Raw genomic sequence first — 144179 nt, 5'->3', positions numbered from 1 at the left:
TTTGGAATAATCTCTCCAGTGGCTATGTGGAAGATGGTTATGAATGTGGCAGGCTAGATACAGATGGGCCAACAGGAACAGAGGAAAGCAAATACTGGAAATGGGGATGGAGAGAAAAGTACTGATAAGAGATGCTTTAGGGGCAGAAAGGATAGAAATTGGGCTATATAACAAGTCAGAGAAATAACAATACAAAGTTATAAAGCAGGAATGCTTCTTTATCTCCATTACTTAAATGGAGGGGGAAAAAAAACTTTTAACATTGTAAAGTTTTCCTTGAAAAATAAAACCCAGAGTTCAGTAGCTTCCTGGACAAATAGGATTTTGTAGCCACATAAAAGTTGTAGTCAATCTTTGTTTCAGTTCTGGGAATGCCCCCAAAGTAGCTTTTTCTTACTTAGGATGGAAACAGCTTGCAATATGTTCATCCTGGCACAATTCTGAACAAATATACTGAAGTAAGGAGACAGCTAGTCCCAGATTTTCTTGGAAGATAGACTGTCTGTTGTCCAAGGCTTGGAGTCCTGAATCAGCTTCTAGAAGCCTGAGCAGCAAATAGGAAGAAGAGGAAGTGAAATAGTATCAGGTACCCCTGCTCTAGCTTGGTTCTTCAGGTCTCTCTTCAGCCCATTCTGCCACCAAAGGAAGAGTAAATGGAGTATCCTGTTGAAATTTTTTAAAAAATTAGCCTGGGTGCTAAATTTGTGGTGCTAAATGCGTGCAGTGGCATACATCTGATAATTCCAGTGAATGGGGAGGCTGAGGCAGGAGGATTGTAAGTTTGGGGCCAGCCTCAGCAATTTAGCAAGGCCATGTCTCAAAATCAAAATTAAAAAGGACTGAGGATGTAGCTCAGTGGTAAAACACTCCTGGGTTCAATCCTCAGTATCCCCCCCAAAAAAAGTAATATTATGAAAAAAGAAAGAAAAAGAAATTAGTGGAATACAACAGAACTTTGGGAGTTGGGGTGAGGGAAGGAAAAAAAAAACTTTCTTTGGTGTTAGGTAGTAACTGAACATAAAGTAGGGGACCATCTTACTTTTGGGACCATGGTGCTAATTATATTGTCCTCTGGCCTTTTTATTTTTTTTAATTTGCAAAATTGTCCTTTACTGATGTTAAAAAAAACCACACAGATTCATAGAAAAGAATTTCTATTCTGTAATAGAAAAATGAACCAAACAATGAAATTAGTAATAAATCACATAGAATTACAATTACTAATGACCATAAGATTGGAATTTTAATTATTTTTGAGGAAAAAGATATGAAGAGACCCAAATTCTTTCCTTTCAGTCTTTTGTGGGGGCTGGAGGCTGGGGATTGCCTCAAATCACTTAATTTTAATCTGTGACAGCACTGTTACATAAATGGCTTTGAGGAGAGTGCTTCTTAACATTTACTTCTGTTCCATTTAACACACATGTTTTGAAGAGCAGATATTGGTTTGAAAGCAACATTTCATAAAATTCAGATGACTTATTTGCCCAGTACTTCTGTAAGCCTATTCTGCAGATTAATTTTACTCTAAAACTGTTTTTTAAAAAAAAAAACCAAATGAAACCCTCAGAAATTGAGGATTCTAATAGTTCATGACCTTGTGCTTTAATGGAGAAAAAGTGGCCTTGCAATCCATAAAACGTGTTAATGTGGGGATAGAAATCTTTATCCTTCCATGTATACTAGGTCCAATCAACAGAATGGATTAGGTCCTAAATAATCTGACATTAGTATTAAAACAAATATTTAAAAAACATGTGTATCCATTACTGGTACATTATGTATGGAGCTTTGGCTCTTGGTATTAAGACATATCTTGATCCCCAAACAGGGTAGTAGAAACCATCATTATATGTGATGTTAGGTAAGGAATGCAGATGATGACTTAGGTCACTTTTTCAATGACCAGCAGAGGAAAGATTTGGCCATTCAATGAGACATTTTAATGAGATAGTGTGTTAAAATGAGGAGAGTGGGTTGGGGATGTAGCCCAGTGGCAGAGTAATTTTCCCATCATGCACATAGGCCCTGGGTTCCATCCCCAGCAACACACACACACACACACACACACACACACACACACACACAAAACCCTGAAGGAAGCTTGAAGCCCACATTGCTGCTGTGCTGAAGGGCATCTGTCATGAGCAAACCACACATCAGTGTTCAGATTTCACAACTGAGCAATGCTATAACTAGTGAAAAAGGCATGTCACAGCCTCCAAAGACCATGCACCAATTCAATTTTCAACAAATTGAAAGTGGCACTACATACAGCTACAGTTGTCCTCACTATCCCCAGGGAATTGGTTTCAGGTCCCCGTCTCCCAAATCCTCAAATGTTCAAATCCCTCATACAGAATGATATAGCATGTAACTTATGCACACCCTCTCATATGCTTTAGATAAATCATTCAGCTTACTTATAATACCTAGTAGTGTAAATACTATGAAAATAGTTGTTATTCTGTATTGTTCCATAGGGAATAATGACAAGAAGGGGGAAATAAAAGAAAGAAAAAGCCTGAACATGTTCAATGAAGAAGAAACCTTTTTTCCTGAATATTTTTAGTCCATGTTTAATTGAATCTGAGTACATAGAACTTGTGAATGCAGAGGACTACAACTTTATTTTATCTTAATTATTTTTATAATAAAAATTTATTTATCTTAAAATGTAACCTATCTCATTTTTCATTCAGTTGCTTATATTTTTCCAGTACCTATTACTCAGTAACTTGTTTTGTTTTCATATCATTTTGAGTACCTGCCATTTGTTTTTATTCTAACAACCCCCAGAGTACAGAAATATGTAGTACCTGGCACCTGCCCTCAGGGGGTTTACATGAAGAATCCTTAAAGGTTAAATTATGGCATGTTAAGAATATCAATTCCCAGGGTATGGTGAGGACAACTGTAGTTGTATGTAATGCCACTTTCAATAAAGTCATTAACACAGTATAATGCCAAAGTGTCAAATAAAAGGAGGAGATTGTGTAGGTACTCTCAGCTTGTGGCAGGAATCGTTGCTGCATTGAATTAGTCAAAGTTTTATGAGGAAGAGGGTAGTAAGCTGATTCATGAAAGATGAATAAAGACAATGGTGTAGATACCAGTTCTTGGGATGAGGGAGCCTAACTGGTAGCATGTGTCAGTTTCCACAAACATTCCAATGTGGCTGATTTAAAACTATTAACCTAACTCCCTGAACTTGAGGATGGCATATGCTGAAGATTCATCTGCTTCACAAGTGTTTTGACGAAGGAAAGGATGATCTGAAGTACTCCTAAGAAGTACAATAGCATTGCCTCTCCCCTTCTCTTCCCCAATGCCATATTCAAGTATGGTCCTAATTATATACCAATTACCTTTAAAACCTATATTGAGATAGGGCAGAGGGGTTGGAGGGGAAGGGAGGAGGCGTGGGGTTATTAATGATGGTGGAATGTGATAATCATTATTATCCAAAGTACAGGTATGAAGACACGAATTGGTGTGAATATACTATGTATACAACCAGAGATATGAAAAATTGTGCTCTATATGTGTAATAAGAATTGGAATGCATTCCGCTGTCATACACACACACACACAAAAAAAAAAAAAAAAAAAACTATATTAAGGACTTTCCTCTTAAAGGGAAACATCACCTCTTAAAGGTGACGATTCTCTGGGGATAGTGATGATCTCAGCTGGTCTATATCCCTTCTTTCTAAGCAACTCTTCTGAGCAGAGCACACATTTCCAAGATAGTGGACTTGAATTAGAATTGCAGGTTGTGGCCCCAGAACAGATCAAAGTTACATATAAGCACAGAATTAGACTGGACTTAAAACTCGGTAGAAGTTGGCTGATTTGCTCTCTCTCTTGGCTGCATATTTAAAGTGTACAGTGGGGACCCCAAGTCCTGATCTAATCACTCAAGAAATGTTAAAATGCCTCTGATGAATCCAATTTTAATTCACCATGACTGCTAAAAACAGAGGCTTTGGAAACTAAAGCAGTAGCAAATCTCTTGATCAGAGTTTTTAAAAGGATATTCAGCAGCTGCAGCTTTGAATACATGTATGTATCCAAAAAAGTTAATATGACTTAAATATTTCTAGTTATTTTCCTGGTGCAAATCCATGGCTGAGGGAGGAGATTCATCCATCCACTCTTCTATCCATCCCATAGAAAGATCAAAATAGACCCCTGTCTTTCTTGCTTCAAGCTTTGTCTCCTTTTATGCTTTTCTTTTCTCTTCCTTGATCCTCCCACCTTTGCCCCCTCCCCTCCCATGAACCTTGATTAACAGACAACCCACAAGCTTACAAAAACAGCTCTTGAAAGAACTGTTTTAACAGTTGCTGGGATGAGATCGCTCCATTGATCCCAAGCAGGAGCCATTAAAAACAGGGGACAATTTCAAACTGTTGCAAAGGAAATTTTATAGCGTTAAAAATAAAGAAAATTGCAACATGGACCAGAACACAAGGACACAGGCCCTTTGCAATCCCAGTACTGCTTCAACTAGAGATGTTCCAGGTCCTCAGACACAGATTCGCATCAGGTGAAAAAAAGCCTTTAACTTTCTTTGAATCATTTGAACTACTTATTTTTTCCTGATGCAACAAATATTTATTGACCATCTCCTCTGGCCAAGTACTAATCTTTGGGTGCCTCAGTAAACAGAACAAAGAAAAGGTCCTGCTGTCTTAGAGTCTATCCGCCAGCCATCCACAAAGCTACAGGCTACCTGATTTGGTTTGGGATGACAGATTTATTCAGGGGAGCCATAAAAGGGAGGGCTGAAGGCAGAATTCTAGATTTGATAATCAGAGAGTCATTCCCCAAATATTGTTTATGTCCATAGTTCTGTCTCTGACTTCCCATATTCATCTAAGTTGGAATAATGACCTGGACTTTACAAAACACTGAACTTTCCAGAAAGGACAAGACTCTTAGAAATGGTACAAGGTTGGAAACTAAATATACAAACCTTAATTTGTTTGATAGAAGCACTGGGAAGATCAAATAATTAAGATAAAAAGATTACTGACTTCTCTGAGTGTAAATATAATGCCTAGCTCACAGTGTTTGCTAAAAATTACTAAGGATATAGTTACAGTACTACTGGAAGAGTTTTTAAGGTCTAGAATTTCTGCGCATGGTGATAATAAAAAGTGAACATTTTAGCTGGTTTCTTTGTTTTAGATTCTCCCCAGACACTGTACCCCCATTATGCCAGTACCTCATCAGACCACCACCCTCCTCTTCTCCCTTGGTACACTACTTCCTTTCTTCAAACATTTTGAAGATCCATCTCACATATGAAGTCTTTTTAGACCAATCCAGGTCAGGCTGACTCCCAGCACTGGTTTATTCTATGATCTTCTATAGCCATTATATTCTGTACCTCTGAATTTGTCCTGACTTAAATGCCAAGATAAACGTGCTATCGCTGTTTCCTACCAATCATGGATTTCCTCAAATAGGATGTGATGAGAGGAGAACTCATCACCTACCAAGTGAGAGTAATTGTTCCTCACTGGTAATGGGTGAAGGTGTACTGCCTGTGTAGACCACACTCCTCAAAGGCCTTATTCCTCTTGCGGTAGGCAAGTTCATCAATGTCCCAGCTTGGGCTTGAATTTGGTAGTACTCCCTGACGATCCAGCTATGTCTACCAATGTCTAATGTTCTGACACAGCTGGCCCACCAGGAATATTCTAGGAGGAAATGGGAGAGTGAGACCAGCAAAGATGATCTGCGAACATTTAATTAATAAGGAGAAGAATGATACCAAGTGGGGATTTATGCCTGGGAGAAAAGGAAAAAAAGTAAATTTAGTGAGCCTTTGGGACTTCTATATTACTCTCTGGGGTCTCCATAATAGAAAATGTCTCTCAAAGGGTTGGGACCCTGCCCACCTTTACTGCAAATCTCTTTGTAGCTTCTGCAGCATGATTTGTAGAGAAGCATTAGAAGCCCCTTGGGAGAAGCAATCTGATGGGTGAAAATAGCATCAGGAAGGTGTGGCCAGCAAAAGTGATAGCTGGCAAGGGTGGCCAAACCTAACAGCTACCACTTATTTATTGTGAAGCCCAAACATTGGTTGCAAACATACTGGTTCCAAGTACTAAGCTAATGAACTCCGCGTGCATTCTTTTATTTATTGTACACCATTCTATGAGGTATTTAATTTCACAGATGCGGAGTAACAGAACCAAGGTAGTCACTAACTGGATTTGTTCAAGAGTATGTGTGAGGTACACCCCAGGAAACATCAGGTATCTTGTGGAACAAGCTCTCTGGGAACCGCACATCTGCGAGTGAGTTTTTCCAGTGAATTTTTCCCACAGGTATTTTATGCATGTGACTCCATTTAATTTCACAGGTTGGTGAAACCCTGAGAATTGGGCATGCAAATAATTAAAATAATCATACTGGGTTAAGAAGAGGGAGATAAACACAAATCACAAATATAACCAAGTAGTCCTGCTCAAATAAGGGATGCCACTGTCCTGATGTCCCCGGGGCAGTTCTGTAACTAGGCAGGAACTGATTAGCACTGATTGCTGGCAGACTGTTGTCCCCTGCAGGGTGAGAAGAGGGAAGACAGCCTTGGGGGTGTAGGAGAGGGAGTGGGCTGCTCTTACTCTCCCTGCTACCACCCCCAGGGTGACGCTAATTAGACAATATCTACTACTAGACTCCTGAGCTACATTGAGACCTTGGTTCTCAGCCTGAGCTGCAGGCATTGGAACCACCTCAGGGCCTTAAAAATGGCCCCACTAGGAGCACCCAGCTAGCTTACTCAGTAAAGCATGAGACTTAAAAATGGTCCCACTGCTCCCTCAGCGATTTTTTATTTAATTGGTCTAGGGTAATGCTGGGTGAGGGGCATCAGAACTTCTCAAGCACTTCACACAGTGCTTGCCTCCAAGAAAATCTCTTCTTGAGTAGCAAGTATTCAATGAAACCACTTTGGAATAGTAAAGTAGGGCAGGGGACAAATTGATTCAAAGACAGTGAATTGCTCTAGCCTCTTATTTCAAAGGTGATCTTCAGACTAGCATTAGCCACATCCCACGGGAGCTTGTTAGAAACGCAGAATCTCAGACCCCACCTACTGAATCGGAATCTACATCTTCAATGATCTCCATGTGATGAGTGTGTATATTACTTTGAGAATAGCAGCATTACTTTGTTCCCATTTTGTTGCTTTAGGAACATCTGTTTCATCATTTATTTTCCTTGGAAATTCCCCCCTACTCCCTTTTTTTTTTTTCTTTTAAAGAGCATAGTTGCAATTTTCTCTGGCCTTCTTCAAGTACAGGAAAGCAAGAAGAGCAGAGAACTGGGATCTTGTTCATAACTAAATCTTTTGTAAGGTTTCCTTCTATGGCCCCAGGTGCCCTGGCACAGCTGCTGATATTTAGTTACGTTCTGCACCAGCAATTCTAGCATTTGGGAAGGAAAATTCATTTTTTCTCTCTCTGGATTATGAAAGCCCGGGGCAAAGAAGGTGAAGAAACCAGCAGTTGGAGGAAATCGGTATTGGGAGAATCAGGTGTAGCAGCAGCGAGGTCAGAACTGTTTTTGTTTTAGGTTATAGCATTTTATTTCAGCTACAGTGATCTTTTCATTTATGTGGACATAGGAGAATTTCTTTAATAAGGCCATGAACAAAGGTTTGTAGTTCTAAAGAGCTCAGCATTTGACCAAAGTCCTTATATTGAGTTACACTCCAAACAGAAATTATGCTCTCACTGTTTGTAATAATTACTTTCGGAAACATTTGGGGAAGTCCTCTCAACCATGATCTTCAGCCACTTGTAACAGTAATTGTTCCATTGAATAAGGGAACCACAACCCCATTTACCTGACATCAATGCCTGCTTTTCATTTCATCAAGTAATAAAGCGACTCACTTTCTCAGATCCCAGATCTCCTTTTTTAACAAACCTGTTCGACTCCTTGTTTCAGCTTTAAGAATAAAGACCTGTGATATTGAGTATAATCAAACCAAAACCTACTCAAAGAGAGGAAGGAATTTACACATACTGGGGAACTCTTTGGACTTTAAAGGATGTGGGTGACTTGGAAGCAAACTGTGCTTATTCTTGCAAAGTTGCAAAATTATGCTTTATAATGTTTGCATTTGGAAAAATTAATTATGATCCTAAGTCATGGGTTAGAAATATAATTAAACTGATTAGTGTCATAGGACAAAAATAAAAAAGCAAGACCTGTGACAGCTTCTGAGTCTCCCCACCCCCAGAAAGGCTCTTAAGGGAACATTTAAAACATAGGCTTTTGTTCCATCAATCTAACGTGCTCAGGTCAGGTGGACCCTGCAGCGTGGCTGAAATATTTCAAAGAGTCACTCACAAATGTGTCATTTGACCTGCTGTTCTTCCAAAGAGGTATGAAAAATGTGTTTCTTGCTGAGATAACTTGAAATCAAATAAACATAATCTCTTTAATTCTTTCTAAATAGTTCCATATTTTAAGTCTAAACACAATAGAACACAAAGCTTCTGGGATTAAAAAAAAAGTTTTTTTATTTTTTATTTTTTGTATGTGGTGTTGTCAGATTTTTTTTCTCTTCCAGTTTGTATTAGTTTGATCATAAGATATAATTTATGTTTTAAGCCAAGAAAACATATTTCCCTCTGTTTACACTCACATACAAAGAAGGCAATGTTGTCACTTGGTTATATGTATGAATGTGCTTCTATAAGAATGATATCTTAAAGTTAAGACAAATACTCTTATTTATAATTAACCATCACTTGGTAGATCAGGGGAGAGACATTGGCAAGCTTTGTAACAAATTGAACAATATTTCCTTGTGTAAAATTGGTTATGGTCCATTGTTTTTATTTATATGAAATAATGGTACTCACTCGAGTTTGTAATAACACTGTCATGGCTGAAGGGAGTTTGCTTTAGGTATTATATCTAGTATCTGCTCCCTCTCCCTTCTTTAAACAAAATCTCCAAGGAGAAAATCTGAATGTGGCTTGGATTTAAGAAGAAAAAAAAAGCCTTTCTAAATCTCACTATGTAGGATGCTATTTTAGATTGTTTTAAGATTTTTAATAATTCTAGTTTGTTTGCCCTTGGCATTGAGCTTTGGATAAAAGAGAAATTGCCTTATTCTTAGAGGAGAATTATCAGGCTCGGAGGTGCCATATTCTAATGCTTTCAGTTATTACAATGTTCTATTAATTTCCTTTGCTCTTTTATGAGGCAAGTCTACCTAACCTTTTGCCCAAACAGGAGTATTGGTTATAGGAACTCCCCAGCAGTAGATAAATTTAGCAATTTGAAAGGGTTTGCTTTTCTTTACCACCACTAGAGTATGCTCTAGTGCCATAAGATCCAAAATGTTTTTTCTTTAGATGGTCTACAAGGTGGGTAGATGAAATGCCTGGGGGGGGGGGGGGGGCGGAAATCTCTTCTTTCTAATTACAGAAGTATCCCTTTGATGGCATGGGTAAGACTAAATTGTGTTCACTAATTAATTAATTAAGATGGAACTGAAGACTTTAGTTTCAATATCGACACATGACAATGTTCTGAATGAGATCATTTTTATTTATTTGTTTTTCAATTAGCTTCATTTAGCTCCATTGGGGTGGTGAGAACTACTATTTCCCCTCCTCCTTGAGTTATATTTCTTTACCTTTTATTTATAAAATAAGCATCACTGTGGGCCAGTACAAGGATGTACACAGTAGGGTTACTTGGGCAGAATTCACTCTTTTGAAGAAAGAAGTTTGCAAGCAAGGGTGCTTATCCCATTTTTGTTGATCTCTACTGTGTTTTTCTTTTTTAATCCAACCATGATCAGAGTGGCTGACTTTCATCAGTGCCAGTAGATTGTCTGGAAGGAGATTGTTTGGCTTCAGTGCCTTTTGCCCTTATCTTGAGACCATGGCAGAAGACCCCTCATTGGAACTTGGATGCCCTGACTAGCCTCCTCATTCCAGGAGAGCACTGTCCTGTGGGATCAGCAGCATAATCCTTCCTGGGATCCTAGCAGATCTTTACAGCACATACTTCTGCATCCCTCTAGGAGGACAGAGAACCATCTTCCATCTTTATTCCTTCCTAGGAGAAAGTAGGCCACTGAGACTTTTCTCCAAGCATGTAGCCCTTCAGTTTTCCTATGTCTCCAGGGACCTGAAGTTCTTTTGCTCTTGGTGCTTTAAATAGCTTTGGACCCTAAATAACTTCTTCCCTCAGGGTATCAGTCATACTTGTTCCAACAAATTCTACAAAGTCCTTGCAGCTGGGACTACTTTTCTCCCTCCATGTCAAAGTCTTTTTGCTCAGAATTTGGTGACCACCACCTCTGGAGCTCAAATTCTGACCAGAAGGTAAACCAAGAGTACATTCACAAAAATAAGTAGCTGGTTATGCATGGACAGTGAAGGCTGAGCTCAGAGCCCAGCTCTGTGGCCACCCTGAGGCTGATTGACCCTGGAGAGCCCACAGCCAACAGAGCTATCTGAGATGGTTCATTGTAGCAGGATTCTTCTGCCCATGGATGGGCCTGGAGGTACTCCAAAGGTGTCCTACCACTCATGTGATACTTGATGCTCCCCTATTCCTAAGAATCTCAAATTAGATTTAGAATAGACATTATTGCCACCTTCTCTTCAGTTGGAGTGGTGGTGGTGAATGTTCTTCAGCTGAAGGTTTCTCTTGACAATGGAGAAACAAGGTATCTTAGGAGATTTGGAACCCCCCTTCAATAATCTCTACTTTCCTTTTCAAAGATGCCCCCAAATAAAAATACAATCCAAATAAAATAAGTACACTTGCTATGTAAGTAACTGGAAGCTAAGCCATGAAATGAGTGGTGCTTCCAAATTCTAGTTAAGTTTCACATGGACATTTTGAGCCATCATTTTTCTGGCATGGTGGAGACCTTACCTAGGGTCCTGACCAGATTTCCGTCTAGGAACTTACAGGAGCCAGCCCCTACTGGATTCCAAGCCTCCCAGGACAAATGAGAACAATCTGACCTACTCCTGATCCTGGGATTCTATCAGGACCAGGAGGTCAACATGCCAGGTTTTATGGACCTCAGTGGTGTCTGAGAATATCCAAGAAGAATATTTGTGTGATGAGCAGAACGCAAGCTCACCTCTTGCTACTCTCTTGAAGTTCCTTCAGTATCTGTGCTTGTGTCATGCACCTCTTTAGGCAGAAAGAAGTAAATGCAAACCCAACAATCTACTTCCTACTTAGGCAGATCATGAAACTATGTATGAAGGGCTGGGAATATAGCTCAGTTGGTAGAATGCTTGCCCCACATGCAGTACTGAAAAAAGAAACTATGTATGAAAAGAAAACAGGATCCAAATTCCTCAGCTTATTAGTTGTGTAATCAAGATATCTCCCCACCATATGTGTGTGTATGTATGTATGTATGTATATATATATTTTTTTCTTAAGTAGAGGTGATATGAGATACCAGATTTAGGGTTGTAGGCTGCCACCCCAAAAGTAAATATCACTGCTATTAACTTAGAGAGAGTCAAGCTAGGAGCATTAACTGATCAGTTCATGTAAAGATGATTTACTCAATCATATTTGTCAAAAACCACCTTTAAAAAATAATGTACTAGGGGCTGGGGTTGTGGCTCAGAGGTAGAGTGCTTGCCTAGAACATGTAAGGCACTGGATTCAATCCTCAGCACCACATAAAAATAAAAAATAAAGATATTGTATTCATCTACAACTTAAAAAATATTTGTTAAAAAAAGTAATGTATTATTCCTATGTGGGCTTATGTTACTTACCAAATAAGCTGTAATTTCAATGCAACAAAGGTTTGACAGACTTGCAAAAAACAAAACAAAAAAAATTCTGAGATTTGAACAAAATAAATATTTTTCTACCACAATATTGAATGTTCACCATTGAACATATCATGATATATTGGCTGTTTTAATCATTGCAGTCATTTAACTGCAATATTATTATAGTATATTATGCAATATATAAAAATATAAAAATGAAAAAAAATGCATGTTTCCAACTTTTGAGCCATTCACATTCTACCTAGGGACAGAAAGACACATATTTCAGGATTGTGAAGTCTGCTAAATAGAACCTATCATGCATATTTTTTGTTGCTCACAGTTGATGGTAATGACCATGCATAACCTCATATCAAAATACAAATGCACTTATATCTGAGAGTATTTTCCCAAAAATATTTAACCCATTCAGTCTAGATACAGGAATTGTGACTCAACTATTGTGAACAGAATGTGAGACTAGAATTCAATTCCAGTTCTACCACCAACCAGCTGTGTGGCTCAGGCCAGATGCTTAACCTCCTTGATGTCTGCTTCCTTATCTATAAAGTGAGTAGTTGTAACTTTAGATCAATGAGCTCCAGACCAAGATAATCAACAAGATCACCCAGGAAGCTTCAGAATTATTCAGATATCCAGGCTCTTGCTGAAACTGCTAATTAGCATCTCCAAGGGCGGGCCCAGGAATCCACATCTTAAAAAAGCTCCACCAAATATTATTAATGATCAGCCAGGTTTAAGAAATGTGTGGTAGAGGACTGGTCACACTTGACCTTTCTTGAACATATATTTTTATTTTTATGGTTTTTTATTTCCCACACTATTTAAAGACTATCTTGAAAAGAATCTCTTACATTCATCTCTGACTCTTCCTTTCTTGTCCCTGCTTCTTTTGGGTCCACCTGTGCAGCCCTGGACACCCATCTCTGTTCTTCCTGTGTCCTCACGATCCTATGGCTGGGGGTCCTTCATTTTTCTGACTGCTTGCGTTCCTGTCCCCATAGCTCAACAATGCCCACAGCAGAAGCCACTTCTCAGGATAAACCCAGCCCTACCCACTGCCCCATGTAAAACAAAAAAACCTCTGAGACTCTGGAGTCAACCCTAGTCCAAGACAACAGCTTAAAAAATGACCTAGAGGCTCAATATCACACATAGGGGTGCAGATAAGATGGTATCCCATCATGGTTAATGGGAGGGCCTGGCTGGGTGACTTCCTAAGTCACATAGCCAGTGAGTGACAGAGTAGGAAATTCAACCCACAAATTCCATCTCAAGGCCTTCACATTAAGCATGATATCAGCCTCTCTATGGTTTCCTTTTCTTCATCTATAAAATGAGAATAAATATGGTTTCCAATTGATAGTGTTGCTGGGAATGTAAAATGAGGTCACAGGTAATAGTTAAGATTTTCTGAGTGCGTATTGTACGTCAAGCAGTGTTCTAAGTTTTACACACATTCTAACTTGTTTCACTGTTGGAGGCAAGTCTCAAAACCAAGCAGCAGGCAGGCTCAGAACCCTTGGTCTCAGCTACTGATCTGTCTCAGCTCCATCTTCTTGTCTTGTCTAGCTACCCAGTTCCCCCAGGACTTAGGTTCTTTCTTCCATTTCAGCCACCTCTTAAGAGCTCCCTCATGTGAGATCTTCCTTCCCTGCCCCTGTCATCAACTCTGCTCCAGCTGCTGCCATCACCATGAAAGAACATGGTTGGTGTAGCCCAATGGAAGATGAGACACACGTGCAGGAGAATTAAGCACCCCAGTCCTCCTAGCCAAGGCTATTCCAGAACAGCTGATCTTCATAAAAGGGAGCAATATTAGCCAAGATCAGCAGTCACCTTAAAATTGGCTTGTGCCATTTGAGTTTGTGAATGTTGGCTGGTACAGAAGAAGAGGAAGGCCATAAGAGCTGGGAGTTTATGAGACAGAAGTAGCCAACATGGAGAGGTGAAAGAGATTGCCAGACATGATACCAGGTTCTTGAAGGTTTCCAAGCAGGTGGAGACCAAGAGTTAGTTTTTAGAAACATTTCAGACTAAGGACTAATGGAGGATACTGGAGTGATAGTGCTGTATATACAGAACCATCTCTTTTGGCCTAAACTTGGCATTGGTGTTAATGACATCTGCCTTCAAGGGACCATGTAGATAGACTTAGACAATGAACATGTCAGCAGAAGCCACTGTGCAGACTAAGCCCAGAATGTCCATGAATGCATAAGCTCCCAATCCTTTCCTATGACTGTGGAAGGGTGGAGGTGATATAGAAAGGAACCCGAATAAGAACTGAATGATTAGGTAGAGGAAAGTGAAGGAAGGGCAGGGGAGGGAATGTGGGGATAGGAAAGATAGTAGAAGGAAACAGACATTATTACTTTATGTATATATGTGACTGCATGACCAATATGCTTCTACAACATGTACACTCAGAAAATGAGAAAATATATCCCGTCTATGTATGATATATCAAAGTGCATAAATGAATTCTACTGTCATGTATAACAAATTAAAACAAATTAAAAAGTTTTAAAAAAAGAACTGAATGGATTTCCTTATAACCAACTGAGATAGAGATTCAAAACAGATTAAATTTCATTTATTGAAATAAAGTCAATGTGCTCATGTGGTATGAATTTAAATTTGTATCTTCTCCACTTGAGTTACCATTTCTGCAGGATGACCCCACACACCTACCTCCCCTAACCACAAGTCTCAACCTTGCCAACCTAACCCGTGCTCTGCACTCAAAGACCACAGACCTGCTTGCTTGGGTTCATTCCATTCCTCAGCAGCCTTCCCCCTAATTGCAGCCATCTTCCTTTTCCCCACCCCACTTTATGAATACTATTTTTTTTTGGTGTGTGTGTGTGTGTGTGTGTGTGTGTGTGTGTGGTGCTGGGGTTTGAACCCAGAGCCTTGTCCATGTGAGGTAAGCACTTTACCAACTGAGCTATATCCCCAGCTCCTTGAATACTGTTCTTATTCCCAAGAAATAGAAACTACCCAAGATAAAACTTACCAGCCAGGAGATGTGCCGGTCTCTCCCTGTTCTCTCATTGAGAGATAGGAGACAACTTACTGGCCCCTGAGATGGGGACATACTGGTGTCCCTGTTCTCTCCTTGAGAAGATAAAGGGATATGCTGGTTTTCCTGTTCCCCCTCTGGGAGATAGAAATACTGTCTGTCTCTGTTCCCAAGAAACAAAATTGCCTTCCACAGATCAGGGGATGCTTACTATGTCAGTCAAGACTAAACCTGCCCCTAGCATGACCATGATTCTAGCCTATAAAAGGTAATGTTCAAGGGGGAGTTGCTGCTGCTGTACCTCTCATTGTGCAGAGCAGCCTTATCAGGCTCCTGACAATAAACCTGCTTCTTATCCCAGGTGTATGATGTGTTTGATCAGTCCTGCGCCACTTTTCTCTCAAACACCTGCCTGCCCCATTTTAGGTCTCAGCTTCTTTGAAGCCACCTATATAATCCCATAACACCCTGAATTTTCTTAATCATAGCCCTCATTACACAGTGTTTCCATCTCCATATTATTTATTGTATCTATTACTGGTTCTTAGTCTGGGAGGATAGAAAACATGTCTACCACACTTCTACCAGAGCATGGAGCCTAGTCATAGTAGATACTCAACTGATATTTTTGAAGCAATTAACAATGATAACCAACATTTACTGAGTATTTACTCTGTCAGGTTGGATGCTAAGCACTTGCCCTAGATTATTTTATTTTTATTTTATCCCTGCTTAATAAATGGAAAAAATAAAGTGAGAGAAGCTAAGTAACTTATCCAGCTAATAAGTGATGGAATTGAGATTTGAACTCAAGAAGTCTAACTCCAAAGGCTGTGACTTTAACCATTGCCCTGTAGTCCTGATAGGAGGATAGTTCAGATAGGCCAGGTACCACAAAGTTCCTGGGTTGTAGCAAAACCACCATTCTGCTGGTAGGTCTATCTCATGGTTCATGACTGCTTCCTGCAATCCATGCACTCTCATGCACTCTTCACTTCCATCTCTGTTGCTCTTGCAACCTCCCTCTATTTCTATAAACATTCATGCTCTATCTTGTGCTCTGTGCACTAATCTCATGTTGAAGACATTGCCTTCCAAAGCAAAGACTCTAAAACCTACTAAACCCATCATAATAACCCAACATACAAAACCCATACATAATAAAAATTCATGTATACATAGGAGAAAAGTCTCATTTGTCCTCAGGTAGTGTATTTGAATTTTATTAATAACAATTGCAGAATGGTCCCTAGACTAACTCCATTGATTTACAGTCAGCTTATTCCAAATGTCCTGTACCCAAGCTCATGGTTCAACCAAATAACCCACTTGACACAGAATATTTCTACAAGGAAACAAAGCCCTTTTGGAGGGGTTTATGGAAAACAAAACATTAGGAATGGCATTACCCACCCAGCTCACCATACTCTTAATGCCTGATAGGGTCCTGTGCCTTCAGGCATTCTTCATCTCAGGGGTCTTTGGTTTACCATGGACTTGTTCTTAATATCCTTCCAAGTTGAGGACTCAACTGTCAGCAAACTCACTTTTCCCATCAGGGGAGAGATGAACTCCAAGGACAGATAGAACCAGGGCATCATCTAACAGGGTTCACTGCCAGTTCTGGAAATCTTGGTGTCTGTGGAGTCAGTCCAATTACAAAAGACCCCTTTCCCCCAACCTAAGTGGTGGTCCCACTCTTCAGAGAAAAGCAAATTTCCCACTGGGTTCATTACATAAGAAGTAAGGGAATCTCCCTCCTCATCCTATTTACTCCTAAGACTCAGAAGAAGAAGATTATTTATCTTATCTTAGGAAGACAAATTTACTGATCATACTTTTCTTACAGATCATAAAACACCAAATTGTCTTTTGACTCTCAAAGTATTTTTGAGCCAATATGTGCCTACTTCTAAACCACAGCTATTTTATTTTTAGTTGTAGATGGATAGCATGCCTTTATTTTATTTATTTTTATGTGGTGCTAAGTGTTGAACCCAGGGCCTCACAAGTGCTAGGCAAGTGCTCTGCCACTAAGCTATAGCCCCAACTCCAAACCACAACTATTAGTGTGAGTATTTTCTGAAGATGAAGGAAAGTATCAGTCTCAGAAAATCCTTTAAACACAGTCTGACACCTATTTCGGTTTTTTTCTTCCCAACTTCCAAGATTAGATAATCACAAGCAAACTGATACTGCTGGAAACAATGTCCCTAAATTTGGTGTTGAACATGACCAAATAACTCAGATAATTGTTTAAAGTCAGACAAAAGGAGAGAGCAATGACATAGAACAATGCTGACTGAAAACTTGTTTCTTAGGTTATTGATCTCCAAACAGCATGATCCGGGGTCCCCATTGCCTATACCCCAGAGAAACCACTGCACAGTCTATAGCAAGTAGATTTTAGTGGTATACAGAATTGTTGCTTGTATGCATGTGTATGAAAATATCTAATTCACTTTATCAACTATTTTAAATTCATAAGGATGCTCTATAAATACCCCTTGGTAATTTTTTTTTCAGCATCAATGAAGGAAACCTGAGATAGAAGAAAATGTAGTAGACTGAGATTCCAGTACCAGGTCATGATGTCTGTGATCCAGAGCATACAAATCTTGTTTCACTGAAGGAATTTATTCTGTAATTAAAACCTGATGATTTGGGGTATGCTAGTTTAGGAGAAGGTCCTAAGGCAAGCTCATACATTATGCATGAGAGGGGAGAAGAATTTAAGAGTTTATAGAGGCAAGTTTGGGAGAGAGGGGGATGAGGAGAAGAGTGTTCAGGAAACTAGGGGAGGGTGGTTGTTGGTTAAACACTTTTTTTTCTGTTCTATTAGAACTCATTATTTCTATAGGAACTGAAGGAAGGATTGAGTTTTGACTGATACAGCAATGATTAAAGGGCTAGAGGTTGAATGGAACATGGAAGCAAGATTTCCCAGGAAATATTGGGATGAGGTTTGGACTTTCATAGACCATGATACTGAAGTTTTTATTTAAGTTTGACTAAGTCTCCAGGGGCCTAGGAGCTTCCAGATCACTTCCCAGTTGCAAATGGATGATTCATTTCTCATAGATTTTCAGCCCTACCTTTGAAATGGAAGTAGAAAATTATGAGTTTGACTTGCCTCGTTTTAAAATTCTATCCTATAGTATCTCTTCTAAATCTTATATAATAATAATGATAACTATTATTTGTCATGGCTCACAATTAGCCAGGCTCTGTTCTTTTTATTATTTTACTTAAACTTCAGTCCAAATTTACATGAATGGTGTTGTTGTTATTCTGTTTTTCAGATGAGCAATGAGGACCAGAGAATTTGTGGGAGCGGTACTGGGGGTTGAACCCAGGGGCACTCAATCACTGATACACATCCCCAGCCCTATTTTGTATTTTGTTTAGAGACAGGGTCTCATCGAGTTGCTTAGTACCTTGCTTTTGTTGAGATTGGCTTTGAACTTGTGATCCTCCTGTCTCAGTCTCCTGAAGCCATTGGGATTACAGGTGTGCATCACTGTGCCCAGCAGGACCTGAGAATTTTAAAAACTTGTTCAAAGGCACAAAATCAATTGATGGAGTCAGGATTTGAACATAGGCTGCTCCCTGAATTACTATGAAAATGCTTAGTATATGCATTGTTTCATTACCTCCTAAACTACCTTGTATGCCTTCTACATTTCTTTTATCATTTGGCTTATAACTTGGGTCTAGGTTAGGAGACACCTTGGATGGGCAATTTATATATATAATCTTTTCTTTAAAGTGGAAGGATAGACCTCCTCTCTGTATCCTTTCTGTAGTCAGTAATCAAATAATATTGGAGGAGTTACTGTGTTCCAACTACTATGGTAGGCACTGGGATACATTCACAGTCCTGGTAGTCAAATATTGATTTTTTTCATCTGACAAATTTTTATTATTATCAGCTTCATACTGAATGTAAAAAATCTTTATTCTCTAAACCTAAGTTAGAACAAAAGATTTTGAAGGTACTACAAACATTAAAAAATTCTAAATTATCCAAATATAATCTTATCCGATTTGGAGAAACTTTATTACCTTCATATTTGTAATAAAACTTTTTACTGTGATAATATTGATGATATTTCTTTTCAAAAATGGCATATAGAGACACACATGCCAGCTCAGGCTCAGCCCAGACCCTGACCTGCGTGGGAGCTCTGGTCCAGGGTAGGCCCGAGTCCATCCTTCCACTGGCAGACACCCGCCAGAGCTCAGGCCTAGTCCAGATCCGCCTCCTGGAACTGCATGGGAACCAGGGCCCAAGGTAAGCTTGGGTCTGGCCCCCCCCCCCCCACCAACCACATGGGAGTCCAGGTCTAACCTACTTCCATCTTGAGACACTGCAGCCATCCCCATAGCCTTCTTCATGCAGTAGCCTCTACCTTGGGACAACAGACAGGGCCTAGAAGCAGCTGCATCTTAGAACAGGCATCCCAAAGCCAGTAAGTCCCACCCCTTCAGCCCCATCTCTGAAAGACATTGCATCCATCTTGGGGCACCTCTACTGCTATCTTGAGTTACCTCCTGCTGTTGCCGCCACCACCTACGGTTGCAGTAGCAACCATCCTGAGACACCAACAGGGTCTGGAAGCCCAACACCAAGGTGAGATACAGATAATCTGCACAGATACTACAAGATTATAGGGTAGAAACTGTAATACCTCAGATCCACACTGCAAGTAAGGAAATATCATAGACAACATGAAATAACAAGGGAGGAGGGCTGGGGTTGTGGTTCAGTGATAGAGCAAACATCTAGCATGTGCAAGGCCCTAGGTTAGATCCTCAGCACCACATAAAGTTAAATCAATAAAATAAAGATGATATTGTGTCCAACTAAAAAATAAATATTAAAACAAAACAAGGGAGAAAAGTGCCCCAAATAAACCAGGAATACTACAATAACAGAACCCATGGACAGTGAGGTTGATGAAATGTCAGAGAAGGAGTTCAGAATGTTCATAATTAAAATGATCTGTGAATCAAAGAATAACCTAAATGAGCAAATACAGGCAAAAATTGATCACTCCAATGAAGAGATAAGAGAACAAAAACAGTAGCAAAAGATTACTTCAAGAAAGAGATAGAGATTCTGAAAAAAAAAATCAGAAATCCTTGAAATGAAGGAAACAATAAACCAAATAAAAAACTCAATAGAAAGCATCACCAACAGATTAGATCACTTGGAAGACAGAACGTCAGTAATGAAGACAAAGTATACAACCTGGAAAATAAAGTTGACCCCACAGTGAAGATGGTAATGAACCATAAGCAGAACATCCAAGAATTGTGGGACAGCATCAAAAGACCAAATAGAAGAGCTATTGGGATAGAGGAAGGCACAGAGTTTCAAACCAAAGGAATGCACAACTCTTCCATCAGATAATATCAGAAAATTTCCCAAACATGAAGAATGAATTGGAAAATCAAATTCAAAAGGCTTGCAGGACACCAAATGTACAAAGTTACAACAGGCACCAAGGCACATTATAATGAAAATGCCTAGCATACAGAATAAGGATAGAATCTTAAAGGCTGCAAGAGAGAGGAATCAGATCACATATAGGGGGAGACCAATTCATATCTCAGCAGATTTCTCAACCCAGACTCTCAAAGCCAGGAGATCCTGGAACAGCATATACCAAGCTCTGAAAGAAAATGGATACCAACTAAGAATCTTATATCCAGCAAAATTAAGCTTTATATTTTATGATGAAATAAAAACCTTCCATGATAAGCAAAAGTTAAAAGAACTTACAACTAGAAAGCCAGCACTATAGAACATCCTCAGCAAAATAATTCATGAAGAGGAACTGAAAAACAACAATGAAAATCAGCAAATGGAGGTATTTCACTAAAGGAAATACTAATCAAAGGAGAAACCAAGTCAACTTAAATACCAAGAGTAAACAAAAATGGTTGGAATACAAATCGTGTCTCAATAACAACCCTGAATGTTAATGGCCTAAACTCACCAAAAGACATAGACTAGCAGATTGCATTTTTTTTTTAAGGGCCCAACAATATGCTGCCTCCAAGAGACTCATCTCATAGGAAGACATGCACAGACTGAAGGTGAAAGTTTGGGGAAAATCATACCACTCACATGGACTGTGGAAAAAGGCAGGGGTTTCCATCCTTATATCAAATAAAGTAGACTTCAAGCCAAAGTTAATCAAAAGGAAAAAAGAAGGATATTTCATACTGCTTAAGGGAACCATTCATCAACAGACATAACAATAATTATATATATATATATATATATATATATATATATATATATATATATATATATATATATATATCCATCCCAAACAATGGAGCAAGCATGTTCATCAAACTCTTCTCAAGTTCAAGAGTCAAATAGACCACAACACAATAATTTTGGGTGACTTTAACACACCTCTTTCACCACTAGATAGATCTTCCAAACAAAAGTTGAAAAAAGAAACTATAGAACTCAATAATACAATCAATAACTTAGACTTAATTGACATATATAGAATATTTCATCCTTCAATGAGCAAATACACTTTCTTCTCAGCAGCACATGGATCCTTCTCTAAAATAGATCATATATTATTCCACAAAGCATCTCTTAGCAAATATAAAAAAGTAGAGATACTACCCTGCATTCTATCAGATTATAATGGAATGAAATTAGAAATCAATGATAAAATAAAAAGTAAAAGCTACTCCAACACCTGGAGACTAAATAATATGCTACTGAATGAACAATGGGTTGCAAAAGACATCAAAGAAGAGATTAAAATTTTTTAGAGTTAAATGAGAACACAGATACAACATATCGAAATCTCTGGGACACTATGAAGGCAATACTAAGAGAAAAGTTTATTGCATGGAGTTTATTCCTTAAAAGAAAAAAAAGCCAACAAATAAATGAATTAACATGACATCTCAAAGCCCTAGAAAAAACACCCAAAATAGTAGAAGACAGGAAATAATTAAAGTCAGAGCTGAAATCAATGAAATTGAAATAAAAGATTTGATTGAAAAAAATTGACAAAACAAAAAGTTGGTTCTTTGAAAAAATAAATAAAATTGACAAATCCTTAGCAATGCTAACAAATAAAATAAAACTCAAATTACTAATGTTCATGATGAAAAGGAAATATCACAACAGACATTACAGAAATACAGGAGATAATTAGAAACTATTTTGAAAACTTGTACTCCAATAAAATAGAAAATATCAAAGGCATCAACAAATTTCTAATTTCTAGAGTCATATGATTTGCCCAAATTGAATCTGGATGATACATGCAATTTAAACAGATCAATTTCAAGTGATAAAACAGAAGACACCATCAGAAGACTACCAACCGAGAAAAGCCCAGGACTGGATGGATACACAGCCAAGTTCTACAAGACCTTTAAAGAAGAACTAATACCAATACTCTTCAATTTTTTTCAAGAAATAGAAAAAGAGGGACCACTTCCAAACTCATTCTATGTGGCCAATATCACCCTGATTCCAAAACCAGGCAGACACATTAAAGAAAGAAAACTTCAAACCAATATCTGTAATGGACATAAATGCAAAAATTCTCAATAAAATTCTGGCAAATCAAGTATGAAAACATATAAAAAAAGATAGTACACCATGATCAAGTGGGGTTCATCCCAGGGATGCAAGGTTGGTTCAACATATGGAAATCAACAAACGTGATTCATCACATCAATAGATTTAAAGAGGGGCTGTGGCTGTGGCTCAGCAGTAGAGCACTCATCTGGCATGTGTGAGGCGCTGGGTTCGATCCTCAGCACCACATAAAAATAAATAAAGGTATAAAAAATCACAACAATCTTTTTAAAAAAATAATAGACTTAAAGATAAGAACCATATGATCATCCCAATAGATGCAGAAAAAGCATTCAACAAATATACAGCATCCCTTTATGTTCAAAAAACTAGAAAAATTAGGGATAACAGGAACATATCTCAACATTGTAACAGCAAGTCCCAGGCCAACATCATTCTGAATGGAGAAAAATTGAAAGCATTCCGCCTAAAAACTGGAATAAGACAGGGATGCCCTCTTACCACTTCTATTTAACCTCATTCTTGAAAAACTGGCCAGAGCAATTAGATGAAAGATATTAAAGGAATATGAATAGGTAAAGAAGAACCCAAATTAGCACTATTTGCTGATGATATAATTCTATACCTAGAAGATCCAAAAAATTCCACCAGAAAACTTGTAGAACTAGTAAATGAATTCATCAAATTAACAGGATAAAAAAATCAACATCCATAAATCAAAGGCATTTCTGTATATCAGTGACAAATCCTTGAAAAGAAAGAAAACTACCCCATTTATTATAGCCTCAATAAATAAATAAATAAATAAAATATTTGGGAATCAACTTAATGAAAGAGATGAAAGACCTCTACAACAAAAACCACAGAACACTAAAGAAAGAAATTAAAGAAGGCCCAAAAGATGAAAAGATCTACCTTGTTCTTGAATAGGCAGAATTAATAATGTAAAAATGACCATACTACCAAAAGCACTATGCAGATTAAATGCAATTCCAGTCAAAATCTCAATGACATTCCTCATAGAAATAGAAAAGGCATCATGAAATTCATCTGGAAAAATAAAGAGACCCAGAATAGCTAAAGCAATCCCTAGCAAGAAGAGTGAAGCAGGTGACATCACTATACCAGACCTTAAACTACAGAGCAATAATAACAAAAACAGTATGGTATTGTCACCAAAACTGACCTGTAGACCAATGGTACAGAATAGAGGACACAGAGACTAACTCACATAATTACAGTTATCTTATATTAGACAAAGGAGCCAAAAATGTACAATGGAGAAAAGATAGCGTTTACAACAAATGATGCTGGGAAAACTAGAAATCCATATGCAACAAAATGAAATTAAACCCCTATCTCTCACCATGCACAAAAAACTCAAACTGAATCAAAGTCCTAGGAATTAAACCAGAGACACTGTGTTTATTAGACCCAAATCTCCACCATGTTGGATTAGGCCCCAACTTCCTTAATAAGACTCTTATAGCACAAGAATTACTATCAAGAATTAATAAATAGGATGGATTCAACTAAAAAGCTTCTTCTCAGCCAAAGAAACAATCAGTGAAGTGAATACACAGCCTACACTTTGGAAACAAATTTTTACCACATGCACATCAGATAGAGCCCTAATCTCTAGGATATATAAGGAACTCAAACATCTTAACACCAAAATAACCCAGTCAATAAATGGGCCACGGAACTGAACAGACACTTCTCAGAAGAAGATATATAATCAATCAACAAATATATGAAAAAATGTTCAACATCTCTAGCAATTAGATAAATGCAAATCAAAACTACTCTAAGATCTCATCTCCCTCCAGTCAGAATGGCAGCTATTAAGAATATAAACAACAATAATTTTTGTGAGGATGTGGGGAAAAGGCACACTCATACCTTGCTGCTAGGACTGCAAATTGGTGCAGCCAATATGGAAATCAGTAAGGAGAATCCTTGGAAAACTGGGAATGGAACCTCCATTTATGCAGCTATCCCACCCCTCTATCTATACCCAAAAGACTTAAAAACAGCATACTACAGGGACACAGCTACATCATTGTTTATAGCAGCACAATTCACAATAGCTAAACTATGGAACCATCCTAGATGCCCTTCTGTAGATGAATGGATAAAGAAAATGTGGTGTATATACACAATGGAATATTACTCAGCAATAAAAGAGAATAAAATCATGACATTTGCAGGTAAATGGATGGGGTTGGAGAATATAATGCTAAGTGAAGTTAGCCAATCCCCCAAAAACCAAATGCTGAATATTTCTCTGATTTAAGGATGCTGATTCATGATGTGGTGGTGGCGGCAGGGTGGGGGCATGGGAAGATTAGATGAACTCTAGATAGGGCAAAAGGGAAAAGGGGAGGTTGAAGAAAGGAGGGGGGGATGGGAATAGGAAAGACGGTGGAATGAGATGGACATCATTACCCTAAGTACATGTATGAAGACACAAATGGTGTGGCTTTACTTTTTATATGACCAGGGATACAAAACATTGTGCTCTACATCTGTAATATGAATTGTAATGCATTCTGCTGTCATAGATAGCAAATTAAAATTTAAAAAAATGAAAAAAAAGGCATATAAGTCAATGGTTTGAATTTTTCAGCCATCCTAGGTCAATTATGTTTTTCTGCCTGAGGCAGAATAATATTTAGATTATATATTTATGTATTATTACATGAATATATAATACATAATAATATTTTCCTTACATTTTTTCTTTATTTTTGCATCAAGGGTCTTGTTGAAGATACAAAATTTATGTTCAAAAAGTAACTTATTTTTAGAACAGTGTTCAATATTCTGTCACATTAGGTCACCACAAGAAATTTGGGAAACAAAATTTACTGTCATGCAGAAATCTACTATCCTTGAGTATAAAACACTTCTATATAATCTATATAATTATACTACATAGCACTTTAAGATGCAGAAAAATTCATGAATCATCTCAAGTCAATTCAGGTAATAATCTAGTTAGTATTCATCGTAGATCTGTCTACTGGGTAGCTATTCCAGAATCTTCCTTCCCTCCAGTCTATTTTTTAAAATTGTGAGATATATCACATAGATAAAAGAGGGCATGGAGCATTTATAAACACTTTGAAGAATAATTCTAAAGGATGTACTTATGTAGCCACCACCAAGAACAGAAGCATTGACAGCACCCTGAAGCCCACATGTACTCACCCCATGCACAATCCTCACTTGTCTCCAGAGGTAACTATCATTATTCCGCTATCTATGATTGTTATCTTTATAGTTTTAAATGCTATGGATGTATCTTTAAATAACATAGTTTAGTTTCACTATCTTTCAACTTTAACAGCTGAAATCATTGTGTATATATTTTCTATAATTTTCTTCTTTTGTTCACTATTTTGTGAGAATAATCCATATTATTCCATGGTAGTTACCTATGGGTCATTCATTACCTTTGTTCTCTACCATTGCATTATATGAATGTAGGAGGATGGACTTCTCTTTTCTCTGTGGATAGATGTTTGGGGTTGTTCCTATTTGGAGGCTATTACGAGTGATCCTGCTATGAATATTTTTACCTATCTCTTGGCTTCCTTAACTATAAACCTGGAGTGGCTTTGCTGGGGTGTAGGCACTTGATATTTTCATCTCTACTAAAAAAAAAAAATACCTGTTTATCGAAGCAGTTGTACCAATTTATATGCCTAGCAAAATTTTCTTTTATTCCATACACTTACCAATATTACGTATTGTTAGACTTTGATTTTTGCAAAACTGGTAGGTGTGTAGTGTCCCATTATTATTTATTTATTTTTTAAAATTTTTTTTTAGTTGTAGATGGACACAATATCTTTGTTTATTTATTTTCATGTAGTGCTGAGGATTGAACCCAGCATCTCACACATGCAAGGCAAGCACTCCACCACTGAGCCACAACTCCAGCCCCCCATTGGTATTTCTAACATGCATTTCCCTAATTACTAATAAAGTTGAATACATTTTCATATGTTTGCTGATGATTCTAGGTAAAATTATATAAATATCTTTACATGATTTTTGGTAACATAGCTAAATGGACCTCTGAAGTGTTATACCAAATTTCTTTATCATTGACATTCTATAGAAATTAAATACCTTTGACAATTTGAAAAATGAAAAAAAAATGGTTTTTCTTTACTTTTCTTTGAAGTTCCTTTGGGTACTAGTACATTTGAATGTTTAATTTTTCCAAGACCTTTGACAGAAATGCTTGTATTTTCTTGTTCTATAGTAGATGGTTTATTAGATAGTATTCCGGGTATCTAATTTGTATCATAAAGTTTCTAGCATAAAGTTTCATCAATAGTAGTAAGACATGCCAGATACTGTAGTACACACATGTAACCCTAGCAACTTGAGAGGCTGAGACAGGAGGATCTCAAGTTCAAGGCCTGCCTCAGCAACTTAGTGAGATCTTTAGCAACTTAGCAAGACTCTATCTCAAAAAATAAGAAACTGGGGATGATAAAGCACCCCCAGGTTCAATTTCAATACCAAATATATATACATACACACACACATACATAAATATATAACATATAAATAATATGTAATATATATTGTAATATTATATACAATACACATATAAATGTGTATATATGTATGCATACTCACACACACACGTGTGTGTGTGTGTGTGTGTGTTTTAGTAAGATAAAGTCACATTTGATTTTTTATCAAGTGAGCTTTGGGGCAGTATTAGAGTTCTAAGTACTCATTTTTAGGTAAATTTCAATGCATTAATGTTTGTGAAGCTACTCGGAATATTTAGAAAGAATAAAACAAAGCAGAGTGACTTCTGCTTCCAGTCAGATAAAGTAGACTTAATTTTCCCCATTCTTCCTGGTAAGCAAAACTGAACATCCTGAACATTATATATAATATCAACACACAAGACTTTGACATGTAAAGAAAAGAGTGCAGATAACTAGAAGCTTTAGAATCTGGAAAACAACACAGTAATGAGATCTCTGGGCTTTCTTTTTGCTGCATGAATCCCAGATTGGTTGCTAGAGAAGCTGGCAACCCAACAGGCATAGATTTAAAAAAAAAAAAAAAAGCCAGGTGCAGTGGTGCTCGCCTGTATCCCAGTGGCTAAGGAAGCTAAGACAGAAGGATTGCGAGTTCAAAGCCAGCCTCAGCAAAAGTGAGGCGCTAAACAACTCAGTGAGACCTGTCTCTAAATAAAATGCAAAATAGAGCTGGGGATGAGGCTCAGTGGTTGAGTGCCCCTGAGTTCAATCCCCAGTACCAAAAAAAAAAAAAAAAAAAATCCCCCAACAAAAGGCTGCTTTCTCTAGCTAAAGAACCAGGCAGGAAAGGGCCAAATCAGATACTTTTAGAAAATAACCTCTTTACAACAGCCAAAACCAAAGTGAAAACTTTGACAAATACGGAGCAAGAAGTCTAGATTTCTATCCGCTCCAGGGGCCCCAATATGCCCACCTGGTTAGTGTCAAAGAAGGCAGAAGAAGGAACCAGAGCTTTCATTTGAGTTGTGTAGTAATGAGATCCCTTTTGATGGGATCATTGGAGACTACTTCTAGCCTTCTGCCCCTACCCCCAGCAATAATGAGGTGTGTTTTCCCTTCCCTGCTGAGTGGGGTCAGAGGGGCCTAGTGGAGAGTCAAGACTTTTACCATCCAACAAAAGGGAGGCCACCTTCCTTGCCCTCACCTACAATGTAGTTTCAGTGGAAGCCACAAGGGCCAAAGTAATGAGGTACTCTTACCCCTCTTAACTGGGGAAGTAGCAGGAAGACTTGGTGGGCAGCCTCTACCAAGTAGGAAGGAGGAGTCCTCCCATTGGGTTTCAATAGTTGCCTCTCATAAATGCCAGGGAAAGTAAAGTCTTTCAATGGGGACTTGAGAGGCAATACCAACGATCCCTTTTGTTTGATTTTCAAGACTGCTAGAGCCAAATGTGGGATATCATAGGACTACAGAGCTATGTAGGTGGAACATTCCTAATCCAAAAATGCAAAATCTAGAGTGCTCTGAAATTCAAAACTTTTGGGGTGTTGATAGGAAACTCAAAACATTTGAATTTTTAGGGCTGGGGTTGTGGCTCAGTGGTAGAGCACTCGCCTAGCATGTGCGACGCCCTGGGTTCGATCCTCAGCACCACATTAAAAAAATAAATAAAATAAAGGTTAAAAAAAATTAGATTTTAGCCGGCAAAAAGCGAGGTTCTAAACAACTCAATGACACCCTGTCTTTAAATAAAATACAAAAAATAGGGGCTGGGGTTGTGGCTCAGCAGTAGAGCGCTTGCCTAGCATGTGCGAGGCACTGGGTTCCATCCTCAGCACCATAAATAAATAAATAAATAAATAAAGGTATTGTATCCAACTACAACTAATATATATATGTGTATAAAATACAAAAATAGGACTGGGGATTTAGCTTAGTGGTTAAGTGCCCCTGAGTTAAAAAAAAAAAAAAAAAAAAAAGACAAACCACAAACAACAACAAAAAACTTTTGGATTTTAGAGCAGTTTGGATTTTAGAATTTCAGTTTAGGGATGTTCAACTGGTAAAGTGTATGCAACTATTCAAAAATCCAAAAATCTCTCAATTCTGAAATACTTCTGGTCCCAAGCATTTCAGATAAGGGAAATTCAACCTGTATTTATTTTCCTTCAGTCTGATATTCTGTTTCTAATGCATGTGTTTTCTGGCCTTTGTGATACTCAGTGGATATGATAACTTGTCTTGACAACAATCCCTAACTTTTCAAACAAATCATAATCTTGGTGTTGCTGTAAAGGTATTTTGTACATATGATCAAAATCCATAGTCAGTTAACATTATAAGGGGCAGATAATTGGAGAGACCTGATTCAATCAGTTGAAAGGCCTAAAGAGCAGAGTTGAAGGTTCTCTAATGAAGAAGAACATGTCTAAAAGTTCCAGCCTGCCCTTCCTGATGACCTTCCCCAGGAATGTCAGACTTCCTTAGCCAGTCCCACAATCACATAAGACAATCTGTCATAAATGTCACATATTTTCTACTAGTTCTGTTTCCATATTTCTCTACCGTACAGCTTGTATTATAGTGGAAATCTAAATCACTGTGGAATGAAGTAGTGCACAAACAAAAAGTAAATAATACTTTCATATCTCATTCGTCTGCCCAGGGTCAAGTCCACTCTCTCTCCCTTTAATATTTTCTACCTTCTACCTTTCTTTCTCTTTTGTCCTCCTTGGTCCTATCCCCCCTAATGTCCTGAACATCTTTACGTCATCACTGTCTCTTTCCAAATACTTATTGGAATTACAAAAATAAAAACGAAAAATGAAACTGACCTATTTGGAGCTTCAATCCCCGTGGATTTCCATACTACTCTTTCCCTTCACTGTCAGGCTTTTTGCAAATATATTTCTTTTCTACTTCTTTCATTTCCTACCTTTAACCCACTGGTATCAGGTTTCTATATCTACTACTCTACTGAAACTGAACCTCTTGAACTTTCAGGGTTGAAACACCTCCTGGTCACCAAATCCAACTACACCTGCTAGTTGCTTCCCAATATCCATTCTCTTCTTTTTCCTTTGTAATAGAGCCCTGGACAAGTTGTCCAGCTGAAAAGTTAATTTTTCAGAATCTTTTGCCTCTAGGAGTGCCCTGTTATTCAACTGTGACCAATGAAAATGTAGTAGAATTATAGAATGGAGCTTCTAGAACACTCTGAATTTAAAAAGATGGAACATGCCCAGCTCTTTCCATTTCTCTTTTCTCCTCAAGTAGAGATGTAATGTCTGGAGCATTAGCAGCTATCTTAGGTCAGTAAGTCAGGACTTAACCTTGAGGGTATAAACTGAGTGGAATGGTGTACAAAGATATATAGACCTGAGTTTTGTCCTTAGGGCAACAGAAAATTGCCAAACCAGAATCAGACTGAATTCCTCCAGGCTTCTAACATCTTTTTCATGAGAGAATAAATGTTTAGATGTTTGAGCCACTGTAGCAGGGTCTGTTACTAGTAGCCTAATGAAGTCTGTGATGGATGTGTGGCCTCTCATTGTTCATTCTTTCATTTATTATATAAATATTCAAGCACCTACTTTGTGTCAGGCACTATTTTATAGACAGTGGAAAAAAGACAAAATTCACCAGGTTTAAAAAGTATTTAAACATAGAGAAGTCAGGGTCCACATGGGTATTTTGTAGCATAAAGAAGAAATTGAGGAGTAGTTTTATTTATTTATTTATTATTTGTGTGTGTGTGTGTCTTTTTTTTTTTTTTTTTTTTTTTTTGATACTAGGATTGAACCCAGGGGTGCTTTACCGCTGAGATACGTGCCTAGCCCCTTATTTATTTATTTGGTACAAGGGATTGGATCCAGGGCACTGAATCACATCCCTAGCCCTTTTTATTTTTTTGAGATAGGGACTCTCTTAGTTGCTTAGGGCCTTGCTAAGTTGCTAGAATGGCCTCAAACTTTCCATCCTCCTGATTCAGCCTCCTGAGTCACTGGGATTATAGGCATGTGCCACCACGCCCAGTGAAGAAGTATAGTTTTGAGAAATATTACTTTGATGTTACTATTTAATCTTCAATAAAATCCTTGGGAAAGAAGGCAGAAAGAAAGGAAAGTCTAAAATAGCCCTGCTACAGTCCATCATTTAGATTTCTGATGGAAGCAGCACCAGGGAAGACAGGCCAGTGGTAAAGGAAAACCCAAAGCAGCGTGCTGTCACTGGAGCCCAGAGAAAAAAATGTTTTATAAATAGGAAAGATCAGGGCTGGGGTCCTGGCTCAGTGGTAGAGTGCTTGCCTCACACATATGAGGCACTGGGTTTGATCCTCAGCACTACATAAAAATAAATAGAATAGGAACAACATGGGTTTAATGAGATTTGGAGTCAGCTACAGAGAACTACATTTCTTCATTTTCAAAAACCAAAAAATTAACCAGGAATCTAAAGAAACTTAGGTTTCACAGCTCCAAAAGAATAGGCCTTGAACTTAAATTTGTGACTGCCATTTTGTATTTGTTTGTTTAAGGAATTCTCCAAATTGTTTAAATTCAAACCCCATGAAATCTAGATGTGCCCTTCTTCATCATCCTTTACCTGTGTCAAATCCCGACTACATAAACGTCATTGACATTACTTCTTTCTTAGCTTCTTATGTCACCTTACTCTCCTCCACTCTTGTCTCTTCTGCCATTCCCTAACTAAAGACACCGGCTAACATTAAACTTCAACCTTGTTCTTGTTACATACACTATGCCTTTGCCAATTTAGTCATATCATCCATATATGCATAACTCCCAAATTTCTATTCCCAGCTCTGATTTCTACCTCCCAAATATGGGCAAAGAATTATTCTCTTTTGAAATAAAAGTTTATCATTTTATAAAGCTCAAAAGCAAAACATGAAATGGACAAAAAGGGAAAGAAAGAAATACATGCTTGGTTCACTCAGAATTATTTACTTGCATGCGCTTTTGGAAAAGAAATAGAAGACAGCCTATCTTAGTTCTCTACTGTCGATTAACAAATTACCCCATATTTATTGGTTTAAAGCAACATCTATTAGGGGCTGGGGTTGTGGCTCAGTGGTAGAGCGCTCGCTAGGCGCTGGGTTCGATCCTCAGCACCACATAAAAATAAATAAAATAAAAGTATTGTATCCAACTACAATATATATATATATATATATATATATATATATATATATATATATATATATATATATAAAACAAAACAAAACAAAAAAACTCACAACATCTATTATGTCCCTGAGACAGCAGTCTGGCTTAGTTGGGTCATCAGCTTCAGGTACTTTCACGGGCTGCAATTAAGTTCTTGACAGTCATTTCAGGTCTAAAATGGGGAAGGCTCCACTTCCTAGCTCCCCCATACGGTGTTGGCTGGACTCGGTTCCTTCAAGGTGGTGGTACTGAGGGTCTCCATCAGATCCTGGCTAGCTCCTTTCGTGCAGTTCCACCCCACACCACAGGTGGCAGAAGCAGCCCTTCCCTGCTTGCGGTTTTCAACTCCGCTTCTGTCTCTGTCAGAACCGACCAAGTCAGTATGGCGCGGGGGGGGGGGCAATTGCCACAGGAACGGTACAGGCTCGCTTTCCTCAGAGATGCTCCCCACCGTGATTGGTCACTTTAGAGCACAAGATAAGGATGTACGTGCCCACTCGTTATGGTGACTAGAAAGTTCCCAGACCTGGCTCTCGCATGCCTGGCCGGTTTTCCGCCCCCACCGGGCGGGAAAGGTGCGCCCGGCCGCTGAAGCTCGACCCGGAAGCTGCAGCGCGGGCTGCGCTCGCCTCTCCGCGGGGACTGTGGGCTCCGCGCGGAGTCTGTGGGCCAGCCGCGTCCTCTGTCCGTCCGAATCCATGGGTCTCCATGGCGACGGCAGGGGTGGGGGGCGGGCAGCCGGAGCAGGGCTGCGGCGCTCCGGGGGCCTCGGCGGCGGCGTCACGGTGTTCGCCGCTGTAGCCTCAGTGTTCACCCTCACGCTGCCCGCCTCGGTGCCGGGGGGAGACTCGGGTAAAGTACTCTCAGGCCGCCCCTCCCGCCCTCTCCCCTGGTCCCACTGCGGGAAGCCGCGGCCGCCGCTCCTGGTTCAGTCCAGTGGGCTCGGGCCTCCCATGCACCCGCTGGTTTGCAGCGCGGGGTTCATGCTTCGGAACCAGTTCTTCCATGCCAGTGACTCTGGTTTCGTTAGTTCCTGGGCTTTAGAGAAAGGGCTCCTGTGGGTTTCTCGAGAGGGGGTTCACCGACCTACCCACTTCCTCAGGTCGTTTTTTCCGACCCTGACTTTACTTACCATTCCCCTTTAGTCCGCTTATGTTACTTAACGAGCCCTCGTGTTTCAGACAAAAGGAAATAACAGTAAGGGCGCATGGATTCCCTGAGAGAATTCTAGCGTGCATAGAGACAAGTTACAAATCCTGGAGACATAAGAGGGAAACGTGACTGAGAGAGAGTGTCTCAGAATAGCTCGTCAGGAGAGTCTTCTGAGGAGGTGATATTTTAGTTGAAACCAGAGTATTGACAAAGAATCGTGCAGAATATTTGGAGAACCCTTTAAAAAAGTGGGATCAGATGTGGCTTTAAGCATCTTCTAATAAAAGGAAAAGCACGACTCCTGGGCCCTTTCACATTCATTCTTGTTCTGTATTTGAGACTAGAAACAAAGTCTCGGTTTTGTTTCTGTTTTACTACCAAATTAAGTGGATCATCCAAGTAATGCCTTATAACTGGCAGTAATTGACTCAGAACAGTGCTGTAACTTTAGGCAGTAAATCTCTATCCTCAAGAAATGGTGTACTACTTATCTTTTATTGGATGACATATTACCCCAAATTTAGTGGCTAGAAGCAGCAGACGTTTATTATCTCCCGATTGGGGTAGATTCAGAAGATGGGTGCAGTTTAGCCAGGTGCACTATGTAGGACAAGGTTGCAGCCATGGTGTGGTCTGGGGCCACAGTCCACTGGAGGCTCCATTTGAGGAAAATCTGCTTCTAAACTCAACCTAGTTTCAAGCTATTCGGTTCTCTCTATAAAATAGCTGACATGTCAAAAGAAAGAGATAGGGCACCTCTGTCTGACACCTGTCATTTTGTAACCTAATCCTGGAAGTGTTATGCCATTGCCCTGTTTTATTCGAGGGACTCAGTAAATCCAGCCCACATTCAAGGGGGAGAGGATTACACAAGTGAGAATTCCAGGAGTTGGGGATTATTGGGAGCTGTCTTCAAGGCTGCCTACCACATTGAAGTTCCCCAACATTCTGTTTTTCTATTCATTACCTTTCCAATTTCTTTCAGGTCCTATTCAGTGGTTCATTAGTGTACGAGGGAATGGAGGTTTCCAAGATTTATATTAAATAGTGGGAGTAGCTTTGTGGATGTGAGTTTTAACATTGGAGTGCACTATTCAAAGATTAGATAGTTTTATTACCTGTTTTTAAAACAGCTACTTATGGTTGTCTGAGCCTTAGTATGGGATAGGATGAATAAGAACATTTAGTGAGCGCTAACTATGCCAGCGCTAACTATACCAAATGCTTTTTATGGACTGATGTTTTAGCCCTCCCAGGTACTCTGAGGTAGGTACTATTATTACCTTCCTATTGTAGATGAGAAAACCAAGGCTAAGCTATGTCCAGAGTCACAGTAAGTCAGTGCTGTCAGGGAAAAAACCCAAGTAGATGGCCTTTAGAACAGGCACTGGTAACCTATACTTTGTCAAAGAATTTTATGAGATACTTTGTTACATCCACCATCACAGATGTAATAATATTTAAAGCCTGTTTAAAATCTATGGTTGTTTACTCATACCTGTAATCCCAGCTACTCTGGAAGCTGAGAAGGATGATCACAAGTTCAGGGTCATCCTGGCAACTTATTGAGATCCTCTCAAAATTTTTAAATCATAAATAAGAGCTGGAGATGTAGCTTAGTGATAGAGTGCTTGCCTACTCTGCACAAGGCTCTAGATTCAATCTTCAGTACTGAAAAAGAAAGAAAGAAAAAAAAACCTATGGCTGCGATCTTGTTTTTATTAATGAAGTATTTTTCCTCAAAAGAATAAAGGTATATATTCCCCAAACTTTTTTAGGTGTTCTCATTTGCTTAATTTGATACTCAATAGTGGTTGCTTCTAATAGTTTTATGTTTATTTTGGGGAATAAGTAAACTGTTTTTCATCTATATAACAGTATGGAAACTTTGTTTAATCATATCTTTGATCATTTTGTTTGTGTGTTGAGTGTACTGTTCTACTTGAATATTTACGAAATAATTTTCTTATCAATAAACAGAACACATCTCAAACAAAATAATGCATGTATTCTTCTTCCCAATAAGTCTTAAGTTATACTGCATAAACCCATGGCATTGTGTGGCTTTGTTAAATTATAACAGTATAATTAACATTTAAGAAATAGGAAAAAAGAAATATGAAAGGAACTGGGTTTTATAAACATTAAGCATCTGTAGACAACTCTGAGCTTGCACCAGTTTGCTTCCTAGATAACAAACTATGGGTCCCATTGTTGCCTGGAAAACTTGGGTTCCAAAGGTGTCTTGAGTAGCAAGTATGACAGTGTAGTATGTCTTTTGATCAAGTTTGGTCCTAAAGGGACCCAAGTTTTTGAGTAAGATCAAGAAATCTTCCATCAAAAACGATGATCATGTAATTCCAATGTAAGTAGGACTTAACTTTGAAGAAACACCAGCTTAAAGGGTCAGGACAGCTGTGTTCTGTGGCATATCCTCCTGAAGCAGGAGTAGGAGGATCACAAGTTTGAAGGTACCCTTGGCAACTTAGTCCTAATCTAAAAGTCTAAAAAATAAAAAATAAATAAATAAAAGGACTGGGGATGTAGCTCAGTGGTAAAATGCCCTGTGGATTGAATCCCCAGTACAAAAAAATAAATGGAAGAGAATGAATAATGATTGCAAAATTTTGAACTCATACTTTGTCACACAGATATAAGAACAACAAGAAAAAAAAATGATCAAAAGAGTTTGGAACAGCAGACGTAAGAGCTAACCTGTTAAGGAGAAAACTATACTTGAGAGTAGTTACAAAAGGAAAAATTATCCTGAATATTTTTAGACCATAAATAATTTATTTAAAAAGAAATATTTGGGATTCAAAAAGTACCTTAATTTCTACTCATGAGTATCTCCAGAGATTTTTTTAATGTCCTAAAGTGGGGATTAGGTCAGTGGTAAAGCATCCCTGGGATCAACCCCCAGTGCAAAACAAAACAAAACAAAAAAGTCCTCAGGTAATTGACTTAAGTGGGCAGTAGATGTCTTTGGAACCCTTAAAGGACTTCTATTTTGCAGTCATTTACCCAAGAATGAGGTAGGTGTCTTGAGTAGCAAGTATGACAATGTGGTATGTCTTTTGATCAAGTTCTATGTTCAGGGCTTGAGTTAGATTGTGTGGCCAGAGGAGGAGGAGATGGGGATGTCTTGGCAGGATCATGAAATGGCTAAGATAATGTTTTTAAACTTAGTGGGAGAGAGAAATGAAAATAACTAGCCAGAATATAAGGCAATCTAAAGTGCTAAACAGACTCAAGCAAGCTCTGTAAGGAGAAAGAAGTGATTATTTTTAATGGGGGAGGCTGGAGAGAGTTGTGTAAGGAAAGGTGTCACTGAGGAGGTGGCAATTGAATGAACTAGGCCTTGAAAGATTTAGGAGAGAATGCTGGGGAAATATTCCATGGTGAGAAAATGAGTGCTAAGAGGTGCCAAAGAAGACCACTCCAGAGGAACACTGGGTATTCAGATTTCACTGAGATGAGCCTGGATTGATGGATAAGCCTGGCAAAGGGACCTTGCAACCTAGAGTTGAATGTCTTGCTGAGGAATCTGAACTTAATTCAGTAAGTAGAGACTAGTCATTGAGAAATTTTATACTGGAGATATAATCCAGCTTATTTGTCTTAATAAGTATAGTAAGCCATACTAAGCAATTTCAGTATGCAGATAAAGTGGGTTGGTCAAGTCTTGCTGAAGTCCAGGCCAGAGATAGTAAAGTCTAATTGTACCTGGGGCAGTAGAAATTAAAAGCAGAGTATTGGTACCTACTGAAGTACAAAAAACAGACATTAGTACTTTTCTTATCATGTAATACTAATCGCAAATCATCAATATTGACCGATTTCTTACATTAATATATACTACAGTGTATAGAGATGAGTCAGAAATAGTCCTTATGCTCTGGATACTTAAACTAATAACAAATAAGCACTGAATTACTGCATCATAATTCTAGAAATAATGCTAACAATGAGGAACTATAAAGCATATAATAATTTACTGATTGGAAAAAAAATGTATTATAGCAGAACCTATCAAAAGAACCTAGGTGGAAATTGTTTTAAAATATCTAAATGTATGCAAATGCCAGTATTAAGGTTATATGGCACATTTTATAAATTATCAGACTTCAGACCTTTGCACATTTGACATAAATTGTATCTTTGTAGACTATTGTGCTAAATTCTTGAGAGACGATACAGCACATTATACTAATGCTCTCTAAAAGTATTTGTGTATTTTCAAGTAAATATGACTTTCAAGAGGGAAAATAAACATTTTTTAATGGAAATTTACCTGTATTTCCACTGACCAGTTATTGAAAACTATCAAACATAGTTTGTTCAATAAGACCTAACAGAGAAAATATTCTTTGACTATTTCATGCTGTTAAATCTCTACAGATTTACAGTTTTATCCAGTCAAATTAATGCAAAACCCCAATGCAAGCATTTGGATTTTGAAAACTTTGGAGGAGTGTCATTCTCTAATAGTAATTATTGGTTTTACATTATTTTTTCACAGGGGAACTGATCACAGCCGCACATGAGCTTGGAGTAAGTATTAGTTTTATTGTTTAATCAATGCTCTCATTAACAGTTTTAGGAATTAAGAAAGTTTAATTAAGCATGGAGTAAAGTAGATTAATTTATTTTCAAACCCTAGTTTTTAGTAACTTATAAGTACAGTACGTGACAATTTACTTTAAGTTTTAAATCCAATTAAACTAAATTATAAAGCGAAGCCTTTACTATATATACAGTGGCTGGCTTATTATCACCCCAAATTTTGTATAAGCTGTGGAGAATAAAATAAATCGGGTTAACAGTTTTAATAAGTTTATTATTTAATAAACTTTATTATGGTGCATGATCCCTTTAGGCAAGACCTTACGACTGTCAGCATGGTGGTAATCCCATAGCAGTGTGGTCTTTCAACTTTCTAACCAATACGATATTTCAGAACCTGCTTTTTTTCAAGAGCCTTTTAAATGACCCTAATGTACTGTGAACCTAGAGAACAAACTGCTTGAGAACTGACAATGAAATATGTCACCCTTTTTCGAGGTGACACACCATGTGATAGACACTGCCAAATCCACTAAAGAAAATATTTATTTGTATTGGCACAAGAGGATTACAATAGGAAACCACTATTTAAACATTTAGTCTTTGGCACTTAATCTTTCTACTTGCCTGAGAAAGGGCTATACTTTTCAATTAAAGTCGGTGTGACTCTTTTCGTAGATGAAAGTCTTCTAACTGTTGCTATTTTTCCATAGGTTGCCCATCCTCCTGGCTATCCTTTGTTCACACTGGTGGCTAAACTAGCAATTACACTCTTTCCTTTTGGTTCAGTTGCCTACCGAGTCAATCTTCTCTGTGGCTTATTTGGAGCAGTAGCTGCATCATTACTTTTTTTCACCGTTTTCAGGTAAAGTTGATTAGTTAATAAGTTTTAGTATTTGGAGATGTGGATTTCTTATGGCCAACTACATACATTTAAAAAATCTTTTGTTGCTTGAGTGGTTTCCCTAACTCACGTGACTTCACTTTCTTCATTTACAGTAATTTCATATGCATTTGGCCCCTCACATGATTACATGGCTGGTTCTGCTTTATACAATGGGGTGAAGGTGTCACTGGTTCATTATCACAGTTCTCTGGTTAGGCAGAACTAATGAGGTTTGTCATTTTGTGAAGATGCAGATAGGCCAGTTTAATTCAACAATATGAAGTTCATCTTTTGATAAATGGTAAATACCATTTAATTACTCACAGCATTGCTGATGGGCAGCTGCCTTTCACACCAGATCTAATCTAGATATATTATATTCTAAATATGAACATGTATGCTTTTTGAAATGAGGTTGTTAACTAAGAAAATTATGTTTGGGATGTGGTTTTAGTTAAGTTCACTTTGTTCCAATATAGCTGCAGGGAAGGTAGGCAAACTAGACCACACTTAGTTACTGATGGAAAGCTTTCTTAGTTTGTAAGCTACTCTTGCTTTAAAAAAGTTGTAATTAGTTTAGGATATTGGTTAACTTATTTGTCTTTGATGTTTCTGTCTTCTTTACTCCTAATTTAGTCTAATCTATGCCCAAGAGGATAATAGCAAAAAGATAAATTATACTTCCTAAAATGTGAAAAACCAAATTAAAGCACTTCTTCAAAAACTTTTCTAGTTTTTAAAAATAAAATAAAATCATTTTGTATGTAAACACAGTATAATTTGAGTAGACATAATTTCAAATATAATTTTTGGAGACTAATATTTTATAATATAATGGTCATAACACTGCCCTTTAGCTAAATTCTTTCTAAATTCTTTTTTGGTTATTTATAGAAAGGTAAAAGTTAACAGTTATGACTCTCAATGTTTACTTTTAAATCTATTTGTAAAAAGCTTTCAGATTTAAATATTTTAATTATTGATGATTTATTAAATGCTTATTATTTAATTTGTTTCTATTTAGTGTTACATTTTTTTCAGTGATAGCCAAATCTTTAAGTTTGAAATTTTAAAAATAATATCTCTGATTCATTAGTGTTATGAATACTTTATTTTTCTAAATTACCAGAATAAATTTTATTAGAATTATTTCTTCTGAGTCTTTTGCAATTCAGAATCTGTCAGTATTTCCATAGAGAGAAAAGCTGATCATCTTTTTTTAAAAAATATGTAGGTATAAATTGGGATTCATCTGTTGTATATCAAATGTATGAGTTATTAATTTTCATAAAGATATTTTAAGACAGACATTTAAAGAAAACTAGTTTTTATTTTAAGAGTTCATCTTTGTTTTAGAGGATCTTTTATGTAACATACATCTATTTAAATGTTATACAGCTATATAAATGCTCTTAGGCAAGTAAAGTGATTTATCTCCAAAAATTTTCTGTTTGTCAACATATTGTTTATGGCATTCCACATGAGAATACTATAAAAATCATACATAAAAACCTTTGCAAATACTGCATAGCTTTGGACTATAATTTTCCTTTGAGTTGTCCACAATTAAAAATGGCTTTTATTAATGCTTATGCTTGATTATATGACTTTTAGATAAGCACACTAGCCTGTGACCCTTTTCTTTTAATATGCAGCATTAATGATAAATTTTTATACTTGCTAATGTGTGTTTGAAATCACAACTTTAATATTACTAAACCAGGCATTTGAGTGGTTTTAGTAAGGCAGTACTTTGGAAAAGTTACTATCTTTCCGAAAAGGGATCTAACAATATTATCTCTCACATACGTTTTAATATGAAAATACTTCATTATTTTGAATACAAATAACTGACAAGGTACATGTCCTTTGGGAACAACCTAGTTCAAGTGGCAAATCTGTTTTGTCAAACAATAGACACCCTTCAGAAAGGAGAAGCCATCTCTATGGTAATAGGACTAACAGTAGCCTATTGATTGAGTGGAAGAAGACATTATACAGTGTCAGCTGGCTTGTTACAATTTCATTTGTTGTATGACCTGAACTTAACCTCTAAAACCTTTCTTCTGTGAATATAAACCCAACAGCAGGACACAGTTTTTGTACAGCCATTACAGTGATGGCTTTTTTCCAGTCCTAGCATACAGTAAATATATTCCTTTACAGGTTGACTCCTTTATCAGAATTTGTTTAGGAGACATTTCACTACTTTATTCATTTACAGACTAAATCATCATTCCATTTTGTTGTTGAATATTGAAGGGTTTTGATCCAGGAAACAGTTTTATTCTTTCTTCCCCCTCCCATCACTTAAGAGAACATTACTGTACATGTGGGATTAGTGCTGACTGGTGTGCAGTAAATTAATTCTTTTAACAGGTTTAGGTTTTTTTCAGGTAATTGTTCACATAGCATTCACTATATTTAGCTCTTGGGGTGGACATAAAGACCTTCTGTACCTTTTAAACAAAGATTGTATTTCAAAAGCAAATTTCTGTTTAAATGTGTTGATGTAAAAGGCTCCCCTTTTTTCAGTAAACATGACTTAGATTGAAAGAACAATTTATTCGTTGTTTCCCATTACTGTGTAATTTTTGCTTTTCTTGCATCTTTCTCTTGCTTTTAAAAGCCGTAAGATGTCATTAACACTGCATTTTTTGTCAGTCTTTCCTAATGGTTGGCAAGAACTCATTTATACTTGCTTTGCTCTAGTGTAGAAAGTGTATGAGTAAAACAGCACACTGAAAGCTGTATGTGTCACTGTCATTTATTGAATTAAAAATAGTAAGATTGTGGCAGTTTCTGATTTATATATTGTCCCTTTCAGGGGCATTTTAAGGCATGCATTATGTTAGGAGTTTAATCTAATACATTTCATTTGTATGAAATAATTCTTATTTAATTTGTGTACATATCTGTGTTTTTAAGGTTATGTAATAAAGTTAGTGACTTAAGGAACTGAGATTTTCCCTTTTAAGACCTTTGAAGTAAATGACTTTTAAGTTTTTGATTATCTGATGTTTAAAGTGTCTTATTTTCTATTTGCAATTCCCAAACCCTATTAATATAAAATAAGAAGTTATAGGTAATATAAATCACAAATATGAACATCATTTAACTTAATACTTGAATTTCAAAGTTATTTTCTAGCAAACATCAAATTAGGTCCAATATAGTAAAATAAGGAAGAGTACTAAAATCACTCTCATCAAACATCTACATTTAATATGTGCTGATCATTAAAATAGAAGAAAGTGCATTGATAGCATTGTATACAAATGCTTTATTGCAGGGAAGATTTAACTTGCTCATGGTTTCAAATGAAAACATATCTTACATCATTTATTTTGATAGTTACAGGACAGGGAATATATTCCCAACAGCCTTGAGAGTCAGCATTTCTTTTTCAAACTATTAATGACCAATGGGAACTATAAAAAAAATCCATTCATCAGTGTTTCTTGAACACTCATGTGAATTGAAAGTAAAACTCTTTTAGTTTTTATAATTAAAATTCAATACTTATTTTAAAGAAAGTAAAACAAAAAGTTACTAACCATTAAATAGGCAGTTTTCTAGAAGGCAGTGTCTTAGAAAACTTGCGTAAAAACCCTAATATCATTAACATAGTGTATTTAGAAATCAGATTTCTTAATGTCAAGCAGGCTTCTTAGAATATATGAATATTAACAATAATTAAAGGTATATTGAAACTATTTCTATTTAATACAAAGAACTTGCGATCAATTTCAGTAGTATTTAAATATGTTCTGGCAGATTATTTAGTGCCCATATTTTATGCATGGGATTTTGTCATTTTTATAAATTATGTATTCCTAAACATTGTGTTGCTAAAAATTAATTTGATTATAATTTTGGAAAGCGAGTACTTGATTCTGAGCACCATCTGCTATTCTTATAGCTTCCGTTAAGATTCCATTCAATAAAGAATAGAAAATTAAAATGCCATACCTTAGAGAATGAGAATCTCCTGCTTAAGGGACATTTGGATTTTCCAGCTCAAAGAGTACTTTAGATTATTGCCATAGAGAATAATGTGAAGCTCTTTCTAATTTCTGAAGTAACTACGCATAAGTAACAAATAGTCACCAAGTTTTTGTAGTTGAAGAAGAATGGAAAGTACTGGAGCATTAATTTCCATTCAGGAGAATATCTGTCTTGATCCCTGGTTAATTGATCATATATTTCTCTCGTACTTGTATTAAAATTGCATTGACTCAGACTAGTTAAGCATATTAAGAGCTTGATTCATTTGCATTTTTTTATAAGTAGAGGGACATATTAGACTCAAATAGCAGCGCTTCATTTTGAAGGGAAAAAAGCAGGGCAAAAACTCTTTTAAGACTGTAGAGTCTTTCTGACAGCTAGTCAGAGTTAGAATTAGTTCAAGGAAATGTTAATAATGCACTGCCTGGCCTAATCCCTTTGATATCACCAGGTAGCCTCCTGTTCATGGGTTAATTGCTTTAAAAGCGAAGGCAATATTCTGAGCGGTGGGCCGCTTCACCTTTTCACAGCTGTTACCATTGAGTGACAACTAAATCCCATGTGTAAGATGAGGAAGAGCTCAATCTCCAATTGGGAGAAAATTTATGTAAACCGCAATCCCTTCAGAATGTGCGGAAGTCATAGACTTTCTTGATTTACTCTGCTTTTCCCAGAAAGCTCTATTGTTCACTTTCCTAAGTCCCATCAACCCTTTGTAGCAGAATATCACAGCGGCAGCAGATAGCTTGAAATATATAAATGCTATCATAGCTCTGATTAATAGCAGTGCTTATGAGTCAAGTCTGATAACAGTGCAGCTCTCCACTCAATTTCAGATACTGCTAATGGAATCTGTCTTCTCCAATTGTAATATGAGAAGGCCTAATTTGCCATGGAGCTTGGAGCTGTCACCAGTAGGGGATTGTGGGGTCAGATGGGAGCTGCCAGGTTTTTGCCCTGCAGCTTGTATCTCTCACTTTGAATAGAGCAGCCCCCTGCCTGCCAGTTAGCTGATAGGCCGCCGTGGGGTTTATGCCACTATGTACAATAGGAGAGGGCTACATAGGCTGACTTTATAATTGTGAAGCTAGCTCATATTTCCACAGCTACTGTGCTGCATAATTTCTAATAAGTGGTTTTAACAAATGTCAGATTATGAAAAGTTTCCTCAATTACAAAAACTTATAAAACATTTAAATTGCTAAATCTGTTTCCTGCCGAGATTTTGCCACTGGAACTAGTCATCAGTTATTATGACTGCCCTAATAAATGCATGTATTTCTTAAAATTACAAATAAAATATAGGTCATAACTCATATAGACTTGCCACTTTTCAGAGCCATAAAAATAGAAAACAATCTTAACAAATTGAAATATTAAGATATACTTCCCAACTTTGCATATTCAAACTCAATATTCTCTATTGTTAAGTTGGTTGGTGTTGCTGATGTAGTTTAATACTTTCATTCTGTGGGTTTAGTTATTTGGATTTTTAAACTTGCTTTTAAGATACTTTTAAGCATTGTGAAAATTATGCAACATCTTCTAAGTTTTCAGTTAAAAAGGACTGGGTATGAAAGATGTTGGCCAGTGCCTTTGAGAATAATATGCTGAAATATACTTTTACCAGTTTCAGTTTTACTACTGAATGCAAAGTATACTATCAACATTATCAAGCTAATCTTGAGGTCTTGTGTGTTTTTACAGATTTCAAATAAAATGTTCTAAAATATGTAATTTGAGGGTTATTTTAAACTGTGAAGTACCTCAAGAAGGTATTGCCTTGCATTTTGAAGTTATTTGGCATACCATGAAAACTTAGTAAAATGTAAATAATGGTGATTCCTATAAAGACTAGTTCATTTTTTTCTTTTAGGGGTATAAGTTGATGGGGTATAATAAAATGAATTATTTGAAACCTTTGTCATTTATTAATTAATGTATGAATCTTAATTCTAATATAAATGGTCTGATTATATCTTATTTATGGAAGCTCTTCATAATCTTATTTTTCCCATTTCAGTTGCATTTTTTGAAGGCTTTTTCATTTTTTCCTCCAATTTTATATAGTGGTTTAAAATCAGGAGTAATACTTGGTACTTTTATATGGTACTGCTGGTTAATATTTACATAGCTGAAAATACAGGTGAAACGGTTTACCTTTTGATTGATTCTCATCAAAGAGAATTAACCTTGGTAGGATTTTTTTTTCTGGAGTTACAGTAAATTTATCTGCAAATTTTTTTAAACTATGGAAATGTTTAAAAACATTTTAGACCCAGTGGGTGGTAGCTTCAGAGATACACCTTTAACATATCACATTTTCAATGACTGATTATGTTCATTAGGTCTAAACTTGAAAATGTTTACATTCTAATGCTTTCTAATCGACCATGAATATAATATTCCCACAGAGCACTTGACATATATTACATGCCCAGTGCTGAAAGAACGTAACCTTAGCAGTACTTATATTTTCATAGCTTAGCTTCCCAGTATCACCATTCCCAAGGTAGACTGGAAAGATAAATATATGGCATTGATTATGTGAATGAACAAGAAGGGAACATTGTATCATTTTCACGAGCAAAACTCAGAAAGATAAAAACATGGAAGAGTAAGGATAATAGATTTGCTGTTGATTGTATACTGCTTTATTGTACTTCTTTCCTGTAATCCTTTGCACCATTTTGGTTGTCAGTATGAATTGACACTAGCAGTAATTTCTTAAACATTATTGTTCATATGCTGCATTGTGGTCTGCCTACTCCCATTCCACTTACTTCAAGGAGTTCTCACTATAGAGGAAGGGTGCTGTAGCCTCCATGTTGGGTTCTTTTCATACAAGTAACACTGAAGGCCAATGCGTTCATTAAATTTATGAGGTACATCACGTGTGTATTTGGAATGAATTTCAGGTTTCTGTTATTTGCCTTTTGATTTAGGGTTAGACAAACATGTTACTACACATGAAAATCAAATACAGTGTAGTAGAAAGAAAAATATACCTTATCATCAATAGCAAAACAGTGTCAATGGTGTAAATTGTAACCTGATTTATCCATTATGTCAACAGATGGATACTAGCCCATCCGTGAGGAAACTACTACACAATCAGTACTTTTCTTAGGAAGCTTCTTGGGTCTCATGGATTTTGTGGACCAAAAAGAAGGCAGTTATGTTTTAATCAAAGAATTCTGATACTTTAGGCTGCTTTTAATAGCATCACATCTTTACACTTCAGTGGGGAACCTCTGTCATTTGCATTATCTTGTTGAAGTTTAAAGTACTTGACACCTTTCCCAAACTATCTGTCATATTCTTGATATGTCTTTCTTCATTGTGCATAAACACTGTTCACTACTAGAATGTAAACTACATGATTTTAGTGTTAACCAAATAAAAAGCAATTAGGAAGATTTATTTATTGCAAATGTACTTCATAATGTTTTATATGTGAAGTATTAAATATGTTTATATAAAATAAATCATACTTCAATTACTTGGATTTGCTATTCTGAATCACCTTTTCTCTATTAGTGTAAAACCATAGAATTAAGTATATATTTATTAGCATAAAAATGTGATTGTGATTATTGATCTTGACAGATGACTGTCCTTTATAATGCAGTGGTTATGGCCTTATAAGATTTTATTTTAGGGGCTAAGTGTGGTGGTGCTAGCCTATAATCCCAACTACCTAAGGGGTTGAGGAAGGAAGATCATAAGTTCAAGGGCAGCCTTGGAAACTTAGTGACATTCTGTCTTAAAATAAAAAATAAAAAGGGCTGGAGATGTAGCTTAGTGGTAGCACACTTGCCTAGCATGTGCAAATCCTTGAGTTCAATCTCCCAGTATTGCAAAAAATAAAATAATAAATAAAAAAGATTTTATTTTTCTACAAGTCAGCTTAGATTCTACAACTATATGCTTTATTTGAAATAATATCTCCCTGATTTTGCTCTATGAGAACTGGATTGAGAACGGAAAATGTTTTTTCTCATAGTGTGGCTAACTCATCCTAAAATGTTCTTAAGTTACAATGGAAAATACACTATTTGGTGAGTTCTGGTGAAAAGAGACTTACTTTATTCACAACTTCATTTGAATTTCTCTTCTTTTTCTCAAGTTTACTATTGGTTTGTTTAAAATAATTATCAATTTCAGTAAAAAAAAAACAATTTTAATGAGCTAATTTTAAGATTCTACATTAGCACATTAATTGCTTTTGAAAAAAAATAATTTGATATGTTTATTCAAGAGAATAAAATGAAAATTGAAATAGGATTTCTTAATTGCCAAGTGAAAACCAATAGTGTTTTTGATTATGTCATTATTTTTTGAAAAAATTCATCAGACTTAGTCTTTACATAGGTGAAAGTTTTGTCATATTTTGTAGGGAATTCATGTTTATAGTTCATCTGCATATGAAACTTTATGGATAATACAAGATATCTTGTTTTGTGGGCTCAAATCAATAATTTCATTTAAAACTCATATTTAAATAAAAATGTCAGATTTGACATCCCTTCTAATTATTTTTACTTATTCTTTTTTGGTTTTGTTTATTTTGGTACTGGGGATTAAACCTAGGAGTGCTTTACTACTAAGCTATATCTCCAGACCTTTTTTAGTTTTTATTAGAGACAGGGTCTCACTAAGTTTCTGACACTAGCTTTGAACTTGCAATTTTCCTGCCTCTGCCTCCTGAGTTGCTGGGATTACAGGTGTGCACTACTGCACCCTGCTATCTATCAGTGTGTGAAAGACAACATGAGAAATTGTGAACCTTCTGTATTCTATTATTCCCTTTGAAATATGCATTTTTGTAAACAAGGTATAAATCATATAAATATGAAGATGAAAGTGCTTTTTTAAGTAAATTATCCTTTCAGTACTCTTGCCAAAAGATTAAGACTTGACTTGAAATACAGAATGATGAAATGAGTATGCCTTAGTTTCTAGAAGATGTATCCATATCACTCTGTGTTTTTTAAAAAAATCAATGTAACAAATCCAAAATAAATCCTTGAATTTTTCCCTTAATTTCATTTGTTGCCAAGACACTATTTTTATAATTATAAAGCCCAACAACAATAAAGGACATGGATCTTGAAAGATGCAAAATGTATCCAAATACCAAAACATCTTTTGTCTTAACTTTTTACACTTATAAAAAAGAGAATTCTTTCTAAATAATGGCATACATGTGATTTTATAAGCATTATTTGAAAATGGTTGGACTAAGGTGAGGTAATTAGAAACTGTTGCTACTTGAAGCCCATTAAAAGCTTAAAATAAAGTGTGTCTAAAATTTTTAAAGGTATATAAATGGGAAAACCTTTAATTTTCAAAATGTTAAATAGCTTTTATAGAATGCGGGCACACATACATGTACACATACACATGAATGATTCACTATTATGTTGACATGATTATCCAGGGGTCTTAATAGTCCAAAAATAATTCCTTTGACTTTGAAACACATTGTATAGGGGGTTGCATGTTTTTCAAATCTGATTTCCTTATTGTGTCTTAATTTGATTATAGTTAAAAGTTTAGATGCCTGGCCTGGAAATATGGCTTAGTAGGAGAGTGCTTGTCTAGGGTATGGAAGGCCCTGGGACTGATTCCCCAGAATCACCACCAATAAAATAAACTAAAATAAACTCTCTCTATTCAATACACACTTAATAGTTAAAATATATATCTATTTTTTCAATTTCGTGAAAACCTGGAGAAGGAGCAACTACCCTAGTCTCTAGTCTTAAGTTACCCTAGTCTTAGTGAAAGTCCTTTAGGGAAAACTTAGAAAAGGTGATGCTTACACTGAGTTGTAAATAATAACTGTTAAGTTAGCCATGTGAAGACAAAACAGTGCTCCGGATATACAGAATCTTATTCACAAAGAAACCCAGAGGTGGAGAACCAGCTTATAAGTAAGTGATTTACATGTCATATAGTGTTGTTGAAACATGGAGTTTGAGAGGGGTTATGTTAAATGAAGCTATGTTTGGGCTGAGATTAGAACATGAAAGGTCTTGACTATGGTAATGTGTTTCTATTATGATTCAAGGGGAGTCATTAAAGGTTTAGATGCAGGAGTGTGCTAATATCAGGAATGGTTGTGAAGGCAGAAGACTTACCATACTATTGGGTTGGTTTGAGTTCCAGGGGATGATAATAACTGAAAGAGGGCAGTGGCCATGTGAGTGAAGAAAAGTTGATTAGTTTCAAAATAATTATGATATAAAATTGATAGCATTATGAAGTATGTTTAACAGGGAGTGGAAGCCTTGATGGTGACTCCAGGTCTCTTAACTTGAATAACTAAGGTAGATAATGAAAATCATGAATATAGAATGTACAGGAGTAGGATCCTTGTGAACAGAGAGGGTGGAGGTTAATATGGTGCCCATTAACTGCGATGTTCTATGGGACATCCAGAGTTGGGGGGAGTGGTACTGGAATGGGTATATAGCAATTGGTTGGAGTTACATAAATCTGAAACTAAGAGAGCAAGTAGTGCTAGGGACAGATTTGGTGTTTTCAGTTTGTAGTTGTCAGTTGAATTCAAGATAATAGATAAAGCTGACCAGAGTTTGTAAAGTTAAGAAGAGCAAATTGCCTGAGAAAGAAATCTTGGAAGAGCCCAGCTTTCAATGAATTATTGGAAAAAGAGACATTCAGCGAAGACACAGAAGGAAGATCCAGAGCTTATATAGCTCTTATATAGGAAAACTGGGGGTGTCGTGGTGTCCCAAACATAAACCTAGTAGAGTGAATCTGGGAGAGTGATCATCAACAGTGTGCAACATGACAGAAAGGCCCAGAAAGCCTATGAGTGTTGGGGTCCCCAGACAGGAGTTACAGTAGTGTGCTAGGGTGAGGAAGGGGACCGAGGCTGCAGAGATGAGCCTAGCCAGACCTGAAACTGTATGAAATCATCCCTGATGTCAGCTTGCTTTTTAGTTATTTATCTCTATCTCAGTAAGGTGAACAGTGTGCTCAAAAAATGCTCAGGAAATTGGATGAGCAACATGATGAGACTGCCTACCTACAGAATCAGTGAAGGAATTGAAGGGCTCCAGGCTTCAGAAAACCATTATTAGCCTTACTGACTTGTCAGCACAAATCAAAGACTCAGCTTGCTGGGTGCTGGTGTGGGGGATCCCATCTCCTTGTCAGCATGCATGTGAAGTCAGAGCACTAGGCTGCACACTTGTTCTTCATTGCACTCCACCTGCAGACTTCTTATTGCATGATGTACCGACCACCTCTTGGCTCTCAGGACAAATTACTTAATTTTACCGAAAAATTTTACAATTTTGAGAAGAGCTTTGTTAGACTTTTTTTTTTTAATCATGGGCTGTTTTCAACAATGGAGTTCAGTTTTGGTAATTAACTATTATGTTCCATCCTTGAACAATTTGATATCCTTTTCCCCAAACTACTTTTCACTCCCTGGCATGACTTTAGCTTTCTGTTTACTCATTTCCTTGATGCCCCACTGTCCAGTTTAATTGAGACCTACAACCCCTTGCTCATCCTTATCTCCTCCCTCAGCTCCCTATTGGCTTTACTTCCTTCTTTAATCCAATCTGGGGCTCATGGTTCATTACTTGAGCTCTCTTTCCTTCTTATCCTTCTGTCCTTCTTCCTTAAGGTTGGCTCTATCCAGACTTCCCATGCCTGGTTCTGTGCAGTCATGTGGACTGATGCTGCTCCTCTGAACCTAGTCTCTGTAGTCTCCAACCTCAGCTGAGCATTTATTGCTAACTACTAGGCCTTGTGTGTATCTCTCCTGGGCTTGTAGAGTTTTTCCACAATAAATGTTTCCAATTACCTCTACTTTTTTTAATCCACTAATTTATATTACAAATTTACAAGTTTACAGTCAGTGGATTCTAAATCTTAATGTAAAGTCAAAGTTTAAAGGCATCGTGTTCAATGTATATGCATTTAAGGAAGGACAGAATGGCCTAAAAGATTGCTGAGATCATCACCAGAGCAGGAGAGCCTCAGCAGGGTGTGGGTTGATCCAGAATCCTCAAACACACCCATGTGCAAAGGCCTCTGTGGTTGCTCCAGACCCCTTCTGGTTGCTCCAGACCATCGGGTTGCTCCAGCCTTCAGGAGGAAACAGGTGGTTTGGTGAGTCCACCCCACTTGATTCTTTCAGTATAATAGGCTCAAAATAACTGCTAATGGAAGCTAGTCAGGCCATCCCAACTGGAAGACAACTCAGAGACAGGCAAATGAGACTGTAAACTGCATTAGGTTGAGTATCGTGTTTGTTTTTAGCCACTGTATTCCCAGCACATTAAACAGTAAAATTTAGTAAATATTTGATAAGTGAATAAATGTAATAACTCTGGGGGGAAAAAGTACATGCATTTAAAAAGAGACTCAGAGTTTGGCCTATAAAATGATATTGAAATAAAAGAAGTTTATAAGGCTTAGGCTATATAGATTATTTGTGAAAAGTATTATTTATGATTTAATGTATTATTTGGGATGACAGAGCATCCAAAATATTTCATATTCTACCTTTCTGCTCTTGGAGGCACACTCTCTCTCTTCTGTTTTCCACAAGGCTATGAGAACTTCAGCCTTTATTTTCATAATTTAGTCACACAGTTTCTCTTGAAAAGAATAATATAAATTATATTAAAGAGGGAAAGCAGTGTATTTCAGTTAAAATTTTTGGTTGAAAGCAATTGGATGACTATGATTAGCAGAAAAGAAATGTATTAAAAGGAGGTTGGGAAGAACTTTACAGTTCAGTTTTAAAAAGACAAATAATTTAAGAATTGGGCAAAGTATCTGAATTGACATTTCTCCAAGGATGTGTACTGTCCAGTAATGACCAGTAAACACAGGAAAACATGCTCAGCATCCTAAGCCATTAAGAAAATGCAAATCACAAGCTCAGTGAGATACCACTTCACACCCACTAGGATAGCTAGAATTAAAAAGCCTGGGTAACTGGTGCCCATTAAGTGTAGAGAAATCAGCCCCTGGTGCACTGCTATTGAGAGGCAAAAGATTCACTACTTGTTTTTCTTCAACTTATATTGAACTACAACCCAAATTCCTATAGACTTACCTTAAATTCCAGGCAAATTCATTTGATAATAAAAAGATTGAGATTATAGGTTTGATTTCCATTCCTTTTTTTTATAATCAGTTACTTTCTCTTCTCAGCAGCCTCACAGTTTTTTTCTCTGATATGGAAGAAAATCAGGTGTAAGAAACTACGGATTATTTATTATAAAATTATCCTAATCTTGGGAGAGGAGAAGGGAAAATTCAGATTATACACTTTGCTATTGTGGGATTACTCTTCAATAATATGCTAATGTATCTATGTGTAAGTCTTAAGGTGACTGGGTAAGTTTTATCACTGAAATTGATAATTTTAAGTTCAATTTGTAAAACCTTATGGAATATTAAAAGGCAGTTAACATAGTTCATAACTAATAATAATTAATATCAACAGTTCAAATGCTTTGGGATGAATTTCTGAGTGTAATAACATGTTTAAAATTATGGATTGTGAGTTTGAGTTTCCTGAGAATTCAGTTATACTTTCTTCTCAGTTCTCTTTAATTGACCATTTGATGGTTTTAAACTTTGACAAATTGTCCTTTCAAAAAAGTAATTTTAAAACCTGACTCCATCCAGGTGTGGTAGCATACGCCTGTAATCCCAGCAGCTCAGGAGGATTGGAAGTTCAAAGTCAGCCTCAGCAATTTAGTGAGACCCTAAACATAAAAAAGGCTGGTGATGTGGCTCAGTGGTTAAGTGCCCCTGGGTTCAATCCCCAGTACCCAAACAAAAACCTGACTCCAGAGGGTTTTGAATGCAATTCAAGATTATAATGTGTTGTTTTGATAAAACATGGAAATAAACACAACTCTAATAATTAACAAAACTTCATTCTAGTCTATTCTAGACTCCAGGAGGTCCATATTTAATCAGTTAAAAGTGTAATTTATTATTAAGATAAATTATTTGACATTAAAACTAAACACTCATCTTTTAACCCACAATATAGTGGCACCAGATGGCTATACTAACAGTTAAAATCTCTAGTTCTCCACTTAACTTGCCATAGTACTTTGGAAAAGTTACCTGGCTCTTCAGCTAGTTCATTTGAAAAACAGGAATTTGTTGATTTTTTAAAAAATTTTATTTTGACAGGATGTTTCAGACTAATTTGTATTTAAATCACCTATACTCTGGAATCAATCATTTCTCCAAGCATGCTAATTTATATTTTATGTAGAGAAAGGACTTTCCAAAATAAAATTGACAGATGGAACTGAGGTGTTCCTTTAAAAATGTTAGAAATGCTTTAAGGTTAATTCATTTTCTTCCTCTGTGTGCATGAGTGTGGGTACTTCCAATATAAATAAAGTTCAAATTCAGTTCACATTTCAAAAACAAGGTCAAAATAAGCGATACAGACAATCAAATGTTATTGATGTTCAGAGATGGGATAGAAACCTGGAAATTGAAGAGAAATTTGAAAAAAGTGTAAGCTTTGAATAAATAGGAACAGGGAAGACATCTTTCTGGGGTTCAATGCAAACAAATGTGTGGTGCTAGGAATAAGCGTGTCATATTAAGGAATTTTGAGGCACTTGACTAGTTAGCAGAAATAATAATGTTGGTAATTAGCAGATGGATGGGGTTTATTTTATTGGAAGCCTGGATTTTAGGCTGACTCATTTAGAATTTATCCTACAGACAATGAAGTGTACTTAAGTTTTGAAGCTAGGTAATCAGAATATGTTTTAGGAAATTTAGTATAATGTCATATTGCAGAATAGGTTGTAATACAGAGGACAACTTAGGAAACTATTAAATTAGTTAGGTCTGAGGCATTGTGAATATAAACAAAGGAGTTGATAGAAAACTAATTTAGAATGAAAAAGTGACTTTATGTTTAATCAGGATCACTGGGAGAGTAAAGAACTGAAAGAAATAGGAAACTGATGATTTCTTCATAATAGAAATTCAAAGGAAAAACAAGCTTGATGATAATGATTTGTGTGTGTGTGTGTGTGTATATGTATGTGTATGTGCATGCACATGCACGCTGGGTATTATTGAACCCAGTGCCTCTCACACAGTATGTATGAGCTCTATTCCCATCTTCTGTCAATATTGGAAATTTAACTTCTTTTTCTGTAATAGGTAAAACATAGTTGAAAATTAGTGACTTGAGACAGAAAATATCAAAATTATTAGGCTTAATAATGCTTTCTGAATTTCTTAACACTATTAAGAAGTAGATATTTAGGGCCTTGCTTATTGGCACCTTCTGTAACCCAGCAGCTTGGGAGGCTGAGGCAGAAGGATCACAAGCTTGAGGTCAGCCTCAGCAAGGTCTTTTCAAGACCCTGACTGAAAATAGAAATTAGAAAGGACTGGGGATGTAGCTCAGTAACAGACAGACCCTGGGTTCAATCCCTAGAACCACATAGAAGAAAACACAAAGAGGGGCAAGAGAAGGAAGGAAGAAAGGAAGGAAAGAAGGGAGGAAGGGTTTTTATAGTTTAAGATTTGTAGCAAGGTAGGGAGTTGTTTCTTTAGGATGTTTAACACATTACCAGTCTTATCAGATCTCTGGATCAGGATCCAGATTTCTGATGGATTTGAAATGCATGACTCCTCTGGCATTTGAGGATGTGACATTTGTTTTCAAGTGTTGCATTAGATTCTTTTGCCATTATTGAAATTCTCATTTCTATTCTGCTCTTAATGTGCATATATATAATTATATATAGTTGAAATTATATATATACATAATTTCAAACTTCTCAACTTTGTCTAAAAAATAATAAAAACATTAAAAACTAAGAACTTAGCTGTGCACAATTTAACATGATCAAATACCATGACTAATGCCAAGATAAAGATAGAAGGTACCTAAATTCAAACATCCAACAAAAAATGAGTGAAAATGAGTATTTCTGTATATGGTTTTTGCCATTTCATTAACTTAAACATGTCTCAATCTTAATCAGGCTATCCTTCTTTGTGGATAAAGCAAGAAAATGACACAGGTTCAGCCCTAGTTGCTATTTCTTTAGGTTTTCTGAACTGTCTTTGAGTCCTAGAGAATGTGTCTTAGAAGAAATCTCATTCTATCCATAAGTTTGTTCATTTGTTTGTTAGTAGGTGAATGTTCAGGCTTCCTAATTAAAATCTGTTGAAAGAAATTATTACATGAAGTAATGTATTAACCATATAATGTGTGGGGAGAGTGCTGGATGACTGTCATAATTTTCTGCTGGGACAGTTTATAAAAAGGAAAAGAAAGTCAGTCCTTTTTGTTGGGAAAGAAGATTTCATGTTATCTGTATTTGCAGGCTTTCTGGCTCATATGCTGGAGGAATCCTTGCTGCGGGGGTGTTTTCATTTTCTCGTCTAACATGGCAGTGGTCCATCACAGCAGAGGTTTTTAGCTTAAACAATCTGTTTGTGGGGCTGCTTATGGCTCTTACTGTACATTTTGAGGAGGCAGCAACTGCAAAGGAGAGATCAAAGGTAACCTATTTGGATCAAAGTGAAATCATTTTTTTTTTGTTTTAATTTTTGGACAGATAGCTGCATTTCTTTTTAACTTTGGTTTAGATGCTGTTTATCTATTATGGTTACTGTCAAGGTAATCTAGGCATGTTGAGAGAGAAAATATTCTCAGTCCTTTTATTGTGAATGGAAGTATGATAGCCCTCATGAAACATGGGACTTTTCCCCCTCAGACTTCAGAAGTGGTTTGGAGAATGAAGGGGTTATGAAATCCCTGTGAGTGCTTTGGGAAAGGCAAGTTTGTTGGTTCATGCACCAACACTTGCTTGTTGATTACCATAAGGTGCCAAGCTTTGGATTGACCTTACATCATATACCATTATGGTATATTAATTTACTCTCTTATTGTGAAAATGATCAAATTTGTAATTTTCTAATTAAGAGTGTCAAGTGTAAAAGCAGAGTAGTTCAAAAGAGATTGCAGTGAATTTAAGACAGATACTAGGATCAAACTCATTCTAAGTGTGAAAGAACCCTGCCTTCAAAAGCTTACTGTCTGTTCATTGCAGAAAATACTATATTGCCTTTGTATAAGCAGCTTTGTGTTGTGAAAGGATATAGAAACAAAAAGACTTCATTATTTACCTGTGGTTCCCATAAGTAGATCTGTGATGCTATTGTTTTATTTTATTTTTCTAATTGTGTTAAAGAAAAAGTATTCAGTATATTTGTTAAAGAAACATAAACAGATTTTATTCAGGTTCAGAGGTAGGGAACACTTCAGTAGGGTTTTGTAATAGGGGAGAGAGATCAGGCTCAAGTCCAAATAACAATGAATAATGAGAATTTGTATCCAAGGAGCAGGCTGGGTGTCAGTGGACGGAAAAATTACTGAGAGGAAACATCAGGGGTAAAGGAGGATTCAGACTAAATTGGCCAAATGGGATTCTTGCTGAAGGCAGGCCAGGCTGATCTGACATCACCTGGGGGAGGGTGAAGGATAGAAATTGGATCAGTGTGATCAAATATCCAGGGTAGAGATTTCTAGTTAAACTGACTGAGTATTCTTGATAAAATTGGACAATGCAGAGATGAACACAGTATCTAAAAGCCAGGGCTGAGTTGAGAAGAGAGTTCAGAGGAGCTTGCCTAGAGTTTGGTCAGGAAGAAAATCCTTGTGGGCTGGGGATATAGCTTAGTTGGTAGAGTACTTTCCTAGCATGTATAAAGCCCTGGGTTCAATCACCAGCATCACAGAAAATAAATAAATAAAAATTTAAAAGAAGAGGAGAATACTTATCAAATATGAAATGAGTAAATGAATACATGTTCAAAAAAAGCAAAAATACCACCCAGATATAAATAGGTTTCTAAATAAAAGATGTTACATTTTATTTATTTAGAAGGAGAAAAAGTAAAACAGAATTATTGGACTTCAATTATAGATTTTACTCAAGTAAGAATCATATAGTAGTCTGTTAAGATTCACTAGTTGTAGTACAGGAGTCTCCAAGAGTCAGTTTGAAGATAGTCATTTAAGATCAAACTGCAGTTGTTTGATGTGAATGAACAACATTAACAAAAAGTAATGATGATAGGGGCTGGGGTTGTAGCTCAGTGGTAGAGAGCTTGTCTTGTACGTGTGAGGCACTGGGTTCAATCTTCAGTACCACATAAAAATAAATAAATAAAATAAAGATATTGTCTGTTTACAACTAAAAAAATTTTAAAAATGATGATAAATACTAGTGACTGTTATAATTGCTTACATCTAACAGATTGATATTAACCTGGCCTATGATGTTTGGTTTAGTGGTAAGAATGGCTTTTTACCATTGTGCTTACTTAGAGTTTTAGGTGAATTTTTAACTTAGGTGTTTTTGTTTCTTTCTTTCTTTTTTTTTTTTTTTCCTGTTTGTTTTCAGATAGCTAAAATCGGTGCTTTCTGCTGTGGCCTTAGCTTATGTAATCAGCACACAATAGTCCTCTATGTTTTATGCATAATACCTTGGATTCTCTTTCGACTTTTAAAAGAGAAGGTAGGTTTTGTAATTTATAAAAATAAAATTAATAACATTTTGTTTAGATTCAATATAGCATTTGTTTCATCAGAAAACTTGGGGCTTTAATTTTTCTTGGGTTTTGTGTAAAGCATAAATAACCTTAAGCCCTAACAATATTGACTGGAAAAAAAAGGATTTACAAAAATAATGTAATATTGATTGCAGTGGCATCTGGCCTATTTCATAATTTTCTTCATGATTCTGAAAATAGGTTAAAAGGACTTTAAAGCAATAATACTAATTTTCCTTAATAGTTTTATTATACATTCTAGGACACAGAGTGGTATAGTAGTCATTCATTCATATTTAACTGTTTGTTGAGTGCTTGCTCTATGCTGTATCCTTGCTCTAAGTGTGGAGATTTAGCTCTCAACAAACAGACAATATCCCTGTAGTATGAACTCATTAAAATCTCTGATAAATAACAGTCCTATTTTCTCAGGATATTTCTCTAGAATTAAAAAAAATGATTTATTTTTATTTCATCTTTCTATGAAAGAAAACTTTTTTGTTAATTAAAATGGCAGTAAATAGCAATATAGGAAAATTACTTTGTTGGGCAATAGGAGATTTAGGTAAGGAAAAGGCAGGGAGTCGAGTTAGACATGAACTCTTGAAAGAATAAATGTCCTTTATCAGTCAGACTTTCTTTTAGTCTATATGCAAAGCCAGTGCCAGCTAGGTCATTTTACTTTATTTAGTTTTTGTTTGTTTGTTTATGAACAAATTCAGCTACGTTTGTCATTTTATTATTTGCTCATTATAACAATTATAATCAGAATTATAATAGAAAACATACAAGTAATAAAATTATTATATAGTAATAGGTAAACAATTATACTAGAGCTTTAGATAATTATATTAACTATTCTTGAACACATTTAGTTTCTTAGCATCTTGGCAACAAAGCAAAAAGGTAATGTGGAAATTATAAAATTCTGATTATGTGATTAAAAAGCAAATAAAAGGGAAACAGGAAAAAACAGTTGACAGGAAAGAGCAACTTTTCTTGGACTCGAATTCTATGAAGTCAATCATTTCAGTCTCACATTTCAGTCATAACAGTTAGCAGTATCCAAATTTCATAGAATATTCAGAAAGTTCTTCATGTGACCTTTTATAATACATATCCTTGATTTTTTAAAAATTAAATTTATTTATAAAATTAATTTATTTTAATTAGGTATATATAACAGCAGAATGCATTTTGATTAATTGTACACAATTGCAGCACAACTTTTTGTTTCTCTGGTTATACATGATGTAGTGTACACCATATGTGCTGTCATACATGTACCTAGGGTAATGATGTCCATCTCATTACACCATCTTTCGCACCCCCATACCCCCTCCCCTCTCCTCCCTCCCCTTTGCCCCATCAAAATTCCTCCATATTTTCCATGCCTCCCCGCCCTGCCCATTATGGATCAGCATCCACTTATCAGAGACCATTCCGCCTTTGGTTTTTTGGGATTGGCTTACTTTGCTTAGCATGATATTCTCCAGTGCTATCCCTTTACTTGCAAATGCCATGATTTTATTCTCTTTTAGCGCTGAGTAATATTCCATTGTGTATATATATCACAGTTCCTTTATCCATTCATCTATTATAAAGCATCTAGGTTGCTGCCACAGTTTAACTATTGTGAATTTAGCTGCTACAAATATTGATGTGGCCGTGTTACTATAGTATGCTGATTTTAAGTCCTTTGGGTACATACCCTTAATTTTTAAAAAATGGGTATATAACATTAAAAAGTATAACTCAGCCAAAATTTCCTATGGAATACAAAACTGAGGAAGCCCAAATATTTTTCTCAATGGATGCACAGTTGGGGGTCAACAGACAATATAGCCCTCTCTAAGCATAGCCCATTTGATATCAGTCATCTTAGCCAGAGATATAGCTTGACCTGAGCAGACCCAGGATAGGTGCATTCTCTGGAAAGGACCAAGAGTTGATTGAAAGGAGAGCCATGTACTTCATATAAAACTTGCAGGATTCGGAGTCGACAATTTAGGAGACTGGACTAAGGGCCTGTTTACCCTAGAATGAGGTGAGCTACTGATGAATGATGAAATTTGGAGAACCATGACTCTTTAACATACCTCTTCTTGTTCATTCATTTATGGTACTAGGGATTGAGCCCAGGGGTACTCTACCACTGAGCTATATCTCCAGCCCTTCTTATTTTATTTTTAGACAGGGTCTTGCTAAATTGCCTAGGATGGCCTTGAACATGCTATCTACCTGCCTCAGCCTCCCAAGTAGCCGAGATTACAGGTAGCTGCCTCTGCACCTGGCTCATTTCCATTCTTTAGGCTAGAAAATAAGGTCTATGAAGTGCAGGGGTTGTTGGATCTCACTTTAAGGGGATTTGAAACAGAGCAAGGATTCTTAAGTCAGTTGGTGTCAACCCTGACTGCTCATTTAGCTAGGAAGCTTTTAAAAAATGTGTGTGTGTGTGTGTGTGTGTGCACATACATACACACATATATAACAATGTAGTACAGATGCATGTGCATTTTTATATACATATATACATGTATATATGTGTATTTATCCTGAAACCTTATCCAAATTATTTTGTTATAATTGATCTGGGGTGGGGTCTAGACACTACCCAGATTATTTCAATGTGCAGCTAAGACTAAAAATTGCTCTCCAGACTATAATAGCTTTCATGTAATTGTTTCCTATTTATTCCTTATGCAAAAGGAAAATTCTGCAACAATTACATCTTACCATTCTAAATTCAACTTTATAATGTACAAAAAGTGCCAAAACATAAACATTTACTTTCCTTAAACCACTTTTAAGAATAGCAAAGCAAAGGCATAGTTGTTTGATTAGATATTTGTAAGTTTTTAAAAGCATCTCATTACTGCTATAGAAATCTCAAATGAAATCAGTACTATAATGAAAACACTTCATTTTCAATTAAGAATGTTTATTTGAAAATGCTAATACAAGCCAATTCCCTGTTCTGCTTCTGGTTAATGTGAACTTTCTTTCTTACATTCATTCTCAGAGATGAATTTCTCATTTTCGAAAAGGAAAAGTTAGCAATTTCTAGTTATGATGTTTGTAAGAGACCCCCTTCCCCAGTTAACCAATATTTTTAATCTTTCTGGCATACTTAAATTTATTCTTTTGGACTTAATCTTTATAAAACTTTGTTGATACTGTCTTTCATTATTGAAGTGTATAGATAAGAAATATATTTTCCCAAATAGGTATATGAGATAACAGTTTGCATATAACAACAAATTTCTTTTAGTATTCTATCCTAAATATAAATTGAGGAGGAAAAAAAGCATTTGGGTGAACCTGAAGATTATATAAGAGCTAATTTTATTTGTGTGAAAAATTTCCATGAAATGTTCAAGGCCCTTGTAGGAAGAATTTATTATCCATGTACAATCATAATAAAGTATATACTTGAAGTCAACTTCTAATGATGACCATGATGTAAATTGGTATAATACCAATTCAGTATTTTGAGCCTATTCAAAATCAGCCAAATAACACTTGATCACTTCTAAGTGGGTGATCTCAGCTGTGCAGTGTACATGTCATGACATGGTTTTAAGTGTAGAAGATACAATAAACATGATACTTATGAGTTTTGCTAATGTTATTTGTTTCACTCAGATTTCACCTGCCATGTAAAGGAGTTCAGGCTGATGCAATTTTCTAGTAATCCACAGTAATCAGAAGGTTTAACATAGTATTCTGTGGTGACTTAATATAAATTGAGAGATCAGCTCTGAGCAAACATATTTGATGTTTTCCTTGATGTGTTCTTGAAGTTCCAGGATGAATCGACTAAAATAAACACTGTTCAACAACACAATGTGCTTTAATGCAGGAGCTATCACTGGGCTTTTTGTTGAATTTGAGTCTGTGTTTCTCTGCTGGTTTGCTGCCCTATATCTACCTTCCCATCTCATCCTACCTCAATCATGCCCGCTGGACCTGGGGAGACCAGACAACACTGCGAGGATTTCTGACACATTTTCTCAGGGAAGAATATGGAACATTCAGCCTGGTAAACTTACATTTCAAGCCCTTGTGAGGAAACAGGTGGTTATATTCCATTGTTCAATCAACTTCATTGTTGATTGAAAGAGCAGTCAACGTTTATCAATGGCAGTAGATAGAATTTCCATTTTAGTTAGTAATATAACAAATTTGTCCCTTGGAATGTTAGAAAAAAAATCAGAATCACTTCATCCAACAGCAAGCTGTTGTATATCCCTAATATACTTTTCAGGATGATATGCATTAAAGGAAACCTATTGCCCACTGTTGAAGACTGCCTGCAGTCTTGGGTACCATTGTGAATAAAAATCTGTGAATAAAAATATTTGGAAAAACGTGAAGGAAAGGAAACTTAACAATTTTAATTCACCTTTATCAAAGCATTTCCTTTTTGAAGTAACATATTTGATTAACAGTGTTCATGTTAGTATTTATTTTTTAAGAAACATTTTTTTAATTGTAGATAGACACAATATATTATTTATTTTTATGTGATGCTGAGGATCAAACCCAGTGCCTCACACATGCAAGGCAAGTGCTCTACCATCGAGCCACAGCCCCAACCCTTAGTATTTACTTTTTAAAATTGAAGGCCTATTTATAAATGCTTTGTAAAATATTAGTTCACCAAATGGAAACAGTTCTCTCCAAAGAAATTCAAAAGGGTAAGGAAGGAGAGGCCTGTGAGGACTTTGTAAGATAAATTATGGTATTGATGAGGTTTTATTCATCAAATGAATGGTGAGTCTGTAGATTTTTTAAAAAATTCTTTGTCCCTAAAATATACATTATGTATACTTTTGTAGATAGATGTTAGATATTATATTTATTTTACATAGATATTTCATAATAAAATAGATTAGTAAAAGGTAATTGTTATTTATTATTTTCACTTCAAAGTGTGATACTTTATATTCTGATTTACTTATATTGGTTAATGCATTAAATACAGATTGATGGCTCTTCCATATTTGAAATTTCTATCATTCACACGTAATTGTGAAATTTTGAACAGGTTATAATAAACTTCAATCAAAATTCTCCAAAAGAGGACTAGGGATGTGACTCAGTGGTAGAGTGCTTTCCTGGCATGTGTGAGTCTCTGGGTTCAATCGCCAGCACTAAAAAAAAAAAAAAAATCCTCAAAAGAGCGTAAAGAGAGGCTATAACAAAAGTTTAAATAAGTCCACTAACTCATTAATGTATTAATCATTCCTGCTGATATTTCAGTGATTTTTAGCCAATTATTAATTTTTCCTAAACATATCCAAATTTAGTTTTCACTACATTCAAAATTTAACAGGCTCTGAAGTAAAGACTGTTGCATTGTATATTTAAAACATGATATTATATTATAATGAATCAAAATCATTATAACATAATAACCTGCCAAGGCCTCAATTTAATATATGTACAAATAACCTTTTCTTTTTTGTGTTTAGGCCAAATCTGAAATAGGATCCAGTATGTCTGAAATACTGGTGTAAGTATAAATATTTAAAACCATTTGTAAATGAATTTGCTATTTGTTTTTCAAGATGATTTTTAGGGATTTCCAAGTCCCTGTCTTTGTAAAGAAGTGTGTCTGAGAAAGTTTTCACCTGTACAGTTAATAGTTATTTGTAAATATGGAGTTGTCCAGGGGTCTAGCCTTTCCCTCAATGAGATAATGTTTAAGTGAGCAGTAAATACAACAATGAATAAGAATATTGGGAGAGTAATGCGAGCCCCCAAAACTAAAATGTTTCATCTTTCAATTGGGTACAAAATTTCCCAACATAGTGTTGCTTTATAAATAATTTTGCTCTTTGTTCTGATTTTTATATTGCCTTTCTTTTGGAGACATTTTATAACATAGTGTGTAGCATGATTTGAACAATTACTTTCTTGTATTTTTGGTTGGACCTATGCTTATTTAATTCTTCAGAGCTTCATTTTTTTAAATTATCTTTTGACTTTTTTTTTTTGCCTGTCCTCATCCTAAGCTCTATTTTGACTTACATATTTTTAATATCCAACCTTATTAGAACCAGCTTAAGCAAGTATATTTTCATCTACATTATCCAATAATGTTCCTTGAAAAATGGGTTAATATTTGCTTAAAATTTACACAGATTAAGACAACTTGAAAAATATTCATACCAACTTAAAAAATATCCATACCAATTGTACTGATTTATAAATTTCAGAATAAAGTAGGTTTCTAGAACACAAAAGTGATCTAACTAATTTCTAGTTTGGAACTTACATGACCATTTGGAAAAAACTGAAACAAACCATGTGGAGACTAGATCAACTTTCTATATGATGCAGTTCATCATATAGAAATATATGCAGTTCATCAGCTTCTTAAAATTTCTTTCTTGTTTATTTACTAACTTGCTTCCTTCCAATCATCCTTTTTTTCTTTTTAACCAACTTTTTTTCCAACTCCAAGATACATAGAAAATTATTGTTGTAATTTAATAAATAAAATTAAAATTTTAATAAATTTTCTTGTAATTAGAAAATACAAGTAAGCAAAAATAAGAAAATTAAAATTACCTGTCATTCCAATATAACTGCTATCATTAATCTGTTAACATTTTTGTCTATATCCTTCTGATCGTTTTCATATTTGTGTTTGTTTAAAATGGGATAATGTACATAATGTTTTATTAGTCTTTTGTTTTTCACTTTTACCTTATCTTGAAAATCTTTCCCTGCCATCATTTTTTAAATATGACCTTTTGATAGTTTTCACAACTGATTTTAAATATTTCCTCTTATGTCTGACTCAGACTTTTGCAGCTCCTCTTGCTTTTTTGGTGGGGAGAAGGTAGCAAGAAGCTCTGTTTTTAAAGATAAAGAGCTTTTTCAGGGACTCTGAACTTTGCCGTATTCTAATGAACTCTATATAGAAAGACTCACTGCCTGTTCCTTTCTACCTACCTTCCAGAGGTTGTTCTAGCACTTAGGCTTACTGTTACATTTTAGTTTAGCAAATTCTACATGAACCTCCAAAGAACTCTCAAGAGTAATCCTAGATTATACATCCAACTTTTATTAGTTGCACATAAAATTATCTACTGGGAACTTAAAGGCCTCCTTTATATTCTAGTCATACCTGCTAGGTTTTATGGCTGGGAGAGGAAAAAAAAAAAAAACTAGACAAAAGTGATGACCACTCACACCTGCCCTGTTTGTTCAAATCAAATCATCATGTAGAATGGAGGCATAATCCTAGCAATGTCTAAGTGAGGGAAATTCTAGTCTTTAATTGTTTCAGGTGGACAGGAGTGTTAAGAAAAGAAACTTATAATTAAGTTACGAGAAAAATCCTTCAAAATGATGGAACCTAATCATCTACCCTTTTCCAGACAAGCAAATTAACTTCTTTCCCCATGCATATCTCTAAATTGCAATCCTGTATAAGAAAATTATTGAATCTAACCTTAGGCAGTGGCCATCTTTTAGAGCTTACATTTAAGCAACAGATCTCTAAGAATTAATTTTGAGACTGACTCCATTTCTTTTGAAGAAATGGGTCCCATGCTGGAATCAATTTTTCAAGTATATTTGCAAATGAGTTAGGATAACTTCTCTGAGTAGATGAGTCTCCATTAGTAAAATACACATTGTGTGCTTTTCATAATTATGGCATCACATTTTCTCCAGTAAATTTGCCAGTAGGGGTAAAAAAGTTTCTTGAACTGGTGTATAGAGTCATTTTTTTTTTAGAAATCAAAGACTGCTACAAGCAATAGCTATTTTAGAACTCAGATAACATTTGAGGAACACTTATTAGTTAATGGAAAAATTTAGTTTAATTGTAGGAGAAAAAAAAAATACATTTCTTTGAGCTTGTTTGGACATTTTCCAAGGCCAGAAATTTAGAAAATCAGGAATTCTTTTAAGGAAGAAAATAACCCTTGGCCTTTTCTTTCTTTGTGATTGTATCTCCAGAGAAGTATTTGAGCTAATTTTGCTTTCAATTACTAAATTACTGGTGACCATGTGTACATCATCAACAAAGAAAGTTCAAAAACTCCTTTCAAACAACTTATCAATCAATCAGGAATATCCTATGTAGTATAACAAAATAAAAAATGTAGAACAATTTTGTATTCTGATCCTACTCTGATTTATATATGTTGATAACCAAATATTACAATTGGAAAACATCTTAGAACTATTTATTTCTCTCTCTGATACTTTTTCTCCCAAATTTAAAAGGAGACAAAATAATTTTAAAATCTGACTCCAGTTTTGTTCAGTGCATGATCAAACATTTATTCTGCAAATGATATTTTATTTGAAATTAGTCATTTTTTTTCTGACAACAATAAGTTATTTTGTTTTTTACAGTTCACAAGTAATAAATATGAGGACCGAACTATCGTACAACATTCAAGCCCTTGCAGTTTGGGCAAATATATGTCTAGCAAGAAAGTGAGTAATGTAATTCCTTATTTTTCCTTTGTTCATGAAGTGAGCCAATGTTTTAATATGTCATTGCAGAACATTACTGGTATTATTTTATGTTTCAAATAAATGACTGTTCTTGCCTTCTGTTAAGGCAAATATGTTTTGCTTTTCTGCTACCTTATTTTATCTTCAATTATAGATCAATTATTTCAAAAACCTTATCAGTTTATTGCAGCTAAAATAGGCAAGTCATGTGATATTTTAAACTTCTGGTTTGATCTTACTCTGCATGTACTAATGATTACTGTTTATGCAAAAGAAGCAAACAACTATTTATTTATTTATTTTTATAGTATTAGGCATTAAACCCCTGCCCTCTGCCACTGAACTATATCTGCAGCCCTTTTAAAAATTTTTTAAATTTATATATAGGGTTTCACTGTGTTGGCCAGGCTGTCTGCCTCCTGAGCAACTTCAGGCATACATCAATACATTCAGCACAAACAACTATTTAAATTCCCCTGATAATAAATGAAAGCCCTAAAAATATAGCACTGCTAATCTTTATTAATTTGTTATTAATTTATTTTCTTGTCTGTTGAACATGTGTATTTGTATATAAGTCAGTATATGTATGTACATCTATATTTATGGTTTTATTTGCTTAATGTAACATTATATTGTTAATATTTTTCCATACCAAAAAATACTTAAGGTCATTTAAGTGTCTACATAATACATTCCATCCTATGACCAAAGGAGAATTAAATTTCCCATTTGAGTGTTATTTTATTGCTTCCATTTTTTCCCTCTATTATGACACTAATACTAAAGCATTTTTATGGGTTGTTTATGCACATTTGTGGTTTTTGCTTAAAGATTTATGCCTGAATGTCAAATACTCAGTTATTTTGACACAAAGTCAGTGATTATAAGTATTTTTAAAGCTCTTGATAGAGATATTATGTAGTTAATTTTTCTCAAGGATTATACTAACATTCTCATACTAAATTCTCACCAACATTGATATATTATTTCAGGCATGAAAATATGCTATATTTTGCATATGCTTGATTACTTCTTAAATTTAATAAGATCAATAGTTGATATTTTTCTGTGAATATCCTTTGCTGCATGATTCTATTGTCTACAACATTCAATTTGAATAAACTTAAATTGCAATTATAGAAAATTATTATTTCAAGTTATGTTGGTTGTCTATTCCAACTCAGATTTCAACACTGATGACTTTCTTTCTTCTTAAAAATGAAAGTTTTATTTGAGTGTGGTGGTGCATGCCTGTAATCCCAGCAGTTGATATGAGGCAGGAGATTCATAAGTTCAAGGCCAGCCTGAACAATTTAGGGAGAACTGGCTCAAAATAAAAGGGTTTGCAGTTTAGTTTTGTGATAGAGTGCTCCTGGACACAATCCCTAGTACTGCCAAAAAAATTTAAAAAATAAAAGGTTTATAGTTACAAATATTTTTCTATAGTTTAAAGCTATTTAATGTTATTATTGATATTCATACATATAGATAATTTTGGACATATTTTTATTCGTTTTGTAGGGAGAGACAGAATTCACCATTAGTGTGGCTTTTTACTGGAATGTTTTGCATTTATTCATTGTTCTTCGCTTGGAGGGCAAATTTAGATATTTCAAAACCACTGTTCATGGGTGTGGTAAGTTTTACTTAGATACATCCTTTAATCAGAAAGTTTATGAAGATTGTGCAAACATGTCTCTTATGAACTTTATAAAAGAATGAATTATTTCAGGAATAATAAAAATTATATATACATTTTTACAAATCAAAAGTTAAATTATTGAGCCATTAAGATTACGGTCTCTTTTTAGGAAAAAAAAAAATGCTATGTTTTGTTAATAGAGTAGTTAAATAGGAAAATAAATCTAAGGTAGACTTAGGTTAGTTGTGTGTGTGCGTGTGTATGTGTGTATATGTGTATACACTTACAAATATATGCATTTCATCTAGAATACTTTTTAGAATAGCAAAATAAATATGGGTTATAACGAGGGGCTGTTGCCAACATATCCCTTTACTTCTTACGTGGAAGTTCTAGGCCTGTAAAAAGAGCACCTATGTTTCTGTTTTCCTGTCAGCCATCTCTGAGATTAGGGTATTTCTTCTTATAATAGAAACTCTATAAATTTGGACAGCTTTTTTTGATAGCTGAAACCAACTAGTCATTTGTGTATGTACTTAAGATGCCTAATAAAAAATAACCTACTTGATCATCAGACTTGGGAACAAAATAAATTAGTGTAAACGGTTAGGAGAATCGCATTTATTACTGATAATGCTGAGATTGGAGAATGTGACTTCTAAGTGTGGACAAGAGGACTTCCTTATCCTGCCAGAGGGGACAGGTAGTGCTGTGACTATGGGGCAGGCCTCACCCCACCTCACTCCTACCCACTGTGCACAGAGATAGACTGTCCTGGACAAGTGCTTCTTGGCAGCTCACTTCCAAGAGGGAGAGGAAAACACAGGACTGTGTTGTCCCAATAACAGTTTCAGCTCCCCATCAATTCAGTTCCTACCCTCCTATAGGAAGAAGGGAGGGTAAGGAGAGAGGCCAGGATTATTATACTCATATAGCTTATGCATAAGGAAGGGAATATTAGGAGAAAAGCAAAAGCATTTCTCTACCTCTCCCACTCTAGATAATCACTGGAGTTCAGTATTAAGATGAAGTGTGAATCCCAAAAGGGAGATACACATGTCAAACTGGGAAGGAAGAACTGTTCTAAATTGAAAATTAAAGTGACCTCAGGTTGGATTGGGGAAGTCAGTTAACAAGATCTAAATGACAGGAGGCAAATACAACTAGTTGTAAGCAGTATAAATTTTTTAAATATTTAGGTACCTGACTGATTGTATGAACTAGTCAAGTGGACCTACTGTTTGCCTATCTTTCACAGGTGGAACGATTTTGGATGCAAAGCAATGCAGTGGTAGCCGTCCTCGCTGGCATCGGTTTGGCTTCACTTGTGTCTAAGACTAACCAAGTGCTGAATAGCAACGGGCTTCAGTGTCTGGAATGGCTTTCAGCAACTCTTTTTGTAGTTTTCCAAATATATTCTAATTATAGGTAACCCATGGCTATTTTTATGAAAAGTAGCACTTGAGCCAGAGAATTTTGAATATTTTACATTCTAGGACATTCTATTTTGCATTTATTTTTAACTTCTATTGGTTTCTAAGATTCAAAGTGAGGCAGCTTGGTCTGAATGCAGTAGATTTTATGTTTTGGGATTAATAAGCTTTTTGAATCAGAACCAGAGATTGTTTGTAGAATCTGGAGTATATATAAAATTACATGATCTAAAATACCACTTAAGTGGAGAATAAAGAGATTTGGGGCTTTTTGTATACCCTAAAATAATTTACTTTATGTTTCAAAGATTTTTTCTTTTGAATTATAACTGGCCCTGTACCAGTCAACTTTATATTAGAAAATATTAATTATTTTTAAATCAATTTCTGAAAGTTTTTAACTCATGTATTATTAGTATTGTGTATATATATATATATATATATATATATATATATATATATTCAATATCTTTTTAATAATGATTATAATGATCTTGGTATAACATAAAAGATGTGAAAGTCTTAGATGATAATTAATTTATTTCCAGCAGTATTAGATACATTACAAAAGTGGAAGAAAGAGTCCCTTGGCATTTTGTTATAGTGAGATTTGACTGTATTTAAAGGATTCAGTTTTCTTCTGGGTACGGTGGTGCATGCCTTTGATTCCAGTGACTGGGGAGTCTAAGACAGGAGGATTGCAAGTTTAAGGTTACCCTCAACAATTTAGCAAGGCCCTACACATCTTAGTGAGACCCTGATTCAAATTTAAAAATAAAAAGGAGTGGGGATTATAAATCAGTGGTAAAACACCCATTGAATTATTCAATACCCAGTACCCCCCCCCTACAAAAAAGGTTAAATTTCCTCTTTTAACTTAACTTTCAAAACCAATGTTCTTTATAATCCCAGGTAGAGCCTGTGCTAGGAACATTTCATCTTCAGGACATCTTGGGAAGGGGCTGCATGACCCAGACATAGCTCCATCACTAGCTCAAGGAGGGCTCACCAGCCTCCATTGTTTTTTAATTCCAATTTTCTCCTGGCTTGGGTCATTAAGAGCATTCCAGGGTCAGCACCAGAGGTGTTTGCACAGGTTAGGTGGTTTATTTTGTTTTGATTTTTTTATTTACCCAAGGGAATGAAATAGATAGCAACTTTTCTGGTTGACAAAGTATGAGCCATCACCTGGCAAAGCAGGGAATCATAGTAGGAAATAGTAATTGTTGCACTGATTGCAGAGGCAGGGATAATATTCCGTTCCTTGAAAGGTTTGTTTGCTTTTTGATACTAACCTTGTGATTCAGCTTGAGGCATTGCTTCTAAGCTCCATAAAATGTAATAGACCTGATAATAAGAGGAAAGATATTGCTTGCCTCATCTTTTGAAGTTTCCCCCGCCCCTTGTAGTCTTTCTCTCTTTTCATGGAAAGTTCTCAAAATTCATGTACTTTTTCTTTGAAGTTAGAAAGTCTACTTCATTCTTGAAAAGAACTGTACTGCTGTTCTTGGCAAGAACAAATAGTGTCAGGAGAAAAGTAGACAACTCAACAGACTATTTCTTCCCCTCCTTCTCTTTGGTCTTATTCTCCAGTGGTAATTTTTTACCTTCCAGTGGAGAAAGGAACACAGGAAGCCTGGGGTACAGGGAAATGGTGGGAAGGAACAACCTCTGCATGCAAGAAAATCATACAAATGTCTTATAAATATATGTCATAAATTGGCAGATTTCCTTTTGCATTTCTGAAAGTTCCTTTGGCATAAATGAAATTAACATAAATTACCTTAAATTCCAAGTGGAATCAGAAACCTTACTTTTGTTATATGAAATCGGATTACTTTTAGGAAGAAAAAGACTTATTCTTGAGCACTAACTGATTCCCTTTTTATGGAAATGATTATAAATTCTAGAAGTAAAGTAGTAGATGAGTGTTTTTTCAGTTGCACAATTGGGTCCTTTTTTTAATCAAATGATAGTGTTTTTTAATTATGCAAATTCTCATAGGATATAAATTAAATAGTTTGAAACAATAAATGTAGATTTGTGATAGGAAAAGAATGGTGTGGAAAATAAACCCAATGTTATTAAAATTATAGCAAAGTATTGCTATTTTAACATTTTTGATCTTTTTATTTAGCATTTGTGACCAAAGGACCAACACTGTGATCGATAAATTTGCAAAGAACCTTCTAGATTCTATGCCACATGATGCAATTATCTTACTTAGAGGAGATTTGCCAGGCAATTCTCTCCGTTATATGCATTACTGCGAAGGATTGAGGCCAGATATTTCATTAGTGGATCAGGAAGTAAGTATATGTAAAATGTATTTGGAATTTATCAATCATTTTAAAACATTTATTATCATTTTTAAAATACCAAATAGATACAGTGATTATAATCATTCTTAGGTAGATTATATATCACATTCTTTTGTTTATTTTAATTGTTAGTATAAATTGTTTGAGTTGCTTCTTTCTCATTTAACCTGAATGTTTTAAGAATTACGTATTTCATGTTAGATTCAAATAATATGCTAGGTCTCCATTTCACATAATAAACCATGAAAATGTTTATTGTACTGTAAATGTATTGTTAAGTTGTTTTTTTTCATTTAGCCAACTCAGCCATTTAAAGTAATACTGTCTACTGGTCTAGGGATTAAAATAAATTAAATTGAATATAAAATAAATCATACTGTGGTTAAAATAGCTACTTGATCATCAGAGTTGTGAACTCAAATAATTTCTCAAAATAAAAACTATTAACTACAACTCTGCTATGGAAATTTTGCATAATCTTTGCTGATCCTAGGACAAAAACATGTTAGGAGGGGACTTGTAAAAATTTTGATGGCAATTAAAACAATTTTCTGGAAATGAAGAACTATATTTAAAATACAACATTTGGGGCTGGAGTTGTAGCTCCGTGACAGAGCACTTGCCTAACATGTATGAGGCTCTGGATTCAATCCTCAATACCACATAAAAATAAATAAGTAAAATAAAAGTATTGTATCCATCTATAATTAGGAATCTAAAAAATACTTTTAAAAACTCCTACAATATTTATTATTTAGACCATAATTATCTAAAAGGAAACAAATATGGTGCTTCTAGAGTAGTCATCAAGAAAAGTGAAATTTTTAATCTCAAATGAATAATTATGATTGTTCAATAGAACAATTACTAGGCACAATACTTTTAATAAATTGTGTTGAAGTAGAGAATAATTAGAATTTTTGGAGAAAAACAACACATTTGCAAATACTCTGTAGGGAAATTTGCAGATTATAAATATTTTATAAGCACTTTGCATTTATGTTAACACACATATTGATGAATTTAATCTTAAGTCTAACTCAAGTTTAGCTTCTGACAAAAGCTAGGTTTTTCATTAATAATGTGGTAGATTATTTTTTGATAACATGATATTATTATGCTGTGATTTCAAATATTGTAGCCCAGTAAAGTGCTGCTTAGCATGTATGAGGTCCTGAGTTCAATTCCTAGCACTTGTGTGTGCATGTGCTTGTGTGTGAATGTGTGAATACTGTTTGAGATATCAGCTGCTATAGTTAAGAAGTATGGATTTCAAAGAGTATAAGACATAAATTCAGGTTTTCATTCTATCATTTCCTAGATGTGACAGGGGCTAACAATTTTCTTCTCAAAGCTTCTCTTCCCTTATGCATGAAATAGAAGTTATTATTATATAAGCTAGGATCTTTTGAATGCACGAAAAAAGAATGCCTTAGAGTAACTTAAACTATGGAGTTTGTATTTCACATAACAAGTAGTCTTAGGTGATTTTAGGATTGATGATAGAAGAAGCTCAGTGATGTCAGAATTCTGGGGCATGGATGCATGGTTCCAAACATCACAACCTAAAACAAAGCAAGGTACTTCTGTTTGGGCCTGTCCCCCTCCTCTCTATTGGAAGTTTTCCAAGGCCTTAGAAATTCCCAGCAGACCTCCACCTGAGCTGGCTCGTATGCCCACTCCTGAAATATTCATTAGTAAAGTGAATGACTGAGATACCTGACCAAAATCAAAGTTACTTTAGCAAGCAAGAAAACAATAGCTGTTAAATGTGCAATCAACAGGGTCTGATGCAATTGTTTCTGTAAAAGAAGGTTATTGTGGAAATTAAATAAGAAGCATGAAGGTCATAATGCAAACAGGGTATTTGGTTAATGTTAGCATTATCTAAAACTGAAAGCCTTGAGCAAAAAATTCCAATCCATTATTTGTTGAGTTTTATAGTGTTCACTTAGATTAAAAGTAATTTGTCACTAGGCCCGGTGGCGCACACCTGTAATCCCAGCAGCTCCGGTGGCTGAGACAGTTGAGACAGGAGGATCTCGAGTTCAAAGCCAGCCTCAGCAATGGTGAGGAGTTAAGCCACTCAGTGAGACCTTTTCTCTAAATAAAATAAAAATAGGACTGGGGATGTGGCTCAGTGGTTAAGTGCCCCTGAGTTCAATCCCCAGTACCAAAAAACAAAAAAAAAAAATTAATTTGTCATTTTCATGTTAAATGACTTACATGATCTAAGTAAGCATAAGCACAGTTGCTCAGATGTTAATATAAAAACAAAACTTTGAAAGTGCAAATAGGAATCTTTTCTTTAAAAAGAGGGTCTCTAACATATGAAAGTATATAATTAACTATACATTAATTATACAATTAATAAAAGTGACTTTTCTAATATTAATAATTCATTTTAATCAAAAGAACATTAAAGTATTGACACTAATTTCTGTATACTAATAAATTCAGCCAAAAGGGTTAAAAACCCTTTGAGACCTAGATTATCATATGATTGAGCTTTTCAAGGGCAGGGATTATATCTTATTTATTGTAGGTGAGCAATACTTATTTTTTTGAATGGATGAATGAAAGAATGGAGTAATGATACATTTCTGTATTTTGTATAGGTTGTCTAGTCTGACCATCAAAGAAATTTCAACTTCAGCAAGCGTAATTTGAGAACTGTTCTGTGCCAGGCAATGTGCTAGGTGTACAAAAGTGAAAAGATACAGTCCCTTCCCCTAGGAGCTCACAGTCTAGTGAGGAATAGGCCTAGAGCTGTACTAGAGGTAGGTACAAAGTGCTACCTCTGCATGTCATTCTGGCTGTGGAGACTGGGGAGGGCATCACAGAGGAAGTGATAATTATACTGGTTCTGAAAGCTGAGTACACATTCTTTAGGTAGAATAAAAATGGGGATAAGCCACCTGGGTCATCAAACACATGGAGGTTAGAAGGGCACAGTGGCTCACACCTGTAATCCCAGCTCCTCAGGATGCTGAGGTAGGAGGAGGATCACAAGTTTAAGACTAGCCTGAGCAACTTAGTGAGACTCTGTCTCAAAATCAAAATAAAAAGAATTGAGAATGTAGCTCCGTGAGAGAACACCACTGGGTTCAACTCCCAGGCCCACAAAACAAAATGCATGGAATTGAAAATAAAACTGAGCATTGATGTTACCTGTTATAGTCATGTCTTAAGGCCTAAAAATCAAAGGTTTATGTCATTTTTAAAATTGTAGCTATACCCTTGATTATTCCTAAATGTATTTTTCAATTATTGAATGATAGTATATTCACATTTTAGAAACTTTTCATTGGCTAAACTTGGTTCTTTTAAAGAGATGTACTAAAAGTATGGCATCATATGTTATTTTTCTGGCAGATGATGACTTATGAGTGGTATTTACCGAAAATGGCAAAGCATTTACCAGGTGTTCATTTTCCTGGGAACCGGTGGAATCCTGTGGAAGGAATATTACCCAGTGGAATGGTCACATTTAATCTTTATCATTTTCTTGAAATAAATAAACAGTAAGCATTCTTTTCATATAATAGCTTTACTAAAATCTTAAGCTTTTCTAAAATTATTTCTGTAGCAGCTGTGCCTCATCCAAAAGACCAATTTTCTATACCTATTTCCCTGTCACCAATGAGATTATCTTTGTAATTAAATTGAATATCTGTGCATAAATGAAGCCAGGCAAAAATAAATGTTATTGTTCTGGGCAAAGGAAAAATAAAGACAGATTAGCAAGAACAGAAAATAAGATCTTAGTACAATTCAGAGAAATTGGAGATGTGCCTGCCTACTTGAAATCATTGCAGGTGGATCGCAAGCAATTATAGTTTTCCTCCTGATCAACACTGTGGCCCCCTTTTAAGTGTAAAGCAAATTTTCTTCAGAATAATCACTATATGAAAATAGCTTAAGGACTTTTTTAATAAAGGATAAGACAGTTTTATAAATAAGAAAAGCATCTACAGTTTACACTAGCTGAGATAAAATATAAGAATTGTGAATTTTATACCTGAGAACATAAAATTATTCATACTTAAGGTCAAGAATAAAGTACTTCTTCAATAGTATATTGTTGAATATTTCTCCTGTCCGTTAAATACTTCAAATTGTCCAGAGCTTGAAGAAGAAAAATTTATTTCATGACTTTTTTTTTCTTATAGAGGACTTTAGAAAATCTTTATAAATTCCAGAGTTAAATTATCCCTTGCTAAGAACATAATAGTATGGTATTTTCAGTGTTCAAAGCCTGTGTTTATGGTGGCTCGTGGAGTAATATAAAGGTAATAGGTATAAATGTGCTGTGAGAGCAACATTTAATTATTTCATTCTAGAATAAAATATAAAGAACTATTAACATCTCCAAATTGGCATTTTTGTGAATTTTGTTTAATCCAACCTCACAAAATTTACTATGTGGCAGCTTGAGTTAGGCCCTAGCAATATATAAAGATGAATGAGACTCAGCTCCAAGTCCATGTAGACCACAATCTATTTGTATATATACATAGTTATGACTGTAACTAGTTGTTTATATACATAGAATATGATAAAGTCTACCCTAGCAATGCTTTGTAAAGTGTCAGAATAAATGCTTGATATGTATCTACTAAATAGCTGACTCAACTGACTTGAAAAGCTGAGTGTTCTGGCTTCATAGATGAGGAATCCATTAATTCCATCTAGGAGCATTCATTCAGCTTTTGTTTAATTAAATAGCAGTTGGTATGTCTTTCAAGGGGATTATTATTATTTTTTTCTATCAGCACTGGGGATTGAACACAGGGGCACTCTGCCACTGAACTACATCTCCAGCCCTTTTTATTTTTTCATTTTGATCAAGAGTCTTACTAAGCTGTCAAGACTTCCTGCCTCAGCTTCTGGAGTAGTTGGGATTCTAGACGTGCCATTGTGCTTGGCTACTGTTAACATTTTGATAAGCTGTTTTTTATTCCATTTAACAAATTATTTATTTATGTACATATATACACATAGACATATACTATATTTTATATAGCAGGAATATCTCATTTTCTGTCCAGTTATTTTTTCCTGACAACATATCATGTGCATTTCCCATGTGATCAATAAAATGTCTTTATTACCATCATTTTTTTTTGCTATATTTCCATAGGATTCATGATAATTTAACATACTATTTTTTTTATAAACTTTTGTTGTTTCTAGACTTTTGCTACTATTAACATGGTAATAAGCATTCTGACCCATAAAGTTTTGTCAATATTTTTTACTAACGAAAATGATGTTTATTGTCTGCTTTAAAAATAATATGTGATTTAAAAAGTAGTATGTGTTCATTATAGAATAATAATTCAAGTTTTAATTTTTTACTACTACAAAGAGTGTGTCTCTAATAAAGGTTTTTTTTTTTTTTGGGTGGTGCTGGGAATTGAACCTAGGACTTTGTGCATGCGAGGCAAGCACTCTACCAACTGAGCCAAATCCCCAGCTAAATAATAAATTAATTTTTAAAAATTAAGAGTGGTCCTATCATTCAGAAACAATTAATGTAAAAAATGCATATTTTTTACAAAGTTGAAAGCATAGTGTAAAATATAGTCCTGTTTTTTCCTTCAATATCATAAGAACATTTTCTTATGTTTTTATAAACTCTTTATAAATATTTTTAGTAGATACATATACTATGATTTAATAATAATAGGTTAATGCAAATCTTAGTAGATATTAACATTGTATCTAAAGTAATAAGCTACAACAAAAGCCTTTGTACATGTAATATTTTGTGGACAGAAGAATTTATTAGGGTAGAATAATCAATATTAGTAAAAAATAATAGTAATTATACTATTACTAATAGTAACAATAATTAGAATATTAGTATTTCATTCAGAAGTAAAATTACTAAGTGTAAGGACATGAATGACTTAAAAACACTTAATAGGGATTTCCTCCCCCAAAATGTTGGACCATCACATGAAAGCTCTTTAAAATGAGTACTTTTAAAAATAAAGAAGCTAATCCCCAGGCACAGTGACACATGTCTGTAATCCCAGAAGCTAGGGAGGCTGAGACAGGAGGACTGCGAGTTCAGAGCCAGCCTCAGCAACAGGGAGGGGCTAAGCAACTAAGTGAGATCCTGTCTCTAAATAAAATACAAAATAGGGCTGGGGATGTGGCTCAGTGGTTGAGTGCCCCTGAATTCAATCCCTGGTAACACCCCCACCAAAAAAGAAAGAAGCTAAAATTTAGTTAGCAACTATTATTTTATGTTTAATTATACAGTAATTTTTTTCTTTTCCCTCTTTTTTTTTTTGGGGGGGGGGGCATACAGTTCTATGAATTTTAATACATGTATACATTTATGAGATCACCACAACAGTCAGAATACAAAAGTCTGTTGCCCCTCAAGCTGTCTTTGTGCTACTCTTGTATATCCATACTATCATCAGAGCCCTAACCTTATCCTCCACTGATCTGTTCTTCATTATTGTAGTTTTACCTTTTCTAGAATGTTATATAAATGGAATCATAAAGAATGTAATCTTTTGATAATGGCATATTTTACTCAACATATGCCTTTGAAATCCACCCAAGTTTTATATACTAGTTCATTACATTTTGTTGCTGAGTAATATTCTATTACATGGATGTACCACAGTTTGTTTAGCCTCTCTCCTATTGAAAACATTTGTGTTGTTTCCAGTTTGTGGCATTTACAGATAGAGCTGCTATAAACATTTATGCTTAAGTTTCTGTATGAATATGTTTTCATACCTAGGAGTAGAATTAAGCGATTTGTTTCCTTTTGAGTTTTAAAATTTTTTTATATGTTCTAGATATGAATCCTTTGTCGATATGTAATTGTTAAACATTTACATTTTCTCCATTTGTGTCTTCTTATTATCTTATAAATATCTCTTGTGGAGATAAAGGGGTTTTTTTTATTTCAATGAAATTCCCAATTATTTTTCTTTTATGAATTATACTTTTGGAGTTGTTGCTAAGAATTCTTTGCTAATGCCAAGTCATGAAGATTTTCTCATGTTTTCTTCTAAGTTTTATAGTTTTGTTTTTGCATATGAGATGCCAAATTTTCCTCACACTCTTTGTTGCAAAGATTGTCCTTTCTGAAATCATTGAATTGCAATAACATCTTTCTTTTTTTGTTGTTTTTAGATGCATATTTTATTTTTTTCATTGTTTTTATGTATTTATTCTAATTAGGTATATTTGACAGCAGAATGCATTTTGATTCATTGTACACAAATGGCACACAACTTTTCATTTCTCCGGTTGTACACGATGTAGCATCGCACCATATATGTAGTCATACACATACCTATGGTAATGATGTCTGTCTTATTCTACCATCTTTCCTGCGCCCATGTCCCCTCCCTTTCTCTCCCTCCCCTTTCCCCAATCAAAGTTCCTCCATTCTTCCCATGCCCCCCCCCCACATTTATAGATCAGCATCTACTTATCAGAGAGAACTTTGGGCCTTTGGGTTTTGGTGATTGGCTTACTTTACTTAGCATGATATTCTCCAGCTCCTGCAATAACACCTTTCTTGTTATTTACCAAAAAAAAAAAAAAAAAAAAAAAAAAATCCTTCTGGAATTTTTGGTTGGTTTTAATTTGATTAGTGTTTTTCATCCTTTTGCTTTTAACCAAATTATATCATATTTAAAATGGCTCTTGTAGATAGCATATGTTTGGATCTTGTTTTATTATAAATCTGTATTTTACCTAGTTTATTTAAACCATTTGCATTCAATATGTTTAGATGTATGTCTACTTTTTTGTTATTTGCTTAAGTGTGTTCCCTATTTTTCATTTCACTGTTTCCACTTTTCTTCCTTCTTTTGTATTGATTTTTTCCCTATAATTCCATTTATTTTATTTTATTTTTGGTACTAGGGATTGAACCCAGGGGTGCTTAACCACTGAGTCACATCCCCACCTCCCCCCTTTTTATATACTTTTTTATTTTGAGATAAGACCTTACTAAATTGTTGGCACTGGCTTTGTACTTACAATCTTCCTGCCTTAGCCTCCTGAGCCACTGGAATTATAGGAATGTGCCACTGTGCCCATTTCAAATTTTTTATTGAGAATTTTACTGTATCATTTTTACCATGTGTCTTGGTGAAGATTAGGGTTTTTTTGTTTGTCTGTTTGTTTGTCTTGCCTTTTAAGTCCTGCTTGCTCTTGAAATTATAGTGTAAATACATAATTTTTTAATCTATTAAAGATGTTTATTTTAGTACTTCAAATGGAATGTAGAAATCTTGATTAAAGATAAATGATGAATGGGGCTTGGGTTGTGGCTGAGTGGTAGAGCATTGGCTAGCATGTGTGACTCATTGGGTTCAATTCTCAGCACCACATATAAATAAATAAAGGTCCATCAACAACTAATAAAATATTTTTTTTAAAAAAAGATAAGTGATTAATGATTAAAACCAATCAAAAAACCCAGAAGGAATTTTTTTTGGTAGATAACAAGAAAGGTGTTATTGTAATTCAATGATTTCAGAAAGGATTAAATTCCTTTAATCTCCCCACTTTTGATTGTGTTGTTACATACATTATATCATGCATGTGCTAATTTTAGTTTTCAAATTTTTAGACACATATTAAATATCTTAAAAGAAAAAACACAATATTTATCTAGGTATTTACCAAGTCTGTTTTTCTTCCTTTAATCCAGTATTTAGATGTTTCCCTTTTGTATCATTTCCCTCTTTTCTGAATATATTCCTGTAATATTTTTTTTCATTTGTTGATGGACCTTTTTTTATTTATTAATTTATATGTGGTGCTGAGAATTGAACCCAGTGTCTCACACATGCTAGGCAAGCGCTCTACCACTGAGCCACAACTTCAACCCCTTTTTTTAAAAAATATTTTTTTAGTTGTAGATGGACTCAGTACCTTTATTTCATTTTTATGTGGTGCTGAGGATTGAACCCAGTGCCTTCCACATGGGAGGCGAATGCTCTACCACTGAGCTATAGCCCCAGCCCCCTGTAACATTTCTTTTAGAGAAGAACTGTTAGCAGTGGGTCCTCTTAATTTTCTATCATCCAAAAATGTTTTGTTTCACCTTCATTTTCTTAAGCTTGTTTATGGATACAGGATTTGTGTTGATAAATATTTTTTCCCCACACTTGAAAAATGTTATTTTACATCCTTTTGACCTATGTATCTTCTGATGAGAAATCCACAGCAGAAATATATTCTCTCCCTCTGGCTGTTTTCAAGACTTTTTATTTGTCTTTAGTTTTCAGTGGTTCGATTATGAGGAATCTAGGTGCGGATTTCTTTGAGCCAAACCTGTTTGGGGTTTTGCAGAGTTTCTTGAATATGTAAAATTGTGGACTTCTCAGACATCATTTCTTTAAATATTTTTTTTTCTGTTCCACATAGTTTCTCTTCTGAAACTAATGACCTAAACTTAGGTGCCTGGGACTCTACATTTTCTTCAGTCTGTTTCTTTTTGACATACTCTTTCCCTGAATTCATATTAAGCCCACCCAGTTAATTTTTAATTTCAGTGATTGTAGTTTTCAGGTGTGTAATTTCTATTGGGTTCCTCTTTATATCTTCCTTTTCTTTGTTGAGATGCCCTATCTTCTCACTAATTTCAAGAGTATTTGCCCTTACTTCTTGGTGCATGATTATCATAGCTTTTAAAAAGTCTTTGTGTGTCTATGCTAGCATCTGAGTCACCTTGAAATTGGAAACTGTTGATTGTCTTTTCCCTTGTGAGTTGAGATTTTTCTGGTTCTTAACATTCTGAGTACTTTTGGATTACATCCTAGACATTTTGAATATTGGTCCTTATTTAATCCCAAAACAGTGTCTATTTTTTTTTTATTTTTTTTATTTAACAGATCTTTGGCCAAGTTAATTTCTGGCTGCAAGTTCTGGTCTACTTTCTGTGAGCTGTGGTTCCAATTCCAGTTCTATTTTTAAAACAGTTGCAGTAACATTTGGATCAATCCCATGTGAGTGCTACCAAGTGTCTAATCTGAGATCTGGGTGATCAACTGTCCTATGGTTAATTTTGCAAACTCTGTTTAGGGTCAGATCCACGTATTCTTATCTCTGAGCCAGGAGTCCATACACAATTTTATGGAATTGGCTGTCTTGATTTCTGCTCCAAAGGACTGGTCATCCCAGTACTTTCCAGCTCCCTAAGGCCTTCCCTTCCTGGTTCTCTATCCAGAAAGCTGGGGTTTTAATTTCTATCTTTTGCCATGTACTTCCTGTAACTGCCTGCATCTGGGGTCAAGCTGCAGAAGGACATACAAAAGGCAATGGGGATTGGCCCTTTACTCTTGGAACCACAGCTCCTCTGCTAAGAGGAAAGGAAGGGTTCCTCTCCCTCAGAGTTTTAGGCTTCTGCCCAACTGCCACTACCATATCTGTGGTGCTGACTCTACTGCTGCCTAAGTGTTTCTTGGTGTCTGAGAAAGAAAGGAGGGGGAAGATCCAGGGGGTTTTCTCCACTCTCTCCAAACTGTAAGAGTCCACTTTCTTGTTCTTTAGGCCAGAAATAAAAGGCTTTTTTTTTCTTGGATTTCTTTGTGTCTTCATATATACTGCTGGATTGGAGCTTTCTTTGAGTACATTCCTCGCAGTACTGCAGGGAGACAAATGATAAGTTCACTGCTGATTTGATAGAACTTTGAATTCTGGTCTTTTCCCCAGAATTCTTTTTATCCTTTCTCTTTCGGAGTCCTCAGATACCTGCTCCATGTATTATGTCCAGGAGCCATAGTTGAGTGCAGATGGCGAGACAAGTGAACTCACTCCACCTTCCTCAAAACTGAACTCTATTATGTTTTAAGAATGTACTTTAAATCAGATATTTCATTTAATTTTTGAAAACCATCAAAGACAGTTATCAGACCTATTTCACAGGTGAGGAGACTACGCACAGGTAGTTAATTTTCCCCAAATCCTAGAGGCAGTAAATGATACCCCCCAAAAATCTAAAATCTAGCCATCCCCAGCAACTTAGCAAGACCCTTTCTCAAAATAAAAAATAAAAAGGGCTGGAGATATGGGTCAGTGGTGAAATGCCCCTGGGTTTAATTGCCAATACAAAAAAAAAAAAAATCTAAAATCTAAGCTGGAGGTATCTTGTTTCAAAGTTTTGTTTTGTTTTTACTTTTTAACTTTTCACCAGTTTCCCCTAATATGTTCCTTTTTTTTCTTACTTAATAATATCTATTAAGACATAAACAACAAATTGGAAGATAATTAGTTATCATTTTTCCTGAACAAAGCTTATTTTAACCATTTTTATTACTAATTTTTTCAGGAACTGAGGTTCCTAATAGTTATTCTAATTAATTTTATCCAGCAAATATTTATTATATATTAGGTATGTGTCATGCTGTGTGGGATTCAGAGTTACTTCAGGGAGCTATTCAGGGAGATTTACAAATGCTAATAATAAGTTGAATATAATAATAACAAAAAAGATAATTTTTTTTTCAAAAGTATAATGGGAATTTAAGGAAAAAATGACTAGGACTAAGTAGGGATACAAAGGAAGATTTGTATTTCTGCCTGTAAAATAAAAGGAGATATTAAAACATGTTTACACATGAGACAATACCACAGCAGTTTTTTAAAAATCATACTTGTCCCCATGTGATATAATGTTATAGACAGGAAGATTTTTTTCATCTAGGTCTGTTTGCTCCCACTCCAAAAAAAAAAAAAAAAAAAAAAAAAAATCCCATTATTTTTACACTAAGATAGATTTTAATGTATTAGTGAAATATTTAAATAAACCACATCTTTACAGATAGCTTATTGGTAACCAAGGTTTAAGGCATCTAAAGTGACATTTGATAGATTATATTTACCATTTAGAATCTTAAGTTAAAACTACCTCACCTATTTTTCTCTTTTCAATAGAAAAGAAACATTTGTTTGCATAGGAATTCATGAAGGTGACCCAACCTGGAAAAAGAACTATTCACTTTGGCCGTGGGGGTCTTGTGACAAATTAGTTCCTTCAGAGATTGTATTCAACCCTGAGGAATGGATTAAACTCACAAGAAATATCTACAACTGGACTGAAGAATATGGAAGGTATGAAAAGCAGTTGTATTTTAAGCAGAATATGACAGTTTTGTGTGTCTAAAAAAATACACACTTTCAGTTGTCTTTTAATTTTTTTTTTGTTTTTTATTTTCAAAATTATTTGCTTCCCACAATGTATCAGAAAACATCTCTCTCTTGACTTCCTATTAACAGAATGATGGGACATAGCGGGAAAAGGAGATTGAGTGGGTACCACAAGAGTTAGATGTATGGCATCTGCAGCTTCCAGACCTTTCAACACTGTATTGTCCACCCCCACCCCGTATCTCATTATCCTAAAATAAAAGGGGCTCATTAACAGCACTTGAACTTTCAGAGGCACTCTGCTGCCCATGATAGTTTCCACATGCATGAACTTGTCATTTTTTTTTTTTTCAAGAATGGCAGATATGGGCTGCACAAGTATCTCAGTGGTACAGTACTTTTCTACCATGTACAGGGTCCTGGGTTCAATCCACAGCACAACAACAACAGAAGACCGAATTTGAGTACTTTTTAAATTTTTTTCCAGCTATTTGGCATCAACCTGTTTATGTTGTTTGGGGCATTACTATTAGTCTTCCTTTAAGCATTTCTACATAGAGTTGACTGTCTCCCATATGGAAAATGGGTCACTGTCTAAAGAATTGTTTCCACTACCTATTTGTATTTTTTCTTATTTTTAAAATTATTTTCTTAATTTTTATAATTATACATAATGATGGGGTTTGTTTATATTTATATTATAAGGTGAATATCCTTCCTCAGTATGTCATCTGCTGATCTATCTTTGATTTTCATGAGATCCCTCCACCTTTCTTTTCCTTTATCCTCTCTAGCTTCCACATATGAGAGAAAACATGACCCTTGACCTTTGGAGTTTGACCTAATTCATTTAGCATAAAGTTCTCAAGTTCTATTCATTTTTCTGCAAATATCATAATTTTATTTTTCTTTTTGGCTGAATATAAATATAAATTTTCTTTATCTATTGATGGTACCTAGGCCAGTTCCATAGTTTGGCTTTTGTGGATTGTGCTGCTATAAACATGGGTATCCATGTATCATTATAGTATGCTGACTTTAATTCTTTAGGATCAATACTGAGGAGTAGGATAACTGCATCATATGGCGGTTCTATTCCTAGTCTTTTGAGGAACTTTCGTGCTGATTCCCATAGTGATTGTACTAATTTACAATCCTTCCAACTCCTCTACCTATTTTAAAAATTATGAATTACTTAAAAATTATCTAACCTGCTTAAAATTGAAAATCAAAAGACAAGTTCATATGAACAAATGCTATAAAAGTTTTTTGAATCAACATAAGCAAACAGACCACATTGTTGCATTAACATCCAGAGCTTGATAACTAGTATTAAAACAAAGCACTCTGTGGCCTTTATAAGAAAAAGTTAGAAATAACGTATTCTTCAGATTGTGGACAATAATATGTGTGCATAGCATTATTCATTGTCTCTTCTGTCAAAATACACAATAAAAGAGAAATTTTAATGGAGAAAAATCAATAAATATTTTGGCTAGAGTTCTTTGTTTGGCAAAATAGTCCTAGTAATGGTTTATCCAAGCCAGGAGTTCCCCTCTTCATGATTATTCCCTTGTTTCACAGCTCCTGGGGTCTTCACTCTGTCTAGAGCATGGCCCACACCTAACTGTTGCCGTTTAACAGCTCTTAATAATAGCTGGTCCCCCAAATGTCTTTGTTTGCTCCCTTGAGGCACTAGAGCTCACACTGATTAAGGACACATTTATCAAAACCCTGTAATTCCTGAACTGAACTTCTTTTTAGGAGAATAAATTTATTAGTTTGGTCATTATTAGTTCTTAAAGATCCAGCCTATTTGCCAGGTGTAGTAGCACACACCTGTAATTTCAGCAACTTGGGAGGCTAAGGCAAGATAGCAAGGCCCAAAGCAATTTAGCAAGACCTTGTCTCAAAATTAAAATAAAAAGGGTTGGGAATGTAGCTCAGTGGTAAAGAGCCCTTGGGTTTCCCAGTACCCCCTCCAAAAAAAGAAAAAGAAAGAAAGAAAGATTCAGACTGTTTTAGTGGCCTTATAAGATTTTAAAACAGGCATTTCATGTCTATAGCAATAAATGTATCTGACAGAAAGATATTATTGTTTCTTATAACTGCAGGTTTGATCCATCTTCTTGGGAATCTGTGGCCAATGAAGAGATGTGGCAAGCAAGGTGATTAATTACATTTTTGTGTTTGCAGTCTGTTTTTAATGTATCAGAGAAGTAGCCTATGGCAATTTTTACTTTGGGAACAGGGGTGAGTGGTAATAAAAATAATATTTATGAGCAACTATTTGGTTTAAGGCATTGTACAAATGGTTTTTTGAGCTAATACAATTAATCTATTCTCATCCTCATAACGTATGAAGTTGTTATTAATATCACCACTTTATAAAACAACAAACTGGAAGAAAGTGTACATGCCCAAGGCCACTAGGCTATTAATGATGGAGCCTGGACTTTGACTCTAGAACAGTCTTAACTCCCATGCTCTCCTTTCAATTAAACCAAAGTGAATGAGATTGAGTAGAAGTTGACCATCGCAACCTTGCCTCTATTTGTAATGTGCCAGTTAATTAAGCACTTACTTAATACTTACTAGAAGCCAGGCACTGTTCCAGGCATCAAAGCTATACATATGAATATGACACAGTTTCTACCCTCATGGAAATCATAGTCTGATGGAATGAACCAACATGCTAAAAGAGATTAATATGATAGATGCTGTACTTTCCTGTTGTTCAGAGAGAGATCACATTCTTCTGTATGGAACACTTCATAGTGATGTTACTGCTTTTCCTGGTCCCTGTCATTATTTTTAAATAATCAAAACAACTAACATGAGCAAACTTTGACTGAAATATTAATGTAAAGGTCTTAACTAATACACAGGGGTGGCTTGCTCCTATTGGCTGCTTCTTCTGCAAAAGTGTATGCCAGGGACTGTGCATTTGGAATTGAGTTATGGTTTACATGTGTTTAAAACGATGTTAAGAAGCTGGGCACAGTGATGCACACCTGTGACACAAGCTCCCTGGGAGACTAAAGCAGGATGATCACAAATTTGAGGTTTGGGCAACTTAGTGAGACCCTATCTCAGTGGTAAAAGCACCCCTGGGGTCAATCTGAAGAAGAGGGGGTAGGGGGAGGGGGGAGGAGGAAGAGGAGGAAGAGGAAGAGGAGGAGTCAAGAAATACAACTGTAAGATAATGATTATAAAAAGATATACCATAGTTTATAAATAATAGTTTTGAAAAAGTCCCGAAAACAGCACATATCAACTTATCAGCTTAGTTATAAGGACAAACACTTGCTTTAAATCCCTGGTAAAAGATACATTGTATCCACATTTCTGTGACTAACTGTGGGAAAACTAGGGAGAAATCACATAAAAGAAGAAAGCTGTCATTACTCCAGTAGGTATTGATTTAATTAGTGTGCTAAATACAACTTGGATGAGTTTATGTGGTCAAAGAATCTAGCCACCTTTGAAGACCAGGTCACATACAGAGTAAGCTGCCATGATAAGCACTTTCAGGAATGTGCTGATAATCCAGCCAAGTCTCCCCTCTTTCCAGCTGTTCTTGCTTAAGAATAATGTTCATCTGAAGGAGACCAGGTGTAATAGCAATGATTAACGTAGACTTTTTTCTGAAAGATTTGGTAATAAGTGCAGCACTTTGGGGAAGGGGCTGTTGCTATAGGTTCAGAGTAAACTTCCATGAACATGAAAGAATGAAAAATAGCACAGTAAAGTGTTTTGTACGCTCCATACCAGTGGAAAGCTTGGAAGATTTAGCTCTGAATATGAAATTGATGGTATGATTTTAATAAAGGTTCCCATTCCCACCCCAGGATGAAAACACCGTTCTTCATCTTCAGCCTGGCAGAAACTACTGATATGCCTTCAAAGGTGAAAACTCAGCTCTACTCTCATGCATATAAGGTATGTGAAAATTTTGTAGAGATATTTGGTGGGAAGGTGGCAGTCATTGGGATAGAGAGAGGATGTACAACAGAGTTTTTTGTTTGTTTTGGTACTGGGGATTGAACCCATGAGTGCTTTACCTCTGAGCACATCCCCAGCCCTTTTTATTTTTTATTTTGAGACAGGGTCTCACTAAGTTGCTTAGGGTCTCATTAAGTTGCTGAGGCTGGCCTTGAACTATCAATCCTCCTGTCTCAGCCTCTGAAATGGCTGGGATTACAGGCATGTGCCACCATGCCCAGCAATGCCAGAATTTGTATTCTTTTGTTTCAAACTTTAGTTTGGGCATTATAAAACATCATATATAGGAAAATAACTCAATTGTATCATAAACAATGTTCATGATGGAGAGTAGACAAAATACTCCCACCAAGATGTCTGTAGCCTAATGTCCAGAACCTGTGACTATGTTACCTTACGTGGTAAAAGAGACTTTGTAGATGAGATTTAAGTTAAGGGTCTTGAAATGGAAGATTATCTTGGATTATTCAGGTAGGCCTGATATGATCACAGGGGTCTTATAAAAAGGAGACAGGAAGGTCAGAGTCAGAGGAGATGCAACACAGAAGCAGAGGTCACAGAGGGAGAGATTTGAAGACGCTACACCATTGGCCCTGAAGATGGAGGAAGGGGCTGCAGATTAAGAAGTACAGAGGGATGGGAGGGAAAGGGAGGGGGAAGGAGATTAGCAAGGATGGTGGAATGTGATGGTCATCATTATACAAAGTACATGTATGAAGACTTGAATTGGGTATCAATATACCTTATATACAAACAGAGATATGAAAAATTGTAGTGTATATATATATATATATATATATATATATATATATATGTATTAAGAATTGTAATGCAAAAAAAGTACATGTATAAATGGCATAAATTGGTGTGAACATACTTCATATTCAGAGGTATGAAAAATTGTGCTCTATATGTATAATAAGGATTGTAATGCATTCCTCTGTTGTCATATATTTAAAAAATAATAATAAAAAGTGCAGAATGCCTCTGGAAGTTGGAAAATGTAGGGAAACAGATCCCTCACTAGGTCCTCCAGAAGAAATTCAACCCTGCTGATTTTACAGCTTCTCACCACCAGAAGTGCAAGATAACAAATATGTGTTTTAAGTTACTGTGTGCATAAGTTGTTATTGCAGCAATAGGAAACTATTATAATGGCTTCATTTAAAAAAAAAAAAAAAAAACCTTCTGACAGGTTATCCTCTTTATAAAAGTCTTGACACTGTCTATACCTGGAATGATAGGGCCAATGGTCAGTAATTATTTGGGCTGTGGGGGAGGGGTGGAGTTCAATATCTTTAGCCATCAGGGAAATGCAAATCAAAACTACATTGAGAGTCCAATTTACCTGAGATGGGTATCTCCTATGTCTCAGAACGGCAATCATCAAGAATATAAAAAACAGGCACACAACTGTAATCCCAGCAACTCAGAAAGCTAACACAGGAGGATCACAAGTTCAAGGCCAGCCTAAACAACTTCGTGAAAACTTGTCTCAAAATTAAAATAATAAAGTAAAAAGGACTGGGGATGTGGCTCAGTGGTGAAGCACCCCTGGTAACCCACCCCCCAAAAAAATATCCGGAACCTGTGACTATGTTACCTTACATGGTAAATAGTAAATGCTAGTAAGGATATAGGGAAAAAAGAAGCCCTTATACAATGTTGGTGGGAAAGTAAATTAATATAACCACTATGGAAATCAGTATGGAGATTCCTCAAAAAACTAAAAATGGAACTATTGTATGATTGAGCTATACCGCTTCTTGGTATAGTCAAAGGAATTAAAGTCAGCATACTATAGAGATACCTGCATACCCATGTTTATTGCAGAACAATTTGCAACAGCCAAATTAAGGAAATAGCCTAGGTGCCTGTCAACAGATTAATGGATAAAGAAAATGTGGTATATATACACAATGGAATTTCATTCAGCCATGAAGAATAAAATCATATCATTTTTTTTCCAGTTACCTTGGAATTTATTTAAACTAAGAGAAAAAGGTCATAATGTTTTCATGCAATACACACTTGGTTCTTTAAATAACAATTGTGACAAATAGCAGAAAGAATTAAGGAATGCTGCACTGATGATCCATACAAAACACCAACATTTCAGGTTGTACATAATTAAAGAAATATCTTACTTTTCGAAATACTGTAATAGCCAATACACAGAGGCATGCCTTAGGTGGGCATAGGAATGCAGTTTTAAAAAGGAAAAAAAAAAATCACACTGGAACTACTCAATTTCTTTTAAACACTGAGCAAGAAAAGCAACATTGAACTTCCATACTGATTTTACACAATTTCTATACAGTACCTTGACTTAAATCCAAGAGCAAAAGTTAAAACTCTCCTCCTCTATTTTTGGTAAACAACTGCATGGTAAACTTAGATGACTTTTCCCCCTGGATTTTACCTGGAAGTGGCCTTTTTAATATTTTATTTAAAAGAGGGCAGGTTTGGCACTTTTATACTGATGTCACCAATGTTAATATTTCTTGGGATCTCAGGAAGATTCATATTCTTTACAGCTGATACAGCATGGGCTGGAGCTCCTGCTAAGCCAGCCTCAGATTTCTCCAATTTATTTTGTGCATCAGTTTGTGTAACAATCTCATTCATGTTGGTCTCCAATACCATTCCCCCCATCACCATTTCTGCAAGAATATTGTGAACCTTGTCTACATGGAAAATTAAATCCAGTTCACACACATTTTCAAAACATTTGTCTAAGGTTTCCACGAATACTTGAATTAGATCTAAAATGCCAAGTTCACTTTCTGAAGAATCCATACAGAAGACAAAATATAGGGTCGCATAATGTCTATAAATCAGTTTGTTGTCAGATCCTCCAATTAATAATCCTCCTTCTAGGAAATTACAAACATTTTCATCTCTCTTAGATACCAAATGGAAAGTCTCCCGGATGATTTGCTGTTGTGTATCTTCACTGTAGGGCTGGTAGAACTTGGAGAGCCGCGGCTTCCCGTGGTTGTTGAAGATGAGGATCGCCTTGATCATGGCTGGGCCGGGCGACTGGGTGGGCGCGGGCACGCGAGCCTCGCCTGGGGATCTTGCCAGCGATCCTTCCCCACCCGCCCCCTCCCGCACGCGCTCGCGCGCGCTCCCGAGCCCAAAATCATATCATTTTTAGGAAAATGTATAGAACTGAAGATCATCATGTTAAGCAAAATAAGCCATGCTCAAAAAGACAAGTTTCACATGTTTTAAAGAGGACTTGAAAGTAGAAGGGAGATGATTAGAGAAGAAGAGGAACTTGAAAGGAGGGAAGGAAAGATAAGAGGGGTAGTTGGGAGTAGAAATGACCAAAGTATGTAATATGCATGTGAATATGACACAATCAAACCCATTGTCCTGTATAATCAATATATGCTATTTAAAAGATGATATAGCCATGGCTGGTTGAGATTTTAAGAGTAAAGGTAAAAGGTCACAGAGAGAGGCCCTGTCTTCTAACTGGCCACAGGAAGCTGAATGAACCTTCCCAAGGTACACTGAGGCTTCTGCGCAAATTGTCCTTCTCTGCTGGGAAATGGAACACAGAAAGGAGGCTTGCTATGGCACTATTTTAACAAGTTTCTGCTTTTCTGTTATTTATAGCAATGGGCTCTTTCAACTCCTTCAGATTTAGTCTTGGGGTCTTATATAAGAAACAAATATCCTGACAAGGACCTATGAAGACAGAGCTCAGGACCTATGTGTTTGAGCAAGTCTAGAGAGACTCTCTCTAGACTGCCATGGATCTGCTTAGCCAGGGCATTTGCTTGTGCTGAGTCAAAAATAACATGGCATCCAATAAGTATGACTAATTTCACTACTAAATTCTCATTATTGGTTCATTGTTTATTCATGTATTCCTTCACTCACAAAGCATTTATTGAGCACCAACTCCATACCACATACTATGTTGGAGATAATTGACCTTGTTCCAATTATCAAAAAAGTAGCAGGCTGAAGAGGGAGACAGATGATCAAGTCCTCAGTCACAGTTCACTCTTGTAAGTGCTGTGAGAGGCCTGCCGAGGTTCTGTGGGAACAGAGAGCCCAAGCTGGGAGGAAAGAAGAGAGCCTTCCAGAAGAGATGCCACTAGATGTCCTTGAAATATCAGAAAGAGCTGGCAAGAAAGATGGTGGGGCAAGGAAGTGAGAGAGGAGGAGAGAGCAGTCCATAAAGGAAGACACCCAGGGAGCAAAGGCAGGATCCTCCAGGGAATCCCCCTGGAGGACAGGAAGGGAGTTGGTTATAGGGAGTGGCACACTGGAATTCTGTCTGGTAGATGGGAGGTCTAGGTTCTCCATCCTCCCTGCCATTAATTGTTAACTGTGAGTCAGTTAACCTTCCCAGGCTTTGATTTTTTTCCTTTAACAAATTATGGGCTTCTGGGGGCTGCAGTTGTGGCTCAGTGGTAAAGTGGTTGCCTAGCATGTGTGAGGCACTGGGTTTGATTCTCAGCACTGCATATAAATAAATGAATAAAATAAAGGTCTGTCAAAATCTAAAGAAAGTTTTTGAAAAATATAGTCTTTAAACTTCAAAAGATTAGCTCTTAACCAGATGTGGTGACACACACCTAAAATCCCACAATTTGTGAGGCTGAGGCAGGAAATTGCAACTTTGAGGCCAGCCTCAGCAACTTAATGAGATGCTACCTCAAAAAAGAGAGAGAGAGAGAGAGAAAATAGGACTGGGGATATAGCTTAGTGGTTAAGTGCCCCTAGGTTCAATCCCCAATACCACACACATACAAAAATAAGATCAGCTCTTGTACCTTTGAATGTATCATATTCTATTCATCTCTCATACCCTGTAACACTATGAAAAATAAACAGTATTTATTTGGGAGAGCTAGGTGTTGTAGCACAGGCCTATAATCCCAGTGACTCTGAAGGTTGAGGCAGAAGTATCACACGTTAGAGGCCAGCCTCAGCAACTTAGTGAGGCCCTAAGCAACTTAGCAGGAACCTGTCTCAAAATAAAAACTAAAATGGGCTGGGGACATGACTCAGTGGTTAATTCCTGATACCAAAAAAAAAAAAAAAAAAGCAGTATTTACTAGGGAGAAAACTGAGAATTATTAATATTTTGTTTTTATTTTCTTATCAGAGATCTCTTCCATGGTCAGTTGCTAGACCACCTAAAGCTCATTTGTGGATTTTTTTTCCCCCTTTGGACAATAAGCTTTGTTTTTTTCAGTGAACACAGACTATCGGTATCTCCTGTGACTACAGATGTGTGATAATTCTTACAAGACAATTGAGGGCAATTATTTGGTGGATCAACACAAACCCACCCCTATTACTGGTTTTTCTAGAATATTGTTAGGTGTAAAGGATATTTTTGTTGTCATTTACATCATCTAGCTCAGTAGTTTAAACAGAATATTAAGTTCAGGGATGGTAAAGAAGCATGGAATAGCCAGCTCCTCAGGAACAAATTGGTTAAGTTGAAAATGTTTCCAATTAATGGGACAAGTCTATTAAAACAATGTCATAGTAGCACACTTGGAAAAGGAAATATAATTCCAATTCCACATCATGAAACATGATTGGCTTCTTAAGACTTGACATTTGTGACTTACTAGGTCATCCAAATCAAATTGAAGATGCATCAGTCATAATGTAGATTCTTCAATACCTAAAGACTATATAGGAGGTAGGTCACTTGAGCCTCTGATTCTCTTGAGCAATTCAGGAAATTAAGGCTTCTTGAAGCACTGTCTCTCTTTTGGACTCCAGAATCTCAATAGGTTTTTGAATCTCAATAGGTTCCTGAGCACCTACTTGATGTGAGCAGCATGCTATACACTTTATATACATTCCTCAGAGGGAAGCTCAGAAAAAGCAACTGAAAGAGAAAAGGAGATTATGAGAGAGGGCAGAGAAGAATTGAATGTTTTACCAAAGGAATAAAAATGTAGGAGGCAGACTTTATAACGTTGATATATATTAAAGCATGTGGGGACTCTCCTATTTCATTGTGTTGTGGGGGATTGAACCCATGCTAGGCAAGTGCTCTATCACTGAACTACACCGCCACCCCCACTTCCTATTTCATAAAAATAAGGGAACTGAGGGGGAAGTTGCTGTAAAAGGCAACTTGAAGATGGAAGGTTTATTAAGTATCAAAATGACATATCAAACATGGATTTTTAACAAGGATGCTGTTTTGAAATAGGTATGGATTTGTCTTCTCTGGAGTAGGAGTTTGAGAAATAAATAATATAATTGGTCTGTTTCAGCAAAATGACGTTTTGAATGCAATTCTAATTCAAAAAGCACTTGTCCCATAGAAAGCGTTATTGCTATTCTGTGCTCAGAGAATCTACAGGAAAACTCCTGGGAATCCAGCTGTAACTTGACAGTCCCCAGGAAGGCTGTGAAATTCCCAAAGAAGCAAGCATAACACTACATTTAGCAGATTTGTATTACCTTTTTATTTATTTATTAAATTTTAATGTGTTTCCTCTGGAAAACTCAATATTGAAAATTCTAACTATATTCAATTGATACTGTCTCTGATGTTGGAAAATCAAAATTTGAAATTTTTGTGGGCAAATTTTAACTATCAAAAATATAAGCTATAGGATAACTGAAAATTTTTGCTATCTTGCTTTAAGGATATCTCTTAAATTCTGTTATGCTTAACCTACCTGATGATAGAATTGTTTGGATTGTTTTGTTATTGCTATTATTACTGTTGTGTTCAATGCAGAGAGAAATTCTTTTAAATAATATGGGACAGAATTTAAATTCCTTCAAGTTCTTTTTCCACACAGTCTTCTAAAGAAAGTTGTCATTTTTTCCCCCCTCTAACAGCTAAATTTAGAGTTTCAACTTCTCTGCCTGTTGAGTAAATAGCTTGCCACAATTTAGACCTAAATCCCTTTCCCAGAAATCTTTCTGGAGGAAGAGCATTTTGTCCTGACACAGTGTGTCTCGGATTCCTTCTGCAACATCCAAAAACCCCAGAAGCAGTTTTAGATGAAGCATATTTGCCTCCCGCTACTGTTATAATTACAGTAACATCGTTGCATTTTCTGCATGGCCTAGCAACAATTTGATTTTACTGTAGGCTGCTTGGATTTTTTTTTTCTTAATTCCTTTATGTTTTATGGTTTTGGGGGGAAAAAAAAGTCAAGGAATAACAATGGAATACCAACATTTTTCAATTTTCCAGCTTTATAAGGAGATTGTCTATTTACAAAAGGAACACCCAGTGAATTGGCACAAGAACTACGCCCTCGCTTGTGAGCGGATGCTTCGTCTTCAGGAGAGAGACATAGACGCTGAAGTCCTGTTGTCTGAAACCATCAGACATTTCCGTCTATATACTCAGAAAGCACAGAATGATCCCCAGCTAGCTGATATTTTAGTTGCTCTCAAGCACTTAAGAAAAGAACTGCAAGGTCTGAGAAATATGAAAAATGTGTGATACAGCAAAATGGGAAAAACCTGCTCAACTTTCAGCTTCCAAAATTCTGAAGTCCAAAAGTTTTCCTTCAAGAAAACTGCATAAGAAATGGAAAACTTAGTGATTTTTCAGATCCAAGTAATAATGGTACAACAATATTGCTTAATGAATGTTTAATTATTGAGATGTGTGCTATTTATGCAAAATTATATTTATCCCTTGTTACCAAATTAGCATATCCATGAGAAGCTTTTGAAAATTTTTTTCAAAAATCTTCAACAACCTTATACCAAACGACTGTACTTGATTCAGTGAAATTCTAGAAGATAATGAACTACTTTCATAGACCTAAAATATCAACCATGAATCTTTAAAGGGCCATGTTTGTCTATTCATACCAGACCAAAGACATTTTCTGTTTTCTGAAAATGAAATAGTTTTTTTAAAGGAATGGATCTCTCTATGCTCTAAATTACAATTCCTTTTTCTTTAAGTAACTATGGTTGTTGTGTAATCATATTACAAGCTACACAGCAAGTAGGTATATTTTGAGAAACCTTTGAGTTTTATTGTTATAAGACAATAGTTTTCTGAAATCACGAATTTGAGTTAATTTAGTGCTTGCTTATTTCAGTTACAGAAACCAAATGGCAAGTAAAAAGGATTTTACATTTACATAATTAATTTTATATTTATGTTTTACTTCTATTTGTACTTACAGATATAGGCCCAATAATTAGGGGTTCCTGCTGCCCAATGCAGGGGGGAATAAAAAGGTTAGGGATTGGTTTAGGGGGATGGGAAAGTTCAATAAATTCATTTCTGTTACAAGCATCTTTTATACATATTACTAAAGAGAACAGAGTAAGAAATGCAAATAATAGTTCTTTATTTTATTATGACAGTTAATTAATAGCAACCTGTTTTAATGAATAAAGTCACTCAGAGTCCTTCAGCACTTCCTAAGTAGAGGCCAGAATCTGTAGGGATTCTTTTCCCCCCAATTGTAGAGCTCCTAGACTCCAAGCACTATATAGGCCCCTGTATAGAAATGCTCACTAATGAAGAGGGAGGGCTAGAAGCTTGTCTGCATTCAAAGATCACTGGTGAGTCATTCAGCAAGAAAAGGCCCCTTACCAGGAATAGTCACAGTTCCGTGGCATTGTACTAGCAAAAGGGTCTGATCAAAGGTCTCCTGTGGAGCTTGCATGGTTCCCTTTCATACTACGACCATAATTAAAACCACTAATTCTCTTTTAAAATGCTGCAGGATGCCATGTAGGCATCTGTCTGGAGTGTCCTTTGTGATGTCATAAGCTGTTAAGGACCAGCGCCGAGGGCTTTTGAGCGAAATGCCAGTCATGAAGGTGCTTCAAGACAAGGGTGCCTCTAAAAGCTTGACAGGGCCTTGACTGCACAATTCGAGCTGAATTTGCCCCTTGTCAGCTGCCAGTAAATAAATCTCAAAGGGGGAAAAGCTGAAGTTTCATTACCTGATCCATGGGGCTTTGTTGGTTTTGGCATCACACAGGGGAAGCTCTTGCCCCGCCATTCTCTGGATTTGAAGATGTCCATTGGAGCCTGCAGTGCCTGGACAGGGTTCAGAGCGGAACCTTTTGAAGAGTGTCAATAGTTGTAACAGTTCAGCTGTTAGGAAGACAAATAAATGGAGGAGCTCATTAATCCTCTTTTGGCTCTCAGTGCCTTTTGCCCTTTTATCACAGCCTTATTAGGCTCCTACTCATCTTGAACCAGAAAAAAATGAATTGAAGTTGTTGAGTACTAATTGGCAAAGACTTTTAATCATGGGCCAAGAACTTTCACTGACTTGAAAGTAACTTCTCCACAGGGAAGAGCCAAAAACCTGGTTTACCTTAAAACAAAAACCTGTTGGAGTTCAGTGTGGTGTAAAAATTTAGGGAAGCACTGATAAATTGTGTAAGTTTATCCACCTGAAAGAAATTATATAAGATTATGATTTTCAATTTTAAGGGGGAAAAGTATAAAAAAATGCATTGTCTTTTTTGGTTCAGAAAAGGGACTGCATGCCTAGTGCAGTGACTGTTTGCTTCTGAGCATCTTCACATAAGTATGAATGTTCATCTGAGCAGCTACCAACAGATCATGTTGGAGAAACCTTATTAAAAGTTATATTCTATAAATAACCTTGAGAGTAGCAGTGAAGACATATTTTTGATAATACATATATATGTAACTCTGTACTAATATGTTTCATTAATTGTTGAATCATACACAGATTATTCTGTATTTGTGGAGCAGGAGTTTTGGACCACTTTTGCTTTGAGAATGCAATAATATATGGCCCAAAGTAGATAGAATCATGATTATTTAAAACTCTAAAAAACCATTGGTAAGTGTAAAAAATGTAAACTGAGCTGAGATCTAGGGATGTTGGACTTCATTTCCAGATCAACTACACTGAAGAATTCTTTCCTGTCTATTGTGTGAGTCTGAACAAGTGGCTTTTTTTTTTCCTTAACTTTCCTTGGGTAGTGCACAACACCATAAAATCTGGTAGAATGGGTTTCTTTTAGTGTAACCCCTGCCCCATATTGAAGAGGATGTGAAGGAGATGGCTTCTCATGCAGGATTTGGCCGGCATTCTCTAGAAGTGTCCCAGGAGTGCTGTGGGTTGGCAGGATGACAGGAACCCCACAAGGCCAACTTCTGCCTGGACTTTGGCCTGAAGAGCAAGTGGGAGCCAGCAAAACTGTCTGCCTCTCCACATGCTGCAGCGCTCTTCTGCCTGGCACCAAGGCTGTCACACACCAGAGGGCAAGTGGAGAGAAGGACATTGTGGCTTCCGTGCTGCCTGATAACCTACCAAGTGTGTTCGACTCCCCATCCTTTCCTGTTCCCTCTGGTGGGAGTATGCATGGTTCTTGTTCTCTTTCCTTTTTTCTTTGTTTTTTCAAAAGAATCCATTTTTTTAAAATACTTTTCTTCTATTAGTCAAAATGCAGCTAAAATAGAAGGAAATTGATTGCTAGTGTACTATTTTAAAAACTTACAATAGAAATTTTGAAGTGTTATTTCTGCCCATATTCTTAGTGTTTTCCAATATGTAACCATGATGTTTAGCCTTTATCATATTAAAGCCTATTTGAGTGTTAAAAGTTATTGTTAGGATACCCTGCTAATAACTTGAAGTCATCAGGCTAGGATATGAAGAATAGATGTTTTAATTCATGTTTTAAATGTTAAACATTGTGAGTCTTTCATCATAATTCTCATCAATATCCTTCAGAAGTTAATAATTTAATGCTTTTAATAATCAGAAATTTTAATAAAGATTATTAAAAATGAATCATTTTACATCAAGACCTTTTACTCTCTTTTACTTTTGGTATATTTTATAAGTACACCAACATAAGGTGCTACTTAAAATTCTGTTCTAACTGGCTCCAACACCTATGGTTAGGGAAATTTAGAAAACAGTTCAGCCCAGTAAGAGATTCGCACTGCTACTTTGTCCTCAAATTTTGTTATGGATGCAAAACCATTGTAAAGCTTATACTCACAAACAAATGATGTTTCCAGGGATTTTGGGAACATCTAAAGGCCAAGATCTTGGCACAGTATTACAGAGCAAACAAGGAGCTAAAGCTTAGCAGTGATCATGCTCAATGAAGATGTCGTTTTCAGTACCTTCTAAAGGTCTGTTTGATTTGGATCAGCATGGATGATATTTTTAAAAGCCCCAGGAATAGCACAGTATGCTCACCTGGATATGGAAAGTAAACTAACAGAAATATATCTTGAAAGTTTTTTTTCCCCCTCTTCAGAAAATAAGAAATCTGGTAGCTCTTCAATAATGTAACATATATTTGGTAGAAATTGTTATGCACTGAAAAGATTAGCTTATGTTATATTGGGGGTGGGTAGCAATGGTTGCAAAGCAGATGGAGGTTCCAAAACTCTAAATGTGAAACCAGCAATTGTTGGCCTGTAAGTATAGTTCTTTGGCTCTTTTTTGAAGATTCAAAGTGTTATGGACAAAAGTTATTTTTTTTGTCATATGATATTATGATGATTTTTTAAAAGTTGAGTTGATGAGGTTGAGAAGTTTTAAGATAAAAGTCAAGTACACAAATGCAAATAATTGGGCCATTACTCCTATCCCAGTGATCCAACTTCACAGACCAACCAAATAATCTCAAGACATTTTATACCTAGTTGCAAAATGTGACAATAATGTTGTTAAATTAAGGTTCAATAAAAGATAGAGAAAAACAAGCCAAAGTTAGGAGTTTTCATAAACTTAATTATTTGGAATTTGTTATGTCTACTGTAAGTCAGGTGGGGTGGCACATGCCTGTAACCCCAGCTATTTGAAGGCTGAGGAAGGAGCATCCCAAGTTCAAGGCTATCCTGGCAACTTAGTGAGACCCTATCAAAATTAAAGAACAAGGGCTGGGAATGTAGCTCAGTAGTAGAGTGCCCCTGGATTCAAACCCCAGTATTAATTAATTAATTAATTGCTGGTGTAAGTTGTATTAGTAGAAGAAAAAGTACAATAGATGGAAAAGAAATACAATCTTTTATATTAAGTTCATTATAAGTTACATGTTATAAACTAATAAATAGAGATTGTGAATTATGTCCTGCTGTTAAAAGAAAACCACCATAATCATCTTCTATTTAGAAGTGTTAACTGAAAGGGGGTTGTTTTGTAATGTAACCTTTTAAAAAAGATATAAAGATATTTGAGATTTCTCTGAAATAGTCCCTTACGTAGTTGAACCATTGGAAATATCCTTAATACTTGTGGTTATTTCTTATATGCAAAAAGTATATATGCTTAAAACCAAAATGCACACAGTGCTGGGGGAATGAGACACCAGGCCTCATTCTTGGTTGAATCACCCATTATCCCAGGACCATGAACATCATGTAGGTGTAAGTCAGGAATTCTCTGGGAAATCCTGGTATACTAAGACTTGAACCCCGAACTGCAATAGTGTACCCATGGAGGATTTTGAGAAGAGGATAAAAAATACAAGGACTAGAATCTTCTTATAGTGTCTTCCCTCAAATAGGTTTTGAAAGTGAAAGGCAAATATAATTGTGTTATTAGTAGTACTTTTAAACATAAATGTAAATAAATTAAGGACTCTTTTCAATTATTCTAGCAAAAACTACAGAAAATTTCAAAGGAATTGTTTAAAAGCAGAAGTGATCAATTCATCAAAAAACTAAGAGTACTTTGAGTAAAGAGTTGAAAGCCAGACAAGCAGGTAAAAGGAATTAAAAAGAAAAAAAAAAAGTTTGCTTACAGAATAATGAAAAGCTGAAGTTCAATTGTGCAGAGCTTAAAATTGGTCAGTTCACTGGAGAGTACTTGTATTTAGCATCATATTTATTTAATATGTCATATTGTTTTGCCACATTTATAGGGTGTTTATTCAATCAATGGACTGGTATTTATACAGCTATTATTCTTCCAATGATCAAAATTAACATATCCATTAACATATGCATTTACCTGTGTTCACCAGGACGCAGTTCCTAATTATGCAGAATTGTGCCCACTGGAGTGAATGTCAAACTGTGGGTCACAAAGTTCATTTAACAAGAACTGATCAACTTTCCCTCCCTGCCACTTCTTCTTATACGTGGGATTGAACCCAAGGGCACTATACCACTGAGCCACACCCTAGCCCTTTGGTTTTTAATTTTGAGACACTAAATTGCTAAGGGCCTCACTAAGTTGCTGAGGCTGGCCTTCAATTTGCGATCCTCCTGCTTCATATCCTTTCAAGTAGCTGGGATTACAGGCTACTAACCACTCCAGTACCTGGTCAAGTGGTGGTACCTGGCCTGACCAGCTTTTTCTTAATGAAACAGAATTTAAAATATTATAAAGCATCTGAGCTAAAACAAGGGTTAAGCATCATTTCATGAAACTGTTTCATTTCATGTAGGTGTATGTACATGTATTTACAGCAAATATGCTATATATGTGTGTGTATGTATGTAACTTTACATATACATTTAAAGTGTATGTACTGAATCACAATGTACTCATTTTGGGACAGTAAAAAATAAATTTGAGGGATTGGATTGTGGCTCAGCGGTAGAGCACTTGCCTAGCATGTGCAAGGCCCTGGGTTCGATCCTCAGCACCACATAAAAATAAATAAATAAAAATAAAGATATTGTGTCCAACTACAACTAAAACATATTTTTTAAAAAGAAAAAAATAAAAATAAATTTGAAAGCCATTGGCTTAGGAAAACAATTTCAAAGGAGTTAGTAAGAGATCATCTAGTATTAGCTATCACAACTAATCTAATTTAATAAATGAAAATGAAAGCTATAGTAAATAAGTGGCTTATGTTCTACACCAAGGTAGTGGTGGAACTGGAACTAGTATTTGAGCTTCTAGGGTTAGCCTGGTGTGCTTTCCCATGTCCATCACAGTTTGATGAAACCAGCGGCATCCCATCATCAACTCTGTGGAACACTGAAGTCCTCAAATAATCCAGCCACTTTTAAATTATGATAAACTTTTCTAGAGGTAAATGGTGTGTAACAACAAGAACTCTGTCACAGGAAGTTGTTTAAAATGTTATATGCTGAACTTCTTTCTCCCCCTCTTCCAATCTTCCAGAATAGAATTTTTTCCTCTTTCCTTTTTAGATAGGGCCAATTGTTCCCCTGGCTTTTGACTGAGAATTTCCACTCCCATTCTGGATTTAGGAGTATATACTCAAATTAAAGGACTTTAGTGTGATAAGAAAACAGTCACTTTGAAATCCAGGAACTTATTAACCTAAGCACATTCCAGCTGAATCAGCTGTTGGAAGCTCCTTCTGAGAAAGGTTATGCCAGTTTATGTTATTTCTTTCCCTTCCTAATCCAGTTCAAAACACAGTCCTATTTCCGTTTTGCAGAAGAACATGTGCCACTCCATTGGAATGTTTTTGAGTTGGAAATTTCTGCCCTCCAGAAGATTAGAACGCCTCAAGTTGGTGCTCACCACTGTTCCATTCGGTTTAGCTACTTTATTTAAAACACAAAGGATCCAGTGGCAGAGATCTCTTTGAAGACCTAAGTGTTTGGTTTCCTAATTATGAACCAATTCTGTGTGTAGGTAATAATAATTCCTTCCCAGTTCGCCTCTTGAGTCCTATGTATGATTTCTAAAAAGATATAATACTAGTAATAATAATCACTATGATAACAATCTTAGTGACATTTGTCATCCGTTGAATTGCTTTAGTTGTTTGAAATGACCTATTTTATTTTGTTTCATTTACTATCTTTGTGAGGCAAGAAAATTTGGTGTCTCATTGAAACAAACACCTCTCCCCACCCAAACTAGGCCTTTTGCACATTTGGTAAAGATATACAGATGGCTACTTCACTGTGTTAGCATTTAATAGTTAGCATGTAAGAGGACTTCTTTACATGTTCCCTGTCGAACACATAAATAGTTGATTTAAAGAGCTTCAACCAGCCAGGTGTGGTGGTGCTCACCTGTAATCCCAGCAACTCAGGAAGTTTAGGCAGGAGGATCACAAGTTTGAGGTCAGCCTTAGCAACTTAGCAATACCATTTCAAAATAAAGAATAAAAAGGGCTGAGGATGTAGCTCAGTGGTAGAAAGCCCAGTACTGAAAAAAATGAATAAATAAATAAAAATAAAGACTCTAAACCTGTTGAATACTATGAGTTAATTTGTACTGTATAAAGGTGTGAATCTATGCAATAAATAAAGAGCTCTTTATCAAAGCAATCTTCTGAGATCTCATAATAATGGTGTTATATTGTCATGTGAAACGTGATCTGCTTAAAATTTTGGCAAAATAGAGATTCCACATGTCTTTGTATTAGAGTGCACCTGGATTGAATAAGTACCTCCGCAAGCAACTGCTCTCACCCCTTCAGGCTCCCATAGCCACATTCAGTCACTTTGGCCCCTTCTCTGTAGAATGGGGATATGATAAATAGGCTTGTTTCATGGTGGGGCTATAAAGGTGAAACACTGATATTTATAAAGTGCTTCGAACAGTTCTAGTATACAACAATTGTTCAGTATTGGCTCTTTTCATTAATATGTCAATTTAAAAGGTTCTTATTTACTTTGCACTTCTTAGTAAAATAAATCCTCAAAGTTTTCTCGTCCTTTGCATCTCATGTTTAAAAATGTCCTCGCTAAATGTGCATCTGGAAATTTAAAAAAAAAATTAATTACAATGATATTGATAAACAATGTGTTATTTAAATTATGTGGGTAACTGGCAAATATAAGAGAGTAATCAAAAAGCACTGAGTCAATGAAGAAATGAAATCAATTTCATCAGTAATGCAGACATGTCTCCACTTACTGCACTCATACACAGGTAATGGCCATGTATTCACAATGCATTCCACATGACCGCCTTACTATGATGGTCCTCCTTTTACTGGTTTCCCTGAACCAGGGCCCATCTAGGCAAAGACTTCAACATTATTATTCTCTGTCTCTTCTTTCCAATCTTAGATTTTGACATTTATGCATTGGCTCTCCTTCAACCTTCCCCCAAATATTGAAGATTCTTTTGGGGCTAGAGACCTCCCAAAGAACAGTCTCTTCCTAAAACAGCCTCAGGAAGATTGGAGTCCTGGGCACAGGGCCATTGCTGGGCTTTTAAAACCATCCTGGAGGCTGGACGTGGTGGCACCCACCTGTAATCCCAGCAACTCAGGAGACTGAGGCAGGAAGATCATAAATTGGAAGCCAGCCTCAACAAGTTAGTAAGATCCTAAGCAACTTTGACTCTGTTTCAAAATAAAAAGGACTGGGGATGTAGCTCAGTAGTAAAGCACCCCTAGGTTCAATCCCCAGTGCCAAAACCAAAAACCAAGCAAATACCATCCAGGGGACTGCAATCATATTTCTGAGAGGGGATGAGCAGAGTATTCATGAGGCTGCTTCCTTTTTTATTCATTTAATCAATAAACATTTTTTGAGCCCCTATAATGTGCTAGACCTGGGTATTAGGTATTCAGAGAAGAAGCAGACACATAAGGGCCCTGTCCCCACAGAGCTTCCTTACTAAGGTTGGAGAAAATAAAAATAAGTCTAAATGCCTTACTAGACTTGACACAAAAAGAAAATCAAACCTTTCTTGTTATCATGAATGATGCTTGAGAAATGGTTACCCTACCCCTCAGAACATATCCCCAAGTTGCCCACTCACTGAGATGTCTGCATCTCGTTCTTAGGTTATCTGGAGCCCTGCTGAATTTACAAAGGGCTGTGCGGGACCATTTTGGTGTAAAATGCACCACTTTCCCTCCCACACCAACATCCGTTCCTTTGCCTTCCTTGGCCACCCTTATCTTTCTGCAGTTGTGCTAGATTCAAAAGTCACTAACCCTGTCTATGGCAAAGAAATAGCCCACTTCTGCTTCTGCCACCATAATAACAGAAAGGAGGCGACAGGAAGAGCGATGTGTCACCTACACAGGCTGGCACCTACCTCCCCTTAGAGCCGCCACTCAGTTCTTAGAGGGGTGCTGGTTGCATGAGGGCCCTCAGCACTCACCCTGCCTAGTTTCTTGCTAGAAAGCAGTACAAACCACAGGGAGGAATCACTGCTCAATAGGATTCTTTCCCAAAATGTACAATCTCAAGTTTAATTCCAAGAAAACATCTCACAGACCCAAATAAAGAAACTTGTGAAATATTTGACCAAAATATTTACAAGTATTTGATTTTTCAAATATATCAAGGTCATGAAAGACAAGGAAAAAACTGAGAAAAAGTCACAGATTTAGGAAAACTTAAGAGACAGACGACAAAATGCAACGTGGAATCCTGGGTTGGATCTGAGAACAGATAAAGAGAAACGTGGGTGGAACCTGATTCAAAGTCTGTAGTATCGTGTTAATAGTATCATGCTAATATTAGCCTCTTGGTTTTGATCTTTGTGCTCTTTATGTAAGATATTAAATTAGGTAAGGTTGGGTGAAGACTAGGCAGAAACTTTCTGATTTGTTTTTGCAATTTATTGTGTAATTCTAACTTGACTCCATAATAAAAGGGTTTTCTAAAAAATCAAAGCAAAGCACTTCTTGTTCCCTTCTTTCTCCCTGTCACTCTTTATTGACTGCTTTAGGCCTCAAGATGAACAATAGATAGGACAGTGGTCTATAGTACTAGGGTGCACCAGTGATCAAAGAGACAAGATTCTGAGAGCCAAAGGCCACTGGCCTGTCACTAGTCTGGCTTTTAGATGAGTGGGCCAACCAACATTAGCCCTGGGCCTGAGCCCCCCTCTCAGCGGCCATCCAGGAGGACCTGGGTGAGGAGCGAGTATCTCCCCAGAGCCTGAAGTTCTGTTCCCAGCACCTGGGAAGGCTCAGGAGAGGCCAGTGCCCGTTAAATTCCCCTCAAAGCCACTGGACTTGCACCCAGCTTGCAGAGAGCAGGATCCAGTCTTGAATTATTCCTCTGGTCCTGGTTTCTTGTTCAGGCAGCCACCACGGGAGAAGAGGAAATTGAGGCGAAGCATCCTTAATACCCTAATTCTTTCAAAAGATGATTCAGGTTTTTGTAGCCTCATTAGCATTTGCCGATAAAAATACATTTTGAGTGGTATTATGCTAAGTAATTATTCTTACAAGATGTGAAATTAAACACATTTTACTCAGCATGAAATTATTCCTGCCATGTACCGAGTTGGGTGACAGCTTGAGAGTTTAGGTGGTGGATTGCAAGACAGGGAGACACCATCAATGTACTTAAAAAAAAAAGCCAACCCCAAATATTCCACCAAAGGTAAGTCCTTGTAGCAAAATGATTTTGGCTGGATGAAATATTAAACCTGCTACTATAAATTTCACGCCTTGCATTCCTGAAGCAGATGCAGGGTGATGATGCCAAAAATTAATTGGAAATAATACGACTTGCCTTGTGTACTCTATCCAGTAGAGGGCATAGCAGATAAGCATTGTGTGCGTTGGCGACTTAGCAGCCACTGATAAGACTTGTTTGTAATTGCTTCTGTAAAGATATGTAGCAGCATGCTTGGATGCTTATTTACATTTAGGAATGTGGTTAGGAATAGAAGGTTTAGATTTATAACTTTGTTTTTGTCTGTCAATACATGGGAGACTTTCGGTTGTTGCAAGTATTATATTTACCAATGTGCAATGTTAAATTGCTGGATTTAATTGTTACAGTACAGTGAATTATTCTATTATTTCTTACTTTTTTTATCCTAAGGAAAATTCAAACTTTCCAGGCTTTAGGGCAGGATAAAATGGCTCTGAGCATGTCAGTGTCTCAAGAGCACATTATTTTCTTATTGGATTGTATTAACTTTACAGATGGAAATTTGAAGGAGAATTAGAAGGCTTAGAGATGGAAAATTTGGAGAAGAAAAGAATAATGTCTTAAGATTTCTGGAGGGGCTAACTGGTAAGTCATTTTGAAAGCTGCTGATGCTAATTCTCATAGCAAAAGACATAGCAGACCCTAAAATGATCAGGAATGAGGCACAGAATTTCTAAGAAGGAAGTGAATCTTGTGTCACACTCAAAATTGCCAAAGGATTATTTGGTGCATGTACGTGCTCTCTCTCTCTCTCTCTCTCTCTCTCTCTCTCTCTCTCTCTCTCTCTCTCTCCCCCCTGCCCCCCTACCACCCTTTTACAATTGACACAGATTTTTCTTGACTACACTCCTAGTAGGGCAACTTTGCTCAACCTGGGAGAGGGTGTTTGGCCGTTCTGCTTAGTTTAAAAGATAAACACAGTTTCCAGTATCAGATGCACATATTTGTCCCTGAAGAGACAGCAACATGACATATATAAACAAACATTCATCCATAAGCACTGTAATTGCTTCAGGGAAACCTGGAAGCAGCGGTGGGGCGGGGGGGGGGGGGGCAACATAGTAAACCTAAGAATAATACTAATAAACCTAACAATAATACTAGAGAAAAAGATATAGGCCTCCTCCTGCCAGGGATCCTGTTTCCTGAGTATCAAATGGCTGGGGTGGGCGACCACAGGCTCTCTCGTCCAAGCTGTCTGATGAAACCCTGGGTAGGCTCCAGCCTGGTGGGCCCAGGTTCCCGGTTGTTGACACCCCCATAGTTTCCTCCTCTTCTTCTGGAGCTTTTCCCCACAACTTTGGATGCCTCTGCAGGATCCCCCGGTCAGAGGAGCCCCGTGGGGCATGAGCAGGTAAAGGAGCTTGCCACAGAGCCCGCTCCCAGGAGGGGAACTAGGACCACCCATCCTGGGTGATAGGAGACTCACTTTTCATGCTGCCCTTTTTTGCCATAAACAAGTTCTGCCCAATCTTAAAATAAATAGAATTGTACAGAGAGTTATCTAACAGAACCGCAGATAGGTGTCTATAAAGATACGTAGTTTTTTTTTTTTTCTTTTTAAACAAAGCAAATTATAGAGAAGCAGAACCTGAGCTAGTAGATAAGGAATTGTCCATTCCCAGACCTGCTCTGATTGTTCACCTTGCTCCTTGCCATTTGGATTACTTTCTCCTTCTTACGCTTTCCATGTAGAAATAATTATCCTTTCTCCCAGGGCTATGTGCTACTGTTGATCTGTTATCGTTTTCCCTTTGAGACTTGAGTTTGCTGTTTATTTTATACCATGTCTTTATGAATGGACTTCCGTGTGCTCATGTGTGTGTTTGGGTTGGAGTTAGGAGAAATAGGTGGTGATGGTGAAGGAAAAAGAGAACGAGAGAGAATGGGGAGAGGTCACTTGTCATCATAAAGGTTGTAGCAGGAGAATTCAGCCTGCAGGATTATCAGCACAGGTCTTAGGATGAGTGCAAGTTTAATGTGAAAGTTAGGGCCTCCAGAGCTCTGCTTTCCAATCACCCCTCAAAATCCTGTTGCTGTTACTATCACAGAAAGCTATATGTGCCCTCTGAATGGCAAAAGCCATGCTTGGGCTCCAAAAATTTGTAGCTGCCAAGAAAAAAATCTAAATCATGCCTCTCTTCTTAGAGAGTTGATTCTTGTTTTAAAATTATTCCAGTTTTTATTATTGGTTATTATTATTCATTACATTTATAGTTTGTAGATCATAATTTCATTGCATTCCAGCTAGTTGAAGCAGAAAGTGATGTATTGTGAGACATTAACTAACTGGCTGACAGAATTGCCAGGAGGGCTGAAGATAAGGGAGCTAGGTTTGGCCTTCCAAGGATGACTCTCAACTCAGCTCTGCAGAGCCCAGTCCCAGTGGAGCTGTGGCCTTCTACAGTCAGGGAATTCCCTCATAAAATGGGAAGCTACTTCTCCTGCCCCAACACCAGAACCATGACACCACTGCCACCCCTGGGAAGTTACTTCCGTCAGGAAATTGCTGCCACTGCTACAACCCACTGCCCTCTAGAATTCATACCACCAAGATGGCTGATCTATGCTTGCCTTTCAACATTATGCAGCTGGTGATCAGGGACAGGGAAACCAAATGGCTCCAGCCATGCTTGCCAGCAAAGAGAACAGGCACACGAGCTGTGTCCCCTGCTGCCTTCCACATCCCTCAGGGGTGCGGCTGAAGGCTGGGCCATGCTGACATCCGAACCCTCACTGCAAGGTTGTCTGGGATGAACAATTTTAAGTTTCCAACCTCTGCAATACAGAGAGCATTCTAAAAGGTGATTGGATTAAATGCTCTGCAAACAATTATGGATATGAAAATGCACTTGTCTTGAAAAGGCATATTTACAAACTGTATGCAAGAGCAAAAAATTGTTTCTTTTGGAACCCAAACAAATGTGCATTCAAAAATAGATAAATTAATAATGCAGGATTGTTCCAACAAGGGTTTATAGGTACTAAGATCAACACAAAATAAAGGGAGATGAGAATTCAATATTTCATCTATTTTCAACACAATTGTATCTATTTATGTGATGTCCAGAGCATGTTCATCCGTATATCAATTAGGACATGGAGAAGAGCAAGACAGCCCATTTCACCCACTAATGGCCCAAAAGCTGAGGGACTGCCCTGCTCTGAAGAGTAGAACTGAGAAGGGAAACTGTCATATATCGTCCATGGACTGGGTCAGAGATGTGAGCAAAGTTATGAGGGGTGGTGCACGCCAGTAATCCCAGTGACTCGGGAAGCTAAGGCAGGGGGATTGCAAGTTTGAGGCCAGCCTCATCAACTTAGCAAGATCCTGTCTCAAACAATCAAACAAACAAGACTGAGATTGTAGCTCAGTGGTAAAGTAGCCCTGAGTTCGATCCCCAGTATCTAAATAAATACATAAATAAAAGCTGGACATGGTGGCACACATGTAATCTTAGTGGCTTGGGAGGCTGAGAAAGGAGAATCACAAAGTTTGATTCCAGCCTCAGCAACTTAGCAAGATACTAAGCAATTTAGTGAGACAGTGTCTTGTAATAATAATAATAGGAGCTGGGGATGCAACTCATTGCTAAAGTGTCTCTAGATTCAATTCCTACTTATAAGGGGACTAAAAACAAGAAAAGAAGGAAAGAAAGAAGGAAGGGAGGGAAAGGGGGAGGAAAGAAGGGAGGGCGGTGGATGTAGAGTGTTCATGGCCAGTTGGGAAAATTGGATCTGCATCCAGGAACAGATGGAACCAACATGCTTCTGAAAAAATATGAAGGCTTTCATCCAGGGAAGAAACACAAAAGGGAAACCAGAGCATCTTCTGCCTCTTCCATCATTTGAGAGGCCATCCTGGGACACCTGGATGTGAGGGCGAGCACATCCTTAGGACGCTGCTAAGACAGAGTAGGAATTGTTGACACTGGGGCAAAACTGTGTATGCACAGGAAAAGAAAAGCCTTAAAAAAGAATCTCTGGGAACTCAAAACATCAAATGACCCAAAAGACCATAAGGCACACTCCTCTGAGGCTTTCCAAAGCTGGAAGGCTGCTCATGGAGAACAGCATTCCTTCCTGGGCAAGCCTTCTTTGGGAGGCTGAGACAGGAGGATTGCAAGTTCAAGGCCAGCCTCAGCAACTTAGCAAGGTCCCAGGTAACTTAGCAAGACCCTGTCTCAAAATAAAAAATAAAGGACTGAAGATGTGGCTCAGTGGTTAAGTGCCCCTGAGTTCAATCTCCAGTACCCCAAAAAGAAAAAGAGAGAGAAAACAGGATTCCAGAAACCACAGATGGCAGAAGGGACAGAAGGTGCTCAGGAGCAGAAAGACAGCAGAGATGATGAAGAGGGACTCCTCACAAAGCCTCACACAACTGTGAAGAAGATTCTGAAGTCCACCTGAGAACCAAAACTTGAACCAGGAGCTCCTACAGAGCTCCGTCCCTTTGTGCCTTGACGGGGAGCAGAGCTTCGAGTTGTCTATGACCTGTAGCACAGATGTGCACTGTTCTAATCTTTTTACTCCTTATTAAGCATCTCCTACGTGTTAGGTAACACAATGACATAGCTCTGGTTCTTTAGGGGGTTATAGTTTTATGAAGGCCTCAGACAAGTGAAGAAGCAAATACATTGTAACAAGGGCAACGTAGAGGGTTATCCAGGACATCTGCCCAGAGTCAAGGTGGGGGGATCAAAGGCCAGGAGGAGGAAGGGAAGAGGAAAGCCATTATCATGACATTTCTCCTCTTGCCAAGGGCTGCCTGTGAGATGAAGCCCAGAGTCCTTGGCCAGGTATCCAAGGCCTCCAAACCCAACCTCTCCAGTACCTTCCCATCTCTCTCCAAGATGTGCTGTCCATTCTGGTCAGTGTATTCTTCTACTCACCCTCCCCCAAAACTCTTTCCTGGACCTTCTATTGTCCCTGCCGTAACTACTCCATGACTTCCCTAAAGTTTCTTAGGCTTTCGTGAATTCATCCCAAACCCCTCTAGCTCCTATAATGAAATATCAATGGAGTGGTTTATACCACCTTTAAAACTTAGCTATATAGTAACTTGAACTTTAGTGACTTCAGTGATGAGGCCCTAGATCAGAAGCAGCAGACGCTTAGTGGGAATCTGGCAGCATCCCATCCTTGGGGAGTTTCCAGTTTAATGCTGGAACCCGGTGGATCAACGGGGAACTCAAAACATCAAATGACCCAACCTCTGAAACCATGAGCCCCAAATAAACTTTTCCTCCTCTAAATGCAGACTTTTGTAGGCTACCCTGGGGCCAAGCATGTGATACCATCAGAGTCCGAAGGAGAGCACGGTGGCAGTGGCAGATTTAGATGGAATGGAGGACTTCCTGGGAAGGTGGCACCTGCAAGCTAATCAGTGCAGAGAGAACTCCATGATCAAAGATGCCAGGCGCGGAGACAGGAAGGAAGGTGGTGTCCCTGGGGAGCAGCTGTAGGCTGGTGGCCGATACACAGGAGCAAAGGCTGTGGTAACGAGTGTGGGCTGGCGGGCTGTGGCCATCTGCAGAAGGACCTTGTGTGCCACACTTGGAATTTGAACTGTATGAGAGGAGGCCAGCCAGAGAACATGCAGGGAGGGGTGAGGCCTCTCCTTTATGTTTGTACTTGGTGTTACTCAAGGTGGTATTTGGCCTTCAAACAGCAGCCAAATGCTAAACATCTTGCACCCCTTCTCCTATTTGGGTGTCTCAGCCCAATCCTGAAAGAGTCCGCTTTGAGATGGCACAGAGGTCCCGGTCCCAGGCAGCCCTGGGGTTTTCTCTCCTAACCACTCCCCAGGACATTGAAAGTGACCTCCCTATGTTGGCGCAGGGCAGCGTTAACATCTGCAAGGCTCCCTTCACTCCTGCTAACCAAAGCTCCATCTTCAACCTGGTCTCCACTTGGGGGTGCAGTAGGTGGGGAGGACTTCATCTTCCTTCGTCTTTCCAAAGTGTTTGTAGTCACCATCCACAGGAATCTGACTTAGCTTGGCACAGAGGTTTAGGTGATCCCTTTGAAATGATTGGTGCCTTCAGAGGCTAGCAATAATGGCAGTCCCCATCACAGGGTCACATCTCAACATGACTTGTGTGTTTTCTGGGTGATATTTGATAAACATTAGAAAGAGAAGGAGACTTCAGCATCCTGATGCCGTTTCTTTGCTAAATTATTGCTACGCTGTTGCCCCCTTCATAGCTCAGACAAAGTCAGTGCAGGGTGCCTATGGCTCAGAATGTTGCCCCATGTCTCTCTTCCTCTCATCTGCCAACCCAGCAGGACTCCCAGCACCCCAAAGTTCTGTAAGTCTCCATTATGAATACTCCATCAAGCACTAGTATGGTTTTTTTGGTGATAGTTCTCTTTTCCTGTCTTTGGAGATTGGCAGAAGGCTTCCCATTCAGAATAAAATGTGCAATTTTTATTATAAATTAAGGTGTTTCTAGGGGAGATCAGTGAACCATACCAAGCCTTCAAACATCCCCCATTACCTTCAAACATCCCCCACTAAGTCTGTGGTCCGGCACACCTTTGCCTTTTAGTGACATAAGCCAATTGGTCTCTTGAGATGGTGGCACATTTCCCTGGTTTTCAAGATGAGGCTTGGCCTTGTCCCCTCCAACCTTATGGATTTTCACAGCACCTGCTCTTTTTTTTTTTTTAAAGAGAGAGAGAGAGAGAGAGAGAGAGAGAGAGAGAGAATGAATTTTAATATTTATTTTTTAGTTATCAGCAGACACAACATCTTTGTTTGTATGTGGTGCTGAGAATCGAACCCGTGCCGCACACATGCCAGGCGAGCGCGCTACCTCTTGAGCCACATCCCCAGCCCAGCACCTGCTCTTTTTTTATCTCAAGGCAACCCCTTCCAGGAGCTCCAGCCCTGGGTGAAGAGCTGGGGTATGCCACATGCTTAGGAACATGAGCTCTGAGGCAGGGGATTTGTAATCCCATTCTTCTTCCTCATTTTTCTACTTGGGGATCTTAGATCAGTTACATAATTTAATTTCTCTGAGCCTCAGCTTCTCCATCTGTCAAATGTGGACAGTAGTAGTTATTCTACAGAGCTTGAGAGGGATCATGATGGAATGTAAGCAACACACCCATACCGAGTGCTCGCCGAGACCCCACTGCTGTTATTAGACCACATCCCAGGACTAGGAGTGGGGTTCCTCCAACTCCTGCTAGAACAGAGGACCACAGTCTGGGGACTTACGAAAAATGGAAATTTATTTCTCTGGAGGCTGAAGTCCAAGGTCAAGATGGCTTCAGGCTCGTTGTCTAGCAAGGACCCACTTCCTAGTTCATAGACAATCAACATCATCGTCTTCTTTTTTTTCTTTTTTTAATTTTAATTTTTATTTACACATGACAGTATATTTATACATTTTTATTGGTGCACTATAGTTGGACATAATTATGGGATTTGTTGTTACATATTCATACATGCACACAATATAACAACATAATTTGGCTAATATCATTCCCCAGCATTTCCCTTCTCCCTCTCTTCTTCCCACACCCTGGTCCCTTTCCTCTACTGATCTCCCTTTGACTTTCATAAGATCCCTGCCACCCCTCCCCCCACTTTTCTTTTCTTTTTTCCTCTCTAACTTCCACATATGGGAGAAAACATATGGCCCTTAATCTTCTGAGTTTGGCTTATTTTGCTTAACATAATTCTCTGAAGTTCCATCCATTTTCACGCAATTAACATAATTTCATCTTTTCTGTATGATTGAATAAAACTCTGTTGTGTATACACACCACATAGAGTAGACCATATATCCATTCATCCATTGATGGGCCTGGAGGTTGGTTCTATAGTTTGGTTATTGTGCATTGTGCTGCTATAAACATGGGTATGCATGTGTCACTGTAGTATGATGACTTGAATTCTTCAGGATAAATACCAAGGAGTGGTGTAGCTGGATCATATGGGGATTCTGTGCCTAGTCTTTTGAGGAACTTCCATTCTGATTTCTGTAGTGGAACAATCATCTTGCTGTGTCTACATATAGCATTTATGAGGGCTCCCCTCATGACCTAATCACATCCTGTTATGGTTTGGATGTGAGATGTCCCCCCAAAAAACTCATGTGTGAGACAATGCAAGAAGGTTTAGAGGAGAGATGATTGAGTTATGAGAGCCTTAACCCAACCAGGGGATTAACCGAGTGGTAACTGAATATGGGTAGAATGTGGCTGGAGGAGGTGGGTCATTAGGTAGCTTTGGGGTGTATATGTTGTATCTGGTGAGTGGAGTCTCTCTGTGCTTTCTGATCATCATGTGAGCCACTTCCCTCAACCACACTCTTCTGCCATGATGTTCAGCCTCACCTTGAGCTCCAAGGAATGGAGCTGGCTGGCTGTGGACTGAGACCTCTGAAACCATGAGCCCCAAATAAACTTTTCCTCCTCTAAATTGTTCTGGTCAGGTCTTTTAATGACAGTGACAAAAAAAGCTGATTGAAATGCCTCCTGAAGACCCCATCTCCAAATTCTATCAACTTGAGGATTAGAATCTTAACATAATAGTTATTTAAGCAAACAAGCAGTCAGTCTATAGCACATTCACCTTCCTTCCCTTATTCTTAGATACGTAATTTCCCCTCTGTCTCAAACTTTGATTCAGAGCAAAAATGGACAGAGCCTGTGTGCTCACCTCACTTTCTAGCCAGAGTAGCCCAAGTGACAGCTCAACCCTTCCCAGGTCATGGAGCCAGGTCACTGCTGCTGCTACCATTGCAACATGGAGAAGTCCACTGGCCATGTTGTTCCTTCAGGTTCCGGCTGCTCCAGTGGCTGCAAAGAGACTGGATAGTGCAATTCACAGTGCAAGAAAGCTAACCACCATCAAGGGGCAGACTCAGGCCAGAGGGAGATGAGGATGGGAGGGGATTCTTGGGTTCATTCTATTCCCTTTCTCTTCCTGGATAGACTCTTCCAAGACACAGTAGTTCACACATACTCTCTGAAGACATCCCACAAGATTGAGCAATTGGTGGCACCTGTTTCAAGCTGTGACTGGACCAATAACATACTCCCATAATTTATCTCCCTGCTTCTCTGCCTCCCTCCACTTTCCCCTCAAACTTCTGCCTCTCTGGGATTGCATGCTACTTGCAATCTTCTGCCTTGACACTGCCTTTTAGAAAGCTTGGGTCAAGACAGGAAGGCATTCTTTTCCCAGCAGACCTGGCAGGTTGGCATGAACTTGAAGCAAAGTCATATGACGACAGTGATGAGTAGAGCACAAGGAAGTCCCCATGCTGTGGCCAGCCTCTCCAACATAGCAGTGCAATTTGGGTTTGAGCACTCTTTTCTCTGTGAACTGATTTGCTTTCTTATGCCTTGGTCATGGTTTTACTTGAGTTCACGACTCCTCGACAAATGGTGGTTTTCATGTTTTATCCAAAACTATGATCTTCCTCAACTTCTCCAAGTCAGACACAACTTTCTTCATTTTGAAAACAGAATTTCCACACCAGGCATGGTGGCACACACCTGTGATCCTAGTGACTCAGGGGGCTAAGGCAGGAAGATCACAAGTTTGAGATATTCCTCATCAACTTAGTGAAACCTTGTCTCAAAATTTAAAAAAATTTAAAAAGGGCCGGGTCCAGGCATGATAGCACACACCTGTAATCCCAGCAGATTGGGAGGCTGAGGCGGGAGGATTGTGAGTTAAAACCCAACCTTAGCAACTTAGTGAATCAATTTAGCAAGACCCTGTCTCTAATAAAATATTAAAAAGTGCTGGGGATGTGGCTCAATGGTTAAGTGGCCCTGGACTCAATCCCTGGTTAAAAAAAAAAAAAAAAATGCTGGGGATGTATCTTAGTGGTTGGTAAAGCACCCAGGTTCAATACTTACAGATTAATTTTATAAAGCCCTTCCAAAGTTTCCTAATCCAGAAAACTGGTGGTACTATGGCATCATAAAAAGAAAATTAATGAGCTCTGGAGTCCCATGAAATTGGACTTGAAACCAAGCTCTGGTACCTGTTAACTTTGTGACACAAACAAGTGACAACTTTGGTGAGCTTGTTTTATCTAAACTGGAAATACTGATGTCTTCCCCACAAAATTATCGTGAGCATTAGATTGGATCATACAATAGTAGTGCTCAATAAGGTTGGCTTCTTCCCTTGACCCCTAATCACCAAGCCTGTGCTTCCTAGGGGCAGCTCTGAGACACAAAGAAAGTGCTCTGGACTGGACATGAACAGACATGGAGGCTATCCCTGGCTCCCTTTCTTCATCATAGCATGAGAGATATGAATTCTGTTCTCCATGGTCTTTTGGGCTAATGTGCACATAAAAGAGACAGTACTGGTGGAAGTCTCTTAAAAAGGAGTACCTGACCTTAAAAAAAAATTTTATTTTTACTTAGCAGGTATTTGAGGCGCCTTTGCATTGTGTTTTAGTCAGCTTTTCGGCTACTGCAACAAAAAGCCTAACAGGAACAGTTTTAAGGAGAAAAGGTTTCTTTGGGGGCTCATAGTATCAGAGGTCTCAGTCCATGGACAGCCAGCTCTATTCCTCAGAGCTTGAGGTGAGGCTGAACAACATGGCGGATGAAGTGACTAAGAGAAGCAGCTGGGAGCATGGCACCGGGGAGCAGAGAGAAAGAGAAAAGTCTCCCCTCATGGACAAAATATAAACCCTCAGGGCATTCCTCCTCTAGCCACACCCTACGTGCCTACAGTCACCACTCGGTTAATCCCTACCAAGGAATTAATGCACTGCCTAGGTGAAAGCTGTCCTATCCCCCTCATTTCACCTCTAAACCTTGCATTGTCTCACACAGGAGCTTTTGGGGGACACCTCATATCTAACCATAACACAGTGCATCAGGCTATGTGCTAGGCAGGGAGGATGCTGTAGGGTATAAACTAACAGCCACCCCTCTGCCACATCGTGTTTTGAGGAGGCTGGGGCCAGAGCCTCCATTTTTTCAGAGGGTGAGAGGTTCTTTGAAAACCTTCTCCTCATGGGCAGACCCAGCTAATTTTAGCTTGACTCCCTTCTGTTATAAGCTTTCTTCCAAGGCTACTTTCTGGACTATCTGGGATGAAGCCACCCAGCAGATGGTAAGAATTTTGTTCCTCTAGACCCTCAAGAATGAGTACTAGCTCTTTAGTTGAGCAACCTTACCCAAATTCCTGAACTCCCCTGAGCCCATAGGAACATATAGTGGTAGTATTTCTTGTACCTGATACAACAACCATTTCATCTCTCCACCATTGTGGGGTGGCAACCTCACCATCTAAAGGACTAGGGAAGCTTCCAGAAGCCATCCTGGGGGTAATTCAGACACTGTGGACTACAAACAGCAAGACCGGATGAACCTGAATCCTTTAATAAAATGTTCATAATGATTCTTGGAGTTGTAATCTCTCTCCAAGAGAATGTGAGCTTCTCCTAGGTAAGGATATGGATAAGTGGCACATATCAGCTGTGCAAGCAGCAGTCACATCAACAAATAGGAGTTTGTCCATCAATGAATGAAGAAAACAACATTCTAAGCAAAGTGCAATGGTATATATCCAAAAAATTGGTATAGCATGTTCAGGGACAATAAGAAATTTAAAAACAAAAGAACTGTATAGTGAGAATTTGCAAAGAAGAATAGTACTGCCCTGATGATGAGGATCTTTTGTGGTCATTTATCTATCTATCTACCTATCTATCTATCCGTGGAGCAATTTTAGACTTACAGAAAAACGGGACAGAAAGTACCGTGTTGCTACATAGACCCTCTCTTATTGCATCCCCTCCCCACATAGTTACCCCTGTTAAATCATGCTTTAGTGTGTTCATATGTGACAGGTGATGAACAAATGCTGATACACCATTAACAACTAAAGTCCATAGTTCACCTTAGAGTCCACCCTTTGTGTACTATGGTTCTGTGGGTTTTGTCAAATTCATAATGTTGTGTATCTGCAATTACAGAGCACACAGAAAAGCTTTGTTGCCTTAAATATCCCCTGTGCTCTGTCTTTTCATCTCTTGCCACCTCCCCTGGAATTCCTGATCTTTTCACTATCATTGTATTTTTGCCTATTCCAGAATGTCATATAGTTGAAATCACACAGTGTAGGCTCTTTCCAGACTGACTTCTTTTTTTTTAATATTTTACTTTTTTAGTTGTAGTTGGACACAATACCTTTATTTTATTTTTATGTGGTGCTGAGGATCGAACTCAGGGCCTCACACATGCTAGATGAGCACTCTACTGCTGAGCCACAACTGCAGCCCCCAGATTGACTTCTTTTACCTAGCAATATGCATTTACATTTCCTCTTTTTGTGGATTGAAAGCTCCCTGCTTTTTATTGCAGAATAATATTTCATTGTATGAATGTACTTCTGTTTATTTATACTTTCCTCTGTTGAAGGATATATTGGTTTGGGCAATTATTCATAATTTAGGTTTGTGTGGGCAAATTTTCAATTCGTTTGGGTAAAATACCAAGGGCTGGAACAGGATCATATTGTAAAACTATATTTAGCTTTGAAAGAAATTGCCAAACTGACCAGGTGTAGTGGCACACACCTGTAATCTCAGCAGCTCCAAAGGCTGAGTCCGGAGGATTGCAAGTTCAAAGCCAGCCTCAGCAACTTAGTGAGGCTCTAAGCAACTTAGCAAGACCCCATCTCAAAATAAAAAATAAAAAGAGCTGGGGATGTGGCTCATTAGTTAAGTACCCCTAGGTTAAATCCCTGGTACAAAAAAAAAAAAAAAAAAGAAGAAGAAGAAGAAAGAAAGAAATTGCAAAACTGTCTTCCAAAGTGGCTGTGCCATTTTGCATTCCCACCAGCAATGAATAAGAGTTCTGTTGGTCCATATATTCACCAGCATTAGATACTGTTGGTGTTTTGGATTTCAGCCATTCTAATGCTAGTATAAGAGTACCTCATTGTTTTAATTTGTCACTCCTGCAGGACATGATGTTGAGCATCTTTTCATATACTTATTTGACATCTTTATGTCTTTGGTGAGGTTTCTATTAAGATATTTTATAAATTTTAATTTATTGTATTGGGGAATTAACACAGGTGTTCTACCCCTAAGCCTACATCCTAGTCCTTTTTTAATTTTTATTTTGAGGTAGGGTCTTACTCAGTTGGCAAGGCTGACCTTGAACTTGTGATCCTTCTGCCTCTGTCTCTGAAGTTGCTAATATTAGAGATATGGTCTTGCCAGATCTTTTGCCCGTTTTTAAATTAAGTTTTCTGTTTTCTTATTATTGAATTTTGAGGGTTCTTCAAGTATTTTGTACACAAACACCCTTTATCAGATAAGTGTTTTATAAATATTTTTTCACCAATCTAGACTTGTCTTTTTATTCTCTTAATAATGTCTTTGCAGAGCAGAAGTTTTTGTTTTGTTTTGTTTGAAGAGCGTACTTTTTTTTTATTTTAATAAAGTTCAGCTTAATAATTTTTTCTTTCACAGACTAAGCTTTTGTTATTGTATCTAAAAAACATCACTACTCAACACAAAGTCATCTCAATTTTCTCCTATGTTATCCTCTAGAAGTTGTATAGTTTTGCATTTTATATTTATATCTCTGAGTTTACTTTTATAAGGTTTATGTCTTGATTCATTTCTTTGTATGTGGATGTCCAGTTATTCCAACCCCATTTGTTGAAAAGACTGTCCCTTCTCCATTGAATGGCCTGCGCTTTCTTGTCAAAGATCAGTTGACTGTATTTCATGAGTCTCTTACTGTGAGTACATTGTGTTCCATTAATTTATTCTTCTGCCATTACCATGTGGTTTTGATTAATACAGCTTATGGTGAGTCTTAAAATGGGGTAACATCAGTCCTCTGACTTTGTTCTTCAGTATTGACTATTCTGGAATCTCTCTCTCTCTCTCTCTCTCTCTCTCTCTCTCTCTCTCTCTCTCTCTCTCTCTTTTTTCTATATAACTTTCTAATCAGTTTGTTGATATTCCCAAAATACCTTGCTGGGATTTTGGGGGGACTGCATTAAGTCTATGGATTACGTTAAAAAGAACTCATTTTTTTTTTCATGGTGCTGGGGATTGAACCCAAGCTCTCACACAAGCCAGGCAAGCACTAAGCTACAGCTCTGCCCTTTCTATTCTTTTTATTTTGGGGGCAGGGTCTCCCTAAGTTGCCCAGGCTGGTCGCAAACTGCAATCCCCCTGCCTCAGCCTCACATGTCAGGTCTCTGGAATTATAGGTGTGTGCCATCATACCTGGCAAGAACTGACATCTTGTTGGGCACAGTGGTGCACACCTGTTAATCCCAGAGGCTGAGGCAGAAGAGTCACAAGTTTGAGACCAGCCTCAGCAATTTAGCAAAGCCCTAAGCAACCTAGCAAGATACCCTTTCAAAATCAAAATAAAATATAAAAAAGGCTGGGGATGTAGCTCAGTGATAAAGTGCCCCTGATTCCAGGCCAAAAAAAACAAAAAACAAAAACAAAAACACACAGAAACCCCTGACATCTTGATAGTGAATCTTCCTACCCATGAGTAAAGAACACATCTCCATTTATTAGCTCTTCTTTGACTGCTTTCATCAGAATATTTTTAGTTTTCTAATATCAATTTATTTTGCACATTTTATTAGATGAATACCTAGATATTTTATTTTTTATACTAATGCAAAGATGTTTAGCTTTATAAGTGATTATATGTTAGAGAAGTTGCTAAGCTGGAAACTAGTATAATTCATTTGTTTTAAAGAAGAGTATTCTACTACCAATGTGAAAAATGTGCAAGATTTGGGTAGATAACCCATTAGATATTTTTTTTTAAATGTGTACAAGCAGAAGCAAAGGTCTACACTAAGGAAGTGGTGAAAGATATGGAAAAGAGTTAAGTCCAATTTTAGAAATAAAGCAATAATAAAGATTTTTTTTTTCCTAAGAAGCCAAGCATTGACAGACTTCCCAACAGCCTTGAAGAGATTTCAACTACTCTAATCTTACATCCCATGGAGTGGGCATTTAATGACTAATGTCCATGTCAACTAGCTGACCCATCCGTTTATCCTTGCCCCTTCTTCCAACCCATCATAACCCCGATTTTGTACAGGTGTCCTCCTTTCCCTCCTGGCCAAGTATTATAAGGGAAGCTAACTCCAGCCGTGGCCCAACTGGTCTTCGGGAAACCCCAGCCTCCAGCTAGGACTAGCTCAGGAACAGGTATATGAGCCAATTCTCATCAATGAGACCAAAGGGATAGGATGGAGACATGACCTAGAATTTTTTTTCTCTGTCAAAATGGAAAAAGGCACAGGAAGAAATGGTCTCCTGCCTTGTTCTGAAGTTGTCCTGTATCTTTGTGACTCCTACAACTGCTGTAGCCATATTCCTATCATCCCATGAATGAAGCCAACTGTAAAGATGGTTTAGCATGGGGATGGTGTTGTTGAGTTGCTGAATCAAAAAATCCAAGTGTCTTGGTTATTCTAGGTGGATTTCTTTTATTTCTTTATTTTATTTTTGTCACTGGGACTTGAACCCAGGACCATGTGTGTGCTAGACAAGTGCTCTACACTGAACTACATCTCCAGATCCTTTTATTTTGAGACAGTTCCAAGTTGCCCAGGCTTGCCTCAAATTTGCAATCCTCCTGCCTCAGTCTCCCATGTAGCTGGAATTATAGGCAGGGAGTTTCCACTCTAAGCTTGAGGGGGATTTCTAAAACTTAAATCTGAAAGTACCCTAACTGTTATACTTGCTCTTACCTAGTAGCTGAACTATAGGGAGCTTGCCTGCTATCCACCCTCCCCTCTGGGGTTGCTAAATTCTTTCTTAGTATTTCGTTACATCATACCCCTAAGGTAGGACTTTGCCTTCTTCACTGCTCTATCACCTTGCCTAGAATCTGACATTTAGTAGGCACTTAATAAATAGCTAGTGAATCAATCAATAAATGAAAAACCCAAGGGCTAAAATTTGAATAACAAACAGTCTAGCTATTTTTCTACCCTCTTCTTTTTTTCCTCTTATTAAGATTTACCACTAATGGGGCTGGGGATATAGCTCAGTTATTAGAGTTCTTGCCTTGCATGCATAAGACCCTGGGTTCAATCCCCAGCACCACCAAAAAAAAAAAAAAAATTGCACTAGTGAGTTTTGATTGATGTATGCCCTTGACAAATGCAAAAATTATAGCAAGAAATAAGTGTATCAGAATAGCGTGTGCATTTGCTATATACAAAGATTAGTAAAGCATATGATGTTTTTAAGGTTCCCTATACAAAGTCTCCTAAAAGAAACTTAATGGGGGACCTACCTCTTTTAAAGAATTGTCCTGCTTCTTTCTAGTGGGCTGTAAGGACCATCTAATTTGATAACCTTTTTTTGCCCTGGCTGCCAGGAAGCTCAGGTCCTGATCTGATGCGAGCTCCCAGTAACTCTATTACACTTCAGAATCAATGCTTGCTTCTTCTTCCTTTCCATGGCTTTGCTTTTCTAATTTTAGTTGAATGACCTTATTGTGTTTGGCTTTATTGTAAGTTGCTTCAAATCCTTTTCAGAAAGAGGTGCATATAAAAAAAATTAACAGCTCAATTCTAAAAAGCCACACAGAGCCCGAGCTGGCACCACTTGCTCTTTGTAATAGCCTGGGAGGGCCCCGAAGTAGCCTGGTGCTTTATCTTTACAAACACATGTCAGCCAGTGCAGCAGCGCTCACCGGAGATCTCAGGAGACAAGGGCAAAAATCACCCGTCATTTTCTACTGAATGGGTGTCTGGAGGACCATTCAGGCTCCTAGTGGCTGGATTTTGGGGGAGGATTAACGTGGAGAGCCCTTGGAAAATCAGTATCGCCCCTGCCTGTACCGGCTATTGTTCAGAGGTGAGTGTTCCGTCTAGTTTTGGAGGTAGACTCTCTCTCCTGCCTGGCCCCTGGCCCCACGGGCTTTGTGTGTAGGATCCTGTGCCCTTTCCCCAGACTCTGGGCCACAGGCCTCTCCAGCCAGCCCTCTGTGCCAACTGGCAGAGGGTGCTCTTGTATAGCAGATCTGACTCCCTCCCCACACCAGCTCCTGATGCCTCTCTGCTCCAGCCAGCGACCTGGACCTGCTGGGGCTCTGGAAACTTCTGTGCATGGGGGATGGTGGGGGGGGCGGTGGGCATATTGCTGTCCCCCCACCCAAAGCCTGGCCTAAGGCCTCCCCCAAACCACTGCTGAGCTGGCTTCACTCAGCTTCAAGCTGGTACACCCGTCTGCACTCAAATTTCCCTGAGTTAAACAGTAGAGGCTCTATATGTGCTGGGGACTTACAGGTTTGGTTTGCTGCTATCATATGGTACATGTGTGTTCACAGACAGTTAGGGGGAGGCAGAGAGAGGAAAACAGGGGTGGAAAGAGAAAGAAAGGACAGACATTGCTTTCTCAGAGCTCTGCAATAATAGATTTCATGATTTAATTGGAAATTTAGTAAATCTGCTAAAACATTTAGTGGTTTAAATTTTTCCTGTTCTGCAAAGAAACAAAGCCTTCTGGTTTACCCTGTGTCTTTCAACAACTTTAATTTCATTTGTAGATTACGGATGGAAGTAGCATTTCCACTCGATTGCATACTGGGCATTAAGAAGACAAAAACCTTCATTGTTTGCAGCCCTTGGAATTTTTTTTCAGACATTAAGCTGTAGGTGGCATTCTTTATACCTGACATCAGAGCACTTTTGTCAGGCATTTAGTTGACAGGATTTACTGCAAGCCCATCCTAGGTGTGTGAAGCGGGGACAACAAGAACATATTTGGTTCAGGTGGGCACCGAGAGGAGAGCACGGGCCGACCAGCCCGATCGGGTAACCGCTGCTTTTCAAACTGTGTAATTAAAGATCTTTGGAGTTCTTCGAAGGGAATTAATTAGTAGAGAAAGGCTGTTTTGTTTACAGTCTTTATCATCAACATAATCAAAAGCAAGCCTTGATATTGGTGCAAATTGGACTGAATTCTCCTGAAGCCAAGATTGCTTCATGCAGAGCTTTTCTTGTTTTCTGAGGTTTTTCTACCTGTGCATTAACCATTAACTTGCCATCTGATGGAGGTGGGGGACAGTGAGGGAGCCATGTTTCAAGGGTGGGGTAAGGGAAAAAGGCACCCTCAGTTGTCAAAACACCCTGGGGCCCCTGCTGGGTTCCCACCTGTGTGTAATACATTGGCACAGTGGGTGTGTGCACAGGTTCACCTGTCTCAATGGTTTGTCCATGTTAGACTGTGTTTTCAGTTCTGGACCGCAGCACCCATAATGTCCTAAAGAAATCACCTGGCAGTGGGTCACAGCCGATGTCATTGTACCAGCCTGGTGGCATCAGAAATATCTGGATGCTTCATAATAAATGCACCCAGGCCAGAACCTCCTGGGATCAGACTCTAGAATCTGTGTTAACTCTGCTCAGATGCTTCTGATATGCAGCCACACTTGGGAACCACTGGTCCTACAGTTTGTTGACCTTTTAGTGAGAGAACATGAGCATAAATTGGAAAGGGAAGGGCGTCCGGGGAGATACAAAAAGTCCAATTGCACCATATGAGACCTACGGCCTCTGACTACAGACTAAAGCTGCTGGAGGCAGAGCCACTCTGTCCAGCAAACCCTCACTTGAAGGACAATGCCACACACCTAGTCTGAGCAATAAGGGCCATTCTCCAGGCCAAGAGAGGCTGCAGGGCAGCTGCAAGCCCCACAGCTCCTCTTCCCCCAGGGATTCCATTCATGGTGCTGGGAAATGTTCCAAAGGACCAGCCAACTCAGGGCAGGGTCCTAGTTATGGTATCATTATCCAAATTGTGAGAACTAGGTCTTGGTAGGGTTTGCGTGTAATAAACCCAAATCCATTTTCTTTCTTTTTTTTTTTTTTTTGTACCAGGGATTGAACCCCAGAGAGCCACATCCCCAGCCCTTTTTTACATTTTATTTATAGACAAGGTTTCACTGAATTACTTATGGCTTCACTAAGTTGCTGAGGCTGGCTTTGAACTCACGATCCTCCTGCTTCAGCCTCCCAACTGCTGGGGTTATAGGTATACACCACTGCACCAGGCCCCATTGGATTATCTCTTTTTTTTAAATGTTTTTTCCCCCACCCAAACTGGAGATTGAACCAGGGGTACTCTACCATTGAGCTACATTCCCAGCCCTTTTTATTTTGCTTTGAGATAGAGTCACTAAATTTCTGAGGCTGGCTTCAAATTTGCAATCCTCAACTCGACATGGTGGCTCAATCTCAGCAGCTCAGGAAGCTGAGACAGGAGGATCACAAGTTCAAAGCCAGCCTCAGCAAAAGTGAGGTGCTGAGCAACTCAGTGAGACCCTGTCTCTAAATAAAATACAAAATAAGGCTGGGGATGTGGCTCAGTGGTCAAGTACCCCAGAGTTCAATTCCTGGTACCAAAACCAAAAAATTTGCAATCCTCCTGCCTCAGCCTCCTGAGTGGCTGAGATTACAGGTGTGCACAACTTTGCCCCACTCATCTGATTATCTTGGGGCTAATAATTTGGCTCCTGTCTTGTCTTGGTCATGACAAGAGCTCAGAGAATTCTGCCTCAGTTGCCCCGCATTGTGCAATCCTGTGCAATCCTCACCCACCATTTTTTTTCTGCATCTTATAGGAAACCTAGTCCTAGCACTTTGATTTTCTTTGCCATGGAAAGCTTTTATTAGAAAAGTTACATAAGTATGCTTTTTTAAAAAAGATTTTTTAAACAAATAGAGGTGTAGTTGGGCCTGGTGGCATAGCAACTCAGGAGACTGAGACAGGAGGATTGCAAATTCCTGGCTAGCCTAGGCAATTTAGTGAGATCCAGCCCTCCAAAAATGAAAAGGGCTGGGGGTGTATCTCAGTGGTAGAGTACCCCTGGGTTCAGTCTCCAGCACCACACATACACACACACACACACACACACATACAAATAGATGTGTTTAAAGTGGGGAATGAAGTTCTCCCTATAATCTTAGCCTTCAGAGATAATCCCTGTTAATGGTGTCAACTACCTGAATTTGAAAGATGTGGATGCAAGGGTTGAGAGAGGTGAGCTCAAATAGTGACTCTGTGACAGAACAAGGGCAGGGATTTCTGACCCCTTTTATCAGGCCTGGTTCTATACTCTCCTCTTTGCAAGTGACCTCTCCCAGAAGCCCAGGAACTTTTTGTTGCATCATCAAATTAATGACAAATCCATCTGTCAGGCATCAGCAAAGGTGATCAGCACACTGCCCTGGGAACAGGAAGCCACACCTCAAAACCAGATTCTTCCAGATTATAGGCAACACACCCTGTGACAGATTCCTCCTCCAAGCCTCTGGCCTTTATACCCATCCATTTCCCTTCACTTTTCTGAACCAAGTCCCCAAAGGTTACAGATTCTCAATGAAGAATACTCCCTAACTGCTGGGGCCCACAAGCAGAGCAATGGCAGCCATCTTGGAAACTGCCCACGGAAGAGCCTAGAGGCTAAGGCAGGCCCAGGTGCAGCCCCGGCGGAGCCCACTGTGCTATTCTGAGCCATCTTCTAGAAGCCTTTGCATTTTCCCCCCAACATTCCTGGAGAACTTGTGCCTACCCACGATGGTCCTATCTTTTTAGATCTTACAATCTGATGAATGTGTTGGGAGTGGGTATAGAGTTATAAAATTAAATATCCTGATTCCCAAGCAATGGAGGGGGATCCAGGAGCAGTTTGGTCACAGTGGCGATGGGGGTGGGGAGCTTCCCACAGCACTGCCAATGACGGTGGTTTGAAGTTTCGGGTGGTGATTCATTTTGTACAACTGACCAGTCAGAGTCACACTCAGCCCTGTTCTCCACCCTTAAGGAATCTAACAATAATAATCACCATGATATTAACTATCTCATTTATGCCTCACATAAATGACTAAATCTACTTTAGCACAGTGTGTTATCATCCTCCCCCATTTTATAGATGAAAAATGAGACTCTCAGGAGTCACCCAAGGTCACAGGGCTAGCTACAAACAATCAAACTTCCAATCCAGGTTGATTTAGTTGCAAGGGCTGAGAGTTTACAAATGTAAGTACAGACCTGGTGTCAAATCAGAGACCATATTCTCCATATGTAAAGGCAAAGCTTACAGCACAAGGCAAGATCAGCTAAAGTAAAGTAAGACAGGTTTCCTACTGTGCCTGCCAGCAAGTGGATGCCCAGCAAGGCTGTCCACCTGTTGTGTTGGGCAGAACTTTGGGGGAACACCATGTTAACTGAGCACATGACAACACAGTCTCAGCTGGGTGTAAGAATCTGCTATTCTGCCTTGGTGATTTATTTATTTTGAGTTTAATCCCCATTGCCCCTTGGAAAAATAATCACAATTCTTTTAAAACTCTTTGCCAATAGTTCTGTTGACTGCAGTAATGTATACTGACCACAGCAATTGATAAAGAAATAAAGGCTTCTGTCAGATCTCAGGATGGAGGGAAGCCAAAGGGGCACCAACCATCCGGAGAGAACTCACCAGCTCAAAAGTGATTTTCAGGACAGCCAAGAGCCCAGATGCTTTCTTTTCTTTTCCTTTCCTTCCCCCAATCCTGTTTCTTCCCCGCCACCCACCCCTTCTCTCTCATTCTTTCACTGTTTCAAAATTCATATCAATAAAACTAAGTTCCTCAAGTGTCCCTTCTGAGAAATCTATTGCTTTTGAAGCTTACTCTGATCTTCTCTCTGCTTGTGCCATTGTTGGAAGAGACCTTAGTTTTCATTCTTTTCTCTTCTGTGGTTCCTCCCATCTCCCTAAATGTTTTAGCATCTGTTAATCCCAGTTGGAAACCTCAGCAGATAAAGTCTTGTTCCATGTAGATTGCTTCAAGAACAAATAGAGGGTTGCAGATAATTCAGCATTTGGTTTCAGGAGGGTTTAGGGTTGGGGCTGCAGAGGACAGCACCTCTTCCTCCTAAGCAGCCAGTTAGAGCAAAAGCAGAGTAATTCCCAAGCTGGGGTGGAATGCATGTAGATCAGGTTCATTTCCAGAACGGCGGCCGCCTGCATTTGGGTGATTTTAGAAGCCACCATGACAGCAAAGTAGTTTTATGCATAGCGGCTTAGCAAACACTTTGAGAACTAGTTTTGCGAAGCTATCAGGTTGAAAAATACCAAGTCACAAAGTTTTAATGAAAGTAAGTGTGGATCAACGTATCATAAAGAGCATCCAGGACGACTTAAAAGATCCTTGGGTGGAAATTAGAATGGATCTTCGGGATTTATGTGGCAAAGCCTGTCTATTTTGACCTTTTTTCCGTTTCATATTAAGGGTACTGAAAGTGTGTTTTGTTTGGGGGCGGCTGTGGGAGGACAGCAGCTATTGGTGCTGTTACAGTGATGCCGCTACTGAAGTTGAGCTGCATTAATTGACTGATAAGGGCCTGGGCATCAAATAGCAGAGAGAAAGGCCATCGGAGATTTTCTTGCTTTATTTCTCTCTGCACTTCATTTACATCTTAAGCCATATTGGTGATCCAGATTTGAATAAAGCCACAGCTTAAGCAGTGATTAGATCTCAATAGCTTGGATTTTCTATGAAATTGCTGCATTTTTACTACATGTATTTAGAAATACTGGTGAAAACTGACACCTTGGGTAACTTTATCATTTAAAATGGAGCTTCGTGTGGATAAAAACCCCAGCTAAAATGGGGGTATTAGTTGCCAGGCCTTTGACTCAGGCAGTGTCAGGGGTTAGAATTAGACAAAAGCCAAGCTCAGCACGACTTGGGCCAGAAAGAATGCAGATAAGTCAACCCACCACCTTCCTCTAAGCCTGCTCCCCCCTCCCCCGACCCCCCAAAAAAATGTTAATCAAAGCAATGATCCCATAACCTGAAGAAAAATAAGGAAGCCAAAAGGAATATATAATGCAACAGGGAGCTTTTTTTTATTTTGAGTTTTTTATTTTAATCATAAAGCAATATTTTTAACTCTAAGGTTAACCTGCTAATCCTTAAGCTGGTGACATGACAGTGTCAAATGTGATGGGATTTTGTGATTCTCATTATTGTTATGTATTGTTCTTTCTCTGGCATTCCATATTAATATTTATAAATGCCCTTTTTATAGAACCAAGAGGACCAAAACCCATTATTAAATTTTTAAAATGGACAAACCACGCATCCAATATAGTTGATTACAATTTAGAACAAAAAGGATTTCAGTAGTAATCCACTTCTTGTTTCTCGTTGTTGTTGATTTGTGTAGACAGCAGAGCTCCTGATGTTATTTTTTTTTTAACTACTGTTTGCACAAAGTAACATCCAAATGACAGAATAACAGAATATTGATTGTACTCCCCAAGAAGAAGGTAAAAATACCATATGCAGGTGAGAGGTCATAATGGAGAAAAGGTGTGCATTTAAAATGTTAAGTCAGCCACCAAGAGCAATGGCAAAATGAAAGAATCAACTAAATTTTTTTAAAGAGGGAAGTTGTTCATTAGGTTGTTTTCAAGCACCTTGGAAGGGCTCACATGTGCAAAAGAGGACTCTCCATAAGAAAGAGAGGTGAATCAGTTATGCCATATCTAACCAGAGAGGAGAGTCCAACTCACCTTAATCTACTCAGCCCCTCTCCGTTCAGTGCCCTGGGATGTGATCAAACATCCTTTGGAGGCAAAAAAGAAAAAGAGGAGCGTGCTCTCTTCCCAGCTCAGGGACCTTGCTATGTCCTTAGCTGTGGGTAGCTAAGAGTAGTCTTCAGCCTCAGAGAAGAACATTTGTGGAAGATGTGTTATGGCTGCCCGGTTCCACCGATTCCTCAACCTCCACAAGGGCGATTTTCAGGAGTGTATAGGAATAGTTAGCCCTGGCTTCTGGTTTTATAATTAAATAGCCAATGAGGGGAAAGAGTAATGTCTTTGCTCATGAAGCCAAGAACTGAAGTAGTTTTGACGAATTATTAGGAACACCATAACTCTTATACTTTGGGAGTAAAGGTATTGGTTTTCATGGGCGCCATTTTTAGTCCTTCTTATAAATACCCTCCCCCCCACCCCATTCAATACCCCAAATCTGGACTTCAGATTCTTAGTCCTGGCTCTTCTCCTTCACACTAAGTGATGTTGAGCTAGTTATTTGACCAAGTTTCCTTGGTTATAAAATGAGAAAACTAACACCTAGTTCATGCTGTTGTGAAGAGTAAATGCATCTTGTATAGGGCCTGGCATAAAGTAAGCCTGCAAGAACTTGTATCTCTAATTAGTAACATACCTCTGATTTTGGAGGTTTGGAACTCTGTTTGTTTTTTTTTTTTTTAATTTGTGGATAGTTTTCTCTATATCATCCTCTTCTGGTTTGGGAATTGCCACCCACGTATGTGTGTTTTTGTAACTATAAATTTGTACATTCAAAAACTAAACCAAGTCAGGTATCTGGGGACCCAGGTTGCTTGAAGAATTCCAGATCTGCTGGGATAAAGCACATGGGCATTTTGTTTTAAAGACATCTAAGTTATTTTCCAACACCAACAAGGAAAGAGGAGTCCAAATTGATGCCTAGTGGTTCTGACAGTTATTCTATTATAGTGCAGAGTTACGGCCCCAGAGGTGGCGACTGAGCTCTGGTTGAGGAGTATTGTGTGATCAAAGCAGCAATGGTGTAACTCAACTCCAATGAAACCCAAGTTTGGTGGAGCAATGAGAAGGCTATTTATTCATTGTGACCAGTCTGTATAGAAACTGGCCTCGCCTTCTGGGGAAACAAGTCTTATGTTTCAAACATGTGTAGTGGCCTTGCTTGGCAGTAGGGCATATGCTAAGGATGCTGGTTTCGCAGACCTCCCTGAAGCTTATCAGCTTCCCCCTCCTTGAAGCCCTGGATGCCCTCTCTAAGCAACCTCCATTGAGCTCCTCCTGGAGGGGGTCCTCCTAAGCGGAACTGGCACTGTCTTCCTCCTTCCCGTGGAGGATCCCCTGCCTCTTTTCAGGCTCTCCTCAGGCAGTGCACAGGTGGGTCCCTCCTCTCTCTCACTACTTGCTGCTCCCAAACTAATGTATCAGAATTGACCTGTCCTCTGGTCCATTCCTCAGGAAGACCCTGAACAGGAGCACTCTGGGAGGAAGCTGGGTCAGCATGGAATACATACACTCAATGAAGGGCACAAGCCTAATGTCACGGTGACTTACTCTCCCTCAGAGCACTTTTCCTTTGCACTAGACCCTGTGGTGTGTGTGTGTGTGTGTGTGTGTGTGTGTGTGTGTGTGTGACAGAGAGAGAGAGAGAGAGAGAGAGAGAGAGAGAGGTACAGGGGATTTAACCCAATGGCATTCTACCACTAAGCTACATCCCCAGCCCTGTCCATTTTTTATTTTGAGACAGGGTCTTGCTAATTTACCCAGGTGACCTGGAACTTTCGATCCTCCTGCTTCAGCTCCCCAAGTTGCTGGAATTAGAGGCATGGGCCACCATGCCTGGCTATTTTTCTTTTTCTTTTCTTTCTTTTTTTTTTTTTTCTTTGAGGCAGTTCTTACTAACTTACTCAGCACACAGTAGATACTCAAGAGATGTAGTTTTGATAAAGGGATGAGTAAATAAGGTGAGTCCAAGCAAACCACAGCAGCGCTCATATCAGATTATCATAGCTTACTATTTACTTAAGCCCCCCTTAGCACCCCAAATAACACAAACATAATACAACAGCTGGGCATGGTGGCTCATGCCTGTAATTCCAGCAACTCAGGAGGCCAAGGCATAAGTGTCATGAGTTTGAAGCCAGTTGCAGCAATTTAACAAGGCCCTGAGCAATTTAGCGAGACCCAGTTTCAAAATTTAAAAAGCCAACAGGGCTTTTGCTTCAGCTACTGAGTAGTTGCTCCCATCTTGGACATATTCTTCTGTTTCCCAGGTGTATTAGTCCATTGTTCATTACCATAACAAAATACCTGAGGCAGACTACTAAAGAAAAAAGGTAAGCCGCAATGGTGGTACACACCTGAAATCCCAACAATTTGAGAGACTAAAGGAGGAGGATTATTAAATTCAAGGCCAGCTTGGACAACTTGTCTCAGAATAAAAAATAAAATGGTTTGGGAACCCCCGGATTTGATCCCCAGTACCAGGAGTAAAAAAGGAAAGGAAGAAGGGAGGAAAAAAGGAAAGAAGTATTTAACTTTCAGCTCTAGAGGTCCAAGGGCCTGCATCTGGTGATGGCCTCCCTGCTGGCAGAGGGAGTTACATGGTAAGATTGGGAGCACATGTACATGTCCTGGTTGTCCCTTTTCTCATAAATCCACCAATATTCAACCAGGCCCCACCCTGATGACCTTTTCTAATCCTTATCACTTCCTAAAGTCCTGCTTCTAAACATTATAGTTAGATTGTTTTCACCCTTTTAAAACCCTATAATGGAGATTAAATTTCAACATACGAATCCTTGTTCATATGCTGAAATTCAACATATGAACCATATCCAAACTATAGCACCAGGTGACCCATTAGCTCTGATTCAGACATGCATAGACTTTCAGAGATTCCTGTAGAGAAGAAGAAAGGGAGCCTTATATCAAGGCAATCAGGTTTTTTTCTAAAAGGAAGATTTAGGGCCTCTCATACCTGGAGTGGACAGGTCAATAGTCCCCATATTTACCCTGGCTCCTCATAGGAGACCAAGTCATTTTGAGGAAGTGGCACCAAAAAGAGACGTATCTTAAAAAAGGGGCTCAGGGTCTATAATCCTAACTACTCAGGAGGTCGAGGCAGGAAGATTACAAATTCAAGGCCAGCCTCAGCAACTTAGTGAGACCCTGTCTCCAGATAAAAAGGGTTGGGGATGTAGCTCAGAGGTAAACTTCCCTGGGTTCAGTTCCCAATACCACAGTTAAAAAAAAAAAAAAAAAAGCTGGAGGAAAGAGGGTGTCCTGGGTCCTAGTCTGCCAACGAATTCTGTTTGGGTTTGTTCACCCTCTTTTCTGAAATAGCTCATGCAACTGTGATTTTTTTTTTTTTTTTTTTTTTTTTTTTGCAGCCTGATGCTGAGACAAGCGGGCAGCAGAGGCAGGATCTCTAAGGCAGAATGTAGCTTCTGGGACTGAGCATCCACCCCTGTGGAGCCCAGAAAGAGTCACACCTTTGTGGGATGCGGATTCTTTCATTGGCTTCAGTGCAGTTAATTATTGCAAAGCATTTGGAACAACTGCAAGATTTGGACATCATTTTTAGTTTCCCACTGAATCAGATGAAAAAATTAAGCTTTTAGCAACATCTCTGGCTCAAGAGTAAAATTTGCAGTGTGAAGTTTTAATTTTTTTTGCAAAAGCCGTTATTTCTTAAGATGACTTTTTTTTTTCCTTGTTATGGTACTGGAGATATAACGCAGGGGCACTCTACCACTGAGCTATACCCCCAGCAACCCTTCTTTATTTTTATGTTGAGGCAGGCTTTTGCTAAGTTCCTGTAACTGGCCTTGAACTTGGGATCCTCCTGCCTCAGCCTCCTAAGTTGCTGGGATTACAGTTATGTGCTACCTTACCTGGTAAGATGATTATTTTTGTTTTATTTTTGGTGCTGGGAATTGAACCCAGAACCTCACACGTGCTAAGCACAAACTCTACTGCTGAACCACACTCTCAGCCCAAGCAGGATTGAACAATGAGTAAATTTATTATTTCATATAACAGGGACAAAAGATACAAAGCGAGTTCTAGGGTGAGTTGATTCAATAGCTCAAAGATGTCATCAAGGACCCAAATATTCTCTCCACTCTGCCCTCTTGCCTGTTTGCCTGACACTAGGGCCAGAGGTGAGAAGGTATCAGCAGTCTCAGCCCCACACCAGATCCAAAATCCAGAGGAAAAAGAGAAATAACCTCCTCTTGTGGTTTATTTTAGGACAAAAGAAAATTTTCTCAAAAGCCCCATCAGCTGGGCATGGTGGTGCACTCCTGTAATCCCAGTGACTTGGGAGGCTGAGGCAGGGGGATTACAAATTTAAAGCCAGCCTCAACAGTTTAGCAAGGCCTAAGCAACTCAGTGAGGCCCTATCTCTAAGTAAAATATAAAAAAGGAGGACTGGGGCTGTAGCTCAGTGACAGAGCACCTACATGCCTAGCCTGTATTGCAACACTGGGTTCAATTCTTAGCACCACATAAAAACGAAACAAATAAAATAAAGGCATGCTTTCCATCTTCAACTACAAAAAAATTAATACACACACACACACACACACATATATATATAAAAGGCTGGGGATATTGCTCAGTGGTTAAGCACCCCCAGGTTCAATCCCTGGTACAAAAAATAAAAAAAGCCCCCATCAGACTTAAACTCATGTTCTCATGTTCATCTAGAATGGGGTTAATAATTTAAACTAAATTATTCTCTAGTAAGAAATAATCCCCAGATTTCAGTGAATTGGCACAGCAAAGGTCTACTTCTTGCTCCATACAAAGTTGCCGTGGATCCAGAGACTTCCAGGGCAGCTATCGTGAGTTGGCCATGATGCCTCGTGAGCACTGGCATCTTCAATCATTGTCGCAGGACCACTGTAGCAGAGGAAGGGTGGCAGAGGGCCTGATGCCACAGTCAGTACTGAATCCTCAGCTGACAGTGGTCACTCTCACATGACCTCATCCGACTGCAATTTAGATGGGGAAGGATGATTTTCCCGCGTCCTAAGGAAGGACCACTGAGCTGGGTACGGAAGGCACTGGGAAGTCTCACTGTGGTGCACAGCCCTGACCCGTCACTTGAGGAGGTGGTGGAAGGGCAATGGGGCGAGCCTAACTTTATCTTCCAATGTGAGATCAAGTTGGGGGTGAACCATAAATCCATCCAGGTAGTTAAACAATTAAGAAGACAACAAATGAAGGTTGTGTGTGGTGGCACAAGCCTGTAATGCCAGCGACGGGAGGCTGAGGTAGAAGGCTTGAAACCAGCCTCAGCCACTTAATGAGACCCTGTCTCAAAATAAAAAATAAAAAGGGCTGGGGATGAAGTTCAGTGGTGAAGAGCCCCTGGGTTCAATCCCTGGTACAAAATAGATCAATCAATCAATAAACTTATTAGATATTGAAAAACGACACAGAAATCAAACAGAAGTTCGTGCTGTATTACTCATGTACCCATTACCTAATCTTTGATCATCAGCAAAAAAGGGGGAGGATGATAAATTGATACCTGTGCTAGACACCACTACCTGAGAAGTCCCTCCTGCCTAAACAATTTGAACTTGGAGATACAGCTATTTTGTACATCAGGGTGCATTTGCCGATAGTCTATCTGAATATTTGGGGGTTCATAAAATGCTTTTGACACTACACAACAATCTATTAAATTAAAACCACAATAAATGTCTTTTGGAGGGAAGTACTGGGGATTGAACCCAGGGTTACTTTACTACTGAGCTACATCCCCAGCTTTACTTTTTTTATTTTGAGACAGTGTCTCTCTCTAAGATGCCCAGGCTGTCCTTGTATTTGCAATTCTCCTGCCTCAGCCTCCTGAGTTGCTGGGATTACAGGTGTGTGCCACCACATCCAGCAATAAAATGTCATTAAACCTCTAGCAACCATATTCCTCATATTTAGTCCTAAATATGAGGAAAAAATTAAGGGGGCAACTTTTGAAAACATTTTTCCTAAAAAAAAAAAAAAAGAACACCATACAAAATTTTCCTTTTCTTTTTTCCAGTACTGGGGTTTGAACCCAGGGATGCTTACCAATGAGCTACACATCCAGCCCTTTTCATTTATTTTTTATTTTTTATTTTGAGACAGGGCCTCACTAAATTGCCTAGGCTGGCCTCAAACTTACAATCCTCCTGCCTCAGCCTCCTGTGTTGCTGGAATTACAAGCTTGCTCCACTGTACCCAGTGTGTCCTCCCAATTTCTCAAAATGGAACCTAGTTTCTTCTTGAAAAGGTAACCTCTGTGACATTTTTAAATACTTTTTTTAGTCTTCTTGCTCAACCAGTGACCAACTGTATCAAAATCCCTGGAGAATTTCAACCCTGCCTTCCTGTCACCCTCCCCCCCACCCACCCACACACACACACACTCCAATTGATAAAGACACATAGAAGAAGCTCGAGCCTGGAGACTGTGCTTAAGTGACTCAAGTATGTGGCTAAGAATCTGCAGGTTTTAAAGGCCCTCTGGGAGTCCTGATGTGCTGCCTGTTTCCCATCCCAGCTGTCAGCAGCTAAAGGGCCTCCTCACCTGATGGTTAGTTTATTTAAGAAGTAGTGGTTCTTATTAGGCTGTTAGGGCAACAAAGTCATCTTTATTGAGACTAATAGAATGATAAAGCCAAGTTGTAGTCACTTTCTTGTGTCTGAGGAATTGTGTTTCTTGGTACTTTCCTAATGAGCCACATAGAAATAATTCTAAAGGAAGCACAGATCCTTCTTTCTCATTTGACTCTTCAGAGAATGGATTTTATTTTCTTGTTTGCAATACGAGAGGTCAAACCCAAGGGTGTGTGCATGCTAGGCAAGTGTGCAGGTGCTGAGCTCTGCTCCCGGCCCCACAGAGAATGAACTTTCATATAACTGAGCCCACATTGAGTGTAGCTTTTTCTTATTAAAAGTAGAAGTGGTTGCTTACCTCTTATATTAACTGGGTAATTAAAAAAAAAAAACTTGTTTCAATACTGAGTTTACTCATCTGTAGAGAACAATAGCTTCAATCTTAAAAGGGTGATAATTAAATGAGACAGCATGGAGCTGGGCACAATGGCACACACCTGTAATCCCAGTGGCTCAGCAGGCTGAGGCAGGAGAACCACAAGTTCAAAGCCAGCCTCAGCAACTTAGTGAGGCCCTAAACAACTCAGCGAGACCCTGTCTCTAAATAAAATATTAAAAAAGGATTGGGGATGTGGCTCAGTGGTTAAAAGTCCCTGGGTTCAATTCCTAGTATCAAAAAAAATGAGACAATACAGAGTATACCAAAGTAGACACACATACATATATTCCCACCTGATTTTTTTTTTTTTTCAGTAGTGGGGATTAAACAGGTACTGAGCTAGATCCTCAGCCCTTTTTATTTATTTATTTTTAGTACCAGGGATTGAATCCAGAGGCACTTAACCACTGAGCCACAGCCTCAGCCCTTTTTGTTTATTATTTTGAGACAGGGTCTCACTAAGTTGCTTAGGTCCTCACTAAGTTGCTGAGGCTGGCCTTGAACTTGCAATCCTCCTGCCTCAGCCTCCCAAGCAGCTGGGATTACAGATGTGTACCACTGTGCCTGATTGATTGATTGATTGATTGATTGATTTAGAAACACAGTCTTGCTAAATTGCCCAGGCTGGACTTGAATTTGTGATCCTTTTGCCGCAGACTCCCAAATTCCTGGGATCACAGACAAGCACCATAGCTCCCAGCCCACCTGAATTTTCATAAAGTGTGAATGAAATTCAGGAAAAAGAAAAGGATTATTTTAAACAAATAGTACTGGAGCCAAATCAAAAATAAACATCTAGATTCAAGTCACATTTCTTATTCAAAAATCAATCAAAATGGGTCACAGACATAAACAGAAGGTGGAAAACTATAAAACTTCTAGAATTAAACATAATAGAAAAAAATTAAGTTTTAATTTTTATGTTTTTTTTTTTTTTTTTGAGACAGGGTGTTTCTAAAGTGTCACACATCTGTAATCACAGCAATTGGGGGAAGGGATGCTGATGAAGGAGGATCAAATGTTGGAGGCCAGCCTCAGCAATTTAGCGAGAGCCTGTCTCAAAATTAAAAAAATGAAAAGGCTGGGGATGTGGCTTAGTAGTAAAGTGTGCTGGGTTCAATCCCCAGTACCACATAATAATAATAATAATAATAATAATAATAATAATAATAATAACAACAACAACATGATGATGATGATGATGATGATGATGATGATGATAAAATTCTGTACATGACAATACCCAATTCTGGTGAAGATGTGGAGAAACTAGATGGCTCATACCTTCCTGATGGGAATGCAAAACAATTTGATGACTGCTCAAGGAAACAAACATGCAACTATCTTACAACTCAATCATTACATTCATGGACATTTACCTTAGAGAAACAAAGACTTATGTTCACATACAAACCTGTGTACAAATATTTACAGACACTTTATTTGTAATGGCCCAAAACTAGAAACAACCCAGATGTCCTTCAGCAGGTAAATGGTTTAAAAAACTGTGGAACATCCATGGCATGGAGTACTACTCAGCAATAAAGAGGAATTAAATGTTGTCACTACAACAACCTTGATAAATCCCAGATAGTTATGCTGAATGGGGATAAAGAAGATCACAAAACATTTCATGCTGCCTAATTCCATTTAAACAACATCCTTAAAGTAACCAATTTATAGAAATGGAGACCAAATTAGAGGTTGTCAAAGTTCAGAAGTTGGGCTGAGAAATAGGTGTGGCCATAAAAAGACAATATGAGGGACCCTGTGGTGATGGAAATATTGTGTATCCTGACTGTGTCTGGTTCCAACATTTCTCTATAATTGTGCAAGATGTCCTTTGAGGGGCTGGGGCTAGGGCTCAGTGGTAGAGTGCTCGCCTAGCATGTTCGAGGCTCTGGGTTTGATCCTCAGCACTACATATAAATAAAGGTATTGTGTGCAACTACAACTAAAATAAATAAATAAATAAATAAATATTTTGAAACCAGGTCAACGATACACAGGATCTCTCTTCCTTCTTTAAAAAAAAATAACATATATATATATATATATATATATATTTTTTTTTTTTTTAGTTGTACACAATACCTTTACTTTGTTTATTTGTTTTTATGTGGGCCTTGCACATGCTAGGCGAGTGCTCTACCGCTGAGCCACAACCCCAGTCCTCTCCCTTCCTTCTTTATTTCTTTTTTCCCCTGGCTGTATTGGAGATCAAGCCCTGGGCCTTGCACATGCTAGGTAGGCACTTTACCACTAAGCTACCCCTCTACCTCAGGATCTTTCTTCTTTTTGTTTCCTACAGTTGCATGTGAATCTACAGTTATCTCAAACTAAAAACGTTTAATTTAAAAATTAAAGGAGACAATATTCAAGGCAGATGCACTTGATTGCACTTTCTGGCATTCACTTAATGTAACTCCTGTTTGTCCCTGTCCCTTCTAAAATACTGTGAGGCAAAGTGGTCCAGAGGGGAGGCTCTACCTAGGAGTCAAACTCAAGTTCTAACCAGAATTCGGACACTTTCGAATCAGTGAAGTGACACTGGGCAAGATAAAGTCTTTCTCAAGCCATATTTTCTTTGAGTAAAATGAGAATAATAGTTCCCCTTTGTCCCCATCACGTGGCTTTTGGGGTTGTTTGTTTGTTCGCTTGCGAATCAAATAATTGATGTACAGGGAAAAGGAAAGCATTGAAAACTAAATGCTATAGAAACACTAACACATCCAACATGCATTTATTAAATACCTCTTACTCATCTACTACCGCTCTTACTAATAAATATGACCATTTACTCGCTGGAAACCCATGCTGGAATTTGGCATGCAAATTTCCTGAGTGTTGCTCATTTGCATTGGAAAAAGAAAAAGAGGTGGGAGGCCTTTTGAAGCCTTTTGAAAACTGAGCTCAGGGGGATGAATTCTTATCACTGGGCCCAAGGTATAATTGATTTTCTACACAATGGCTCACAGGTGCTACATTTAACACCCTGAGTTATTGGGTGGAAATGTATCCCAAGGTGCGGCTATTACTTAAAATATCTACCTAGTCAGCCCCTTCACTGGGGGAAGGTGGAGGGGGTGTGCACTCCACCCGGCTGTTGGAATGTGTTGGCAGATGCACCTGCTCCTTGCTTATCCCACTCAGAGAATTGGGCCTTATTTTCAGTGGCCGGAAGCCAAAAGCACCTCTTTTCAGACCTGGATCACAAGGTGAGGGAAGAACACAGGGCAAACCCGCCATGAAATACATATTAATATTATAACAACCCTTTCAGAATCCACTGTTGCTATGTCAACAAAGCAGCTGGGGAAATTGGGTCTTTGGGAAATTGGAAAATGAGGTCGGCTTTGGCAACATGGTACATGTTTCCTTCTCTCAGAACAATTGGTCTGTGACACTAGTCGGCCTTTTTCTACCTACCCTTTCTTTTGCTTATTTGTATGAAAAGTGAGACACAAAGCAATAGCCATTGAGGGGTTAGGAGTTTCTGCATCTAAGAAGAAACAGAAACAAAATGATTCCCCCTCCCTAGTCCCTCTTCACCTGTTTATGTCAATTCCTCAGTCACTCTGCCCAGCTGAAAATGAATGCTGTGTGACCATCCCCCTACCTCCCTTTCATCTACTCCCCTGGTTCTGGCAATTGAACCCAGGGATGTTCTACTACTGAGCTACACCCCCAGCCTTTTAGTTTTTTTTTTTTTTTTTATTTTGAGACAGTGTCTCTCTAAATTGCTGAGGCTGGCCTCCAACTTGCCATCCTCCTTCCTCAGCCTCCCAAGTCACTGGTATTACAGGCAGGTGTCTGGCCCACCACTGTGATTATAAATGAACTACCAATTTTATCTCAATATCAATGGCGTCCTATTATAAAATATGTATGCACAGGACCAAACATAATTAGTGGGACCCAGTACGAGAAGAAAGGGCAGATTACAAATTTCAAAGATTACAATTTTCAAAGATTACAAATTTCAAGACAACAGCAGGGCCTTAAGCCTGATGCAGGACTCTTATAAACATGGGGCCATTTGTGAGTTTGTAGGTGGCTGGGTGTGAAACTGGGCCTGTCAGGACTCTGGGTTTACATTGGAGCAAGCCCAGTCTCACTTGTTCTGCACACGGGTACTTTACTGAATGGTGTCTGAGGCGTGTGGCAGCCGAGGCTTGATGAGCAGTGAGTGGTTTGGCCTGTTCATCAGAGCCACTGGGAGGAGGCACTCAGAGCCCCCCTCTCTGCTCTGTCTCAGCTCTCCTCCAGCTGCAGACCCACCCTGATGACAGGACAGCCCAAGCCACTCTGCCCCACAGCTACAGTCCCCGAGTGACTCACGGCCATGCCCTGGGTGTCGTCTATGCAAAACACTTGGAAAGGGCTTCCCTCCAGACTGGGTCAGGTGCCATGCCAGACCCATCAGCTGCAGGAGGGCCCCGGGGGAATTCGGTAGTAGTGATGGGCCAGGGGTGAGGCAAGACAGGCAGATGATCCCACAGGTGTCCGGCTGCTATAAGAACAGGGAGAGCAGATTCTGTCTCACCACAGCCACAGTTCTACTGGTGGCAGTTGCGTAGGGCATACTGTGGAGAGGGGCGGCCACCCAGCTGGCTGCCTAGAGAAGGCAAGGCCCAGGTGCCGGCTTTACCATCTTGGACCAGCTTCTGTGAGCTCATCGCTTCCTTCCAAAGTTCGAAGTCTCTGCCTATTTGCTGTCTGTGTTCATGCCCCCCTACCAAACCCACTTTCAGGAAGCCTTCACATGTAGGGATAATTCATTCCATTCAAGAGATGGGGAAATGTGATGAAATCTTTTAAAAATACATGAATTTATTTTAAACACACAAGAGAAATGCTTTAGCTTCACCAATCCTGAAGCAAATCCACTTGTAAAGCAGACTTCTCTTTAAATTGAATAACCATTTAGCTCCTCCACAAATATGCATTTTGGGGTAGAGTGTTTTGCTTGAGTGAGATAGACTGAGGGGCAACTTGGAAAGCACCCACTGCAGAACAAGGTGACAGGTCCACAGTTTAAAGAAAAATGTGTCACTAGCCTTGATCTAGCCCACCACCATCATGGTAGCGGCAGGGGTGGCGGGGCGTGGGGGTGGGGGTAGGGGGTGTTTCCTTCATTGGTACATCCTCTGGTGGCTTCTCCCCTTCAGGGATGCCCGTTTCTTTTCATATGAATCCACTTGTGGAGGAACTGTTCATTTTGGTGGTGATGAAAGGGGGTGCAGGCAAATCACAGTCACAGGGCTTTAGATTTATGCCATCCAACACGTGGCTGTTGAATAGCTGCCATGTGGCTGGTCTGAATCAAAACACACCATAGGTGGAAAAGACATCCTGGATTTTGAAGAGTATATGAAAAAAAGGAACATAAACTATCTCAATAATTTTATTGGCTGGGAGTATAGCTCCGTGGTCGAGCATGTGCTTAGCAGGCATGAGGCCCTGGGTTCAGTCCTCAGAGCCACCTAGATAATGATGATAATAATTTTATTATTTATTCATCACACATTGAAATTTTTTCATGCTTTGGGTCAAACAAAAATATGAATTTCACCATCTTTTTTTGTGATTCATGGTTGGCACCAACAACTGGCAGGCCCCTGGGTGCCCCCTCTCGACTTGTGCAGTCTCCAGGCTTCTGTGTGTGTTCTCTCCAGATAAGGGGTGCAGCTCCTTCCATGGTGGCTCAAGGGTCCAGTGGAAGGAAGCAGAATGGCAGAGCGGCCCCAGGGCCTGCCCAGACTCAGGGAGCTGTGTGTCCTCTGCCTTGGGTCTTTTGTAGGGTGCGTGGCTCCCTGCTCCAGTGGGTGCCTCGGGGCTGGGCACAGCTGTCCGTATTCAGTGATGCTCAAGGCTGAGAAGCATTGTGTTGAGGCAAGGAGGGTGCTGGACTCCAGTCTGCAGCTGGCTCTACTCCTCGCGCAGTCCGCAGATGGCTTCATTACCTCCTCTTCCCTCCGGACAGGCTCAATCAGACTAACTTCCTGGGGGGGGGGGGGGGGAGCAGATGAGGCCCTGGACGGTCTCTGTCATTTTTGAGGTGCGTTACCTACGTAGCAAGGAGGTCTGGGGGACCAGAACAGCTAAGTGACACCTTTGGTCCCTGGAACAGTATTTGAAAATGACGTCATACCCAATCCCCAATTAAAATGCACACCTTTTAACCTCCACAATCATCTGCGATTCATATCATTAAGTTGGATTTCAGGAAGATGGCTTGATAGTCTAAATTATTTGTCAGCCGGGCACAGCAAATAAACATTTGTGAAATTCATTTCAAAAGATGTTAACACTGGTGAAACCCACGTGCCCCCAGAGGGATTATACAAATTTCCATGTCAAATATTTGAGGCAAAGCACTTGTAGAGAAACAGTGTTTTTTTGTGTTTTGATGCCTTTCATTTCCATAAACTAGATTACTTTCTGAAATTACTTTCACACAGAGAACAGTTTCTATTGAATTCCAGTCAGTGAACTCCTCCGAGTGTGAGGTGAATAAAATATCTCGGGGCTGTGGGGCTTCCTTGATGCGTACACAACCGTGTTGTGTAAGGAGGGCAAACCGAGTTGAGATGTTATCTTCAGAGAGCTCATGGACCCAGATCTGCTGTCTTAGCAGTAATTGCTAAACAACCAATTCATTTAGAGCCCAACAAGGAAGCTCTGAGCTGTCTCTCCCCGCATCTCTCCTACCTGGCTAACAATGACTCCAGCTCCGTTGTTAACTGGAGATTTGCTGGCAGGCAGCGGCTTGCAGCATCGAGGTTCTCCGACAGTCAAGTTTTATCTGCTTCTTGCAAACACTGATTCTGCCAAAAAAATTTTGATCCCCGCAAACAGTGTCCTATTGTCCCAGTTCTGTCAAGCCCAAAAAATTAAAATGGACTTAGTTTTCTTAAAAGAGAGAAGAAAAAAAAAAAGAAGAAGAAGAAGAAGAAAGAAAAAGTAGTTGAAGAGCCCAGGAAAAGAAAACCACCAGATTAAATGTTACTTAAAACTAACAGGCATTTCCTATAGGTGTGGGCTCTCAGATGCTATCTGGAGACAGAAGAGTGATTCTCATATAGGTGGGGACAACCAGGACAATCTCTCCTTAGATAAAGTCACCGGAAGTTCTTATCTTGCAGGGCTAGCTGGGACCTCGGAAATAACATTTCTTAGCAAATCTAACCTTGACCAACTTCAAAATTGCTAACTGATTAACATGTGGAGATAGTTCCAGCTGCACCAGGGCGCGGCCTGAACATCAGAGAGAAAAGCAAATAGAGGGTCTGAAGAAAGAAGGGTATGATCTTTGTTTATTTGGGTTTTCCACCAGACAGGGAGCAGAGTTTCAAACTTGATTCCTCTGAGTCAGTGGGGGAGCCGCTGGAGGGAGTGGGATGATCTGAGTTACTTATTTACAGGATCAGTCTGGCTGCTGAGTTAAGAGTAGATCAATGAAAGAAAGGGTTAGAAAGCTACAAATATGTCTTCATATTGAAATGCCCCAGGACCAAAGCTTTAGAGATGATGGTAGCTGGAACCAGGGTGGCAATTGAAGGAGGGATGAGAAATGGCTGAATTCTGCCAGGCATGGTGGAACACTGCTATAATCCCAGTGATTCAGGAGGCTGAGGCAGGAGGATCACAAGTTCAAGGCCAGCCTCAGCAAATTAGGGAGAACTTGTCTCAAAAAGTAAGAAGGGCTGGGGATGTAGGTTAGTGGTAAAGTGCTCCCAGGTTCAGTCTCCAGTACACATACTCCCCTCCCCATAAAAAGAGAGAGAGTGGCTGGAAATGTGGCTCAAGCTGTAGCGTGCTTGCCTGGCATGCGTGGGGC

At 37.9% G+C, this 144179-nt stretch overlaps 1 protein-coding gene and 1 pseudogene across 6 annotated transcripts; one reads left to right on the top strand and one right to left on the bottom strand.

Moving 5' to 3' along the window:
• Positions 1–32802: 32802 nt before the first annotated feature.
• Positions 32803–132953, top strand: Tmem260 (transmembrane protein 260). Of its 6 annotated transcripts, XR_011706649.1 has the most exons (17): positions 32803–33002; positions 37825–37856; positions 38582–38733; positions 55146–55323; positions 57231–57344; positions 61241–61420; positions 62856–62896; positions 65761–65844; positions 67390–67504; positions 68769–68938; positions 71081–71252; positions 74640–74788; positions 83193–83369; positions 85520–85573; positions 87257–87347; positions 106191–106281; positions 132678–132698. XR_011706649.1 is itself a non-coding variant. In XM_071608019.1 (16 exons), the coding sequence occupies exons 1-16, from the start codon at positions 32849–32851 to the stop codon at positions 132717–132719; spliced, it is 1905 nt and encodes a 634-aa protein (XP_071464120.1). In that variant the 5' UTR covers positions 32803–32848; the 3' UTR covers positions 132720–132953. The 6 variants fall into 6 exon arrangements, 5 of the variants coding, with proteins under 5 accessions (XP_071464120.1, XP_071464119.1, XP_027785316.1 ...); XM_071608019.1 differs by lacking the exon at positions 106191–106281 and having other exon boundaries at positions 132678–132953; XM_071608018.1 differs by lacking the exons at positions 106191–106281; positions 132678–132698 and adding an exon at positions 101766–102609.
• LOC114088063 (AP-3 complex subunit sigma-1 pseudogene) lies at positions 89378–90456 on the bottom strand (annotated as a pseudogene).
• Positions 132954–144179: the final 11226 nt, after the last annotated feature.

The sequence above is a fragment of the Marmota flaviventris genome, chromosome 2 (genome assembly GCF_047511675.1).
Source record: "Marmota flaviventris isolate mMarFla1 chromosome 2, mMarFla1.hap1, whole genome shotgun sequence".
In the NCBI taxonomy this organism is placed as follows: Eukaryota; Metazoa; Chordata; class Mammalia; order Rodentia; family Sciuridae; genus Marmota; species Marmota flaviventris.
The sequence above is the reverse complement of the archived record's forward strand: the minus strand, read 5'-3'. Positions and strand labels throughout refer to the sequence as shown.

Bases quoted from the DNA above. Each gene is read 5' to 3' on its own strand.
- Tmem260 (XM_027929515.2), top strand. From the start codon at position 32,849: ATGGGTCTCCATGGCGACGGCAGGGGTGGGGGGCGGGCAGCCGGAGCA. The intron at 33,003-37,824 runs GTAAAGTACTCT...ATTTTTTCACAG, and splicing joins GGTGCCGGGGGGAGACTCGG to GGGAACTGATCACAGCCGCA. The intron at 85,574-87,256 runs GTGATTAATTAC...TTCCCACCCCAG, and splicing joins GAAGAGATGTGGCAAGCAAG to GATGAAAACACCGTTCTTCA.